The 144,179-nt window shown below is 38.8% G+C and overlaps 2 protein-coding genes across 2 annotated transcripts; one reads left to right on the top strand and one right to left on the bottom strand.

Annotated features, from left to right (window-relative positions):
* Positions 1 to 32,435: 32,435 nt before the first annotated feature.
* Positions 32,436 to 128,479, top strand: nlgn2b (neuroligin 2b). The gene is made up of 9 exons (XM_084730856.1): positions 32,436 to 33,302; positions 68,157 to 68,906; positions 81,962 to 82,015; positions 91,133 to 91,282; positions 115,647 to 115,832; positions 121,031 to 121,296; positions 122,528 to 122,681; positions 124,799 to 125,165; positions 126,587 to 128,479. The coding sequence occupies exons 2-9, from the start codon at positions 68,390 to 68,392 to the stop codon at positions 127,476 to 127,478; spliced, it is 2,586 nt and encodes an 861-aa protein (XP_084586982.1). The 5' UTR covers positions 32,436 to 33,302; positions 68,157 to 68,389; the 3' UTR covers positions 127,479 to 128,479.
* Positions 128,480 to 136,343: 7,864 nt separating this feature from the next.
* On the bottom strand, positions 136,344 to 138,706 carry LOC146318739 (endonuclease domain-containing 1 protein). Its single transcript, XM_084730258.1, has 2 exons — positions 138,361 to 138,706; positions 136,344 to 137,256 (listed from the first exon to the last, which is right to left on the bottom strand). The coding sequence occupies exons 1-2, from the start codon at positions 138,649 to 138,651 to the stop codon at positions 136,648 to 136,650; spliced, it is 900 nt and encodes a 299-aa protein (XP_084586384.1). The 5' UTR covers positions 138,652 to 138,706; the 3' UTR covers positions 136,344 to 136,647.
* Positions 138,707 to 144,179: the final 5,473 nt, after the last annotated feature.

Raw genomic sequence — 144,179 nt, 5'->3', positions numbered from 1 at the left:
CTGGTCCAAAAAAACTATTGATGACATAAAATAATTTGTGTCATTTCTCACTGTCGCGTGTTGTAGCAGTAGTACAAAGCCTTGTTTTGATCTGCTCCCTTTTGCACTGTTAACATTGTATTACACTGTTAATACAAGCTCAACAATTCATGGATGTTTCAAATTAAAAGCCCTCCAGTGTTTCAGTAGACAAAAAACCTATGTTTCTTCACAAAGATTTTATCTTGAAACATTTCTTGGATGTGTTGTCAAACCTCAATGATTTGATACTCGACTCTCATTCATGGGTTCATTATGTTCAACAAGTGACTGAATCACTGATAACACCTGTTGGTAAAAATCAGTATTACGGGTGCAGTTTGGCTTAATATCAAAATGATCTACAATACTGCTGTACCAGATACAGAGATAGCAGTGTTGATGTCTAGCCTAAACCTTTTAAACTCAGATTTTATGCATGTGGTGGTGTGTTCTTTAAACTATAAGTTTTCCTAAAATTAGACTGAAAAAAAATGCATCACCTTGCATATAGTATCAACGATACTATACCGGACTGAGAGATATATAAGATATAATTACAAATCTGTTTGCTACTTCAGCACCAGGGACAGTGCCTGCCTTGGCTTTATGCATACACAACACAGCTCAACTACCCTGCCAAGACTAGATGATGACTCTTTTGAGTTGAAGTATTTTTTATGGACATATCAAAGATCTCATGGTCACCATTTTCTATTTCTATTTTATTTGTCACCACAATGATCCATACCATCTGCAGTGAAATGAAAATATAAATGTGGTCTAGTTTTACTGTAGTGTGTTTTCCTTAATGTATTTTTAAAGTTAAATTCAGTTAGATCTGACTGTTGCAAAAATAATTCTCCACAATCTGGAAACCAAAACTGTTGCCTTAATCTTCATATTGTGAAAAAAACAACAACACAACAATGGTAATGATCCAGAAATACATTGTTTAGTTTCTGGGAAAAAGCACTATAAAATACAAATAATCCAAACAATCTCTAGTACATTATGTCAGCACGACAAGTATAAATCTGCCACGAGCATCCTTAAGTGGAAAACAATATGTTTATCATTAATATTTTTAATACTTGAATCACAAGAGAATAATGCATCCACAAGCACTTGACCAGAAACTAATTTTAACAGAGATGATTTAAAAAGTTAAGAGGATATTTCCACTATGTTTCATTCTGGCCAGCCAAGCCAACCAGAGGGACTGCGGCCCCACAGCCTCCCCCTGTGAGTGACCCCTTTCACATTGTCATTTGATACAATGTACAGTGTTAGTCTAAAAATATAGATCATAGCCACTTTAATAAATCACTGAACCCAACATGCACAAAATGTTCTACTAGTATTCAGAGCATCCACCATCTGTTGTTCGCTTACTGCAGTTAGTCTTAGTCTTGGATTACAGTTATTTGACCCGAAAAATCTATTAAAGGTTTAACTTTTCTGAAGTTATTTTGTAAACAGCGAAATGAACTCAACTCTTTCACATTCTATTTGTAAGCAGGTCGATGTCTGTTCTGTGCCTTCATCTTCACTGTTGCCTGAGGTAAAATCTCAGCAGGTGAATCTGCGGGATTAAACTTTCCTTTCTCAGAGTAACAAAACATCGCTTGATGAATGCAGATTTTGGAAGGCTCCTGTGTTAGTGCTGTTAAAAACGGTTCAGCCATCACCACTCAAACCCCCTCCACTCTCTCCAGCCTGATCCCCTTCACCACAGCTACTGCTGTGATGACTGATAGACCTGTCTATGTGGTGCAATACAAGGCATACTTTTAAATGCATAATATTTGGCCTGCGTGTTCACAAGCATCCTAAAAAGTCTTAAACTTTTTCTTACCTTCAAATGCAAACGTTAGTCTATACTTTCATGTCTCTGTCCTGATCTGGAGAAGGTATATACATATACAGTATATAAATAGTCTGTCTGGAACAATAATGAGTTCTGTTAAAAAAAAAAGTATAATTTCTGCATTAATATTCTTAAAGATGTCTAATCCCAGTGTTTGCCCTAGAGCTTTTTCTGGCCTGGTCATATGCAGATGAAAAACCATTAAAACAGACAAGGTGTGCAGGATGGCATATTGACACATTCAGCAGGTGGTCTGCCACAGTGGCGGACTCCAGTTATCTGAAGGACAGGGGTGAAAAAAAGGCACCAATGGTATGTGGTGGGGCAAAAAGGGCACTGAAAGTTGTGATGCACTTAAGCACATTTTCTCCACTGGAAAGGCACCAGGGAGGGCACTTTATCATGTTGTCTTGGACACTGGGCCACTCTACAGGGCACTTTATCCCTTTTTTTTTTCCAGAGGAATGACACCATAGTGGGCGCTTTAGGTTGTTTAGGTTTTGGAGTGATATTTGGTGTTTTTGGGTTGGTGTGGATTCCCACAGGGGAAGTACTTCATTAATAATTCCAGCATCTATGAATATGCATTTTTTGGTCTTTTCTAAAGTTTTCCTCTGCTGGACACAAGATGTCTCTCACTTCACAGCTTCAAGTTTCTCCATCACATTTGTACAGGTTGCAACTTGGACCAGGATTGACTTCCAGACTAGCTGTGATGTCACAGTTCATGGTTGCAGGACCACCTCTTAAAATCAGATTTTCAGTACGCACATCCACATCCAGTAGATGACTGTGAAACCCATCTTACAGTGTCAAACTCTACACATACATCATTCTGCACAGTGAAGCTAAAGTATCCAACTGCAGGAACAAGAACAAAAACATATTTTTGACTGAAGAGGAAAACAAAAGGAAAAGCACCATCTTAATGGAGCTGGTCTCACAGTTTTGCCCAGTATAGTACACCAAGTAGTAAATTAGTAATTTATTCCTCCTCTAAAAATAATTGTCTGTCACTTAGCATAAGGGTTTATGTAATTTAATCTAATGATAACCATTTTCATTGCTCTTAAATATGTCACAGAAAAACTGCCTTTTAATTTCCAAATGTTCGATCAGTTGGATTCAAGTCGCCTGAAACAAGTTTAATTATACAGTCAAATGTAACAGTAATGTTCAGTCTGATTAATGCCAGCCAGGGATGATCTCTGCTGTTCAATCCTCAATCTCTTTTTTCCTTCTCCACAATCTTCATCCTCGTTTCAATAAAATGAATGAAAACAGAAATAGGTCTATGTCAGATTAGGATGACCTTTCATTTCATGGATTAGGAACGGAGATGAAATGTTGGAGGTTCAAAAAAATGACTCCTGATTTATGAACTAATCTAGCAGAGCCGATTCTCATCATCCCTCCAAAACTGTTCTCGGTAAACACAAACTGTGTGCAGAAATGTAGGCATCACAGTGTGTGTGTGTGTGTGTGTGTGTGTGTGTGTGTGTGTGTGTGTGTGTGTGTGTGTGTGTGTGTGTGTGTGTGTGTGTGCACAAATGTATGGTAATACTGCAGTTTTTTTTTATTGCAATGTATTCATGCATATATGAAGAGGATCCTCAGAGAATCAAAGCTAAGCAGGAATGCAGAAACAGGATAGTTTTATGCCAGCAAAATGAGGTCACATAAGTGGGTTTTGAGATTGGCTGTGTATTCAATATAAATATTGATTCTGTGTTTCTGGAGGTCTCTCAAGTGTTCCATCAGTCGTTTGGCATTTCACTACTTGACACGCACTGCAGATTATAAGAAGAACTCGTTCAGAATAGCTCATTGAGGATTCAGAACACATTATTGCATAAATTGCGTCAATGTTCTCTTTCTAGTTGCGTTGATGATGGCCGAGACACCAAACAAGTCAGAATTAATGAACATATAAAAAACTACCAAAATTACAGTTATTATATGTGCATGTTTCTTGTAAATATTTACAAATAGAGAGTCTGATGTAGAAATGCAGCTTGGATGGTGGAGGAGAGAAGCGGTAGGTAAAAGCTGGCATGTCCTTGGGGTTATCAGATGAGCACCTCCCATCACAGATGTTCTGCTGAATTAGGATCATAACACCTCTAGAAGGCTCAAAACTAACTTCTGGCATGGAAACAACCCCACCTGCTCTCAACACTGAGCAGTTTCTGTGTATTTTTGCTGTTTGTCTACCAATCTTGAGTCAAACAATTTCACTGATGCCTTTTCTGTGTCTCTTATTATGTTATACAGTGAGGGAAGATTATCATAGCTCAGTTCCTCTCAAATGTAGGGACAGACACTTTCTCCAGTGCTGAGAGTTTTGTGCTTTGTAGTCATTAGCCTAACTTTAAAAAAAAACAAAAAAAAAAACAAGGCTTTCATGATGTACATGCCAAATCTATGACAAGATTCTGTGGCTTAGTGAGTCAGTGAAACAGCAAACAGGCAGACTGAAGAGCACAAACAAACTCCACCTCTTCACATTTTAAGATCAGTCAGGAAAAGTACTTCAAAAGGTGTTTTTATCTTCAAAGCTAAACCCCCCAGAATACAAATTATATTGCATAAATCTGGAATAAACAAATGTTTGTACAAGTTTTTTAGTGTTTGTTGGTCATTTTAGTCCAGACTCCAGACTGAAATATCTCCACAGCTCTGGGATGGATTGTGACAACGTTTGGTGCAGATAGCTGTTGTGCCCAGGTGATAAATAGCTGTGACTTCCTGTAGCAACATTTGTGGTTTTGAGTGAAATTTCTCATCAACTGTTGAATTGATTTCTGCAAAATGTTGCCGGATGTGGCTCACAAAGTAGATCAGGTCATTCACTGGTCACAGTGTTGGCGGTTCAACTCCCAGCTCCTGTTTTCCACATGTTCAAGTGTCCGATGACACTACAAGACGCTAAACCGCAAATTTCTGACAGTGGTCATGGTAGTTTGCTGCCATCCGTGTGTATGGGTATTTGAGAGGCAAAAATTGTAAAGCACTTTGGATAAAAGCAACTGAAGCGGATGCAAAACTAAACTGGAGAACATTGACATTGCACTCAGCATATTAGCATTGTCGTCGTTGTTTTGGTCACTGACCCTGTTGGGATGCTGATGTTAGCTTTTAGCTCAAAGCACCGCTGTGCATAATGCTCTCACACCAAAATTAGCGTGTATATGCAGTTTTATATTTAAACACGGGTAAACCTGCTGTAAATAGATGGTGCATTTCTCATTGCTAGTAAACAAGTTGCCACTATTTTTTTCTGATTTGTAGCTGGAAAGCTGAGACTCAACTCCTGTGTGTGCAGGAGAGCAGACAGAAAAGGCCTTTTAAAAATCTGTGTGTGTTCAGCTCTCAGTACTTTTGTAGCTTGAATTTCTGTGATTTGAAGTTTAGTTTCTCTCCTGGGTCACTGTTCGTACTTTCAGATATCTGCTTCTTTTTACTGTCATATGTTCACTTTCAGCAGCATAGGAGATGTGTTAAAGCCTCTGTAAACTCAAATCCACTGTAGACTTTTAGCAAAGTACTTAAGGTTCTTATGTGCATAATAGTAAGCATTATAAAGAATATTTGAAATCAGATTTAACCCAAATGTGAAATATTGTCATCTAAGTTTTTGTACACTGTCCTATATTAGGTTTGAATTGGGTGTGTTTGTGCTTGGTGATTTATTCCGCAATTAATTCCATAAACCAATCATAAAAAAATCCATGTCAGTTGCTTTGTGGGGGCAAGAAAAACTTAACTCTCTGTTCCCACTGCTGCAGCTGCTCTCTGAGTCTGAGCCAACTTCACAATGGGGAGCTGAAGCCATTATATCACTCTTTTAATACAGTGATTTTACCTTTCCCAAATCAATATTGGTTTAAGTGTGCACTATGATTAGAACACTTTGTTGTTAGACAGCCTTTAACTAACAAACAACTACAAACTCCTACAAGGCCTGTGTCCTTTTAGGTAAAAAGATCATTTCTGTCCTTTAAGTCTGGTAGTTGTAAAGAGAGCAAAGATAACAAGTTTTCAGTACTCATTATATCGCTTCCCACTGAAGACAAAAGCCAGATAATAGTAGATTTTTTTTATCTAGTGTAAAAGGGGTTTTAGTGTTGACTGTACTTGGATTTAGCAAATCCCCTGTTTAGACTTGTCTGCTTTTTGAATGTTTGTTATCCACTGTTACAGCAGAGTAGCCCCCAAATGCAAAATGGCACTTTGAGATTTGGGCTGCCTGGATTGAGATTGATCCCTACATATGATGACATGGCATGTTATTTGCATAATAATTCAAGTACTTTATGTTCTGTGCAGCCAGGAGAGGTGTGCATGCTATGTTGACAGTGCCATTGGAAAACAGTGCTGTTGCAAGTGAAGCGTCTTTGTGTGATTTTACCTGCAAGAAGTACTTCAGTTTAGATACATATTACCATTACTTAGCGATAGCTCGCTTAACCTATTTTAATACATTATACTAACCGTTCCATAGTCTGTAGGAGTGTTATCTTGCTGTATGGTTCTTTTTCCACCCCTGTTCTCTGTGCAAGGTGTACAGCTCATCTGTGTCATTGATACTGCTGGCATGGGCCTCTGTTTATGGGCACTATAGAGTCTATTTCCAGCTGTCTTTCTCATCTGTCACACATATCAGGTGGTCACAGCAGCCATTGAACAAATCCACTTAAAGCCTGCCATACTCGTGTAATTATTTCTAGTGCTACTTTTGATGTCCCTAGGGTGGAGTTGAAGGAAAGTGAGGGGAGGTGAACGCTGGTTTGTCATTATTTAGTTTTTAACCTTTGTATATACCCAGGGGTGGTTGCAGTGAGAGCACTGCTCTCTTTTTTGGGAACACTTTGTTCACACTCACACAGTTCACATTCACACCTGGAGGCTGCCCAGTGTAACCAGTTTGATCTGCTGGACGCTGAACAGCCTTAGTGGAGCAGCTGGGGGTTAAGGGTTTTGCTTAAGGGCACCTTGGTGGTTTTAATGCCAGAGGGGCAACCACAGTTTTTTATTCATTTCTGTGTCTTTAAAAAGTAGCTCCAGTCAGTTTATTTACTGTATTTTGGCAACAGAGTAGTTCCACAGTCCTGGAGCTCGCTTTAATTTTTCCTTTTAATTAAATATATATTGAGAGCTTTATATAAAAGCATTAGTGGTTGTGAGGCTTAGCGCAATGGGCATTTTTAGTCAGATTACAGGTGGCAACATAATGTGTTCACAGTGAGACGGCACATGCAGGATTATGGCAGGGCAGAGTGCTGTAAAGCTCATGAACTTCCATGAAACAAACATGACCTTTACAGATGTGGAGAGCTATACAGGAAGGCAATGAGAGGAAGAGATAAAGCTAAGAGGAAAATGGGACTGGTTGACCTTTAAAAGACAAGATAATCATCTGGAGAATGGATGGTATAAGCAATTTATTAAATTAGGTTGACAGCAGCAATAATTTGAGATTTAAACAGATCCACTTAACCCAGGATTGAAGAATACTTTTTCTTTTCATTCTCAGGCTGTAGACATTTCAAAACAAAGTCCACGGAAGCAAGTTATTATCTTGTCTTCCTCTGTGGTTTCTGCATAATACCCAAAATCATAAAAGTCATAGACCATGGGAGAGTCTTGTTTTTTATTAGGTGTTCAGGCATCAGACCCAGACAGCAGCATATATGCTCCATATGATATATTGTAAAATATCAAAAGTCAACACTCTTGCAGTTTTTTCCAGCACTGTATAAATGAGGTTCATTAATGAGGAAAGAGATTCTAGTGTAAAAAAAAAAAAAAAAAGAATTGCAGTGCGACGTTTTTGTTGCTGGCAGACACAACAGCAAGAGCTTCAAAATCATGTCAAAACCCACATGAGTTTACAAAGTACATGTTTGTTTTGGTCCCGTTCATTATCTCCATAGACAAAATGTTCTGTGACTCACAGAGAACATCTATGGCTTTGATGGGCATGAAACTCTCTCGACTGAGTCATCGTGAACAATTGTTCTTTGATAAAAACTGAAAGATACATGATGTACATAAAATCATGCATTTTCGTAAGAAGCATCCAATCACCGAGCCTAAAATTTCTGTGATGTGTTTGGCTAATGGCTGTTGGAAGTTAAAGATTATGATGTTCAGAATACTAATAGAATCTGAAACTTAAAGTGGCTAAAACCAATATTTTCAGTAAAATGTGTCAAATGACAATGTGAAAATAGTGTGACATGGTAAAAGGGGTCACTCATAATGATGAACCTACACCTCAATCTTCAGCTGTTCTTGGGTTTACGGACCTCTATAGTGAGTTTCAGCTAATTATTGCGTTGTTTGGCTGCAATTTTACTGTTTTAGTTCACTCTCACCACTCTCATGGCGACGTAGCAGCAGGCGTTTGCTTTTAGTGACAAAGTTCTAAAAACACGGTGGAACATTTAGCAGCTAAAGACCCAGATAATTGCCTCAGGAGGTGGTGGAGACCAAAAACAGAGCTAAAAGAAATGATATGATAATGAATGCTAATGCTGAACAAATCAACTATTTGCTCACACGTTCAGCATATCAACTTAAAATTAGATCTGCACATTTGATTGAAATAATATTTTTTTTTTTTTTCAGTGAAAATGAAATGCAAAAATGATCATTTCCTCTACAGTGTGGACTCATCTCAGTCACAGTATCTGTCGAAATAATTGCAATATAATTTTTCATTCAGCCTTGAAATGTGACAATATGTCAATATTGCATTTATAACTGTTTTGGATGCCCTCAAGTGTCAAAAAAAGCAGTTATTGGATGATTTTAATTACTCTACCACCATGTTTTGTTCCCAATTGCAACAATGAAGCACTTTGAATTCACTACAGCTTTGATTCATGCCTCTGACTGGTTTCTCCTCTGTAGCAACAACTGCTGAGGATCATGGGTATTATAGTACTTAGAGCCGTCATGCCAAGCTGACGGACTAAATATGATTTCTCAAACTAAGCTGAAATAATTCAAACTAATGGGCATAACAGAACCTATAGGGTTGTTACATTATCCGGGAAAATCCCATAATTCTGTGCTAAGCAACATCATGGAAATCATTTAAATAAGAATCTGAAATGAGAATGAGAGTGGGGAAAACACTCCTCCCACTTCTCAACTGTATTTGTGTTCAAGTATGACAATGTACCTATAATGGTAGCATACAATTTAAAATAATGGTGCATATAGAAAACACTTACACTTTACAATCACATATGGGCTTTCAAATATTGCATTCTCAGCCCGCTGTCTTGGTTGTGGAACATCTGTGACCTGACTGTCAACCAGATACATCATGTATTTAATACCAAACAGTCATATCATGTGAGAGCTTGTGGCAGAAGCAGCTAACTCTCTGTTTCTCTTCACCTTTAGCAGGTCATCAATGCAGAGGTCATTTCAATCACACCAGTCTTAATTGCATCTCGTGGTGAATCCCAGAGACTCCTCTGCAGCATGGTAGATAGCTGAGCTGAGTTCCACATTTCAGTGCTACCCTTCATAAGAGAGTACTCTTTGATGTTGTAGAGCTCCGCTGCAAGACAGCCTTTGAACCAGTGGGAAACTGCAGTGGATTAATGGATATTGCAGTCAAGTCTCTTGCTGGGGGCTTGCTTGTGCTATTGTGAACAGACCATGCAGATCTTTGTTACTATCAACTTACCACAAGCCCTGCCCTGAGTATGGCCCAGTCGGAGGCAACGCCGCGGGTTCTTACGTTTGTTTTTCTGATGTCAAAGAAGGGTTGTTATGACAAGGCCACACTCAGGGCAACTGAAAACTGGAAGAAGTTGTTATCCATGTTTCAGATTCCATGACAGTGTGTAGTGCCAGAGTCCATGTGAGCACTGCAGTTGTAACAAAAACTGTAACAGCAGTCATAAGTAAACAGCAGTTTACTACAGGATTATGTCATTCACTTGGCAGGAACAGATTTTAGCTGTTCTAGACACAGTCTATCTTGTGGAAAACTGAAAATCTGTGACTTAGACTTGGATGGTATCAAAGTTTTATGGTACACCAGGAATCCTATACAGTACTATAATAAAAAACAAATGCTACTCTTTCTGTTATACTAATAGGGAGATGCTGCATTAAGGTGATGTATTGTATTGTGCACACACACCACATCCCACCAGAGGTCATTCGAAGCCTGGGCGATGTCTGTCGGATAGATATTAAGTGTTAAATCAAATATCAACCAATATGAGCAAAATTGAATTGAGGCATTTCAGTATTTTTTGTCTCACCCCCTGCCTATTTATGTGTGGCTCACGTCCAAAGAAAAATCACGGAATCAAAAACAAAAATCAAAGACTTGATGGTTTAACAACGGCAAAGACGTGTGCTAAAAACTACAGGCTTTGCACATAACAGTGTCCTTAGCAACACTAGCTCTGTAATCACCGCTGCTTCCCAAACTTAGCGGATATACTCTCCGGGTAAAAGCCTGCCATTGGACGCTAGGACGCATGTTCCAGGTGGCATAACAGCATCCTCAATCTGTATTTTCAGAGTCCCCAGAAAACAGTAGCAAGCTCCGAGAGAGCAACCTACATGCTGAAAATGGCTGTTATCACCTGGGCCGCTAACAGTACGAATGTAAACAAGCTAGAAGCTGCTACGTTTTCTTTTGTGGTGACTATGCCATATGTTGTTTTGCAGGGGAACCTTTGCGGTATCCTAGACTTAGCACCACCCAAGAAGACTGTAATTGGCTTAGAGAAATACAAACAAGTCAGAGCATTTTAGTCCCTTTAGCAGAATGATAATGTATAGAGCCAGACCTTTCTTAAGTGCTGTGAAGATCTGGTTATGCAAGACTAATACAAATATAATACACAGGACATGAGATGTGGTGCAATGACCAGCAGTAAGAGCTTCAGACAGAACTTTGCCTCCCCTGCAGTACCATATACACCAGTGAAATGTCAGGAGGCTATGAACGTATGACAAAATAGATACCATCCAAGCCTACCAACACTGATTTTGCATAAAAACAGACAGAAAGAGAAACAAAAGATCCAAATATTTCAAACACAAGTTGGCAGGCATATGATAATTCATTACTTGCTGTGATTTGAAGACACACAGACATGCACTGTCATGCATGCACACAGATCCAGACAGTGGTAAAAATAGTTTCTTCTTTGCTCTGTCAGATCCACCTAGCAGGTCACTGAGCAAGCACTGTCCCACCTGTGAAGACCAATTAAATGACATGCAGGAGGAAACCTAATAATTGCCACAACAAATCAGGAAAGCTAAGCCTGAAATTTTGAGTGGCAAATCTCAGGGAGAACACTGTATTTATGTTTGGTTGTGTCGCTTAGGGCTTTTTCTTTATGGTTCTTAAGCCTACATGGTTTGACATTACTTAGAAATGTCTTTGATTGCAAAATAAGTGCCAGGTTTTATATAATTTCTGTCAGTGCTCACCATCCATGCTCCACCGTGACCGCTGTGCTCACAGATTTTCACTGCATGGGGGAAGTGTGAGGTTAAGTTTAATTTAGTGTCCAGAGCAGACTGTTTATCTCACGTGAGCCAACTTTAAATCCGGCTTTAGGTGCATTGAGGTACATGGCAGAGCACAAATTGAACTTGACTGTACGAGTATGTATGTGTGTGTTTGGGAGGGAGCCTGTGCCAATCCCTGTCATGTAATTCAAGTTGAACTAAGGGAATACATTATGGATGAATCAGTCCTGGGTCTGCAGAGGAGCCAAGGCAAGGCTGAAAAACACTCAGGCTACGGAAGAAAAGCTACAATAGATTTCATTAAACAAGTGACTGATTTTTCTTGTCAACTTCAGTTGCTGTTTTTCATGTAACATAAGAGAATTAGTTTAAAGGGACAGTTCAAAAACAAATATATTCATTTTTCCTCCTACTTCTGGTGCTGTTTAGGACTGAAACAAATATTTTCATTGTTGATTAATGTTTCAATCATTTTCTTGATTAATTGAAAAGTTGTTTTGTCAAAAACCTCAGAAAATTGTTAAAAATGTTCCCTGAATCCCAAGATGGTGTCCTCAAATGTTTTGTCCACAATCCACATCCCCAGAGGCATGATGTTTTCATGTCGTTCATCTATCCCAATCTCATGAGCACAATATCTAAAAAAAAATGAATTTATTTAACCAGGGACAAACATCCACTTGGACTCACTAATTAACTGATTGGATTTTGGAGGTCAAAGGTCAAGGTCACTCTGACCTCATATTCATCCCATTCTTGTGAACGTGATTTCTCAAAAGCACCTTGAGGTAATTTCTTCAAATTTGGCCACCTTTTCATGTGAACCCGGCCACAGATCAATGAACCATGCCTCGGTCCACATGAGTATGGTACGCAATGTTCACACTAATCAAACAAACTGGTCTTTGGTGTTAAGTGTACCTGGGTCCCTGATATGAAAGCCCCCTCGGACTGAACTGATTAGAATTTGGAGATCAAAGGTCAAGGTCACTGTGACCTCCAAAACACATCTCTGACCATAACAGCGTTAGCTGAGCAGGAAAGGCTAAAGTTAAAACTAAAGCATTCAGAAGCTTTGTAATCCAGCCTTGACTTGTCTCCTGACTTGTGATCCAATCAGAGGCTGTGTTCCTGACTAATGTGTAACAGCGCTGACTCATAGATGTATTAACAGATCAATCTGCTGATCTCAACATGACACTGGCCTGTCAAAAAAAAAAAAAAAAAGCATGACTTGAACGTGGGTCAAGTGTTGGGTTGAGCTCATTACTGAGCTCAACCCAACACTTGACCCACGTTTTGTGGTAATGCTGTCCTAGTTGTCCTAGTTGACAGAACTGTGGTTTTTGATTTGGAGGTGAACTGTCCCTTTAAAAATGAGACAATGACAGGCTCTACTTTCACCTCACAGAGTGCAAGAGCTTATCCCAGCATGCATGGGTCAGGTTGGCAGTCGATAACAAGGCCAACACAGATTAACACGATCACTGTCACATTGTCACCTCTGAGAAAACAACACCTTCACGCTGCGAGGCAACGGAGCGAGTCACTGACCCGCCATGATGTTCTAAATTGTTTAAAATGCAGTTTAATTAACACCTGCGCTGTGGAGGCTCCTGACAGCAAACACAGGCAGGATGCTTTCATCAGTATTTTTCCTCCAATCATCCTGAATGACTCACATGTTATGTATGTATTTGTTCGGCTGAAATGTGACATTGGATATGCGAGATCATGCCGTGAACTAGTGTATGGTGTCTAGTACTCATGCCCCCGGTAATCAGCCTTTGGATTTTGATATCCATGCCGCCACAGGCTAGGTGCCTTTCAGCCAAAACTGCGGTTTAATCCACCAACTCTGTCCTCTCAATTCCCGTGGAGGACAGCCAAATCCTTGTTTACCCCTAACCCTCATCTGTCACCACATTAAGCCTGTCTCTCAACAGAAGCCCTGGCACTGCCTGCAATTAAAATATTAATATGATACCTTTTACTCTCACCATTAGATATGCAGAAATATCCCCACAGATGCTTCTCCCTCACACTGACACAAGTGGAGGGTGTGTGGTGAGTGCATACAGAGTGCAGATGTGCCCTTATGCACGCGCACACACGCACATGCACACAGACCAAGTGGATATTTATGTCAGCTTATCAGATGAGACCAAAGCGTGGACGTGAGTCCCCTGATTGTCTCTCAGTGAATTCTCTGAGTGCAAAGAGTCAGTCCTCTCTGTACTCCTGCATTTTCTTTTGTATTTAAGGTTTTATTTTAAGGTGATTATCATTTACATATCAGACAATCAGCAGAGCATTTTCTACACATAATAAATGGAGGAATCAAAGTGGGAAATGTTACAAATTTAAGCAGGGAAATGGAATAAATTAAAACAAGACTAAAGCTGGGTATACACTGTGTGATTTTGGGCTGTCCCAGACAAAAGATGACCAATGTGAAAACAGTGTGGCGATATCTTTGGTCATGGTTCCAGAACTGTGGTCCTAAGTCAGAATGTGAAAGAGGTTCAAAGACAGCCATTCTTGCTTTCTTGAAATCGATTCTCATGTTCACTTGGGACAAAATTCTGACAGTGTGAGAAATTTAGGATAACCATGTCACAATGTGACTGTTGCTACGATGTATGTCTACTAATGAATCAATAATAATGTACAAATATACATTTATGTATGGTATTATAGCATACTTAGCATACTACAAATACGTAACGTTACCTCAAGCTCTCTTTGCAAAATCAGTAAACTACTGCTGACAGGTTTCTTTCACGGGTGCCTCTTTCTCTTTGTTATTCACAAATTCATTGCAAAGATTGGGAATATGGCTGTTAAGATGGGCAATTAAAATTGCCTTGTTGAAGGAATGCAGTTTGACCAACGCTGAGGAATCATTGCAAATAGAACTTGTGTTCTGGGCACACCTCCACATTGCACACATTCTTGCTGTTGCATATAGTTAAAGAGTCTTCCTGGTCTGTTATTACCAGAAGAAGAAATTCAGATTCAAATTTCAAGCCAATACCTACATATCTTTTTAAAGCCTTTGTCGGCTGATACCGATGAATTGCGTATATTATTGTGCATCCCGAATCGTAGTTTAGCATTTGAGCATTGCTAACATTTAGCACAATTAGCACTAAATCCTTAAGGAGAAATATGTAATATGTTTTGTGTACTAAATCATAAAATGGCCATGATATGTAATCAGTGATGAAGCAAACATGCTAAGTTGAAATGGTGGCTTCTTCAACAACAACGCTAAAGCCAGCATGTTGCCCTCTGAAATTTCTGGAACAACTGTTTTTGTTTGCCCATGACATGTTGCTCAGAGCCATCAGTGTCAACCTCATTATGGTGCCAGGAGGAAAGTCAGGTTGTGACTGAGGTTCTCCATTTGATTTACAATTGAACCTCATAGCTTTAAACCATCCCTTTTTGCCACTTGAATGAGTCTAATTTGTTGCTAATACTGACGCAGAGAAATCAATAGGGATATCTATTGATATGATAATAGCTAGCGACTTAAATCCTCCTCAGAGATTTCTCCTCAGTAATCATTCATCTTTATTCAGCCTCTGCAGCACAGGAATGAAATAAGCAGCATCATAACCTTTATAAAGTTAAAACTAATACCTTGAAATTCTGTGCATTAGCATGGAAGGCTGTTTGTCACCGCTATCCGTGGGATAGAGGTCTTCATTTGAGGAAAAGCACATATTGTAGCTCTTTCTTTAAATGGAGGTACTAAAAATTTACATCCTGGTAATATAGGGGGTTTAATAGCCCACTGAATCTGCCTCTAAAGTAGACCTCATAAGCTTTTTGGCAATAAGCATTATAAATTGAGATGAATCTCAAGTCGCAAATTGCTTGAAAGAGGGGCCATAAAATGCATTTCACTCAAGACTTGCTGTACAGTAGACTTTATATACCTAAAGAGAGGAAGTCAAGACTCCATTAAAACTGACAGTGAATTAAACCCTGGTTTGTGTCTTACAAATAAGCATCTCGTGCCATATGGTCTTTTTTTCTTTTCATAACTACCCCTGACTTATTATTCTCATTTGCATTGATTTTATTGGATCGTGTGGGAACATTCTGGTCTGAGAGGGCTTCCTCGACTAATTACTGCCCTTGTTTTCGGACTGTAGCCCATCTAGTGCGTCATGGCTTAAGGAATAATTTGTCACACCCCACTAGAAGTCTGTTTTCTTCTCTCTAAGCTTTCTGTCTCTTTCTTTTTCTCTCTGTCTGTCTGTCTGAGTCATCCACTGTGTTGTATTATATTCATATGCAAGTCAAAGATGCCACTAATTTAGATTTAATGAATTACTTTCAAATTCACCAATTAATTTGTTTTCAGTTTGTTTCTAAACATGGCATTGAAAAACATAAAACTATAACCTGACCACAGAAAAGGTCAATGAAGTCAATCCAAGCTATTATGCATTCTCCAGCATAGTGCAACTCCTTGTATGATCAGAAATTGCAGCAATGCTCACAAAAGGGTTCTAAATTTGTCTATTCTGGTGGTGCACTTTAGTTAATAATGTAGTGGGGAGAAAATGTTGTTCCATAGACTGTGATATTCTCCTGCCAGAGCTGCTCAAATAGCAATAATACAGAAAAGGGAGCAGAAAAGATTCGTGAAGAAGCAGGACAGAGGAAGGGAGATGACGCAAGCACAGAGGAGAGTGGAAGTCTAACAAGAGCAAGAGAGTGAAAGTTGATAGAGAATGAACTGATTACTTATTACCCCCTTGACTCTTAATCCATTGGCTAAATCAACTTCTGAGCAAGACATTGGCTATAATTTTGTGGTGCGGGATAACTAATCAGGAGCTACAGTGTGTGATGCATGCAGGGTGTTGAATAAGACTTTGCATTAAAATGGTAATTAGTTCATTTGTCCATTTGTCCGTCTATCACATTATCATTTACTTTTTATGCATTGATGGAAAATTGAATACATATGGTCCCTGTTCTCATTATCCGAGGTTACTTTTGATTTAGTTTTATTCTCATTTTTGTCATAAAAATATTTTGTCAAAGAATATTTAGTCAAAACTTTATTTGAAGGGGTGTGCATAAGACATTAAGTCAATACGCTATTATAACATGTCATGGCACCTGCTATGAACACAAAGGAGCCTTTAAGAATGTTTATATCATGAAGTGTCATCTGGTCAATTATGTCATGTTTAATGGAAAGTTGATATTGTTTGAGATGAGTTATGACGACTTCACATTAAGCAAGCCAAAACATGTCTCCGTAATGATAACTTAACATAATCAAACTCCAAGAAGCTGTTTATCTTTATGTTTTAACACCACATTAAACTGTTATATGTGGTTGGGTTTGGCATTGGCCATCATGAAGCCAACTGTGTCATGAATATTTTCCTTGACCTCATATTAAGTGGGCCAATTTGGACATGTCATAAAGATTCCATTGATTTTTATTACACTGTCAAATGTTTTTGAAACGATGTCATGAATAATTTCCTTGTGCTGTTACTTAAGTGGCGCCATTTGGACTTGTCATAAAGATGTCACTCTGCTAGTTACATGTTAGCCAGTTTACTTTTTGCTAAAGTTAGCTAACTGCTGTCTGCTGTTAACTTTAGCTGACGTTAGCTCAGTTAGCCATGAAGTTAGCCTCCTCGCAGTGCTAGGAGCCAAATTCAGCAAGAAAACCACATCAGTCAAGTTGTCATAACAAAGACATATCAATCAGTGTCAGCTTTGCATTAATAATGACATAACTGACTGTGTGACACTAAATGACCACATTTGTAAACATTCATCAAGGCTCTGTCAAGTTCAGGTGTCATGACATGGTTATGACAGTCTTATGCAAACCCTTTTAGAATATTTTTTCCTACTGTCACTGTTGATGAGATGAACGCTGCTTTATAAGAAACAAATTGAATGAAAAAAATAAATGTATGGTGCAGAACATTTGTCTTCATACTAAGAGCCTACATATAGCAGTATTAACCACCACCAGTATACACACACAGTAATATTAGGAACAAGGAAGAAATGAAAAGGACCATCCACACGCATACAAAGTAGGAAAGAGACAAAAAAAAGTAAATCAACTGTTTATTCACCACTGTAATCTGCCCCTAAACCCCCAGCAGCGCTCTCTTTTCATTTTCTCCCCACAAACTATTAATACTCTCACTGTGTTAATGGAGATGAATGAGTACGGGCAACAAACAGACAAGGCAGAGCAAAAGAAAAACCATCATGAGTGTTGGTGGAGGGGGGTGTGAGGCACGCTGTGAGTGGGTAGAAACAAGGACGTACTGAAAGATGGATAGATTTCATTAGGTGGGGAAAAGGAAACACTAAGTTCTGAGGTGAAAAACACTTTGATAGGTCTAAACTAAGGCCCTCCCCTCTTAGACAAAGACATTCTCCAAATAATTGCATTTTATTGTCCTTTTTCGGTGTTAAGGCCTTCACAAACCAAGTGTGACGTAAATAAATGGAACAAATTCGCAAATAATTCAGAGGCGAATTTCGACATGCCTGACTATTCACATTAAGCATTTTGTGAGTAAATTATTAAGCTTCTAAAAGAAATTGCTCCACAGCAGCAACATCAGGTGATGATGACCTGGTGTTCTGTTTACTTAATTAAAAGAGGATAAGACGTGTCTGGGTTTCATGGCTTGGTTCAGGAGCAGAAACTCTACCACATTTCAGTCCGTCCATTGGACAAACTACTGCAACAGCTGGCAGCAAGCTTGAAGAAGCAGAGCGGCTGGCTGTTTATCTTAGATAAGATAATAGTTTAGCTAGCTTCAGCTAACATTACATTAGCATAGTTTAAACAATCTGTAGTTCTTTTCCCTTTTACCATATAAAACAAGTTTTGTGAAACAGTGATCCACCGTGTCTTTTGACTTTTGAATGCAACTTTGCAACAACATGTCGGACGCAAACTCAAAATTTACCTTGGCCCTAAAATTTAAAAGGCCAGTGTCCCTTTAATCATTGATCTGAAAGCTTGCATTGATTGGATACCAGTTCAAAAAATATTAATATACAACTCATACATATAGTATTTAAGTTCTTCTATTAGTGGTCTCTCTCATATCAATAGCTACTTTTTACTTATTACTCCTTTTAAAAAAATATAATATTTCTTTACTTGTTAGTTGGAATCAAAAGTGATTAGTTATGTTACTCATTATATTACTATATTATCTTTGTACCTTGTTGGCAGCCTTGGCCCCTAAGGATCATGGGAATTAGCTTCACTTTATAACAACCAGGTGGAAATTATGTTCATGATTAAGGTAATATTAAAGGTTTATTCACCTTGCGTTAAGTCGTATTTGCCTTCCTCAGTCTCTGACGTGTCCAACGTGTCCAGTGTATCCCATGTTTTCCCAAGAGTTAAAAAGACTAGCGACTAGCTAGTAACAGCTAGCAGGAAACATACTGTTACCTTGAAAAAATTATGGATTTCTCTGCATTTGACCAGTGTTGGAAACATTCAAAATGAACTCAACGCAGCTCAACAAAGTGCATATCATAGGTCTAGCATTTTTAGATGTCTTAATACTAATTGCACAGAAAAAAATGTGTCATGTGTGCAAAGGTCTTTGGAAGGTGATGGTCATGTGATGGAGTGCAGCAAAAAGTCTCTTGTTGCTACATGAAACTAGAGACAAAGACCAGTAGTAGCCAAAAGCTGAAGCCTTTCCTGGGATCCCATTGTTCACAGTTAACAAAAGCTGCTTGTTTGAGGCTGTGAAAGCATTGAAGACAGTGTCAAATGGCTATGATGCTGCATGAAGCTAATTGACCACAAACAGGCTCTCCTGCAGGATGGCTAACATCAGGCCAGTGGAAACAGCGTTTGAGTGACGGGGGCCCGGGATGGTGTGCTCAGTGGGCGGCGTCGGGGACACATGAGAGAACAGGGGCTGTGCTTATATAACTTGAGCTGTGCGAGATCGGGGCATCCGAGCCTGTGAGTCCTCACACCACAGCTCCAGAGAGGAGAGACATGGAGAGACAGACAGTGTTTTTGTGAGGGTGGGGGGATGGGTGGTGGTAGTTGAGGGGGTACAGCAGAGAACATTCCAGGAAACTCAGAGGCATAATCTTCTTATCCATGGCAGATTGGTTCAATGTGTGATGTGCGGTGCTGTGTGCTTGTGCATGTGTGTGTGTCCATGTGTGAGTATATATTTGTTTGTCCTCCTTCCTGCTCCTCCTCATCCTCCTTTGTCCTTCGCTTTCCTTTTCTTCCGTGTATTTGACCCTAACCTTCTCTGCCCTTCTCTAACACACACACTCTCTCCATTTCGTCACACACACCGGATCGAGATCCGCTCATCTGCTTTTCGTCCTCATTAGTGCCTCTTTTCCTCTGTGTCGGTTTGTTCTTTCCCTGCGATCAGAAGATGAAAGTGACCCAACCAGTGTAGAAGGCAGAGCGAAGAGAGGTTTCTCACTGAGACTGCTGGTGTTCCTCTGCCCCTGGCCATGCTGGGGATTCGTGTGAGGAGAAGCGGAGGGGGGGCGGAGGGGTGGCGGAAGGGCGAGAGGGGAGGGGGTGGGGTGCTGTGGACCAGATTCTGCTGATTGTAGGAAATTATATCCTCTAATTTCACCTGCAACTCCAGGAGACAAAGGCCTTAGGGAGAGAATAGGATAAGGAAGTATTTCACAGAGTGATAAGAAGAAAACAGAGGGAGAGGGATGGATGAAAGAGGGAGAGAAAGATGGACATAGGGGGCATGAGAGAGGATGTAACACTAGAACAAGGTTTGGTCTGAAGCCAGTCAGGGAAGACAGAGAAAGAGGACAGAAAGAGGAGAGGCAGCCACTCAGAAGAAAAGTGGTTCTGCTAAACCAAACCATGTCCTTAAGGATCACCCATCCAGCTTTAGCACACATGCACGCACGCACACACACACATCCATGTACACACACACAACACTTTTTACCCACCTATACCCCCACTTTTCATCTTAACACCTTACTAAAGCACCATTTGCCTTGCCGGGCTCTGTGTATCCTCCCATCTTCCTCTTCGATCCTGGTTTCCCTCTCCTCCTTGATAGTCTTACTCACAGACCGTGACTATCTCCCACTGACAGAGCCGCCACAGGATTAGAGGAAGATGAAGAGAGCGGAGCGCAGTCAGCCAGCACCTCCTGCTGTACACGCAACGCAACTGACTCACACGAGGTCTGCTGCATCCTTGAAAAACACAGCAAGGGCATATCTCGATTCAGACAGCGGTATAGCCTTTCATTCACCTGTGGTTTTATAACGTGAGAAAATAAATTCAGACTGCATGAATGTGAAAAAGATTTAAAAAAGAAGAAAAACATCATTAATTTCTTTTATGGGAATTATTCCCTGTGCATAATAAACTGCATTCTTACTTATCATCTGTATCATGATGCTCACATCTGATTGGGCCTTGATGATGATGCAAGATGAATTAGCTTTGAATTGTTATCTACTGATAAGATTATTTATGGCATGATTATTTTCAATGCAAGCAACATTATTTCTAAAGAAGTTTATGTATCAGAGCTGTCCAAGTGTGTAATGAGCTATAGAGCTGAAACGATTTGTCAATTAAACAATTGGCTTATCCACAGAATGCTTTACTTTACTAATCAGTTTATTGTTTGAGTCACTTTTCAAGAAAAAAATGCTTAGAGTCACATTGATTATTCAATTGATTGATTAGCTGTCAACTATTAAATTAATCAGCAACTATTTTGATTTAATTGATTCATCACTTTAAGTCCTTTTGTTATGAAAAAATGTCCAAACTTTCTGATTTCAGCTTCTCAAATGTGAATATCCTCTGAAAAACTGGAAAAAACTGTTAGCTAATGCTACCATTATCTACTGTTAGTGAACACTGATGTACTGTTCAGGAACACTGCTGTTAGCTGTTGTTAGCAAACAGTACTGTACTGTTAGCTAACACCACCATTAGCTACTGTTAAAGAACACTACTGTTAGATAGATGTTAGTAAGTTAGCTGCTACTACGGGTGGAAAAGTGCAAGTTAGGAACGTTTAACTGTTATCCTAAAGTTAGGTGAGTTTATTTAAGATTTGGGAAGTTAGGATGTGTAATACGCCTCTTGTCTCTGTTCTATATTATTATAAATTGATTGGTCCCAAGATGAGAAATGTGAATATATCACCTTGAGTTCTGTGAATTTTTGATTTTTTTTTATGATTAATTGGTAATAAACATTAGTTGCAGCCTTTTTTGTTATGAAAAACAAGAACAAGAACAGTGTCCTGAACATGACAGCAGCCAATGTAGAAATACAGAATTAATGGAGTGAAGGAAAGCAAAATATTTAATTCATATGTGTCATCTACTTTATTAAATCAATGGCTGACCCACATGTCCATCTGTTTTAGTAATACATCTATTAAATATATAACACATTGCTCTGCTCAGAACATCATATTGTACCATGATTTCAGCATCCGTATTTAATCCAGTCAGAATGGATTTCAGCTGATTTAAAAGGTTTCTGGCAAATTTGGATACAATGAAGAAACTGGGACACAGCGGTACATGCAGTACGCTCTGTGTTTCACAATTCTGATTCCAGCAGCAGCCTCAAGTCGAGCTCCTCGAAACTAGACAGACAGTTTTTTTTTAACATCCAAAGACTGAGACAGCAGCAGAGTCTTCTCTCCAATATTTAATGCTCGCTCTGAGATCCTACAAATGATCCAGCCCCCATAGCCCTCTCATCTATTGAACTTTTCATGTGATGTGCATTGTATGTCAAGTGTGAAAACACAGTGACACAAATAGTCAAACATTTACTATCGCTCCTGTTTTTAATGCAGTGTCCTTGTTGGACCTCTGTTATTAGTCGGGAGTCTGTGGGAGTGAACATTATGAGCCGGTGCTAAGTAATTCAGAGAGTGGAGAGTGTTTGGGGGGAGACAGAGAATGAGAGGCTGAACGACAGAGAGTGAGCTTGGCAAAGCTACAGCGTTTCACTGCAGAGGTTTTAAATCCTTTAACATGATTTCCCTCATCCTATTAAAGACATAGCTATGGATAGGGAGACTGTAAAGTGTTACGTACAGGAGGGAGGGGGAGCGAGTGAGAAGGAGAGAAAGGCAAAGCGAGAGGGAGAGAGATTAAATGGGTGTTAAATATAGGGAACAAATCATCATTCCAGTCCCATTTCTATCTGCAATCAGGCTACTAAATGTTCTCTCTATCATCTCAGCTAGATTGGGCTGGATGACCTTCCTTTATTTGTTCTCCTCCAGTAATTTCTTTTTCTTCGTGTGGCCCTCTTGTTACGCTTTGAACATGACAAAGTGTATCTTTAGCTTGTTTTGAAAGGTACCAGTGGTGTTTTTATTCACCAAAAGAACACGTAATACTGCTTAGAGCAAGGTGAAGCTTTCTCAGTGCAAAGATGTGCTTGGAGTGATTTCTATAGCACATGTGTGCAGATGACAACATTGACATTTTGCTTTGGATAAGAAATATCTAAGAATGGTTTCAAAGAAATGCCAGGATTTTGGTGCATGGCCACCTGTTTTCAGCCATCAGAATGTTTGGTACTGGCATATTTAGTAAAGCGCTCATTTTTGGTGTGATAAATGTTTGCCTTGATTTAAAGTAGCTAAAACAGATTTTATATCATAACAGTTTTATATCAGAAAAATTGACAGTGTGAATGACATTACACATAGTGATGAACCTACAGAGAATTATCACCTGAATCTGCAGCTCCTCTTGGCTTTACTGCTCTCAGCTGAATTTCAGCTTTCGTCATTTTCAGAAAAAAAAAAAAAGCCTTAAAAACCCACTGTACACTACCTGCCAGTGCACTACCAATGGGCCATTAGCATTGTCCACGGCCCATTATTCCAAAACCCCAATTGTCCGGAAAATATCTCATTGGACTGAAAGCTCAATTAACCAACAGCCTGTTATTCTCAAAACAAACGCCCATTGATCTGACGGTTCATTTCTCCAAAACTACAGTCTCCCTAATCCTAAACCTTGACTGAAACAGTAAAATCTCTTGACAGGTTGTTTGCTGAAAGGCCAGAGGGATGGCCTAGTATGGGCTAAATCCCTGCCAATTCAGCACCATGGACAAGGTCAGCAGCTAGTCGCCGAACTAACAACTGTAAGAAGTGTGTATTTTTGGAGCAATGGGCATTTGTTTTCGGGGTAATGGGCTGTCAGACAAATAGGCTTTTGGTCGAATGGGACATTTTTCGGACCATTGAGGTTTCAGAATAATAGACAGTCAGAACAGTTGGCAGTCCTCTACCTGACCAGCAGCAAATGGCAGACAGACATAGTTAGAGACTAGCTGGTGAACATGGTGGAACATTTAGTAACTAAAGAGCCAGATATTTTGCTCATGTGCTGGTAGAGACCAAAATCTAAGCTAAAAGGGGGTGAATATTGGACTTAAATTCATCAAGTGGTTGCTGGATGTGTAAATAAGCTACTGTTTGTTGAACAGGTTCATAATATGAATTTAAAAGATGATATGATGTGTTTACAGTTTGTTATTCCCCCAGTTGGCTCGAAAATAGTTATTCCAGATTTAATTGTCAAAGTAATGGGGCTGTCATTATTCTTCTTTGCATGAAAAAAAAAATAAATTCAAATAAAAATTTCAGGTCTACTTCAAAAACAATCAAAGCACACTATCGGGTTTGTGCAACATTAAAATGCTTTTATTTTACATGGCACTTTACACTGTGCTTTGGATTGCTTTCATAGGAGACTTGCAATTCTTATTTATTTATTTTTTATTGATACTGTGTTTCATCCATGCAGTGAGCCTTTCATAAGAAGAATAAGCAGAGTCTACCTAAAGTATCCAAAGAGCATCTGTGTGTGATCAAAAGAAAAACCCAGCAGGGCGTCCACTCTGTATCATCCTAACGAAGCTGCCCTGGTCGATGTTATAGTTACTTACCATAGGGAGGAGGAATTGTATAACATACTGCTGTACAATACAGGACAGGACAGTATGATATACTTCTCATAGCGAGAAGGTCGTGGGTTAGCCATATAGCCATGTACAACATAAAGCTCTGAAATTGCTCACGGACTCCTCTGACTCAAGCGGCTCATATTTGATCATATTTGAAGAGGCTTTTTATGGCATAACCAGTAACCCCACAAACCTGTATGTTAACTAATGATATGCTCCTTGGCCTCACACTGAGTCACTACTGTAGAGAGTCAGCCAGGTAAGCAGACATACTAACGAAGCCCTGCGTTAAATGTGTGTCTTTTTATCAGGATGAGGATCTCGGCTTTATGGCGTCTTTCCTGAGGCACCACAGCTGCTAAGTTAATGGGAGTGGGCTCTACAAATTAAAAGACTCATTAAATCTGTATTTTGCATTATGTGGTTTTATAATTCTTTTAACTGCTCTTAGCTTCTTGATCTGTGACTTGATGATTTGATTTTTACAACTTTTCCTGAGTCTTGCCAGCTTCTCATTATTTCTGGAGTCACACTGCCGGCTTCCCTCCACTGATTAATCTTTTGCAAGCATGGTAAAAAAAACATAAAGGAATTTTGTCATAATTGAATGTGGTTTGAATTGTTTTAGACAATAACTAACTAATATAAGTATTCATAAAGGTGTTTCCGCTGATGATTTTTTTTGTCCCATATTTAGTCGATCACTGCCAAAATATCTTCACTCCTTTTGAGCTGCACTCAAAGCTGTATAAAAGAAGCTGGACTCAGGTGGTCAAGTAGTGAAGAAGACCTACTTCATTATCCCTTTGTAAGATTTTGGTATGAGTGGTTGAATAATATACAATTTAGAGCCCTGCAGATACATGCTGCATTCAAGACAACTCAAAACTCAAACATTTCCAACCTCCTACTTGAAAAAGTACAGTGGGTTCCCTTTCAAAGTGGCATTCTGCTTGTGAATCGATCAGTATACCCGCATAAAGGACTAGTTGTCTGACATCACACAACAATGGCAGCACCCACAGCAGCACACATTGTAAATGATAAATCATCAACTAAAATGCAACGTAAAATATATTTGCCTGTATTTAATTAAAGTAATACATACTATCACATATTAAAACATATTCTGTGTCTAAATTGTGTGACGGCAGATCGTTACAATTGCTGTCAAAATATGTTGCCAGTGTTATTAGGTAGCTGGTTATTCTTTATTCCTGTTTCGTGTATATATATATAAGGAGGCTGCTCTGCTGAGAGTTCAGTTGTGTATACTCTTGCCAAAGAAATTTGTCATGGTCGGCCACGTTTTTGTGTTTACTTTTGGTGTCGTGCACCTGAAACACTTTGAGGTCGGAAGCTGGAAATTTCAACTGTGAAATCCCGACCTCCAGCTTTAACTGGAACGCAGCATCAGAAGTGAACTCTCAGCCGTAGGAAGTTTTACAGCGACACTATGTATTCCATTCATCCCTACGACCTTTAAAGGTTAAAGTCCTTTGTTTTTAAGACAATGAGAAGAACTCCTGCATACTGTCTGGCTAAGTGCTGATTTTTGTTTTTTTTTAATAATGACATTTCGGTCTCTCAAACTTAATAACATATGTGGGTAACAGTGAAACATTTCAATATATGTAAAAACATGGAAGCTACCTCAATTTTACCACCCAATCAGAGGACTGCTCAACACATCATCAGGAAGGCAATAGTATTCAAAAGATACAAATCTTACAAATCTTAAATATCTATGTAATCCCCCAAAAGTTTAAAAAAAAGTGCTATCATACATCATCTTAAATATCATCATACACTAATAACATCTGTCCCCAAAAGCCATTAAATAGTCACAAGACATGAATGTTTAAATAAGTGTAAATTCATCAGTGAATTATTCCATTAACAACCATATAGTTTAAATAGTAAAAATGCATTCTAGAAGCTTGGGATAAAATGCACAGACTTGTCCAATCAGTGCATATTCTTCAAAAACACAGTAAGAAATATAAAAATGTCAAACTAGACACATTAATCAAGGCTGTGCAGAAGAGGGAAAACTAATTTCTGATATTTAGTTGATGGCCAACTCCAGAATACACCAAATGTGGTATGTATATAGCTAGTAAATAAAGCATTCCACATGTCTGGGCTTTTAGGAAAAGTGAAAAGCAGACAAAATCAAATCAGACAAGAATTTATAACATTACGTTAAATAAAAGTTCATTGTTGGGGTCTGTAACATGAATATCCAGAAGGCCTTCCTGGTGGCATTGGTACTTAGTTTTTACTTTCATTTTTTTTTCTGACTTGAATTGTGTCCTCTTTAAATATTTTAAAGGGACTTCACACAAATACAAAGCACACACAGAACAAAAAATCTGAAGCCTCAACGCTGCTTTGAATGCTCAGAGATGCAATGTCAACATTTATCCAGCAGAGCGAGCTGTTCTCCAACAGCTGAACAGTGGAACTGCGTCATCTCTTCATGAATGTATCTCTGAGCTGGATGCTGTGGCTCAGCTCAGTCTCTTGTGTGTTGCCTTGATGCACAGATTAGTTGCTCGTAGTTACAGCAGCAACCGTGCTCCAGATTGTCTGGTAATGTCTGTATTTGTGCTGATTTACAGGTTGCAACAAGTACAGTACATGTATTTTGTCAGTACTTAAATTTAGTAGCCAATTCCCCCACTGTGTTTCCATTTCAGAGGTAGATTTATATAGGCATTATTTTTATTATTTTCTCATGTATTTTAACCACAGGGATGATTAGAGTTCCAGCTCAAATAAGTTGTCTGAGTTCAAGGTAATGTTAAGCTATATTGCCAGGATCTGTTAGCATTTTTATATGAATTCTAATATTTCACTGTCATATCCTCTACTTATTTTCCTGGCAGTACTTTAGTGGTAATTAGGTCATAATAAATGCGGGAAGATCAGCAGTACTGACCCCAGATATAACATTGACTTTTGATGTAGTTTCATTGAATGCACATCAAAAGCATTCAACCAGTCATCATCCATTTTTCCCACAATATACCACCTCCCACTGAATTTCAACTCTTACGACCCAAGGGCACCGGAGCGGCATGCACAACCTTGATTTAGGAAACCATGAGCTTACAGTATGTCCTCCCTGCTGAATGCAAGCCAAACCAGCCTACAATTTAATTCAGCAGTGCAAAGTTCCATTATTCTCCAATCAAGCCAGGCAGTGATGAAGAGCTTGATCTTGTGATGCAATCCGAAAAAACAAAACAAAACAAACAAAAAAAAAAAACTCACTCCTACTCGCTTTTCTGTTTCTGACAGAAAAACTCCAGGGCCAGTCTGGACAGATACTGCTTTGTTGTTTGCAGTTAATAATACTCAGTAAGCAGATGATACTCCTGCAGCTGTTGGCTGTTTAATCTCCTCCCTAACCTGTGATGAGGGGTCAGAGCCTCAGGGACCTGAGCACCTACAGTATCTCTCCTCTCATTTTAACACGACACCTGAGGTTTGCCCTCTGCACGACCACTATAGAGAAGTGGTTTTCCTTCATACTGACCCATAGTAAGAGGTTATAGTTAACAGTGTTTAGCTTTTTAGTAAGAATCTGTTCTTTTTCTGTCACAACAAAGATTTTCTGGACTTTATCATCACTGTCAGTTATATATCAAAGCTGCTGCATGCTGGACGCAGTGATGTTCTTTTTATTAACTATCAATTTTCCAGTTTTGTAACTCTAGTCAGAAGAAGACACCTTTTGACTTTTAGGTTCTGGATTTAAAGAGAGTTTTTGACACATAATAATCAATCACAAAGTTGTTACAGGTACTCACATAGTACAGTAGTCTGAGAGGAAGGATTTATAGCTTACTAAACTATACTTTTTTCATTAGTTTTTATTTTTATATTGTGTTTAATTTTTGTTTTCAATTCAGTTTAGTTTTAGTTAGTTTTCAAAGTGGATCAGCTTGTTCCATTTTAGTTTTTTATAATATGCAGGGTATTTGTCAGGAGTAATATTTAAGAAGTTAATAAAGCAGCTGACTCCATCATGTAGACATTACAGTCTCAGTATGCATTAATGCAGACTCACGCTTGTTGTGTCGTCATTTGACCAAATACTTTGTTTCAGTTAGTTTTGCAAGTACACAATATTATTTCAGTTGTTTTTTCTAAAGTCTGGTGATTTTATATTTCAGTTAACTGAAGTGTTTTTTTTAGTTTAGTTTTAGTTAAACATAATAACCTTGGTCCCATGTTAAACTATAATCTGTATAATAACAGTTATGCAGTTGTTTGTCTTTTTAGTGGATTTAGTCTTTTTACATTTGTTTTGAGCGACTTCAAGTACTGCTGTTCTTTCAGCTGATGTCCTTATTATATTTGAATGATAGATAGTTGGAGTCCCATTTTAATCCCTTAAAAATAATTGAAATTGAAATAGAAGTAACTGGATTGAATAACAGAGGCAATTTAAAATAATTAACCTTAAATTGGTGTAAAGCTCATATTTTCACAAGATGGAGCCAATTAAGTAATGAAAGCAAAAAAAAAAAAAAGGGGGGGGGGGGTGCGCTTGTTTAAGAACTTCATGGACAGCGTGAGCTACTCAACAGTCACAGGGCAAAGTAATAAATGTTTTTGAACATGGCTTAAAAACTAATGCAAACAGTAAAAACTTATAAACTATTCAGTCTAGAGACACTTTGAGGCTCTGTTGCAGTAAACACATTACACTTATAGTAATTTAAAGTATTTAGCCTTCAGCTGTTTTGAGAAACATACATAATTTACTGTATTTGGAAGCTAAATCAAGTGAGTGTATTTCTCATTTTGTTTTTATAGATGAATTAGTGATTAATTATCTTCTCGCAATTAAATAAAATGGTTTATATGCTCTTTGTATTTCTATAGCTAATTTGAGTGAATGTATTGCCTTGGTGGTACTCCATAACTGTAGAGTATGTATGCACACTTGATTAACTTTTAATGATATATTTATGTAATAAAAAAAACATTGTGACATAGATTGAGTATTTGAGATTATGCATGTAATTGCATGAATGAAATTACAGTGCAGAAAAAAATGATGCTTTGTTAATCCAATCAAACTGATGGCTATAGTGTAATAATCAAAGTAAACTCTGGTATCCATGTCCATCCATCCATATTCTGCAAGGGCTGAAATATACAAAAGTAGTTATTTTTGGGGGGCTTTTGCCTTGAAGATGAGACAGGAAAGGGATAAGAGAGAGGGGGAATGACATGCAGTAAATGGGTCACAGGTGGGAATTGACCCAGCGACCGCTGCAGAGGACCAACAGCCTCAGGGTGAACGCTGTACCAACTGAGCTGTGGGAGCATCCTGAAAGTAGTTATACTGTGATTATTTTGACATTGTGATTGCAATGGAATCAGGGCTGGGAAACTTTGATACCAGTAGCGATACCTTGACTACAATACCAGTTCCTGATTAATACTTTTTTCAATACTAATTCTATAAAATCCATTGTAACAGCTCCTTTTAACACATTCAGCAGTTTCATGACATGAAAATATAAACCTATTTATCACAAGTGGTTGAACTTAAGTTTTATTTTCAACATCTTGACATTTTTCCACTCACAGCAGTTTTACAACCTAAAAAATTAAACCACAATTTGGAAATTTACTCCTAAGGCTTCAAACAATGAGGCAGTTTTCAATAGTCAGTAGTATTGAAGTGATTTGGTTGGTGCCATAAAAGTATCAAAAGTTTGATACAACCCTTGACATGATTCGCTATATAAGATTGGACATTATTGCACTTGTATTGTTGACTGCCGGATATTGTGGTTTGTGTTGTGTGGGAAGCAGGGTTAGTAGCCCAGACGTCCTCTCCCCATTCAGCCACGTCCTCCACCTCCTGGGACATCCCGAGGCATTCTCTGGCTAAATGGGATATTTCATCCCTCTAGTGTGTTCTGGGTCTTCCCCAGATCACTTCCCAGTTGGACATGCCCAGAAGACATCCAAGGAGGTGTCCCGGGGGCAACCGCATCAGATGGCCGAACCACCTTGACTGGCTTCACTCACAAAGCCACATTGATTCTGGGCTCTTTCTGTGCGTCTTCCTGCATGTGAGTCAGTCAACCGGCGACAGGAGCTTGTTTTGGCCACTTGTGTCCTCGATCTCATCATCTCACACATAACAGTAGGTGAGAGATGCAGTGTTGGAACGTAGATCGATGACTGGTGAAGTGAGAGTGTCACCCTCACACTCTGCTCCCCCCTTCACCTTCAATAACATGCATCACTGTGGACGTCACACCGATCTGCCAGTGGATCTCACACTCCATGTTGTCTTCCCCAGTGACCAAGACACCGAGATACTTGAACTCCCAACCCAAAGGGAGCAGTCCACCATTTTCCAGGAGAGTCACCATGGTCACCGTCGTGTTCTATAATACAGTATAAAGGTAAAGCTTTATTTTATAGGTACACAATTTCTGGGGGGGGGGATTTTAGCATCTTTCAGTTCATTGTTTTGGTTTTACAGTCTGCAAAGTTGTTGGTTTGGTTCAGTGTCTCCGCTCTCATCGGTGTCGTTCCCAGATGCAGCAGACAGCTGTTTTCAGAGAAATGCATTATACCTGTCCAGCACCAAATAGCAGACAGACACAGTTAGTAACCAGCAGCAGCAACTAGCAGTGAGTATTGGACTATGATTCCGAATGTGAAGCTTTATGTTTCTTTGTGTCTGCTAGTCGTGTGAAATATCCAGTGTGTATGATTTAGGGGGAGCTACTGGCAGAATATCACAGAAATAAAATATAATATTCATGAGTATGTTTTCATCAGTGTAAAAATATATAGAAATAATAAGTACAAATAACTTTTTACTTTGATTTCCTACATTTAAACAGTGTTTTTATACTTTCTACTTCTTAAATTTTCAAAACATGCTGATAATTTAAGTTTTAATGCATTTCACAGGAATTATTAATTATTTTTATTTTGCATCATTATGCACTGCCTTCCCTACATCAAGACTGATTTCAGCCGAAAAGCATAGGACAATAGAAAAGAAAGAAAAGACAATTCTGTGTCTGTCAGTGCATATCTCAGATGACAGATGTAACAAGACGAAAACGACGTAAAACTTTATAATGAAGCAAACAAGAGCAACAGAAACAGACAGAAATGTCTGTCAGAGGGCAACTTTTTACTTCTGTACTTTGAGTACTTTTCAGTGCCTGTAGTATCTGTACTTCTGCTCGAGTGCAAAATTTGAGGACTTTTGCAGCCTCTGGTTAGATGCCATTAAATTCTACACTCTCCTCCTTTAATAATGAACAACTGTTTGCTGTTTCCCCATATCAACTTAAAAGATGATAATATGTCAGAGTTGTGTTTACAGCTTGTTTTTGCGTCCCCCAAATGGACAAATTTAGTAATGCAGGTTTAAGTATAAGCACCAACTGTTTCCTTAGCACCAATTAGCACCAAGTTACAAAACCCTTTCCTAGGACCTTCTACTAAATTTACAATTAAATAACAGATACTTTAAAGGTGATTATAGGGAACTGTGTGCCTGTAAAATAATATTTTACCAATATAGGCGTTATACATGAGCTACATGATATGGAACTATTGATATATATATTATAGATAAACAATCTCTTATTATTAGTAGCAGTAGTATGTTTTAACATTAGTAGTATCATTATTACTACTCTCAGTAAGTGTTATTATATTTAGAGGAGGTTGTGAAACGCTCTGACGCCTGGCGCCAAAAAGGAAAAAAAAAAAAATCTGACGTCAGCCTGGTGCAGATTCTCATCAAAAACCAATCAAAGCAAATCCCCCTGCCCTGTGTTTCAAATGCAGATTCCTTTTTTTTCCCTTTCACATGACGATTTGAGCACAGCGAGCGGCTGTTCAGTGAATTATGCGTCGCACCTCCTCGTCATGACAACTAGCTGTGAGATTGAAATATTGCAAGTGGTGTCCTATAAGCAGAGAGAGAGAGAGAGGGAGAGAGAGAGAGGCGATGAGAGAGACCGCACTGAGAGAGACAGTCAGAGAGAAGCCGTGTGGGAACCTCTTCTCCTGTGCAGCTCCGGGCTTCAAAATAACACCCCTGCATCCAAATATTGAGCGCATTTCTGGTGCTGTTCTCAAACCATGAAGGCTAAACGGAAGATCCCCGCGCTGTGTCTCAGTGTGAGCCTCTACTTTATGTCCAGAGCATCAGATACCAAGTGAAACCAAGAGAGAGCACCGCACCACGCAAGCGCGCAAAGAAGAGATTTGGACACCTGATTTCTGTGGGGTGTCTTTAGAGCTCTATTTCACATTTTAACTCCAACAAACCGTGTGGGGGTTTTTTTTTTTGAAGGCCCTGGCGGTGCAGCAGTGGATTATTATTATCAGCATGGACAAATGGGGAAAAGAGGACAGATCGCTGCGTTGACTTTTGAAGCAACGCGCACAGTCTTGACGCTATAGCGTTACGCATTTATTTGAGTGTTTTTTCCCCCCTCTCTCTTCCTCCTGTTTGAATCCTACTCGCCGCTGCATCTCAACAGTGTTAAAGTGAAATATCTGTGGATAAGGAAACAGAGCAGGGTGTTGTCAGAGAGGGGATGAGAAGAGGAGGAGGGGGCAGTATGAGGTGTGCTTTTTTTGGAAAAGCCGGAGAAAGACAGACACCGAGGAGAAGGTGTACCGATGTGCGAAAGCCTGCGACGCGTTGCCCTCCTGAGAAATAATCGCGATGAGGGAAGAAATGGCCTAGTTAAACCCTCATCATCGAGAGGATAGAAAAAGAAGAATCGCGTTCGGATGGACGGGCCATCATCATCGTCATCATCATAATTCCGGTGCTCGCATCGAGTCTTTGAGGTAAGCCATATGTTCCCCCTCCACCTCCTTCGTAAACGTGACTGGAGATTTTCTTGTCTATCATGGGTTTTCATGTGTGCGCAATCTGTACGCTTTGGTGACTTCGCACATTGCGCACGTTATCCATCTTGACGCACTGTCACAATCTGGGGGAATGAGATTTCAATGTAAATCTTTGTTGCTATAGCACATATTTTCTTCCTTTTCAGTGGGAGCCTTCGATTGGCCTTGCCTGTTGATAAGCTGTCACATCTTTAACATGATGAGCCCGGCATCAGTATCCTGTCGCTTTAACCATAACAAGATGATATTCATGTGATCTAATTGGAATCAACTCATCATGACTGTCAATCACACTGGGCTCCAATGGTTCTCCTTGCTTGTGAAGGCAGACTCATAGTCTCAATAATGCTTTTATTGCATTTATTGATGGCTGTATCATCGCCTAATTAGACACACATGCTGCTGTGCTGCAATATAACTAATCTCAACCAGAGTGTGTGACAGGCCTTGAACTCAGAAGATGTCCTCTCTAATGAACAAACCCCACAACAGCTCGGAGACACACACAGTATGCACACACACTCTCTCTCACACACACACACACAGCCTGTGCCCTAGCCTCAAAGATGCAGATAGGATTGTGAATTAAATGCACACACTCTGATGATCCAGGGGAAGAAGGCTCCATTAATATTCAGCGGTGGTTGGGCAGTGCTCAGTTAATGGCAGACAACAGGACCTCTGTTCTGACAGGTCATGGATGAGAAATGGTATATTTTCAATTTTTTTAGGGGGAATAGATGTGTTTTTTCCCCCTCACAGACATGGTGCCCGTAGCTATGGAGGAGTGACATTTAAAATCCATCAGAAAACCAATAAAGTCATTTTGCAGACTTTTGCAGAATTTGGTATTACTCTTGTTCGTGTACTGTTGAAATAGCTGTGATTGCTTTCTTAAGGCCGGCGTCATGTCAGCCTGGTTATTGGGATTTGGACACTTGTTCAGATACAACAGAACATGGCTGAAGACTTGCATGAGCTTCAAAATCAAAATATTGTCATTAGATACATAAAAGAGAAAAGCACATGGTTTATTGAGCAAACCGAAAACAAAACAGTGTGAAATAGAAACGGTAAACTTTTGCTTGTATTTTTAATAAATATATCTATATATTTTATCACATTATGAGTAAGGGATACTGTACAGTGAGCAAGTCATTGTTGTGAAATAAACTCCAAAAGGGTGGTGCAGGACCCTGACATAGAGTGGAGGGTTATTGAATTACTCTGAATGTTTTTTTTTTGTTTGTTTGTTTTTGCATTATTACATAGTTTTGTTAAATACTCAATTCTCAGTGGTCTGTTATTTCTGTACAGAGGACCGTTGCTATGTATAACAGATCGTTGCTATGAAGGACATACCACAGCTATTGATGCAGTTCTGATCATAGACTTCTTGTAAAATTACTGAATTTTCTTTCTTCTTTTTGGGAGGGGGAGGTGACTGTGTAGTAAGCAGGATAATGTACCGTGAGCAGGTTGTTATTGTAAAATAAAGCCCTTCAGGATGAGGAGTCCTCCATCACCCTTTTGGGGTTTATTTCACAGTATTAACCTTCTCACTCTACATTACCACACTTATTACACGACAGCTTACTTAAGAAGAATCAATCATTTGACACAAAAATATTACTTTAAAAATTATTTGCTGGATTTGAAAATAATTGTGACCGGTGTACATAAAAATGGTCTGTTCTTCATAACAGAAGTCATTTATTCATAGCAATGTTCTGCTATACAGAAATAACAGACCTTAAAATGCTGTAATTTACCAATCAAAATCAGATATTTAGCAAAGCTGTATAATAATTATAAATAAAAACCAAAAATGGAACAAAATATATGTATTAAACTTAAGAAAAATTATTAAATATGCATAAAATGCTGTCTATAAAACAAAAATCTTCATTTATGTTAAAAAAAAGAGTTTATTTTGGTGCATGTCAGACAACATATATGCCGATACCATTATAGACTGATATAACTGTGACAGGCCAATATCTGTCCAGAAATACTGGCTGATATCTGTGTAGCTCCAGAGTAAAGAACAGAGACCACAGTGGTAGACCTTTGCTCAGAACCCCAATTTTAAATGTCTTCTTAGAGTTTTTAAAACCTTTATTCTATAATAATCTATAATTTGATGAACTCTTTCTGAAATTGATATTTTTTGTCTCTACTTTCTCACTAGCAAGTGGGCCTGGAAGATTGGGTGGCAAATTATATTAAAGGATGATCCTACTTTGCCCAACCGAAGGATGTAGTGCAGTGACCTCATACACCTACTGTAATCAACCAAACAGCAGTTATATAATAGTAATACTTTAACTTTTTAAACCACCAGTATTTTTTAAAAACTCAGTGTTCTCAGATTACTGTGTCCAGTGTACCACAGTAAGGGGCCAAAAAAAAGCTAATAATGTGGTGAGCACAGCGTCGTTCGGTTTTCATGGGGAAAATAGAAAAGATAAATGAAATAAAAATGAAAGAATGGAGACTTAATGGGTTGGACGACATCATGAAGTGAAGACTTACAGTCCAGAACAAAACCTGTTCTGTGTTAGCCTTAATGTTTAATGAAGTATGTTTGGGTGATTTGTGGTTGAGGAAGTTGATGTGTCAGAGGGTTTTCTATGTGAAAGTCTTTCCACCAGAGCTTTTTTAAAGGAAGACAGGATGACTTGATGTCCAGTTGTTGCTGTACAGCTACTTCTTTTTTAATTTAATTTTTTAATTACATTTTGAATTGATTGCTTCATTATGTGTCTAACTAAGTAAAACAGATGAAACACTTGAATTCCTCATTAAGACTTTCATGTGTGACAATGTCAGTTTGCATCTGCATCATTTCTTTTTGCTACTAACTGATATAACAAGGCCACAGTGGATGGTTGTGTATTGAAGTGCGCACGATACACTTAAAAAAATATATGTCTAACATACAGAACATGAATGTGTCAGTTGGTGAAATGGGCCTTTAGTCTGCTCTTTGATGCTGCAGTGCTGTGTGTGGATGAATACAGTTTTTCCATTTCTAAAACAAAATTTGCTGTTCCACTGAGTCAACAAGCTTTGCTATTAGACACAATGAGCTAGTTTAAGAACTTAGTGTTAGCTGTTGCTGTAAGGGTTCAGGCTGCCTGCACTAAACCACCACAGCCACAGGATGTTCTTTATAAAACCTGTGGGTTATGAATAATGGTAAACTGAAGTGTCATTTGGTTTTTAATTCTGCCTGACCATCTGAGGAGAAACAAAAGTATGATTAAAAGGTGTGGGCTTAAGTTATATAATCTCCACAGAAAAAAGGTGAGCATGCAGTGATTTATCAAAGGCAGCTCCAACTTTAGTTTTATTCCTTTTGCGCCTACATGTTTTACTTCAGCTTGTTTAGTTCTCTATTTACTTTGAAAAGTAAGCTCATAGCACTGTAGATACGAGGAATGCACAGTGAATAGCGGTTGATAATGGGAAATTTATTACTTTTTAGTCCAGTAAAGAGATTATAGGTGATGAATGTTGGCTATAATGATATCTGATATGACAGATTATGTCCAAGGATTTAATTTGAAATCTTAAGCAAAATGCTTTATAAAATCCAAAGTACATTTATGAAGATTTTTGATGAACTTTACCAGAAAAAAGTAAATGAACATTTGAAGATGTCAGTTAGATTTGGTTTGTTCAAAGGGTTGGAATCTTAAAGGGAAATCTATAATACATTTACTGTAATAAATACTTGCTTCTCTGACAACAAAGCCACAGCAGTGGTGTCCTATGAAATTTTTATTCTGGGCCAGAACAACAGTTTTTGTTTGCCTGTTTTGCATTAAATGAGTAGGTGTCTGTCATAAGAAATCTATAATAATCTCTAATAATAATCTTGCTGAAGGAGTAGATGTTTCTAACAGTTAAATTGAGCAATGTCTTAATGGAGTCTGACAGACGGTGAGACAGGCAGCCACTTAACTATTTTTGAATTTTTGGAGCAGTGAGCTTTTGTTTTGGAATAATGGCCTTAACTTTACATTGACAGACAACTGACAGTTATGAACAGCTGATCAACTTACAGTGGAGGACTTGTCCTCACTTGTTGTCGATTGACAAAGTTGTTCACGTCTTCCACAATGTACCTGTAGCCTGCCTGAGCTTCCTTGAGTCTGGGGAGGAGGGAGCAGGGGAAACAACTCATTTCAACCATAGATCATATATTAAATAGCATTTCAGCCTGTTTAATGCGCCATCTATGGCTCCAACTCGCTATTTGGACAGCAGTATTTGTTTTTGCATTGGCAGTTGCTACATACTGCTCCTTTAAATCATCCATCTTTGCTCATTTCATCTTTCTTTCGTTCAGGTTTTATCAGCTTATTTTTAAAATACAGAAATGTGAAATTATCAGTTACCTTGTCAGTACTGGCTATAAGCAGGCAGCTAATTATTGGTATTGTCTGAAAAATCCATGTTGTGCAAAGTAGATACCAAAGTTTCAGTCCTTACAAATTCTGCTGCTACCAGAGAATCTTGTCTTCTGCTGCAAAACAAGCTGTGTCCTCATATATGTTAAAAACTCCTCTTGCCAACAGCATTACAAGCTTTACAGTGAATGTCATTGTGCCACCATCATGTCAAGTAAGTGTTAATGAGTGGTCTCCCAGCAGTGACACATTCACCCTTTGAAATGTGCAAAAATATTCTATATTCTCATATAATTATATATTCCTATATCATAATGTTGCACTGGAATGAACCTTTATGTTATATGAATTTAATGTAAGAACACCAGATTCAGGCTAGAGGAGAGCTTGTTTGTTTTTGACCCAACATCGTTGCAGGTATCACTGCTAAAGTCAGTCTAGTATTTTAAGCCATTGGATGTTTGAATAATAGTGATCCAGTTCCAGTGTCCACACCATGGCTGAAACATTCAGTCCCACAGAATGTAATTGGTGTTACTAGCATGTGTGGCTTATATATGACCTGAATTCAGGCAGGAACAAATGGAAATTTAACTGATAAATTATGGCATAACACTCATATCATCAATCATATGATGTGGGGCAAAGGTTTTTAATTGGTGATTATAGTGAGGGCACATCAGTAATTCAATAATTAAACAGGATTTTTGTTTAGCAGCCAATTTTGTAGCCAGCCAACCAATTGGGTGATTGTTGTGTAGCATTACTGTTTTTTTTTTTGTTTTTTTTTTTTCCTTTATTCACTAATTAGTACATTCACGAATAGATAATATGGACATACTAACAATACAAAGCACAGAAACATGAAAGGACATACATAGGTAACAGGTGATATTAATAGCATTACTGTTGTATCAAACTGTCATCACGTCTCCTCGGCAGCATCTTCCATATTTTTTTTTTTCTGTCACTCCTGTTTTTCATGTTAAAACACTATGAATTGTGCGTCAGTTCCTGAAGGAGTTTCTGCAGGATGGTGCACTTACAAAAAGTGTGTTTCAAGAGCTCAGAAAGTCCACAGAAGAGCCCTTGTGGATTTGTGCTTTTTTTCCCAGTGTGGGACTTTCCTGATCTCTTGGAGTAGCATCAACAACATTCTTCAACATCTGTAATTTCTGTTGGACTGAGACATTGGACACTGGGATTGGACATAACCTGTAGCGTCACTGCTGCACTGGCAACAAGCCTCACTGAGTGGCTGCCTGAAAAGCTGCACATTTATAACACACACACAAAAAAAAGACACATTGAACGCGAGGTGACAAGTTTGTACAATTACCACGCAAAAAGAAAAGCCAGGCTGAAGCCCCAAACAGCATAAAAGATCCAGCACATATTGCCTTAAATTTGAGCAGCTTGCAGGCTTGGCAGCTGTTCCTCGCCATACATCCCCTCGCCATCTGAGCAGCCCTAGTTTCTCATTGGGCTTCAGCATCTTTACATAAAACATTTACTGTATTTCGGGTTAATGGTGATACTGCCGAGGCCTGGAGATTTTAATTTCTGTGTGAAGATGTCAAGTCAGAGAAAAGGGAAGTTAAAATGACCCAGCTCTCAGCCACGTCACGACCAAGGAGGAGAAAAGCAGGAGAATAGCTTGACCTGACCCATTATCCATGAGCAAAGTAAAGCTGGAGAAGCGCCTGTGCAAATGCCATGGTAACCATCTTGTGTAACCTCCTTTGAACAATATCACATAACAGTCATCCATGAGATAAGCCAGGATAAGTGCCGTCCTGTCTTGTGAAGTCTAGGAAGAATATCACACCAAACCCCATTAAAATATCTGGTAATTTAATGTGTCTTCTATTTGCGACAGGGGCGCAAGCCCATTAAAAACGGAACACGTGACCTTTGCTGAATCTCAAAGTTCCCCCCTTCAGTTTCATCAGACATGATCCATTAAGCAGCTGTAACATTTGATTCCTTTTTTTATTTTGGGCAGTGATACACGACCTGGAGCTGCTGTTCAAATATGTCATGTATTCTTACAAAAAAGAAGAAGTGGTGGTATATCACTCATACGCTCATCATAATTCACTTTGCTTATGACACAGCACACACATTAGACAGCTGGTGCTCTTTAGAAAGGTGTGGGCAGTGTTGACATGAATTGGAAAGATATGCAGTTTGAAATGTAGTCTGCATGATGTATTGGGGAGGCAGCCCATTTATTATTAGTTAAATGTCAGAGTTTCTACATTTTCAGATGGGATCGTGATGGCCAGTTAATGTTGCAGTATGAAGTCAGCTAATGTTAGATTCACTGTGAGGAAGTTTAAAACCTGAACAAGTATGAGATATAGTGCTAAAGAAAATGTTAATATCCAAGTTACCTCCTCTCTACTCTTAGAGATGAACTCTTCAGGGGAAAAAAGTGCTAACTAAAGCCATACACAGTTCTTTGGCTTAGCCTAGAAGTATATTTATAAGGGTTTCACTTACAAACCTCTTGTCTTCTGAGGGTTCTACAAAGAACCATACTGTATTCTAAAGGTGAGGCAAGAAATAATTGAATCCCATAGATTACCTTCGTCCATCGTTTTAACAATCTGTTGCAATCATTGTTTAAATTGAGAAAACATCTTTTAATGCACTCAATTTCAGCAATCCTTGAAGAACTCTTTCTTCCAAACATGGTTCTTTGGATGAAACATGGAACCCCTAGTCTTACAAAGACCCCTTGACAAACCCTTTCTTTTAAGAAGGGTTCTTCAGAAGCAACAGGTTCTGGGTAGAACCTCAGCCCTTCAGGAAGAACCTTTTTGAAGTCTTATCTTGTTAGTCTTCACTGTCACCCAGTGGAAAAAAACTCCAGATCATTTCCTTCTTGTCTGGCGTTTGGCAGTGCACCCAATGACTTGTGGAAACTCAGCGTAGCTAATACAAAGTTAGAGACATAATTATGGATCAGAAAATGACTGAAGATTGACATACATTGACCAAAAACAAAAAGAGACAGTGTGTTTAGTGTAGTCACCGGCTCAGCGAGAGATCAACCAAAGATAAACTGAAAGGCAACGCAGCTGGAAGCAAGATGTTAGACAACGTATTCCACAGACATTTGAAGACGTAGCTATGATCTGAGGCAAACACTGACAAGCACTGACATGAGTAATACTTGGAATAATACTGGGGCCTGAAAAGGCTCTTCAAATTTTACCTGACATTGAAAATGGTGAGCATTTTGTTTTCAATGAACTTAAAAAAAAAAAAAAAAAAAAAAAAAAAAAAGCTTCTGTCGTACCATCAAACACATTAACACGAAGTAATGATAGAGCTACATGCTGTTGTCCAGAGAAGAGAAATCCACCCCAGAACCACAGTCAGTTCATCATAGAACATTTTTTATTTTGTGAAACAGTAAACTGGAAGGCTATTCTTTATTGCCATGAACATGGAAAGCAGACAGTTTTTTTGAAGGCACATAATTGTGCTGGGGTGGCTGTGGAAAATCAGACAACAAGAAAAAAACATCAACAGCTCTGAAACATCACAGCAAACACTGGAAAAAAAAACTTGAATTGGAAACATGTTAGATATATGAAAATTACAAACTTTTTTTATTTAATTAAAATGTTTGGTGTTTCAAATTAAATTAAAATTAACTTAACGTTAAAGTAACTGCTCTGTTAAAGTCCTGTGCAAAAACAGACATCCCACAAGTTGTGAGTTTTTCAGATGAAATCATGAGAAAAATTATTTAAACTGTAAGCAACAGATATTTTATACGTAGTGTCTGCTGTTTAGGGGTACAGTGGTGTGTTACATTACAAAAGCTGGTTAAACCATGTGTTTTCTGTTGATATTGATTCTAAGCTGCTTGGTCCTGGACATTTACAAATGTTGTTAGTCTATGAAAGACTGTTGTTGCATTGTGGTTTCTGGACTATTTCAATGAGAAGGCCAGATGTTCCCATAATCTTAATATGTTGTAGATGTCCAAAGTTCTGATGGGGTAGTTATCTAAACAGACCATTATTGTCCGCCCTTGTTAATTTGAAATCGGCCATGTCTGTTCACATAAACTCCCCAACAGCTACAAAATATGAAAATACCAGGGTTACAATGTTCTCAAAAGGCCAAGACCTCTCGTTTAAAGGCAGTAAACCTTAATGTGTATCAGCAGTGCAAAAGGTTGGTCTGCAAGTTTCTCAGACAGTTCTGGAGAAGTGGAGCTGAATAAAATATATATAGGTCCAGCAGCGTCAACGCAGAAGACTTTATTTGACCTGGACAATTACTGGTCCCATATCATTTTAAAATAAAGAAATGTTCATCCTGTACTTTAAAAGTGACTAATTTACAGTATTTCCTTTGACCTATTTCATGAAATCCATTTCCTTTTGCATAAGAAATTCTAATTAAGTGTGAAATGTGTTATTATATCAGGGAGGCAGCATGAGATTTATGCTATTATACTGTGGGACTCGAAAATGGAGTTTCAGAAATGTCAGAATGTCAGCATCATAAAACAAGACAGCATAAGGGCAGGTTACTCCAATAGAAAAACTGGCCTATCAAAATTCATTCCAGTAAATTCTCACTGCACTACTCAGTTTTTCAATTTAGTTTAAAAAAATCTGATTTTCAGACTTAATTATGAATAATGGTTTGTCTTACACTTAGGCACATCTGCAATTCCAAATAATTTAAATCAGTCCAACCTGGGAACTTTCTGGTGATGGCTGAAGGAATGTAATTGCAGCCAACCAAGTTACCAAGCTTGATGATGTAATGACTACTTGCTCATTGGCTATAGACTGAATCACTGTGATTATTAATTAATTATGAAATATGAAATATTAATTATGAAAGCATAAAACGTGCACTTATGATGAACAAGATGAAATAATGAAAAAAGAAAACATTTAACATGTTGTTTGCATTAAATCACATGTATGTTACACAGGGGTTTTCTACCCAGATTGAAAACAAACATTGCATCTGTGTCTCTACTAATGTAGCTTTCAAGCCAACCACTAACATGCCAACCAGCCAGGCCAGAACTAGTTCCTCAGATTAGCTTCAGGAGCGTCTTTTTATTTTCCCTGTGCTCTGCATTAGTGTTCCCCAAAGTTAAACCATGTAAAAACTGAAAAATTGGCAAGGAATAACTTTGCCCTGGCTATTATATTCACAAGTTGTGACAATTCTGTTGGAATGAACTTCACCACAATTTCAAATATTTATTGGATTTTTGTTGTGCTCCTGTAGGCCTATATGTAAACTGTATTCCCAATGCAAACATAACATAGTGTTGTCAGCTTTCATTTTGGCATCACAGCCAGCAATCTGTCAAATCACTTGAACTTGGTGAACATCAAGGTCAGCTGTAGTGAAGTCTTTTATACTGTACAGCTCATGTCTAAACAGGTTCTTGAGCACAACCAAGGGGTTACAGTGTGGACTACTAAGACCACTACACTGTACAGTACTCTCGCAAAATGTCAGGCAGTTCAGTCAGACACTTGCATCAAAGGATTCAGGACAATTTATAGCAAATAGATGCTCAGATGCACTTGGCGGAAAAATGCTCCACATTTGAAGGCGCTCTGAGCAGCATGAGAGAGTCTGTGTAGCGTTACGACCCGCAACAGAAGCAGTGACATGAATAATCACAGGAGTGCGAGTGTGAGCTTGTCAGATTATCACAACCACCTAATTACCTTGTTTTAATCTGATAGGTGATAGTAAGAGTCAGCTGATACTGATCAGGTGATGGAATGCAGCAACCCAGTGCCTGAACCTGAACCAACATGATGCTGCGTTTCACTGTATTTCAGTGGTCAGGTTTAATGAGGCTGTATGATGTCTGATTTTACTTTGAGGTTTCAGTATCAGCTTCTATAGACAGTTGGTGCTGATAATATATTGCTGTTTGCTTTTATTAAAATATTTTGTACATGTAGCTGTCCTGTCAAATAGACAATTTAACTTAGATTATTTAATGGAATGACTGGAGAAAGAAAATTAAATATAATACAAACGCTTGATATTTTTGGGGCTGATGTCAACACTGACACTGAACACTGACGGACGATATTCTTTCTACAGAATATAATATGCAGAATTTAAAAAACATATAGAAAACACTCACTCAAAAGTGGTGAACATTTGTAATGACGATATGTAATCTAGGCAGGATACTTTCAAGTTTAACAATAAATGTAATTGTCCAAAATATATGAGGCCAATGAAACTGTAATCTCTCGCCTTTATTTAATAAATGATATTTAAATAATCGTATTTAATAATTAGGAATAACTATACATTTTAAAAAAACAAACAGAGCAAAATATATGTACAGTACATTGAACTTAAATTAGAATAAATGATCAAATATACATAATATGCTGCCTATAAAGTTAACAAATAAAAACATACCATTGTTAAAAAGTTTTCATAGACACATATCAGGTAATAGACATGCTGATACCAACAGACCGATATAGCTGTGATGGGTCAGTATTGGTCAAATGATGTATCGGTCAGGCTCTAGGGTGTAATAGAGCTGAGATTTACTGGCCTACAAATCTTATTCTTCAGGTTTAAGAAAGCATGTTTGTTTGGTACTGACTGATTTTTACCATATTCAGCCTTGTATGAGGAACTGTACGGGAGGAAAGACAGATATAATCAAAATGATCAAGCTACAAAGTCTTGTATGTTTTGTGAACTAGCCGTGTTTTGAATGATTTGTCCGTTTTGAAAGTCAGTACTCGCACTGAAACTCAAATTGCATTCCCCATCTTTTATTCAACTGACCTCAGAGCAGTACCTTTGGAATACAGGAAACCTCTCAACACTTTTGGGCATACAAATCATTTCGGCAGAATATATCACATGCAGCAAGTCTCCGCGCTCTACTTAAGCTAACTTACACATCATCAGTGCAGCCAGCCCATCTGTCAAGGTACACTTTCCACTGAACGTGACAGTCCTCTTAAGGCAACGTTTGAACTTGAGCAGCCGTTCCCTGTTGTGGCGGTTTGAATAACATCGAACAGTGTTGTATGTATTTACTCAAATGAGTGACGATCCTGAGTCAAAATTGCCCCAGTGTGAGACAATAAAGCAGACTTATGTTCCAGGACGTGTTGCTTAACTCTTCTGCTTTCCCCTCGCTGAACACATGAGCAGGGTGTAGCTGCAGAACCAGCTGCCTGACTTGACAGTGCACCTGCCACACCACACATACAGCATATATCTTTTTTAGGTTACTGTTAGTGATTGGTTCTCTATTTTATAATTTGCACATTTTCCCTTATAGTATACAACAATGATAGCTTGTTCTTTAGCTGCTCTAGTCAGTATAATGTCCCCACCAATTATCCACCAGAATTATTTCCTGTGTGTGTATGTGTATATGTATGTAAGAGGGCTGTAACTTATAATTATTTTCATTGTTGATTAATCTCTTGATTGATCAATTAGTTGTTTGGTTTAAAATTTGTTAGAAAATGGTGAAAAGCATTGATCAGTGTTTCCCAAAGCCCAAAATGATGTCCTCAATAGTCTTGTTTTGTCCACAACCCCAAGATATTCAATTTACTGTCATCTGAGAATTTTGACATTTTTTTCTTACAAAAAAAATTAATTAATTTAATAATCATTTCATAATTGGTGCAGCTCTAGTATATAAATAACTGCATATTGTTTTATTTAAATAGTTTGTCCTATTAAATAATTTTATGATTTAATGATCTGTAGTTTGGTTAAGTTGACCATTTACAAGAAATGAAAACACGGTTGCAACAAATTTAGCAAGACGCTAAATAACAAACAGGCACAATAAATAAAGTATATGTTATATTTGTGTCTTGTATGAGGGCACTACAATTTCCATTTTGTTGTACAACCCTGTGTTGTATAGTGATAAATAATTTACCCTGATACCTTGATATGAGGTGAAAAGGACCTTTATTATGACCGTAGACCAACTATTATAATATGGCTTTGCCCTGTGTGTTGATTGATTTACGCCCAAGTGTAATAACACATTATCTACAGCATGTTTTGCAACTCAAGTAGTTTTACAGGCAGTGCTCAAAATTAAGGGACAATTCAGTGACAGCAGAGAAACATGTCATTACAAATGAAATGATTACTTCTATGCGTCATGGAATATATATCATTATAACCATTAGGTATTCAAATTCAGAAAATGGGAGGTGGCACCGGCACTAGCTCTATGCTATGTCACACACGCTCACACACTCTCATGGTGCATGTGTGTATGTAAATTTCAAGTGCCATATTCCAATCAGAAACAGGTTTGCATTTGTACTGCAGTTTGCAGTGATGCATTTATTGATCACACAAGAAACAGTAACTCAACTGATGAATAAAAGAATAGTGAAAACTGATGCTCATATAAGTGGAAGTTCATATAAGAAGTCAATGACGTGATCTGAGCTACTGAAACAGTATTTACTATGTAGAATACAGCTTCAGTTTGGGGACAACAGTTGTTAACTCCAGGACAACTGAAAGCAGAAACTGGCACAGTTTGGGGACATTTAAGAAAAAGGTTCATTTCAAGCCCTGATTACAGATTTCCCCAGCTGGTATAGTTGGCACGTTTTCAGAAATTCTAGATGTAATGCGTTCTGGAAGATGACACTTTACTAAAGATGTAAAGGAAAGTACTTTGCACCAATCAGAATATTTAGATTTCCTGATACTGTCTCTGCAACCTTAAGACAGGAATGTCAATGTTGGATAATTCTCCAACCTCCTTGTTTACCTGTAATGATTTTTTTTTTCTGTCCAGTAATTTAAACATTATTTGTCTACAATATCAGCACATGGCAATTACGCTGTGTTTAAGAATAGGGAAAGATTGTGGTAAATAAATAAATAAATAATAACTACGGTTAAGATACAGATAGGATTAGGCACTTAAAGTTTTGATCCTTAAGATTTCAGTGATTAACTTGGCTGCACACCTGTGGTTACCATGGGAACAGCAAGTACAGTTTGATAATACAGCAAAGACTCCTTGAAATACAACAGAAGTGAAACTGGTTCATCTGTTTATTGTCACTTTGCTTTAATATAGATGTCAGTCAGTTATTGAACTTTTTCCATAATGTCATGCAGCACATGGCGCGGTTCGTCTAACAGCTCACTGGGCCCGTTCCTTTACTCCCTGCAACATTTAAAACTGTTCTGCTGCCAGAAAATGCAGAAAATTAAATTTTGTGGACACGTTATTGGTTAAAAAGAACTGCCAGCCCTATGTGTGGTGACATACATTTCGTTTCCTCTGGCTTCTTCACAATAAATGCCACCCCATGTTTCACCAGGTGAATACGTTTACTTTTTAGCAGCAGCAGTAGGATGTTCCATTTGCAGTTGCAGTAACCTTGATACAGCTCTGACAGTCTGTTAAGAGAGCTAACAGTAAACAGTGAGGCTGTTATTAATGAGTGAAAAGTCAACATGCTGCATTGTTTCCTGTGAATCCCTTGTGCGTAGGAATGTGCATGAATGGTAGACTCTGCCACTGTGAATAAAAACTGCTAAAAGGAGGGATACTGAATGTAAATGTGTTGAAATGTCCATAATCACTTTCAAAAATGGGTTCTAATTTCATGAATTTCTTAAGGATTATAAGTTAAATTTTGGGGAAAAAAAATAGTTGAGAATTAAATCAAGTTAATTTTTAATCACAATTTGCCTCAGGGGACTTTACAGTCTGTGCAGCGTACGACACCTCCATCAACATTTGCCTTTTTATTTAAAGTTGAATTAGGACTATGGGTGAGAACAAATAAAAGGCAAATGTTATTTCTTTTCACAGATGGATATATCACTAAATCCCAAACAATTTGGTTTTAAAATATCTCAGTTTCCTTTGTTTTTTCTAAAATGTATCAAAATGTCAGGTTTTGCTTTTGTCTGAGCTGATGTTTATGGTATTCAGAGTATAAATGCAACAAGGCCGCTTTTGCAATGACAGTACGAAAAGAGAAAGCAACATAACACAACACAAAAGTTAATTTGTTATTCTTGGGATCCCCTGTTGATGTTCTGTGAGTAACTGCATTTACACATATAGAGGTTTATTTTCAGAGGAAAAGAGTGGTGTGTTGCCAAAGGAGAAAACACTATGCAGGTTATCCCAGCCTTTCTGAAAACATTTTAATTATTAATCTGTTTGGATCCTGCTGGACTGTAGTGCATTGCCACAGCAGTTAGGGAGCCGGGTGGATGCCAGATACTTAAAGACGGATATGCATTAAATGAGAAAGAGGTAGTAACATGTTGGTGTAATTGTATCAAAAATAACTTCAAGCGCTGCAGTCCAAAGGCTAAAATTAATCACGTTCAACTTTCCACTTCCCCTCACAATTCTTTCAAGCCAGTGGAGCTCAGTCATTGTACCTCTTAACTCTCTCATGCATGATATCTTTTATATTGGACAATTAAACATTTAACTTAATAAAAAACGGCACTGATACAGACTTTGCATGGAGGCAGTTCATAGTCGGAGCTGTTTTGTGATTTACTCGATTTTCTGGTGTGATGTTTTCTCTAAAAGAGCACTGAGCAATACTGACCAAATGCGTCAATAGGATGATACTCAGGGAAGTTATATAAGCGTTATAGACTCTCAGGTGGCTCTGCAAACAATGGACTATTTTTAGAATTTTCCACACAGAATAACTTTAAACTCTGAAAAAAAAGTTACCTGTCTATGGAATATGTTGCTGGGCGTTAATTATATCACTGGAAAAGCAAAAATTCTTCCAGCTCTACAAAGTGACCAACCCCGGCATGCATGCAATAATGTGATTTTATTCATCCTTTTGCAGATTGCCTTTTAGTAACATTATATTTGGACAGTTAATAATGGTTTGAATAGGACAATGATTATAGGAGGCGATGGCCTTGCATCATTACTGTTGCCAAGGAGATGGGTCTTGAAATGGCAAAGAGGTTGTTTGTGAGGGCTGGATGATCATTTCCAATGATTGTTTATTGTGAATTATACTTACTTGCCATATAAATGTCTAGATTAACAAAATTTTCTTGTTAGGAATGCGATTTCCTTTATTGGATAAGTAAACAATCAATAATTGATTAACTACAACAATATGAAGATTGTTAAACTGTTGATGCTGTCCATTATTGCAGCAAAATCCAAGTCACTCACGTATTTGTGCAATAAATCGAATATGCATAATTCAAATGACAACGACAAAATAATGACTTTACTTACTTGAATTGGATTGAATATGCTAGGTAGATCTATGTCACTTCAAAGTCTAATCCATTTTCTTGAATTGACAAAAAGGAGCAGTAGCTTTAAATACCTATAAGTAAATAAACATAAAATAAATTAAACCAGTCTCTCCATAAGAGCCCATAATCTTGTTGATTTATATGAGAAATTAGTATACCTAAGAGACATGATCACTGCACTGACTGCAATACTTTAATGCCACTTTTACTGGCATCTAAAAACAGTAGGATGTCTGTTGGAAAGGTCTTGACTTTTGTTATGCTGCTGTTAGAGAGTACTGCTCATCTCCAACATTAGCTCTGTAGCTACAGCAGACCAGTGACTGAGCAGCTAATAGCTGGTTCTGTGGGGACTGCCCATTGTTATGACAGGCCATTATTTGAAAACCCCAATAATCCAAAAACTGTCCCACTGGACCGAAAGCCCATTTGTCTGACAGCCCAAAAACAAAAGCCCACTTCTGTGAAGGTCTGTTGATCTGAAAATAACTAAAATAAACATCAGGTGACCTTAGTCAGGTGACCTTCGTCATCAGGGTAACAAGACTGTAATAATCAGACATGTTTGTCATGGTAACAATAATAAACATGTGGTTCAACATTTAGTTAGTGTGAAACATTTACAGTTTGATTAGGGTTAGGAATCAAAACTAGTTTAAGCACCAAAAATACTTGGTTTGGCTTGGAGAAATGGGCTTTTGTTGTTTTGGGCTAATGGCCTGGAAAGTGGGCTTTCAGTCCAATGAGACTTTTTTTTGGACAACAGAGAATAATGGGCCATCTGAACAATGGCATGGCTAAGGTTTAGGAAACCATCGTGGTTTGGGATAAAATGAGAACAAGAGTTTCGTTAGTTAAACTGTTTTTGGGATAACGGGCTGGTGGCTTTCTGTCTAATTTTACAAGCTTCCATAATAATGAGCTGTCTGAACAATGGCGCTGCACTGGTTCTGTTGAAGCTGATAGTTTAGCATTAGCATGAGCTTTTAGGTTGCTAGCTAAACTGGACAGATAACTTAGCAGAAATTTACAGTGTCAACAGCTCTTACCATGTTGTTATTCCATCAGGAGAGGAGCTAACTATTGGACTGCAACAGTGATTGTCAATGGAGGGCAGAGGAAAAGGGTGCGCTTGTTTTTCATCATCCATCTATCATTGATATTAACAATTAACTTAGGCAACACCTAATGGTGCATATGGATACTGCAACAAAACCCCATGGTCTTCTACATTCTCAGTTCATAGATTTTTAATCAATGCAATTTTTAACAGACAGATGATGAGGTAGTAATTCCGACTATATCTCCCAGTCCTAGCACTCGCAGCCTTAGAGATTAGAATTTGTAATCGTGCAGCCTTAAATTTTTCACAGCTCAAAAGATCATCCCTTTCCATCTGCTTTTCTTCAATAGTTTGACCAAGGCTTTCCCTTCATTCTCACCTCTTATCTGTCATTGTCCATGCGTCTTAACAGATACATCTATGAGAGCAGAGTCTCTTTGTCTCATTACATCTATGTATCACTCAGTGTCACTAATATATCTCTATCCTCCCACCTTTCAGTTGCAATTCATGTCACTTCATCTTAAATCTCACAGCGCTTCTCCAGCAAAGCCCTCATCTGCCCACACTGGTGCAGTATCCAGACTGCAGCTGCTCTCCTCTATCCCCCCACTGACTGACTGCACACTTCTGTAACAATGAGTATTACTGTGTAAATGTGCTGCTGTACGGTGTCAACCATGTGTGCTCTTTCCAGCCTAGTATTTCTTTCTCCTCACATGATCTTATGTAAGAATGAGGCAGGTGTGGCTGACATGTGTCTCTCAGCTACTCTCTCTCTCTCCTTAAAGCATTTTGAACTTTCCACTGGGGACTGAGGGGGAATAACAGGTTACAAAATACCAAACTGCAACACGCCTCGACAACATCCAAACGTAAGTGGATACTAATGGTTTATTTATGCAGAAGATGAAGTAAAAAATCCCTGAACAATCATGTTTTGGATGTAATTTTACTGAACATAACTGGCGGGACTTGTTTTGATTACATGATAGGAACAGTACAAGGGCATTCTTGTTACTGTGACAACAGAGACTGCAGTAATAGTTCAATTAAGCATACACACAGTTCAAATTAAAGTGATTTTACCCAGCAGGGGTATGTTTGATTAGACCGGGGGCAGTTTGCATAGAGGAGAATTTGGCACAAGGAATTACTGAGGAAATGTCAGGCCTTTGTTATATACCTTTCTTGTTGTTCTTGTTGTTTGTTTGACTGCATCAGCATTAGAGATGGGACTGAGCCAGTCTAATATCAGTATATCAATATCAGGCCCGATATTGTATCGTTCTTCAGATATCGGACTTGTATCACTCTTCTATTTGGAAATGCTACACTAAACTGCTATGCTGAACAGTGCAACACGTTTTGATTTGTGAATACTACACAAAAGTGCTACAATAAATGGTATGAATTGAAAGTTAAATACCACTTTTCACATCTACCCTGCAATAGCATAAAATATAATGGAAAGACATTTCCAAATCAACATCTGGAAATACAGCTGGAGTGAAGAAATGTACCAGCCACCTCCCTCAACCACCACAGAGATGACCAACTGTCATCATAAACCAACATAAACCACCATGTTCTGAACAAACACATTACTAAAAAGTAACATTTGCCTTTTGGAACATGAATTAGCGAACTTAGACGCAAATGAGGCCTGTCTCTCTCAGCTTATCTGGTGCACATGTGAATATCACAAGCCATAATCCTACAGCACTTCACAATGGTTGAAAGACACCATTAAATGTGTTGCATTACACACACTAAACAAGCTTTCCAGATGGTGAAAATTCTGACTGGGTGTGGATCAGCTGACAGAACTTTTCACCACTAAACTGAAGTTTAGTTTCAGCCCCATAATATCTTACTACTACTACTACTACTGTTAATCATCATCATCAAGAAAAAAAGGAGTGCTGGTATCCATATAGTATTGAATACTATATCCAAATCCAGATATCTGAATTGGATCAGTGTATCTCTAATCAGAATCTGTAATAGTTGCCTCATTATTCACAATAGCTAAAAGCATTCAGTCCAAAAATGTGAGCTTTTGTTACCTCTCACCTTGTTGTCATCTTTGTAAACAAACACCCCCACCTCCCCCAGTGTCCCTTCAACACAACACGTTTAAGAACAGAAAATGAGGAGCTGAAATCAGGTTATTCTCACATTACTCCTATTGACACAGACAAGTGTTAACATGACAACTACAACAACCAGATTAATGTCTTAATTACTACACACAGCTATTAGTGCAGACATAAATATAGCCACCATCGTGAAGGCCTGTCAATTACCCCTAAAATCAATGTTGATGATTAATTGACTGAAAATAGCTTCATTACATAACACACCGCTGGCAGGAGGTGTGATGTGTAGGACATTTGCTTTTACACTCTGTGTCTAAAATGAGTTATTTTTACTGTTGTTTGATATTAATTTTGTTACCTGGTAGTTTCTCTGTTTTATAAGACTTAACAACTAATTCACATGACATCCTGCCAAAAGGTATGTTACTTTTTAAATCCAGGCCTGCATTAAATTAGAAAATATTAGACATGACAAAATGCATGATAATAAACTGCCCTGGTAGAGAGGTCAAGATTATTGCCTCCTAGAAATATGTCTTTATCAACTGTGGCTTATAAGACCACAGTAAACATCCAGGCTACTTCTGTTTGGGTTTAATTGGTTTGATATGAATGGTGACTGCAACGTGATGGCAGAATGGCTGTTTACTGTGGTGAATATGTACAGCACAGAGAAATGGTCTGATTGTACTCCAGCACATTTCATGTGAAATTAAACATTGGCTGTGCGGTCAAAGTGCTGACTTTCAGCTTCAGGGACGGGGTTGCCCACAGCCTATTTTTATGCATAACATCCAAACTGTAGAACAAGGCAACCATAGAGCTTTTGGGGCCAAACATCGGTCAGATCTCAATCCACTGGAACACTTGCTGAATATCGGACTGAAGGTGAAAGGCCCTCAAACAAACGAGCTTTGCTTGCTTAAATGTCATTGTTGTCACACAGTAGATCATTGAGCTTATTGATGGGAAAGTCCTAAATATTATATCTTTTTAATTGTGGCATATTTTTAACCCTTGCATTTGCTTTATGTCTCAGAATATCAGCAGCATTAACATGAGTGTTTAATTTTATCCAATTCAAAGTGCAATAATCTGCATACAATATTTAATAAATACATTTTATTACATTACTTTATTAGATTATTAGTTTACAGCATGACCCCACAGATTACTACATGACTCACCTGCATAATTACAACCAGCACAGATCTTTTCCAAGTAGTTTTGGTTCCTAAACCTTCCGGTTTCACCCAAATACACTTGAATTCACCATACCCAGAATGTACGGGTTGAAGCTGCTGCTGCAGTAGTGGGCCAATCACACATAGAATTAAATCAAAAAAGGCTTGCAGTGATTGGCTGCAGGAAATACCAATAGTATTTTTGCTAGATCTTGGTGCAAAAAGAATTGAATGGAGAATGAATGAAGTTTTGGTGCCACTTTGTACTGAGTTATTTTGGTTTTTACCTTAAATGTATCAAGTACCAAAGGCTAGCTCTACTATTATGCTATTTAGTATGCCAGAAAAAGATTTAGTATGTCCTAATAGATAGTATGTGTACTACTGCATTTGGTTGCATTTTGCAGTATGCAGGCCAGCTTGTTTTCCTGACTATTCTGACCCACAATCCTCTGTGCAGTGGAAGATATGTAATCAACTGAGCAGCAGAGAGAGCACCGACAGATAATAGCTCATTAGCTGTATCACAAATTGTATACTTCTTTTTACTTCAAATTTTAAATTTTGAGCAAGAGAACCAAACTTCATGGCGCTATGTTATGACATAGTATTATGTCCCAATAGACCTTTTTCATGTAAGCCATGCTGTCTAGAAATAATAAGGTAAATATAGTTATTAAGGTCCCATTCCATTTAGTGTAGCAGCGTCTTTCCAGTGAGCCAACATGCACAATAGCAGCATCCTGACTGTTTGACCTGAATGTAACAAAACCTTGATCTCACTGGTTACACCTGTGTTTACTGTATTATTTCATGTGAAAGTGGCCGCTGTGATTTCTGTTGTATGCGTACTGCATGCAACAGTATGTACTCTGTAAGGGCAGCTGCAGTACTACAAGTAAAAAGAACTAAAAAGAGAAATTATACAATTTGGAACACAGGGTCTACTTCTTTGAATTTGTACTGTGTGGTTCTCTGCACTGTGGTATCCAGTTATACCTTTGCTCAACAGTGGGTTTTTTTTCATGGCATCATCATAATATTATTATGTTATTATTAGTGATTTGTATAGCAGGCTTTCCCCATGGCTTTTATTCCACTAACTTACTATATGTCCCATCCAGACGTCCTCCGAATAGAGGGAGAGGGATTTCTTCTCAGTTGGATGTGGGCTGTCACAGCCAGTAATGAATTAGTCAGACTTTCATATCGCCAATGAAATGTTCATAACGCATCCACATGAAGAACATGAGACACATATTGACAGTGTATTACTTAGGAATCCTCAGACAAATGGGATAATTTTGTGAGAATCACTGAGCCGAGTACTGTGTCAGACAGCGCACCAGTGTTTCTCCTCTAAACCAGGGGCTACAGTCTGATGTAAACTTGTGTGCGATATTGTGGTTCTCTGGCTTGGTGTCATCACTTCTCAATGATCACATTTAAAGTAGGCTGCAGCAGCATCTGGCCCTGTGGCTACATTCAGACTTTGGAATTTCCTGTCAGCTCTGAGATCCTTGGGCTCTTTCGACTCTTTCTCAGTCTAGTGTCGAGAATAAAGCTGATTGCAGTTTCGCTGGGGGGGCTTAGCGTTGAACGTGCCCGCCTGAGGAACGTAAGCTAGTTAATTCAATGTTATCCTGTAAATCTCCTTTTAAATTGCACCCCTCTAGACATGCTTTTATGTATTGTCTTCATCTTTGCAAAAACCTTTTCTGTTTCCTCTGTTTTATTTTTTTTCCTATATTGTAGATTTGAACAGGATTATCATGATTATTCTTATTATTTTTTTTTTACCTTTAACAGTATATGAGTGAGACTGGGCAGTCATGTCAATGTGGCTAAGCTGCCATCTCTATTTAACTTAGTGGGCCATTTTATTTTTAAATAAGTTTTAAGCTCGAGGCAAAGCAGCTGTCAGACTGCTCCCTCAAACTGTGTGTATCGCCCACAGACACCTATACACACGTTAACGCAGCTAGCGTTTCACCTAGATCATCGCTAATTAGCGTGTCACCAGATTGCGCGCGCTACTTGGCTTCATTATGACACATTCTCCCACTCATAACCACCAAACACACTTAAGCAAACAGATAAATAAAACATAACAGCCCCCTAGAGGCAGCAATGTTCATCTATACCAAATTCGTCGTGTCTGGCCAGTAGCTGTTGAGATATCTCAATCTGTTTGTGTGCTGGTGGTGAGGAGTGCTCTAAGATAAAAGGTTTCCCATGTGATCTACAGGTGTTAAGGAGGAAGAACAGTGGCGACCAGCAGCAACATATTGATTTTCTGGTCCAGCGGTGACAGAGGGCCTTTTGTCTAACATCTCCTATCTGCTCCTGCCGCCTGCTGCTTTATGATCCCTGCTGCTGCTTTAATAACCTGCATTGATGCCTCATTAAGGCCCCTTTAATTGACTTCTACTTGATCATTTGTGAACTTTTTCTAATCCGAACTTGTGTTTTCATGTTGTTAATTATTGGGGTGAATCCGCGCAGCAGCGTAGTGGAGAAATATAATGACATTTAATTTGTTTTGACCTGTGTTTTGAATCAGAGCTCGAGGCCTCTACGGCTCAGTCAGCATCTGCCCGGCAAGCCGTTATTCCCTTTTCAGTGAGATGTTTGCAGCCATTTCTTGGGTTAATTGCAATTATAATAAGTGTAAAGTGATATTTCCTTCTGGAAAGTCCCACATTTTTCTGGCTGCAGCGTGATGAGGATGGGAGAGCAGCGGCAGATGGAGCGGCCATGATATCTGATTGAGCTGCTCTTTGAGTCTGGAGAGCTTATGGCAAATAGAATAAATTGTGGGATGAAGCTCGCAGCCTTCATCAGCTCTAACGGCACAGTGGTTCGCCGCAATTGTGGGGTCGCCATGAAATTAACCCAGTGAAATTACTTACAACCTAAAATGTTTATTTTCTCAGACAGATTAATAACAACACTTTGCTTTCAGTCCCCCAATTTAGCATTTATGCAGTATACATTTAATAAATGGTTTATAACACACTATAAAGTAGTAATCAATACAAGTACAAGTTAACTTGGCGCAAACAACACGTTGTCATTTTTGCAATATGCTAAAAATCCCACGGGAAGCATTAAAGTGATCAGCATTAGCATGGTCACACGGTTGTCATTTGGTCTGAGGATGGAGCTAAGTCAAACCTTATGTAGTGTCCATACTGGAAAGAGTTAATTAATTACTCTGGTGAACGTACAGTAAGTGCGCTCAGTTTAATTCAGCGCTCTTAAAATGTTGAGGACGATGGATGTTGAATATTCATTGCAAATTGCAAAAGCGTGGAGCCTTAAAATAAAAGTTTTTTTCAGGAATTGTGAATCACAGATGTCCTTCAGTATACAGTCAAGACCGTCCACAAAAAAAAAAACGCTGATCGATCCAGTAGCATGCGAGATTCTGTTATGACTAGTTCTGTCATGCACACACACGGCAGCACACACGGACAAGCAATCACATGATCCCCTCCAGGTGTAAGCATGGCGGAGATAGCTGATTGAAACTGGGCATCTAACTTTTGGGTATCTCGTGATTCGGTCCAATTATAATTCTATAGTATCCGATTTCATTCAGATTGACTCTTGATTGAATGACTAGAAAAGAGGGCACAATTTTAAGCCTCCTGCTCCAGTTCCATTAAAATACAATATGAAAAATAACTGGCAGTTAAATTAAATGGTCCACGGCCTTTTTATTTTACCAAGTTACCTGCTTGTTATTAATGTAATGTCTCTGTTGCTGTCCAAGAGCAGAGAGCTTTTTTCTTCACCTGATGGTTTAAGTTGTTTAATGCATCAGGGTATGTTGGTTGGCCAGTCTCGCTTGTTATTGTTATTAAACTTCATTAACATTAGTCTCTGATGACATAGAAAGGTCATTATTAAGACATTAAATCAGAACTTGCTTCCAACTGCTGCCTTTTGTGAAGATGACTTACAAGATAACAGTAACTGTGTTTGCATGATTGTCCAGCTGACTAGATTTTTGATGATGTTAGGCATAGGGCAGACAGTCGCCATCATTTAGAAATGAGATCACATGGATGTAAGACTAGAGATCACAGTTTTTGTTTTTTTTTAACGATTAATCATGCAGCCCTACTTACGGCAGTCCTGAAAATCAGAACTGAAGAAGCTTCTTGGATGAGAGGCGAAACGTCTTCAAGAACTCTAAGTCCACTTGCCTACTACAAACCTTGATACAAAGACGTGAATTGAACATTTTATTGTGGGACTGTCATGACTCAAGATGGTTAGCTTGCTCTGGCTAGCACCTAGTGAATCTAACATTTGCATCTATGAGAGTGAAAATTTTTCACACTGGTAAGACTGTGACAGGTGAAGTCACAGCAGTTGACTAAACATTGTGTGGAGCTGTGGATATCATGCTGATTTGTTGTCTGTTGTCTATATGTGCTGAAACTGATTGTTTAAGTGGATGTCTGTGCTCTGTTAGTTGAAGCATCTGGCACTGACAGCCTATAGCTGTTTTGGATAGCCTTTTTTAAACATGCATAACAAAGACAGCTTTGCAGATGGTGCAGGTATTTTATTATCCTCGCCCAAATGTATTTATCTCGATCATGCTTTAGTGTTGCTGCATTTTGAAAGATTTTTCTTTTAAAAAACTCAAATCATGACTCAGCCCCAAGCCTGAAAATTGCTTTTGTTTATTTGGCCCATGCCAAAACTGATATCTAAATCAACTGACTGAGCAAAATTGTAATGTTCAACAGTTACCCTGAGCAAAGAGATTTATGAAATGACTGCCTAAGAATTATTAGATTTAACAACTTTTATCTTGCAACAAAGTACAAAAATCACATATATGTTTCTGTGATGGCTAAAGCTCCTCATCAGGCTGCCTGATTAATATGTTACAGTCATTCTTATCAGATGCATGAAGAGAGGCACAGCTTTAATGATACAGTTGAAGCCAGCAGTGATTTTTCATCTCCACAACTTGAAAGAATTTATGACAAAATAAATGTGTATCTTCTCAGAAGGTTCGACAGTGATCCTATTACAATAATCCTAATATGGTTTAAAGCTCGATTGACATAAAGTCTGCTGAATCTCTGCCTATTACCCTCTGCAGCCCTCCCCTTGTCTTCAGGGGCTTCACTCTTCATTTTCTGACATGTCACAAAGTTGAAGACAAAAATCTGTTTTCTCTAATTAAAATACACTTTTTCAATCAGTTGGACAGTTCGTGATGTTATTTTTATGAAATAAATTTAGCAGTTGTGACCTAAAATTAACTGATGACTGCAGATGGCGGCTTTCATTTGAGTTGACTAGTTTTAACTCAAAGCAAATGAATCACACATGATCCTATTTGACAAGAATAGGATGAAACTGCCCTGTCAGTGCTGAATTTTAAAATGAACTAATTTACCCAGTACTGTAGGATTCATTTTTTTTCTCCTCTGCACTGTTGCCTGAACCTCATTGGTGCATCATATAGTTGTTATAGATTACAAAGGAGAGGAACTGACTTTTCTAGCGGTGGCTTTTGAATTCTGATATCATGCTGCACTTTCCGGGAGTGGCAGCCATTTCTTCCCTCATCTCCTATTCCTGTATCAGCCAGTGCTCGCTGGCAGGATTCTGGATAGCTTCAGTGTCTGGTGTGAAAAGAGGATGAGGCCCTTTGGCTGAGCCTACATATGCAGCCTGACAAGTCTAATCTTAGCTCTAGTTCTTCTGTTAGCCTCTCACCTCACCAACAAGACGACTTATTCATCTTCTCTAGACCATTAAAGATTTAAAGGAACATTAAGGCCTCTAAACATCTCTCTTAATCAAAACCGCATAAATCGCTCTCACTATACCTGCTAAAAGGAACGTTCCCACATCTTCCTGCAGCAGGTGTGGTTACCCCGTTTTCAGGCCATGATGCCCATCAATCATAGGCAGTGCCCTACATTTACATCATGCTGAGTGGCCAGGGATATGTCTCCTTCATGTTTCCTCCCACAAAGTCAAACTTTCTGGTGAAATCTACCAAATCTACACATTTCAAAAGAAATGTATTTGCACATTTGCAAGGCGTGTAGCTAAGTCATAGCAATTCCCTTTGAACAAACCTACCTTATTCCTTGTCCCTCAATAGTTTCTGTGAATTATGGGCATGACCTCTGGTTATTACTTTCTCTGAACTGGCACTTGCAAGAGTTAGCAGTATGCTAAAAGTGCATTTCATCATCTTAGAGATTTTCAGGAACTGAATGAAGTGGGATTACAAAATTTCATACCATAATGCTTGATGTTTTGAGAAATTCAGTAAATTTGAAGATACCACCTGTGGCTGTCTAACTTAGCTTAGCATAAAGACCGTAAAAATACCTGTCCACGTACCAGTATCTCCCAATCTCACTAATTATCACACTATCTAATGTGTTAAATCCATATGATAGTCTTTTTTCATTTTAATACTTTATTTTATACCGATTAAACAGGACATAATATATTGATTATTGAACTTTACAGGTGCTGTTAGATAGACAACCAGGCTAGCTGTTTGCAGGCTCTGTGCTAAGTTCGCTGACAGTATGCAAAAATCACGTTTATCTTATTATCATTGTCTAACTCTCAGCAAGAAAGCAAATTAATGTATTTCCCATAAATGTCAAACTTTCACTTTAAACAGGATCATATGACCATGTCTCTACTCGTACCTCTAAGTAACTTTGGAGAACAGCAGTAACAAACTAGTTTAGCATAAGTGATGACGTGGAACACAGAGCCCTGATCTGGCTTTGTGTCTGCTTTAAGAGGTTCTGTCCTTTGCTTTAAGTGAGACTGTGTAACTTTTGCTGAATCACAGCCGCTGTGGTCGCACGTGACAAATGAGGTGAATGGGGTGGAGAAGGGTCGCAACGATTCCGTACTGAAATGACAGAGAGGAGAACAGATTTAAAAGTTTGTCAGCAACATCATGATTGGCTGATGGAGACTGCGGTTGGGTAATGGACAAGTGAACAGCAATAATCAGCTGACTGAGAATAAGCAGGAAACAAAGTAAGAGGGAGAGCTGTGAATGACTGAGGCATAAAGATAGTCTTCCTGATTGAACTTGCACTGAATTTCATTTCTACAGTAATATTCTGTATGTGTTAAATTTTATAACATTAGTCAGCAGTATCCATCATAAGCTCCTGGTCATACTAGGGAAGGCTGCAATAGCAAAAACCCTGAGTTCAGGGGTCTTCAATTTTTTTCATGTCATGGACCCCTTAGATAATATAGAGACTGAACAAGTACTGCCACTTTCTGCACTTCCACCAGTGGTTTCTGAGATGGAGGCCTTTTGTCATCGTTATGTATTTTTTATTTTTTTTTCAAATGAAAAGACTGATTTATATCTTTGCTAATGATGAGTTGCATTCCTGTTAACATGTATTTTCAGACCTATTTGAATTTTTGATGTAAAAGAATCTTATCGCTTAATAACAAAAACTTATCAATTTGGTGCCCCCCTAGGAGTCACGGACCCCCTGTTGAAGACCCATGTGACTTGTGCTTTACTACTTATAAATAAAACTTTGCCTTCATAAGATGAGGAATATGGTATTTCCTCTTACAGACACTCACTTTTGAAATTGCACCTGACTTTGTTGTTATGGAGGAGCAGATACGCCTCAGAGCTTTTCAGATTGTTCTTCAAATCACTAAAGTAGCTAAATATGCCACTGTATTTTATCCAAGGCCTCTTCTTCAGGTAGTTCTCCCTACCACCAGCAGTTGAAGGAAGAATATCCAGGATTTCAGTGTTTTCCTCAGGATCTCTAAGAAAAGGAAGATGTCAGTTCAATGAAAGAAATAACTAGAGGTTGTGCCCATAATTGGTGTGAGTCATCCATTGGGCTAGGAATAAGGTGGATTTGCTATCAAAGTCTGCATAGAAAACTCTAAATGCCACTATTGATGTCTCTTGCCAAAGGGAGTTGTCTTTCCATCAGATATCAATGCGGAGAGACAATGGATTACTGTAGACACTGTTGGCTGCAGGAGAAAACAACATGCAGGCGTCCGAGCTTTGTTTTATTTTTTAATTAAAGGGTCTCTTTTTCTAAGCACAGTGACAGATAGCAGACGCCCAAGTTTAGTCAAAAACTCAGCACTCGCTTTCTGGCTTGTTAAGCTGCTTGTCATCCACAGATGTTGACTAGCAAAAGGAGAGCAGCTTGACAGCTGAAGCAGAGCATGTAGTTTTAACACTCAAAGTGGATACAAAGCAATATAAAATCCCAAGGCAAGCATTTTCTCCAACAGCACCATCCTGCAAAAGTTTTCACAAACCATTTTGACCATTCCAATTTAAATACACCCATAAAAGTGTCCCACTGGCAGAGGGGACATTACCTTCCCAAACAGCTTCGGCTGACAGGACTCCCTATTATATAAAACAGAACAGTAAACAGTGAAAATCAGCCTGGTGATTTGTGTGTCAGTTTATCCTGTTTTATGTGTGAAGATGCATGCCCGATGCTGGTTCAGCTCACGGATGGTTGACATGAACAGATGTTAGGGATGTTAGGGTACTACCATTTGCAAGTCACATGTGAGAGGTTGAGAACGGGCCAATTTGTGCTTACCGTAGAGTCTCTACTCACATGCAACATCTGATGCCTCATTGGATTTTACGCATGTGTGTGTACATGATTGCTTGTACATGCAGGAAGACAGGCATTACAGAGAGTAATCTGACAGGCTGCAGACACTGTACCCACATGCATGCTGTCCCAGCCATTATGGACATACTATTGTGTGCATCCCTGGAATTACAGTGCACATTGAGGGTGCTCTGACCTGTAACCATTGCAAATGTAAGCAGTGAGCAGCAGTGACAGCAGCCCTGTGTAATTCAGTGATATTTGAAACCACAGACTTTTTACAGTATTTTGTACAGAGTATACTGTAGAGTTATTGATGTGTTGTACTTACAGTACTTCAGACTGTCTGCATCACTTTCAGTCTTCCTCTTGATCTTATTGATTGCGTGTAATTTGTAGCTGGAAGATCGATACCACTTTCATATCTGCCTGTTAAATATGAAGCCGCAGCCAGTGTCACAGGTTATTATGTGACCAAACAAAAAAACAAACAAAAACAAAACAAAAATAATTCATCTCAGATTTATTCATTCCTAGGTGAAGTATTTAATTAAATAACAAGGTTCATCTCATATTTCTTTATTACTGTTAGTGTTGTATGTTCATAACATTTGATGTTGTTTTTGATTGCTAATGTGTGCCAGCATTGGTTGTTGTTAATGTACGCAGTCAGTTAGACAGGTAGACAAACGCAGATAGGTGGTGCAGAGCCTCACGCTTGTAGATCAATTATTCTGTGATCTATTGGTAATGCCTCGGGGCTCCGGTAGAGGGAGACGCGCTGTGCTTCCTCATTCAATACAACTGAGTAAACGACAGAGCTGCGTGTGTTTTTCCTCACTCATCCCTCACTACTATTCCCCCATTTAAGGTAATTTACATACACAAAGCAGTATAAACTTCACAAAACACATTAGCAGTAGTTTGCTCTGTGTTACTGTGATGTTATCTGAAAGAAATGACATGTTTTGTACAGGTTTATTGTTGAAAACGTTTTTGTAAATTGAGACAATGTGTAGGCTGGAGACTGCATGGTGGTGGTATTTGACTGTTTACCTTTCCAGTCTCGCCATTTAGGCTACTGTTACATTTAGGCTTGTACAACAAGATAAAAATGCAAATTTTGTTATTAGATAGTTCATGTGGCAGTATAATTAAGTTAATAGGCTAAAAATACATTTCATGTAATAATTTAGCTAAAAAATCTTTTAAATATTTTAGGAGAAGTTAAAAACAGATTTCTGGTGGTATCTGTGGTACTGATACTGAGTGTACTGAATGTGATTCTGGTTAAATACAAGTGAGTTTTGTATGTATTATGTGAGAAATAAATTCAATACAACCGAGTGAACAGCAGAGCTGCGTGTGTTTTTCCTCACTCATCTCCCACTACTATTCCCCTGTTTAGGGGCACAACACCAGCAGCCTGTTAGCTTAGCTTGAAGTTACAAACAACAGCTAGTAAAGCTATGCATGTCTGTAGAAAAAATGAAAGAAAACCTTATAACCAGCACTTCTAAAGCTCACTGATTAACATGGTATGTCTTATTAGTTTAACCTGTACAAACAGAGGCAGTTTGTATGTGGATCTTTTTCTTAAGACAAGAAACGGTAGGTCACTGCAGAGGTAAAACCACAACTACACACACAGATTAAACAAAAAAAGATGTTTAGCTGCTTTAGAGTTGCTGGTAGGCAGATTTTGTTACCTTTTGACAGAGCCAGGCTAGCTGTTTCCCCTTTTCCACTTTCTATGCCAAGCTAAGATTACATCTCCTGAAAGTAGTTTTATATTTAACAAACAGACATTAGAGTGGTATCAGGCTTCATTATCTAACTCCCAGCAAGAAAGTGCATTACCTAAAATTGTCTAACTATTCCTTTCAATGCACTTGAACAGCTATAATATCACACTACTATAAACTGTGTGTTCATAGTAATACAGGACAGGCAAGCTAGCAGTGCTAGTTAGGTAGCATCACACTTTTCTGTACAGGCTAATTACTGAAATGGGTTTTTAGCGACATTATGGCAGTATAAAAAATACAATCGACAAGACAGTTCAACGTCATGAAATACAGAGAAAGAATCGATTTATGTGCTACAAGAATGAGTCCCAAAACCTAGAAATTAGTTAGCAAATTAGGACTTCTAGTTATCTCATCTCAAAGTCAATGAGCTTTTTGAATGGGTTTTCCATTATTTACCTGAAATAAGGTCTGTGGTTAACACAAGCTTAAGTGATTTTCACGTTTTGTTCTACGACTTAAATACATCAGGAAGTACCTCACTTAGAAGGCAGTTGGTAACAAGTGACTAATTGAGACCACAGAGGTTGTCAGGAACATTAAATGTCATCATACTGATCACTAGTCGCTCTTAGCAGGGGTGACACCGTGTCACATGACTGTTGTGTGTTGTTTATTTTTGTTTGCTTGTTTGTTTGTTTGTTTAAAACCATAACTGGTGTTAATTTTTGAAAATTATTTTGCTTAACAAAATGTGTATGTATCATTAACTTTTATTTGCCACAGAGCACAAATTCAAAATCCAAAGGAAGGATCCTGTTGATTTTTTGTGGAGGCAGCCAGAGCAATGCAATCCTCCAGGTTGGCTTACAAAAACATGTCATCCCTGTAGCATGCTACTGTGCTAAGTGAACCTAACAGCACATCGACAATAACTTCTGTACCAGCGGATGGCAGAAAAATAGCAAAGAATGAGCAGAAAGATAAACCGATGCTGTAATTTCAAAATAAAGGTCTCTGAACAGAAACATCCAAACATGAAGAATTTACAACTGAACATAAGTAAAATATTTCCTTTCAGTGGGGTGGGGATCCTGTTGGGGAGGCTGGCTGCCCCCCAAGCTAGTGGTACTGAAAAATGAGATGAACAGTTTCATAAAATGAACACATCACTCTCCTTTCTTTGCCTCTAATTTCAAATAAGTCAATGGGCTTCTCTAAATCGCACAATCGTACCCGCTCACAATGGGTCTTTTACAACGACATGTAGGGGGTCATGTACTGTGTATAATTCACATTAATCTTATTCTAAGTTGGATTTTCAGCTTGACTATGCCTGCACACTTTTTTTTGATGAGAATTCAGGGTGTCCTCACACATCTTACATCCACCACAGAATAAATAGTGTTGTCATAAGAAGGAGTCACTCTAGAGGGCTCTAATGAACTGAATATCCTTCCAGACAACTTGCTCCTGTTTTGTCCTTACGAAGCCACTCACATCACTAACTTTGAACATCCTGTAATGTTGCACGCCATCTTTCTGCTGTACTTTACTGTCATCCCCTGTGTCTGCTGGCTGGCAGTGGAGTGTGGATATTGCAGGGTTGAGGGTGGAGGGATGAGGCGGCATTCAACCAACAGTTAGCGCCACATAAAGCCTTTATCACACCTAAACGGCTCCGTCTCCCAAAGCCAGAGTGAGATAAGCACTGCCCATTCATCTGTAATGATGTGGAAGCAAGAACCAACTGAAGTGAGTTGAGAGGGAAAGGCTAACTCTGACAGTGTGGATGGCTGAAAGGGGTGCGGGGCCAGTGGGGTTTTGCTCGTTCACTCCTCAGAAAGATGTGTGAACATGATTTTATTTGTTTTGTGTTCTCTGTGGATTCGAGTTGATTACAAGATGAGTGTTGTTTTACACTTCAAAATATTGTAATTATCTGCAAGATGAAAATCGGAAACAACATTACACCACGGTCATTGAAAAGGTTTCCCTCTGGACTGCAAATTAAGGAGAACATTCTATGCTCTGCTTGATGCCAGACTTTGGTCCCGGCTCTGTTGAAACCTATGGGAGAAGAACACTAAAACCTCACAAGAACCCACTTCAGAGAATAACATACTGACTGATTTTGCAAAATGTGCATCTTTGTTTATTTGCGATTGGTCTCCAAATAGCATGATTCACATCTTAACTCCCATAAGCTTCTATTGAACTGACAAAAATCTGCAGCATTAGTGATGTAATGTCCCTTCCTTCTTTCTTAGTTTCCTTGGTTAGAGACATAAGGCAGATTCAAATATGACCTTTGGCTCTTTCCACAGTTTGCATCTCAGTGTGCCCCATAGCGATGTGATCACAAGTTTGCGACTCCAAATACAGCTGTTTGTTTTCACCCAAAATGTATTAGGGAGGCACAACACAAGCCGCTTTAGCAGATGTTAGGTACATGGTTATTTGGATATTCAGGGAGGATGTGACATGTGACAAAAGTTACATTTGAGAGACATTTCAGTTGTGAACTGCAGTCTAACAGTCTGGATATAAGACGTGATAGAGATTTTAGAAAGGACCTTCAGGAAGCCACTGGCAGGACAGCAAGACTTCTGGGCTTCTGTAAGAAAACATGGCTAAGAGTCTGTAGCAACGGGTCTTTGAGGTGTTGCTTAGGCACAGTGTGTTGAGTGTAATGCTAATGTCCGTATGCTAGCATGCTGCTGTACCAATGACAATGCTAGCATGCTGATATTTAGCAGGTATAATGTCTACCATGTTCACCATCTTAGATTAGTATGTTAGCATGCAACAATTTGCTAATGAGCACTGCATACAAAGTATAGTAGTAGTGAGTAGAAGTAGTTAAACAACTGAGGCTGATGGGAAATGTCCTTAGTTTTACAGGTATTTGCTCCCAGGTGTTACCAAAGCAATCCATATAGAACCAAAGTTGTGGACCAATCGACCAATGAACATAAGGACCAATATTGCCATCCATAAAGCCAACTGCTAGCATGGCAAAAGAATAATAAAATAAAATAAACAGTGCTCCAATCTTTGCCTGTAGAGGTAGGAATATTCATTAATTCACACTTGGTTATAAAATGCAAACTATGTATCAGGAAAATAACTCCACAAACGAGTCAGCCCACAGGACATGTGGCAGTGTTTGCAAGAGTTGCTGAGGTATTTACCACGATGCAGTTCACACACAAACCTATTAGAGTACAATCTGTCTGGAAACGTTGTACAGGACACGACGTGACCACGTAGTAAAAACAATCTGCAGAACTTCACTCTAGGTGGAGACGTGATCCAGTAGCCCATCAATAACACTGATGATGTCCTTAATAATTTATTGCTGTTTTTTCATCTGCTGCCAACCAGGAATACATTACACCATGTGTGCACTAGGCTTCAGTCACTTTTTAAAACAATCAATTCAGTCATTACAAATATAAGTATTCAGTCAAAATAAGGTTCAGTCATTTTCAGGTAAATGAAACCTTGTGAGTTGAATCTACTGAGATGTGAAAAAATCTTACATCTGCATTGATTATTCAGACTAAAAACAAGTTATTGTTGTTCATTGTTTGCTTCTTCTTAACTATTGTTTCTATGCAGTCTGGTTTCCTCTGCAGATGCATGACTGAGTTTGTTCAACATTAGCAATGCTGTATCACAACAGAATTAAATTTTAGTGAAAGGTATGTAATATATATGTAATATATTCACTGCACTGTAATATATATTTGTTTTTTCTTTTCCTGTTTTAAGTTAATCAGTCAAGGACTCATCATTGCTTGTTATTGTCAGAATTTAATGTGCTTGTCTTGCGCTCCTGTTCAGTGTCCCTGCAACCTGCAGGAAATTTGCCTGAGCTTCAAGTCTGGGGAAGGAAGTTGCTTTAGTCATAGATTATATATTAAATAGAGATTCGGCCTTTTTAATATATAGTTTATGGCTCCAATTCACTATTTGGACTGCAGTACTAATTTCTCAACTGTAGGGTCTTACAAATTCACTGACATCAATATTTACACTAAATCGACCACTAAATCATGTGATATTACAGGTATAACCCTTGGTGTCTGTCTGTTGTGGTAGAAAGTATAGCAAACCTTAGCCGTGGGGTAATATAAATGTACCACGAAGGAGTCATCTGCAGTCAAGTGTCATTATTCCAGACACTTCATTTTCAGCAAAATCAGCTTACCTATGTTGTCCTCTCGTGCCTTTTTAAACGCGCTGATGGGGCTTAAAGAGCGCACAGATTCACACGCTCTGACTTAAATAACCTGTCTGTGTCTTCCAGGTGTAATTGGCTTCCTGACTGCAGCTCTGGACCCATCAGGAGTTCCAAAGAGGGGGGAGACGGATGAGACCACAGAGTCTACCTGAGAATGCTACCTGTCCCTCTGCCTCGTCATGTCACCCTAGGAAAACTCTTAACCTGTCCCCTTCCAGAATCCTCTTTTTGCCTTTGTTACCTCCCGTAACCCACTGAGTTTGTGATCCCTCTCTACACCCTGCTGAAGTCCTTGTGCTATGACTAAAAGAGCTTTTATTTTGGACATGTTGTTTTTTCCTCTCAATGCTGCCAGCCACCACGGCTATGGTGGGAAGCGTCATTATACGTCTCAGCAGGTTGCTAATCACTGTCTGCTGTGGCTCCTGGGACTAGTGCTACACCTCACCCTTTCCTCATGTCAACGGGTTGACCTGAAACACCCCATAGTGTCCACAGGATATGGAAAGATTCGTGGTATCAGGAGGGAGCTCAACAATGAGATCTTGGGCCCTGTGGAACAGTACCTAGGCGTGCCATATGCCACTGCACCTATCGGCGAGCGCCGCTTCCAGCCTCCTGAAGCTCCAGGATCCTGGCAAGAGATTCGCAATGCCACCCAGTTTGCACCTGTGTGTCCCCAGAATGTGCACGGGGTTTTACCTGAGATCATGCTCCCAGTGTGGTTCACGGACAACCTGGATGCTGCAGCCACCTATGTTCAGAACCAGAGTGAGGACTGCCTTTACCTCAACATCTATGTACCCACTGAAGATGGTGAGTGACACAACAACTCTCATACTAGATGTAGGAATGAATGAACCCAGTCTTGACCTGGGAAACTGTTCTTTGCCTTTAAAATAGGTCAGATAGAGGTCAGCGTATGAGTGAGATCCTTGTTTGCCTCTTTGCATCAACCTAAGAGAAAAGTTTAGTTTTGTCACAGTTGTTTCAGAGTGTAAGAACAGTCAGTACTTAATAATGATTTTCAAATGTCATATTTGTGTCTGTACTCCAACACTTTGTTTGAAGGGATGTGCATAAGACTCTCATAATACTGCCATAGCCATGTCATGACACCTGTCATGACTATTAAGAAGTCTTCATGAATGATGACGATTGTTTTCATTAAGTGTCCTTTGGTCAATTCTGTCATTTTTAATGCAAAGTTGACATTGTTTGAGACATGTTTGTGATGACAACTTGAGATTAATCAAGAAAAAAATATCTTTGTTATGGCAACGTCACATTACAAAACTTAAACAAGCTGTGTAACGTGATGTTTCAACATTATATTAAGCTGTCATATGTGCTTGGTTTTGACGATGGCCATCATGAGACCATTTTAAGTGTGTTATGAATATCGTCTTGACTGAGGTAAAGTGGTACCATTTAGACTTATCATAAAGAAGTCATTAAATGTTATAAGACCAGTTTGATGACAGATAGGGTTGCCACCTTTCAGAAATGAAAATAAGGGACGTCCACCACAGCTCCTCGGGGCCAGGGGTGGAGCGCCTGCAGCAGTGGTATGTTTTATTTTGTGCCAGTGTTTTTAGTAACGGGGTGATGGTGGAGTATCGGGTGTAGTGGACATTTTTAAAAGGTGCGGGTGTTGTGAGCAGTGGCGGTCTGTGGTGTCTGTCTCTAGGCAACCGTGACAGCAACACACGCAGGGAGCCAGGCACAGACACACAGAGGACCGGAGCAGGGGGGTCCTGCGTAGATCCCGCCACGACAGTTTTGCTGGCCTTAGTATTTCCTGTGTTTTATTTTGTTCATTAATGTTACATTTAGTGTTGATGTGTGTGTGACAGACATGTGTATTGGACATTTAGGAAAATATGGAACAAATCGTGTCCCATACGCAACATTTAATTGTCAATTAAAGGACGATTCCGTATTTTACGGGATGGGTGGCAACCCTAATGACAGAATACAGTATCAGGGTCATTTAATTTAAAGAGTTACCTGATGGACAAATAGTGGTTAGCTAGTTTGGTTAGAGCTAAAGTAGCCTAACCACTGTGTGCTGTTAGATTAGCTATTTAGCTCTATTAGGTGTAAGTAGCTGACTTAGCCACGGGGTGCCGGAAATTAAACCTAGCTAGAAAACCATCCCGGTATTGTATTCTGTGGCCTCTTTGTGGTCCCTTCAAATAAAGTCTTACCCTGTAATTATTCTGATCAATTAGCCAGGATTATATTAAAGAGAAGAGCTGTTAACGTGAGCCAGGTAACGCACAGGAGATTACAAAGGAATATATTCTCTGATAATCCCCTGGGCTTTTATTAATGTTATTCTTAATTAATATTAGTTATTGAGTCTAATTGTTTTCTTGATGGACTGCAGCACCGTCACAAATGTAATCTTTTGTTTGCTGTTAAACAATTCGATACACTTAACATTTATTGGTCACATATTCAAAATTCCTACAGAACATATTCTACTAACTAGCTTGGCTGCCACTCACCTGTTTAAACCATGCATGAGCATTATATCTTCATCATACTAACTGTTTTAACCAGCGAACACTGAGCTTTTGCACGAGTGATGCAGAGTAAGACACATGTTCGTGTTCTGAGCGACTTAACAAAGTGAACCACTGAGGTAGTAAATCAAACAGTGACTCACTGACACCTTTAACATTTTGTTACTTGAGCTACAGGAAGACCAAAATTTCTCAAGCAAATCATGCAGACACCAGCCTGAAAGTGCACTGAGAGAGTTTTTCAGCAATGTTGAAAGCATTGTTATATTTTATTGTGTTTGTTTCTGACACTCTGTTATTTTCTTAACAATCACATCACTTGTTTTAATGCTGTCAATGTTGTATAGAAAGCAGCTGCAGTAAGTAGTTAGGATGACCAATGCTAACATAACTTGTTTCATGGACATGGATGGTGCACTACTGTATTTAGGCTAGAAAAACTAATATAGTGTAGTAGGTTAAAAGAAAATGCAACAGATATTACATGCCTTGTTTCTTATATTTTCTGTTAATATCTTATTTATAAAATTTGACAAGCTCTAACCCCATTACATCATTTCAATTCAGCCAGTAACGTAGCCTTACCATTTCATAACATAACCATTTCATGGTCATTGGGTTCACTGATTGAGTCAATGAATAAGCAGAACAAACTTTTCAGTAACCTTGCTAGCTTGTCTGTTTGTACTGTAAGAAAGATAAAACATCAGAGTAGACTTGCATAACGTAACTATCCCTGAAAATGTGTTGAAAATGTCTATATTACAGGGGGAAAGAGTAAATATTGTTGATAAATCTGCCACCTTCCTTTCCTCTTTCCTCTTATTTAGATTTGACAAACCAGTGACTTGCTCTTACACTGTGAATGTATGTAATCAAAGAATGTAATCAAAACCAAAAAAATGATGATTATGAGAGAAAAAATTAAAGGAACACAACGACTTCCAGTATAAGTATTTCATTTTCTATAGGGCAGTTCTTTCATCACTGAATTTTCCCTCAGATTCTGTAGAGCTATCATCCAGCCAAAGTCTTCCACCAACTCTGTTCAAAATGTCTACAGATATGTCAGATAATGAAGAGACTGCAACTCAATAGTAAAGACAGATGGAAAGTCATTTTCAATAATAAATTTCTACTAAAATGTATTAATTGGGACTCATAAAACAACATTATCAACCCAACAGGCAGAGTGTGTGTGGACTAATGATGCTGTAACTACTCATACAGGCAATAGACCTTTTTCACAGCAGCCATATTGATATGAAATATTAGGGTAAATAGTGGTATTACCAATGATAATAATTAAGGTCCCATTCCATTTAGTGTTGCAGTCTTTCCACTGAGCCAACATGCACAATAGCAGCCTCTGACTCTGTTTGACCTGAATGTAGCAGAACCTTAAATGATAAATATGTATTATATTTACTGTGCCATATCATAAAATGACCATGATATGCCAGCAGAGATTAAGGTAGTTTGCTAAATTGAAATACTGGCTTCTCTGACAACAACTCTACAGCCAGAATGTTTTTATTTGAAATTTCCATTCCTGTGCAGAACATCTGTTTTTGCTCTGGCTGGTGTGACTCTGCACACTGCCCATTTCACATCTACATGGAGCTAAATTTAATACAGTGTCTGTTTATGAGTCATAAGAAACCATTAATAATCTTTTAGAATGAGTGTTTTTTATATAGATGTCTATAATGGTTAAATTAAGGAAAATGTTAATAGAGTCTAGCAGGCAATAAGGCAGACAGTCACTGAACTGAAACTCCAAAGTGTTTATTTACATTGCTTTACATTGACAGACAATTGACAGAGTTTTTTTTTTTTAAAAAAAAAAAGATCAACTTACAGTGTAGGACTCATTGTCAATGTAGATGTTGCGCTTGTCCGGTGCTTGTGCAGGTTCAGTTTCCCTGCAACCTGCCTGATCTTCTGGGGGCAGGAAAGGATGGGGCAAAGCACTCTAATATTTTGAATTTGGACTGTGGTACCCATTTTTGAATGCTAGGGTGTTACATATTTTATCTTTGATGAGTATCGTTGGTATTTACCTTACTATTTCATGCCATGAAAAATGTCTATTGTGATCCATCACTTTGCAAGACTAACATTCACAGTCATATAGTATAACATTATTGCAAATGGAGCTAATGAAGACTCCTAGTTCATGACTCATGACAGGATTTTAGCCACTGGTAGCTATCTTACGAAGGCTGCAGTTTTATTGTACTGGTGTGTCTCAAAGTAATTAACAAAGTGCTGTAATTAACTGTTTTTGTATTGTTAGTATGTGGTTTAAAACCTCAGTGACCATTCTGGTGGGATGCACATTCCAGTTTAATGGTTTGACTTGAATGAGGCTGTTTTACTTACTCTTCAGGTTTGTATTGCACGCATGGATGCTGCACTGTGGTTCCTGTGGTTAGACAAGCATCAAAATCTTGGTGTAGCAGCCAGGTTATAAGAAAATACAGCAAATGCAATACCACAGACAGCCTTGTTTAGGCCTCTTGGGTTGAAATTAATCAAAATCTGAAAATCACTATAAGGTTAAACCTCCACCTTTTCATGGGCTATCTGGGTGTACTTCTTGCATTAATGATCCAGTGGAGAGTGTTTGAGAAAGCAGATGGGTAGGTAAAAGAACACAGGATCAAAGTGTAATTTTGGAGGCAAAGCATATGCTGCTGATGATAGTGAGCAAGGCTAATGATAAAATGTTAAAAAGTCCATGATTAATGGGCTCACCTGAGAGTACTCAAGAAAACAAATGTTTATGCATTACTGCTGCTGCTCATATATGAAGCCATTGTTGTATTTTAACACTAAAGCTCAAACCGTACCTACTTAGTTACATTGTGTCACTGTCACAGATAATTATTTTATTGATGAATGCTCTCTGTGGATCAAAGAAAATATGGAAACAGATGAATTGCTAGTGGGAAAGTTTTACTGTAGTAGTAAGTGAGACCAGAGCAACAGAGATTTTGTGAACAACAGATGAGAGCAAAAGGGATGTGTATAAGACTGGCATTACACTGTCATAACCATGTCATGACACCTGTCATGAACATGAAGGAGCAGAGAGGATGCCAGTTTGATGACAGGGAATACAGTAGTGAGAATATTTTTTCATGCTGAGTATGGCTCCTGGCATCCTGGGGATGTGTCCGCTAACTCGAGCGAACTAGCTAACACCAGCTACAGATAACAGCATGGAGCAGTTAGCCTACAGCTAACCAAGTAACCTCTGTCTGTCCACGAGCTAACTGCAAGCAAAATCACCTTGTTACTATACTCTGTCGTCAAACTTTCCTTATAACATAATATAATATAATATAATATATAATTTTATGACTAGTTCAAATGCTACAACTTTACTTACGGTCAAGAGAAATATTCATGACACCGTTACAAAAGCATTTGACAGTATGATAAAATGTAATGACATCTTTATGACAAGTCCAAAATGTTAAAACCTAAAGCTAAACATTTTCTTTAAATTTGATAATGTCAAGTTGTCATGACAAAGACATTGACAGGTTATGTGCTCTTGGTTAATGTCAAGTTGTCAGACAATGTCAGCTGAGTTGAAATGACATAACTGACTGAGTGACACCTGACCAAATGACAACAATCATAAACGTTCATAATAGTCGTCTTATGCACACCCCTCTTTATGACATCTTCATGTCAAGTCAAAATAGTGTTGCTTTAGTTGAGGTCAAGGGAAGTATTCATGACACTGTTACAGATGCATTTGACAGTGTAATAAAACTTAGTGACATCTTTATGACAAGTCCAGAACATTCAAACATACAGATAAACAGTTTGATAATGTCAGTGTGTCATGACATTACTGGCTTAATTAATGTCAGGTTTGTCAAAACCAGTCAACATTGCATTAAAAATGACATAATTGATTGAATGATAACGCTTAATGACAACAGGCCTGAACATACATAAAGACTTATTGATGTTCATAACTGGTGTAATGACAGTCTTATGCACACCCCTTCAAATAAAGTGTTACCAATTAGTTCCACTACTCTTAACATATAGGAAAGTGTACATATGGCACATTGGTATGAGAGCTCTGTGGTTACAATATGTTTGCTGTATAGTACATATGTCACATACTCACTGAGAGGATGATGTAGAGTCCTCTGTTATTCCCAGCGGAGAAGGTGTGCAAATGAGTGAGACTGATTTTACATGTAGCCCTGTTTGCTTGTCAGAATCTGTCACTTATTGTCAGGGGTCACTGCTTACACAAGGCTGATGCTGTCCCCAAGGATATGTTTTGCCTAGTGTGTGAGAGAGAAGTGGAGTGAAGGAGAGAGAAGTGCCCCTGAAATCAAACACACTACATTTTGCACGTAACTGCTGTCACAATCCCGCAAATGGTTTACACGGTGTTAGACTTGCGATTATGTCAATCAGAAGTACCAGCTTTAAAGCCCCTGAAAACTGAAGTATTTTGCTATGACATTAAATTTTCATGACTAAATAAACAACAAATTTAAAGTTAGGGGGAAAAAAACTTCTTAGGTGTTGTTTTTTATTGACACTCAAAAACTAGTCTGCTATGAAGATGAATGGAACTTGACTAGCAGTGTCCTAATCATTTATAAGGGTTTTTAAGCATGGAGATGAGCCATGAAAACACTAAATGAGAAATTATAAACTTCAGCAGTCCTATTGCTGGAGATGCAACTGGTTGCAAGTGTATCTCTAGGGATGGCAATGTCAAAACTGAAATATCTCAACAACTGTTGATAGATTGTCATAAAACTCCATACAGACATTCATGGTCCCCAGAGGATAAATCCCCCCCCGACTCTGGTGAGCCCCTGACTTTTCTTCTAGTGTTTTTCAGTGAAATGTCTGCCACTGTAGGATTGATTGCCATGAAGTTCAGTACAGACATTCATGGTTTCCTAATGACCTATCGTATAGACTGTAGGGTTGCGCCGATGAGCGAAGACATCATCAATCACCAATGGCTGACAATCAACCACTCAGCCGGCATCGTAGCTAAAATTTTTATTTAAGCACCATCTGTATTTAAAGTAGTGTGTCCCCTGGGAGTTTAGTTCCTTTTTTGACATATGAGAGAGAAAATAAAAACATTCTGTTGATGTTTTGTCTCCATGTCTAGGGCTGAGTACTGAAGTTACGTCTATGAAACCAACCGACATGCTTCAGTGCTATCGAGTATGGAAAAATACCTTCTCATTTGATGGCAGATTTAAAAACCTTAGTAAGGAATAAATCTCCAAGTTGCAGTTTATTTTGAATAATTTATATTTTTATGTTTTATGTTAGATTTTTATTAAATTGGTGTCAAAAAGTATTATTCTATTAGTATTATTATTATTATTATATGTGGTTTTGAGGAGGATTTATTGACAGCTATGGATTGGATGAATCTTTGTCCAAATGTTTATCTGACCAGTATTTATTAGAAACTATAGCAAATACAATGCCAGAAGCATTGTTTGAGCATCTTGGGTTGAAATTAATCAAAATCTGAAAATCACTATAAGGTATTTGATTTCTGGCCAATTAATATTATTCCCAACAGCCTCAGCAGTGATTTGTGCTTCATGCTAAGTAGCACTTGTCAGAATGCTAAAATGCTAAACTATGATGCTGAACATGGTAAATATTATACTTGCTAAACATCAGTAAAAGCATGTTAGCAGTAGCTGAAAACTGTGCCTTTGTACAGCTGTTTCATCTGATGTTCCTGATCATAATCCAGGGACTAAGGATAGAGGATGCAGTACACTGTAAGACTCTGAAGCCCCTTGAGGCAGACTGCTCATTTGTGATATTGGGCTGTATAAATAAAACTGACTTGGCTTGACTGAATGGAGCTAGTAAGATAGCTTGCTAACTTATCAGTGAGTGATGGTCAAGCATGTTCAAAGGGAGGTTGTCAGTGCTGTATTGTGCTGTGTTTGGCAGCGAGCAGCTGCATTCCCTCTCGTGGCGGATGTAGGTGGGCCAAAAATGAATTGGCAGCACAGAATCATAGTCAGGCCGGATCAAAATGTTTTGGTGCCAAATGTGGCCTTCACAACTTGATTTTGACTCATTTAATCTCCGGAGTACAACATTATGTCATATCCTCCCATTCTGCCTTAAGTCATGACCCTATCTGATGTATCTGTTTAAGACCCAGAAATACTCTCCCTGAACATGTTCTCTGCATTCTTCTTTGGACAAAAGAAAATCCACAGCTCTCTTTTCTTTCTGCATCTGTTCACCCTTCCTGCTCTGTCCTCTCTGAAATCATCCCTGCCTCGTCTCCTCTCTCCTCCATCTTTATGCAGATGGTGGTAGAAGGGGTCATTGTTGTGAATGCAAATGAGCTTCATGCCCTTCCCCACCAGGCCACTTTGTAGCCTGCTACTTCTGCAACTCAAATTCAAATAACTTTTTAGAATAATGTAAATAACACAAGTGTTAATGTAGACTGGACAGTAATTTTTAGACTGTCCTGTTATCTCTCTCTTCTCTTCCCCACCTCCTCCCACAGTGTTCGGCCCTAACTCTTCCATGTGGCCAGGCTTCTAGGCAGGAGCACTGTCTCACTGCATCCCTATTTCCTCAAGACACTCCTCAGCCAAGGGCCTGAGATCCTTCATTTTTATTGCCGCTAGAGCAGCCATTTACCGTGCTCTTTATTAAAAACCATATTTCAGGAGGCAGGACAGTGGAGGCAAGGATGGAGCTGGAGGCTGGGGGCACAGTGGAAGAGTCGCAGAGCAGAAGGATAGGACTGCATGTGCTGGAAGCTGCTGCCTGGATGCAAGGGGGGCTGAACCGAAGCTGTGTCTGACACCTTGTCAAGCAGACAGGCCACCATAGACATGACATACTGCAGCTTCATCCCGTTTACTGCACTGAGGAAATGGAGAGGGACAGGAGACAGCTTGCGCTCTGGCCACTAGCTCACTGAACCGAACAGAAACGCTGTTGACTGAGAGATGGAGCTGCATCAGGTCAAACAGTGCTGGGACAATCCAAGCTAAATGCTCCTGTGTAGGCCAATGCTTTTCAGTGACCAGTGGCCCATTATATCATGTGACTGTCAACCTACTGGCAGGCTTCTCTGCTGAGGCAGATGGGAAAAATTATTTTTGACCCTAAAAGTGTGTGTGTGTGTCCCTTTGGCTACATCCTACTTGTTTTTGTCTAATCCATTGTATTTCATCAAAACTCAGAAGTTCATTGTCAGAAGTCAAGACCTAATTGGAGGAAAAAAAGCATTTACTTATCCTTTCTTTCCTTATATTCATGTACAGTCACAAAATAACTATATCATTAGCATGTAGCATGAAGTTACCCACAATATACTATGAACAAGTACTAAAACAATTAAAGCACCACCCAGTCAGTGGAAATACAGCTGATAAAAAATGTAATAATCGAATAATGTTCACTTATCAAGCTCAAATTGCAGATGTTAGAGTTATTGTGCAACATTTTCCTAAAACACAATGTATAGACTAGTGAGAAACCCTGAGGGTGATCTAGGCCTTCAGAGAAGCTTTAACATATCAGTAATTCAGATGTTATACTTACATATATTATAGGCCAGCAATATCATGCAGAGATGAAGCAGTGGAGACCAACACATTCGCTAGGTGGCTAACTTGATAGCTGTGCAGTGTAGTGGAGGATCTGCAAAGGATCGTGTTATTTTGGAGACTGAAATTGCGCTCTTTCCCAAATCCAAACAATAGCAACAGAGAAAATGGCAGTTATTTACTGTTTAATACAAGTTTAAGGAAAGAAAACTCTATTGTCTATTGTCAATTTTCTCATTGTGAGGTGTTTACTGCCCTCTACTGGGTTTTTTGTATGTGGCAACTACACACTACAGACACATGTCACAAGCTACCTGGCTGCCTGCTGCTTATTCCAGCAAAATCTTTTTCAATTTAGCTGCATTTTGTGGTGTGTCTGGCAAAGTTTTTGAAGTCCCAGCTCTAATAGTCACAGTTCACCACTGGTATAGACTGATATAAATATAATCCATTTCCATCATCACTTATAACCCACCAGTGTTGTGTTTGTGGTGTAGTGGTGGCGTATCTGTTTTTTTTTTTACTCATTATTTTGCTGTGTTACTAAGCTTGCTGCAGTTTTATATAATTTTAAATTATATAAAGCTCTGTGATTATTGGAATATTAATGGTTACTTAAGAGTCACCATTAGCCTCAGCTGCACTGTGCTTTGTGCGAATTAGCTAATGTTAGCATGCTAATATGCTAAACTAAGATGGTGAACAGGGCAAACATTATACCTGCAAAACATCGGCATGCTAGCATTGTCATTGTGAGCATGCTAGCATGCTGATGACAGCACTTAGCTCAAAGCTAGTCTGACTCACCAGATGTAGATTGTGGTTATAAGCCCTTCATTTGCCAGCTATATCAGGCAGCATTTTGCTCTCCTTCTGCTATTTACATGTTACCACTTTCAAAGTCCCCATTACTATGTGAAATAACTACAACCTCCAAGCTAGTAGTCTCGCTTAGGGGGCAGTTTGTTTTGGTTGAACATTTTTTTCCTTTGCAGGAATTTAGTCATTTTAATGTTTCCCCATCTGCAAACCAAAACAAGAGCCCTCCCAACACAATTTTGCAAGGGATATTGTTGCTGCGTTCTGGGCTTAGCACCACCAGAGACAACTGTGGTTGTGACCTTTCTCAAGCATTGACACAGCGCTATGGAGATAGGACTGGCTATGTGAGACTAGCTCAAAGCCCTTGAATGCCTAAGTACAGATTCACAGAGTTGTTAACATGGCTGAAGGCATTTAGCCTTGTTGGACTGTTGATGTGACAAAAGAAGACTTTATTGTGGACTCCAGGCTCAACAGTACACAACTTCTCTGCCATTGTCATTTGTTTAAACTAACAGACTAGGAGGCTCTACTTCTGTTAAGGTGAGGTGCCTGTGTGAAATCTTAAGGTGAAGTCTGATGGTCCGTTACAAAGTGCGACTATCTGTTTGAGCAGAGCTTATCCTCACATATACTGTAGGTTAGCTCTTTATTAGGCATTAGAAAACGGATGAAATAAGAGTCTCCATTAAGCTGCGAGGTGTGGTTTTAGAGTGGTGCTAAGTAGTGGGGAAGTGCTGACAAGACGGAGGACTAATGTGCCTTTTTATCCATTACCGGTCTGTCTACCTGTTTGCTCCGTAGCCCTGGACCAACCACTGTACCATCTCCCTCTATGGCAGGAAGTGCTCTCTGGATCAGGCGCCTACATGGTGGTACTCGCCTCGGAGGATGCAGCAAATCCATTCAGCATCGATCCTTTTCCATTTAGACGGAAGATAAACATTTTATATCAGGAAACCATATTCATATAGAGAGACGGGTGAAAGTGCAGAATTATAATGGTGGAGTGCAGTGATGGTCTGTGTCTCCTTTGTGTTTGCAATATATGAACACATATACATGTATATGCCGTCACTTTACTGGGAGGTTTCCAGCAGAATGGTAGAAACAGACATGTTAGCAGCACTCTGGCAGAGTGATAAACCCCTTGGCAACCCAACGTAGAGTATTCTTTAAAAAGAGCAACTGCAACGCCTCCCCACTCTCCCCAAAGAGCAGGGAGTATGCTGCTGGGTGGGTACGAAGAGGACAGCAACAGATGATAAGGGCACTGTTAACAAGCTTTGTGTGGCATGTGGATGTTTAAAGGTCCAGTGTGTAAGATTTATGGGGACTTATTGGCAGAATATAGTAGAAATTGAATTTAATATTCATAAGTGTCTTTTCATTAGTGTATAATCACTTGAAAATCAGAGTCTTTGTGTTTGTGTTACCTTAGAATGAGACATTTATGTTCTCTTCATTGGAGTCTGCCATGTTTCTACAGTAGCCTAGAATGGACAAACCACACACTGACTCCAGATACGAGACCAGTGTTTAAGAATCTGTCATACCCAAGCAAAATTCGTATTGTTTCTGAAATATCCCCAAAAGAATCGATACTGAATTGAATCAAATCACAAATCGAATTAAGTTGGAACCTTTTGAATCAGAATTGAATCAAATGAGAAAATCAGTGATGATATCCAGCCCTGTTATCCATTCAGGACTACTGTAGAAACATGGCAGAGTCTGTGGAAGAGGACCTCAACCCTCTGTAGATACAAAGGGCTCAATCTAAGGTAACAAAAACACAACAATTCTTACTTTGAAGTGATTATACACTAATGAAAACATACTTATCAATAGTATATTGCATTTCTGCCATATTTTGCCAATAAACCCCTGTGAATCTTACACACTGGACCCTTAATGTGTGTGGGGCTGCTTGTTTGTGTGTGTGTGGCTTTCTTTAAGGTGTGATTATGTAGACAGTGACTCAGAACGTCACAAAACGCAGAGGTAATTGTGGGCTGATGGAAAGCTCCACTGACAGAAACCAAGAAAAAACAAATTAATGGGCTCCTTATCAGTTAAGACTTACAGAGGTTGACGTGCTGGGGCGTCGGTTGGCCACCGTGATAAATGCTTGTTATTGGCTGTGCCCTATGGAGCATTTAACTGGCGTTACCATTAAAGCTTAATGGGGGGGCTCCTATTTGACCTTGGCGAGGGGGAATCCTGTCACAAACCTTCGCAGGCGGTGTAAATATCACAAACAGCTCCCTCTTTGCTAATTTGTTCGCAAAGACTCACATTTCAGGCTCCATGCTCAGTGCACAATGTGCGTACGTGGTCACATGCATTCAGGTCAGGATGAGTATCTGTGCCTGCCCGTGTGTGTGCGCGTCCTCAGTGTTATGTTTTGACAGTCTAGTCTCTCTGGATTCTGCGGGGACTTTTGCCTTAGGACTGCAGCGCTCATCCTGAGCCGAAGCAGGAGGATACAGAGCACCTTGGCATTCCTTTGCTTTTTTTTTTTTCCTGACCGAAAAGAGTGATGGCTTGATTCTGCTCATTGATTTTTCTTTACAAAGCAGCAGAGTGTCAGGACTGATTGGGAGAGGGGTCGAGGAGAAGTGGCCCCTGGGGTCATTTGCGAGGCAGTCCGTGACTAGATCCTAAGCAGTTAAAACAGATGAGTTTGGGGTTATCTTTCCAGGAAACAGTGTGTAATCCTTGTAAACATTATGTCTTCAGCTGCACACAGTCACTGAAATGTAACAAAGCAAAGTGTCTCATCTTTTTCTATTTTTTTTTCTTTAATCTGCTCTTGTTTTTCTGTTTTGTGTTTTTCTGCAAATGCAATCTGTTTGAACTTTGTCTTTTGTTTCTCTCCCTCCCTTTGCTTTCTGAACCTCAGGTCCGCTCACCAAAAAGCACGATGAGTCTACAATGAACAGACCAAGGGATGAAGGTATTTTAATTGCATGTTTTTTTTCCTTCTCGTGCTCCACTTTTCGAACTCTGTGGGGACTGTTGTGTTTGTATCTGTATTAATAATCATCTTAGACTCCTCTCTCTATGAGCATATTACAACGTCCATTGTTAACTGCTGTTATTAGCACACAAATCTGTCATTCCTCCTCACAGGCACGCTTTTAGCTCAAATGCATATGGAGCTCCATACAAAATAGTTGTTCTCCATTCCCCCCTGTTACAAATGCTGCTCTTCGGATACTTGCACGGGGAGCTAATTTACTTTCCTCCCTCGGTTGCTGTGTGGTTGATCAACCACACGCTGATGTTCTGACTATCCTGTGTGATGCATCACCGAAAAAATCAATATTCAGTCCTTTTTCACCTGCACTTTTATTCTTGCACTAAAGTCCTTATGAAATGCTCTGCTAAATTATTGTCCTTCATAATGTTATTGGGCGTCCTGCAATTCTTCATTTTTTAAAGTACAGTCTTAGGAACAAGGGGTCCAAAAGGTTCTTACTCAAGGGCTGAGGTTCTACTCAGGACCATTTCCTTTGAAAGAACCTTTTCTTTTTAAAGAAAAGGTTCTGCAGAAGCTGTTTCATCCAAAGAACCCTTTTTCAAAAAGGGAGTTCTTCGAGGATAGTTGAAACTTTGAAAAATATTGTCAGTAGAATTCTCTGAATGGGTTCTAGATAGGAATATAAAAGGATTCTTCGTACAATACCCTAGGTGGGTATCTAGAACCCCATGGGTGAGTCCAGGATAAAACTCTTGGGATATTAAAAGTTTTTTTGGTAAACCCATGAGTGGGTTCAGGATAAAATAGGTGGAATCTAAAACGGTTCTTGGTATAACCCTTTGGGTGGGTTCTTGTTAGCACTCATGGGTGGTGCTGGGTGGAACCCTTTCACCATAAAAAAGTTTTCTGTAGAACCTCTCATAGGGGGTTCTGGGTGAAATCCTTCACAGATGGTTCTAGGTATAACCAGGTGGAAACCTCTGAATATGTTTCAAGTGGAACCTTTAGAAAAGGTTCTACCAGGAACCAAACAGGGTTGGGGACAGGTCAATCAAAGCTTTATGGTTCTAGTTTGCACCTTATAGGAAAAGTGGAGGATATTTCTTGCTGTACAGGTTTACAGGTTCGCTGCAGTCAAACGGAGACGCTCTCATTCCTCTTTACTGATGTAGCCAAAATCAATGCAGACAGTGTGTGTGCATGTGTTTCTGTACACGTGCCCAGACTGTACTGTATAATACATAGCATTATGCATACACACATAGAGAGTGCATTACATTTCCATTTGAGCATGTGCGTCTACACAAGCACAGTGCATGTGTGAGTCTACGCCTGAGCGCATGTGCTCTAATTTGTGCCAATGTGTGTGGTTTTTCTTTCTTTTTTTTTTTGTATTTTGGGCTCTGTGCTATTTGGGTATTGAATTCTCTCTCCCTTGCATCTCTAATTGCTATGGTTTAAAAAGAGACAGATGTAGCTAATCCAATTGTGTGGTTTCTTAACGGTGAAAACAGAAGGAAGGATTCATGCAGGATTGCCTAGGAGAGGAGCAGAATGATAGAATAGAGATGAAAGAAAAGGAAAAAGCTGAGCGGTGCGAGAGCACAGGGGAGGGCAATGAGGGGGAGAGAAGGGAAAAAATAGTCATAATGAAGACAAGTGCATGATGAAATGACATTTATAGAGCTTTGAAAGTGAGAGAGATGTAGAGAAAGAGAGATTGAGAGGGTGGATGAGGAGGAGACGGGTAGAGCTTGACATTTAGGCCGACACCTGATGGATCTTGACAGGACTGGGAGGGTTCGGGTTGGGCTAGATTCCTGACTTAATTGCTCAGGTATGGATTGGACACAGGTTCCCAAACATTGTTGGAAATACTATTATTAGGAGCTTGTTTTTTGCAAGGAACTGCATTGCTTTTTGGCATGGGTTTGAGTGCAAGCAGCATTCAAGTGCTGAGTCAGGCTAAAACTTTTACACTCAAATCAATTGAGATTTCCATACGAGAATGAATGAGAGAGAATCGAGAATACCGGAAAAGGAGAAAGGAGGCAGCTTCTATTGGGAGGTAAGACGTTACATTGAGAATAGATGTAGAGGGGTGGATAGCAGGTCAGGTTGAAAAGAGAGAAGTGAATAATGTGCCAGTGTTTTGGAGGCCGGCAGGAGACAGTGAGCTCCTTGTTGGCCATATAGGCCTCGGATTTGGGCTGAGAGAAACACTTTCACCCTGCGACCCTGCACCCCTAATCACCCATCTGTTTTTGTGCTGAGTCCCCTTACAATCATAGCTCCATTTCCCTCACTTCAACATGTCCTACTCTGTTTACATCTCTTCTTTTTAATTCATGTTTTTTTTTTTGCTGCCCAGAAGTGATTGTCTCATGCAAATGGTGTGATATATTCAAGTTTATATTTTCACCAGAGGTCACCCTGCCAGACTAATGCCTGTATTCCCACATACATACATTTAATATAAACTCAGGGGTGCATCCTGGAAAAATCCTGGAATGTTTTTTTTTCCAGTCATGGAAAACACATGAAAAATGAGAGGGAAAGGCTGAAATGTCATCTGAAAGTGCAAAAGGAAAAGTTGTGTTCAAGATCATATTGATGTTCAAGATGGATCATAATAATGACTTTTGTAGCAGTGATTCACTATGAGTGTGATTAGCTTAGCTAAAGCTTCTACTTGATTTTATTAGTAAAGTGGCCAACGTATTATGTGATCAATAGGGATATACCGATATATTGATCTGGACTAATTGATCAATTCAGTGTTCAATGATCCAGTATTATTGATTCAATCTATACTGTCATCTTTAAAATAAACCTTTATTTTGAAAATCACATGACATGCTTGTGTCACAAATGAGACTTAAGTCATAAAATTGTTAAATCATAATTAAGTTTCTTTTTGTGAGCTGACAGAAATGTAGCTGAATGTGTTAAATGGAGATATGATATGATCTGAATTTGATCACAGACCCCTAAATAAGAGAGACTGTATTATCGGCAAATAACACATCGTTGTCCAAACAATCGATGCTGTCTTGTATCGTGACAAAACATTATTTTACTCTGGTCAACCAATAAGAGTCAGTTAATGATCCTTGCAAACTTTGAAAGTCAAGTTCAGTCCAGATTTGTCAGAAGACAAAATTGTAGGATGCTGCCTGTATTAATATTCAGGTTATTCAGTTACTGGTCTTCAGTCAGCTGTGGCTAATATAACTCATAAGAAAAATATTTTAGGTTCTAAATTAATAGTAATGATGATGCTAAAATTGATTTGCATAGCATTTGTTAAGCAAAGAAAACAAAATGTTTCCCAAAAGAAACAAATATTAAAGCAGAGCATTTAAACAAGACAAAAATAAAAAGTAAAACAAAAACAGTAAGAAGAGAGAGCAGGAAATGTAGTGACATTGATTAAAAGGTTCTCCCCTTATACTGACATATTTCTTGAACACTTGTCCTCTGATTACAGGAGTGAGTGACAGATTGTCAGGAAAAAACTGTACAAGTTCAAGATTGAAAGACTGTCATACTTTCTAAACATGTAACAGATGATTTTATAGAGAAGTTAAAGACAGACTGCAGGAACATATTAGTGTATGGCTCGACCCCTGTCTGTCGTACCAGTTATCATCACTCAGCGTGTTCTGGAAAAGTCCTTGAATATGATCTCTAGAAAAGAGTGGGAACCTTGAAACTAGACATTGTTCCTCTTAAGATTACCAGATGAAAAGTCTGAAACTTAAACTTTTCCTTTTACATCATTTGGACCTTGTCCTATCCACCTTTCATTGAGGCATTGTAGGTATGCATGAACTTTTTATCTTTTTATCTTTTTTTTATTTCCATGTAGATTCTTTGGGCTTACTCATAGCCTTTATTGGGCTAAGCAAATATTTCAGTCATAACTTTACATTTTTTTCAGTGGTTCTGAATTATGAGAAAAAGATCTTTTTTTTATCTTTTTTATTCACAGTTTCCAAAAACTGAAAGTCGGTGCAGGATGGAGCTCTGCAGACCTCAGCAGAGCTCTTGTTGTTGTTGTAGTACTTGCAAGCTGCTCAAATTTTACTGCCCTGTACAGCAAAAAAAGAAAGAAAAAAAAGAGAGTATTTTGTCCCAGTCTTTTAGAAAAACAAAAAATGAAGAGATCCTCAGTGGGAAAACACATTTTCTGGTCAAGGCTAGTGGAGCAGAAGCTAGCTTGAAAAGGGGTCTCCCTATTAAAGTCACAATCCCACAATGTAAACAAAAGAACTGACCCATCACCTAATAGAAACTCTCCTGTCACTACTTTACTTAACACATAACACACACTACAGCAATCCAACTAACAATGGTATTTCTAGGATAAAAAACAGCTGTTAGATTTAAAGGGGAAGTCAAAGTGTGTTTACAGTTGTTACAGTTGATCAGACCGCTAAACATGAGATTCACTGCCTTTTTTCTTGAAGCTGTTAAAAGAGCAACATGTAACTTTTTTAAATATTGTTGCCAGACAACCACCAATCACCTGTCCTTAGTCAAACCGTGATTTTGTTGTGAAGTAAACTCAGATATTTAACTTTTATTTGGTTAGCTAGAAGTGGTTAACTTCCTAGTTAGCAAATTGATAGTTAGCTACTTAAACATCCACATTAAAAATGTACAGATGGAGGGCACTCGCTCTGATCGAGAGGCTGTTTCTAAATACTTTGGGGAACAGTCTGTGGGCACATGAGACCCCTCAGAAAGAGGAGAAATCACAGGGAAGCTTGCTCAGGAAGATGTTGAAAGAGAGATATTGAAAGTGAGCTAAAGTTAGCTTAACACAAACCATAAAATGTATGCTACCTGTAATGAAAATAGTTTACCAGAAAACTCTACTACCACACTAATTTGCCCCTAGGCCAGTTTGTTTACTGTTCAAATCATGATGACTGCAGAAGGTAAAGTCATATAGCTCCAGGTATCCAGCAAAAGTAAAAGGTCAACTTTATTGTGACATGTACAACCATGCAAAGTACAGTTATAGAATTAGTAGCAGTGGGCCGATTGTAAGCCAGCTCCATAGTCAGGGTTACTGACCAAAGTGCTGGATGTTATTGATAGAGGGGGAAATGACCTAGAGGAAACTCACACAGGCACAGGGGGAACATACAGATTCCACAGAGAGTCACCACTTGTTTGTCCTCCATTTTTACTTCCAAGCAACTTTACACTCTGTTGTCACCACAGAAGTCCCTGACTGGACAATGGGAACATTTCAGTGATGTTGGCCTGTTTTTTTCTGCTGCTACAAAAGTGCGAGGCGCTCTGAGCATGTAAAACATGAGGTGCGAAGGGTGCATCAAAGTGCAAAACATGCTTACTGCCCATAGAAAACAACTTGGATAAGGCAGCTCCCACTGAAAAAACTGTGCTCTGTCTGATCAGTGTCAGAGCTCCAGAGGGAGCTGCATCTGATAAATTTGTTGTCACTTGTCACTAATCTCTGCCTGCTGCAGGAAGCTTGGGGTTAGTAGCTACATTAGCCACTGCTGGCATAAAACACTTGAATTGTAGACCCTACTGGAAAAGTTGCATTGTAGGTTTTGTAAGTGCCTGGGGCCAAAAATCGCAATCACGTTTGCAATGCAGCTGCTCTGAAGAAATGTTTAAAACTGTAAAGGAGCTCAAAAATGAAAATTTCCAACGTAAACCACAACGTTCTGAGCAGACACATCACAAACACTAAAAAAAGTCGCATTTGTATTTTATAACACAAAACAGCAAACTTGAAAAACTACAATATTCTTTTGAGTTTGCTGATGTGTTCCAGTACCAGTAGGCATCATGGGAATTGTGTGCAGTCTCTGCCGTGCTTGTAGCACAGTATATATCACAGCTGAATAGTTGGTGATGCAGAGCGAAATTGCTAACTAACTTGTGAATTATATTGTAGCAGAGGGAAAGGTAAGTCAAAGCCTTGTTTTGATCCACTCCCATTTGCCCACTTAAAGTTACTGCATTACACTGTCAATACAAACTCAACACTTCCTGTACCCATTTCAAATAAAAAGCCCTCTATTGCTTCAGTGGACAGTTCCATCATTTCTTAAAAAGTCTTTAATTGTGAACCATTTACAGGAACTGCGGATAAAACTATTGACTTCACTCTAATTCATTGGCTGTCATTATGCTCCATTCAGGAGCAGCTGAGCCACATGAGACACCTAGTGGTAAAAGTCGGTCTGGCATTTGGCTTAATAGCAAACCTGTATTTTTTTTGTCACATTGTCTCAACCATAGTGTGAAATAAAAGAGCATCTCTGGCTCTGCTGCATCAATTTTGATCCGTCAAAGTCCGTCCATGATAGAACTGGAATGCTAAATTGGTGCAATGCTCTTTTAAGTTGTTTTGATGTTTTACAGATAAGTTTGCGTCAGATATGTTTATATAAATTTTCTCTGTAAACACAGCAGCTAAAACATTCATTTAAAAGTAAAAACATCCTGATCGGTCCTATAAATGGCGGTATGTCATTGCCAAAGTTGCTTGTCTCTCAGGATTTAATTTATGGTGTGAGTGTCGCTGTGAGCGGGGCTGGTGACGGCCTGCTGAGATGTCACTCCTCTATACTGTCCTGGTAATGCCGGGATAATTGAACTTGTTTACATATCCTCTGGGAAATCAGCTGCGCTTCAGAATACACCAGAGGAGAGATGAAAAAGAGCAGCGCGTCGGAGTGTACGACTGAAAAATTTTATTTTTAGCCAGTCTGCTCATGTCATACGTATGTGTGTAGCCATATGTGCCATTTTTCCACGTTCACTTGTGTGTGTGTTTAAATGTGTGTGTGTGTGTGTGTGTGTGTGTGTGTGTGTGTGTGTGTGTGTGTGTGTGCGACTGTGAGTGACGCACCCAAGTGCATGTGTAACCTGAGATTCAGGTGGTGATGCAGGCGGGTGTGCAAATACGTGAGTAGAATTTGTTACCAAGGCAACAGGCATTCAGTGAGTCGGTGCAATGGAATGGCTGGTGCAGTTCTATTAGCGAGAAGCAGTTTCCATAGCGACTCAACATCGCAGCTGCCTATGCAAGAGTTTGTGTGTGTGTGTGTGTGTGTGTGTGTGTGTGTGTGTGTGTGTGTGTGTGTGTGTGTGTGTGTGTATGAATACGGTGTGAATCCTGTGTGACTTTGAGTCTTCATTAGCGTACCTCGCTATGTATGACTTGCTTTGTAACATTCCATATTTTTTCATCCTTTGCTATCATGTTTTTTTGGTTTGAACCTCCCATCCATGTCTCTACCGCTGTCAGTTCTCTCACACACACTGCCCTATTTTCATCTCCTTCCTCTCTCTGTCTTACCCCCCTTTATCCCCCCCGTATCTCTCTCTGTTCCTATTTCTCCGTCTCCCCCATCTCGGAGTGCTGAAGCTCATCAGGGTAAACAGATGCTGTGGCTGTTATTTATGTTTCCACTTGGTCTGGCTTTCATACAAATTATCCACAGGCCCTGCACAGTGCAGACGCTCAGCCTAAATGGGCTGCACTGGCAGCTCTCTCAGCCTTATCCACGCTCAGACACTCAGACTGTACCACAGACGCTGCAAGAGGGGGGTTTCATGAGGTGGGGGGTGGAGGGGTGGCGCACAGGCCAACAGAGTGAACCATAGCAACACTCTGATGGGCACAAAGACACCAATAACAGAGAGGGCATCAGAACTGGCTGCACCATTTGCTCCACACATGGAGGGGAATAACAGTTTGGGAAGGTACCATCAGCTCGCAGGACAGGGGAAACAGACGTCACAGAATAAAATATAGAGGATAAGCCCAGTGGGGCAGACACATGAAATACCTGCTGCCAGCATAAAGGCAGTCTACTGAAAATGTTTCATACTTTCTTCGTTTTTTTCCATCTTTATCTTCTTTTTTGAGTGAATCACTGGCTGTAGGAGGTTAGAAACGCTGCACATGGATCTTTTTACTTTAAAGGCTGCTGCAGTTATACAAAACCAGAGCTGTGGGTTTAAACTGGGCAGACTACCTGTTGCCTGTGAACACTTCAGCTCAGCAGGAAGTCTCAAAGAGGTGTGTGGTGTGTGTGGAAAAGAACTGATTTTGCATTCTTAGAAATAAAGAAGCTAACTAAAATCATAAAGCGTTTTTTGGCTTGTCCCAACATGAGAACTTTTTTTGGTTCTCAGTAGAACATTTTATAGAGGTTCCACTTGGAACCCTTTCAGAGGGTTCTAGCCAGAACCCAATGTAAAAGATTATACCTAGAACTATCTGTGTAAGGTTTTACCCAAAAACCCCTATGAGAGGCTTTAAAGGAGAACCTTTCTGTCGTGTTATGGTTCCACCCAGAACCCTTTCTGGATGTTCTAACCAGAATATTTCTACCATTTAAGGGTGCTAACAAGAACCCACCCAGGGGGTCTGACCAAAGAGCTGTAACTGATCAGTTATTAAATTAATCACCAACTTTATTACCACACTATCATTTTTTTAAGGAAAAAAGTCTTAGACAAACCTTTTCTTCAAAAAAGTTTCTTCAGAAGTAAATGGTTCTGGGTAGAACCTCAGCCCTTCAAGAAGAACCCTTTTGGAGCCCACATTTCTAAGAGTGTAAGACTAAATGAATTTTATTTCCCATGTGTGAAATCTGTTTTGAATATGCTCTTGACAGACTACTTGGCATATTGAAAATACAACACAACTACAAACAACATAATAAACGTCAAGAGGGGACATATGAAGTTGATAACTGTGTCAAGTTTTTGGATCAGTGAACATTATATATAAATGTGTGCTATGACTATTCTTCTTTTCTTTTTTAAAAAAAATTATTTTAATCCCTTTTAACCCCCCTGCATTTTTTCCTCTTTTCTCTTTCATTTTCTTACTCTCTCATAATTTATTTTAGGCTGCTTTACTTCATTAGTATTACAGTACTTTGTCTTTAGGAGTGTGTGTGTGTGTGTGTGTGTATGGGAGTAAATACTTGTACCTACTGTGTTATATCACTACATCTGTTCAGTAAAGACAAAAAAAACTAATAATAATAATAATGAACATCACTGTTTATCTCTGTTGTGCAGATATTCGGGATCGTCGTAAGAAGCCGGTGATGCTGTTCATCCACGGAGGCTCCTATATGGAGGGTTCAGGGAACATGTTTGATGGAAGTGTTCTCGCTGCCTACGGAAATGTTATCGTGGTCACCATGAACTATCGGCTCGGTGTACTCGGTAAGTTTGATGTACTTTGTTTGACATGTGTCATCTCACCTTGAGCAGTCCCTGAGAGTCAATAAAAAATGTGTTTTATAATTGGTGGTACAATGCACAAATAAAGCAGGCTTTATGAAAAATAGCGCTCTGTGAAAAATAGCTATTTATAAGACATTTTGATAAATGTCCCCCTCAAATCATAAATCACTGTTGAATACAGAATGCCCAAGAATGAAAATTAAAACCCCTCCTTCTGCAGGCTGTAATAGTCCAAGTGGGTTTTATATTGTCTTACTCTAAGCCAGGGATGTCGAACATATGGCTGGTGCGCCAAAAGTGGCCTGCCAAAGAGTCAAATCCAGCCCAATGAATGCAAAGGGTAAAAAATTGCAGAGCATACATTTTAGCTAAGAGTACAGTCTGAAAAAAAAAACATTTATTTGATCATATTTACAGCTACTAAAAGGAACTTTAATATTTTGTTGATTTATACAACATCAAAAATAAAATTATCTAAATAAAAATCTTCTCTGGCTTCTTTTTAACTGGCTAATGTATGAGTCACTGTAACATTGCCTGAAAAAATGTAGGCACAGGCTTGTTTCATCTGATTTCAAGGAGAATCCGACCCGGTGCCAGGGATTAAGAATAACTATATAGAAATAGCCACTCTTCTGGCTGATGGCCCTGTTTGCTGATTTGGGTCATATAGAGGCATCAGTATTAAACTGAGACTGATTCATAACCAGTTAAAAACTCCTTGTAGGAGCTGTAAAGATATGAACATCATGCAAAACATTGTCAATCTGCAGTTTCAGTACAAATGATCAGTATCAGACTTCAGTATTAAAACTATATTGGGAGACCTTCACCTTCTTCCTCATTAGTTTCCACTTTCGTTGGTGTTGTGTGATAATGCCAGCCTTACTACACAGAAGTGGAGATTTATGGACAATTAAGAGATTTTCTAGATCGTGACAAGTTGTTCGAATAAAAAAAAAGTATAATACTACATTGTTCAGCTTCAAAATACAAGAATATCTGACTGAATGTGGAAAACCTGAGACACGTTGAAATTACACTTAGTTTTCGTTAGACATCTAAGCCTTTTCATCATCTGTTTTGTGAGTGAATGGTTCCTTACTTGTGAACGTTTTTGAAATGTATTTCTTTACACTAAAGTAGAAAGTGAAGAATTTGGAGCTGGTATTATTTATAGGTTGTTATGCAATGGGTTTACTGCTCTAGCCCACTTGAGATTGAATTAGGGTGTACATTATGTGGCCTACGAACTAAAATGGGTTTGATCTAAGCTGAAATAACAAGGCATATGAATGTCAGTTTACACCTGTAATGGTGTTTACTGTAACATTGTTTGAGTGTTTGAGACGAAGCAGCCACTCATGCGACATGACAGAACATGTAAAAGGAAGTACAGGCAGCATGAACAAGAGAGAGACAGCTATAAATGGTGAGTATCTCAAGCGACCTACTGTAGGAGAGAATGTACCATCAAAGAAAATAAATAGTCTTAACTAAAGCAGATAACATATTGCTTTCCCAGTTTTTTTATTTTTTGTTTTTTTCTGATGGCGTGTGAATACCTTTAAAAAAACATCACCTTTCAAGTTTTGATGACCAGTAGAAATGTTGCTTTTCTTGTCTAACATGTGTTGTGACAATAACCCTGTCAACATGGTGGAAAAAAAGAATATTTCATGGCATCAAACCTGAGCCTGGTGTCCTGATTGATCTGAGTGAAGAAGTTAAGAGCGTTTTCTACTAGAGTTTCTACAAATGCACTTAAATATTTACTCGTCTCCCAAAGCAGCACTTAGGAGTGAGTGCACGGCACACCCTTAAGAGCTGACCGTGGTGCTGAAGATAACTCTAAATACACTTTAAAGTAATGTGGTGTTTTTGACTGTCTGTAAGTCATACTGTATATTAAAAATACATAGAATCACAAAGTGTAAATGTTATAAACCACATAATGGGAAAGTGTCATGCTTGGATGGTTTAGAATGAAATCAAAGCTCAGAAACAATTCGACAGTCCTTTAAGACAGTACACTTTGATAGATTTACCTGCTGCTTGAGGCAGATGTTACTCTTAAACACCAATTAAAACAAGAATCAAGCAGTGATGGTTCCTGTAAGAGTCATGAAGTTTCATTGTTATTCTGTCATTATTTCTGTATAAGAGCCACTGTAAGCTTAATGGAAATAAACAAGCATCATAAAGAAAAAGAACAGAGAAGAAACTTAAAGAAGGAAAGTGGTATATCATACAGAAGAGATTAAAATACACTGTATAAAGTGTATTTAATTAGTAGTTGAAGTAATACAGTGTTTTGAATGAGTCACATTCAGCTTTCTCTTTTAGTGATGTTAGTCTACTGTTGTGGATCATAACAACTTGAAATTATATCCGACTTAAAGAAGTTGTGTTCATCTAATTTGTCAACTCTGTTTGAAAAGCTTGTCACCAGTTGAAGTACTTATTTAAGTTGGTTCAACAAATCTTTTTTCAGTGTACAGAAGTATGCAAAAACAGGAATGATGGCAATGAGAAGTTAGTGTGATTCTTATTTTCTCGTTTGCCATCATCAGTCATGATATTTCAAGCCTCACTTCACAGAGAGTGTCAGTGGTGATGATAAAAGTATGATAAATGAACAAAAACAATAACGCTTTAGTGATATGTGTTGTTTTGAGTTCATCCTGCTGGTTTTGGAGCATCTTAAGCTCAATGATCATTTCTAAGAACATCTTAGGTTACTTTGATCTGGGGAAACACTTGGAAATGGATATTTGATCTTAGCCTTTAAAAGCAATTTAACACCTCATTTTGGCTTGAACACAATTCAAAAAATGTTTTCAAACCCAGACGCCACGACCACTGACCCTCCCATTCCTCTCACGGCTTTGTCGGATCAGTGCTCCAGTGCCCCTGTTATCTCTCCCCAGACTTTGTAGACCATTTCAGCTGCTTTCGGCTTTTTTGATGCTTACATCAAATCTGATGGTCATTTCTAATCAGGGTTGGGCAAGTTACTCAACACTCAACACCCGTAAACCATTTGTTGTTGGCTGTCCAGATGTTGGCTGTGGTGGTAACAGGGCCCATCTGTTAGTGATGCATGGACTGCAGTTAGAAATGCACACACTGCGGTTAATCCGTGGGGCGGGCAGGCTAGCTCATAAAAATTAATATTCTGATTGATAGCGGATGAGTCGAGGGTGCATCACCCCAGAGTGAGACAGGTTGTATGTGCTTTTACGAATGACAAGACAGCAGTGTGACTTAATTGATTATTTAATTCTGTGTCCTCTGCAAAGTTCCCTCAGTCCTGTCCAGTTTGCAACTATAGTTTTTAGTCTTGCAGCTTGAATGTCCCACATATTTGCTGCCGTGACATCACTGTACACATGGAAACAAAACTGAAAGCAGTTCCTCTAATCATAAGTAAATCATGAAAAAAAAGACACTCAGACATCAACACGTACACTGCAGGTATGAGAACGCCATTGGTTGGTTTCAGTCAATATTGTGGCATCCACTGTGTGCTGGAAACAACAACAACGTCCGAAATAGCAACCTACGCTGAAAATGTCAGATAAGCACCTGGGTCGGCAATGATACAAATGTAAACAGGCTAGCAGCTTTTACCTTCTCTTTTGCAGGGATGTAGACATTTTAATGCCAGTGCACGCCACCCTATGTGCAAATGTTAAACAAAAAAGTTCCTGCCAATACTGTTTTGCAGAGAAACTGCCCAAGACAATTGTGATTTGTTCAGAGAAATACAAACAAGACAGAGCATTTTTTCCTTCATAGCAAAATATCAATATATGGAGACAGACCTTTCTACAGTGCTGAGTGCTGCATCTTTTGCTGACAGTTAGCTCGCAAAGCTAATGCTACACAGTGGTTACACTCTTGCCTTATTTGCATAGGACATACAGTTATAACACACACTGTCACAGGGGTGGATGCAGACAATTGGCAAAGTCAGATGGTTAAGAAATACATTTCTTATTAAATCACAGTTGAAAATAACCAAAACCAAACCTGAATTGAAGCTTGAGCTGTGTTCACCAAAGGGTTTTTTAAAATCATTTCCAGTCGGAGCGCCAGACATTTCCGTTCTGCTACAAACAGCAGCAGAGTGATAAGGCACTGAGCATCTATTCTGCACCGAGCGCTTCGCATGAAACATTTTTTCTGGTTGGCAAAAGTTGAAAACTGGTGAACTTTGGGTAAAGCACTGTGCTGTGTCCTGTTCATACTCCTTGTCTGTACTTCTTGAACCAGATTCCATGGAACTTCATCTCTTGAACAAAACAAAGGTTCTCACCAAACTTTACTTCCAAGAGCAGTTACTCTAACATGTGCCTACATTTTTACAGTCAGTCAACAGTTGATACTTCAGTATTTTTTTTATAACAAAAACTCTGCAAAATCAAGTGGAAATCATAAATTAACTGCTACCTCCGTGGACACTCTATGTCATAACAACCAAAGCATGTCAACTGAAAAAAGCTTCACCTCCAAAGCACTTTGAGGTGCTCCTAGCTGGATGGAGCACTTGGCGTTTTCAGCTGGGAAAAAAAAATGCTTTGGTGGACACAGTCCCCTATACAACAAGACATGTCCCAACAATGTATCAGGGTTTCAGTCAGGTAGCAGAAGTCTAATCCACACCTGATAATATAGACTCTACATTACTGTTCTGGAACTGTGAAGTATGTCTGTGTACAATAACAGCCTTTGTGTGAACAGTTGTAAAGTGTTTTCAGTTTTGATATCATGCACAATGAGGTCTAGTTAATCCTTAGTTATCATTTCTGCTACCAGAGTTGTTCAGACTTGACCGGTTATTCCTGTATCTGTTCACTGAGTGTTATTTCTGTGCAGTGGATTTCATAATAAAGCACAAACAGGTGTATTTACTGCGTTCATTTAGCCTGAAAATTAATTTTTTTGGATTAATTTATTGTTATATCAATATGCACGTCTGCAGAAAAAACAGGCAGGATCTGACTCACTATACTTCAGCCACTGAAAACTGAATTGAAATGAGTGTCTGTTGCTTTTGGTGTATTTTTGGATTAAGGGGTATTCTATTTGTCCATTCTGTTAGAGATTTGCAGTGCTTGCTTGGCCTTTGAGTGTGGGCTGAGCTTTGTGTGTGTGTGTGTGTGTGTGTGTGTGTGTGTGTGTGTGTCTGTGTGTGTGTGTGTGTGTGTGTGTGTGTGTGTGTGTGTGTGTGTGTGTGTGTGTGTGTGTGTGTGTGTGTGTTTGTTGGTGTGTGTGTGTACCCAGCCCTTGTGCTGCTGGATATCAGTGGAGTCAAGTATTTACATTCTCCATCATCTTTTGGAGGTGTTTGCACACAGACTATCTGTGACTGTCACTGCGGTTGCCAGGTTGGGTAATCAGATCTTGTTTATTGCATCACGCCTGTTTCAACATATCAGAATAATGATAAACAGAGAAATGGGAGTAGTTTAGGATGCCGTCCAAGAGTTGCAGTGAGTATTAACAGAGGGTAACGTGATCCAGACCGTTATTGACAGTGCCAATGGAGAGGCACAGGGACAAGGACAAACTGAGAGTTAGTGAAATGAGGGACCTGAACCTGCAGCTTTATGCAGCTCAATATCTGCTTAGGTGTTTTTTTTAGAGCAGAATAAGTAAATTAGAAATCCTTTATCGTCTTATTGTCATTTCACAAGTACAATGAAATTGATTAGTAATCCTATACTGTATATCTACATGGCAGATGTTACTTGCACCTGGGTTGGAATAGTTGGAATAGCCAATGTGGCTATTTACACCTGGGTGTGTATAGCTTTGCATTGCAGAGACAAGCACCCAGGTGTCAACAGCCAACAATGACATGTCTCAGTGGCAAAGACAAAACATGATATTCCCCTGAACCCTAACAAAGCAGTTTTATTTCAAGACTTAACCAAGTTCTTTGTTTCTTAAACCTAACCAATTAGTTTTGTTTCATAACCTTACCAAGTTGTTTTGTTTTATAACCTAAACTAGTAGTTCTGTTGCCTAAATCAAACTGCAACTGAAAACTTAAATCTTAGGGCCCTATCTTACATTGATCTAAAGTTCATGATTCAATGCTCATACGCAAGGGTTTTAATTTATTCAAAGTGTGCTCAAATCCCCGTGCACCTGTGGTGTACAGCAGGATATACCTTATCAGCTGTGCACAAGTGCCTTGATTTATTCACGGGTGTGTTTTGGACATAACATACTGTAAACCAATGAGAAAGTCAGCTCTCTTCGCCTTTAAGAAGCTGGTGTGCCTGGAGTGCAAACGCTGCCAGGGAAGCAGGTGAATGATATAGGCGCCATCCGCTTTGCACTGCATGTAAGATAGAGTCTTTAGTCAATGGATATGTGTAAATATTATGCATACATATGGAATGTACACATATACAAATGCAGTGTAAACATCTGTGCGGTGTTCTGCATATATACAGATACTTGCAGGTAGAGGGGAAACATGTAACCAACATATAAATAATGTACAGTTGGAATTCTGACATCTTCTGCGGTGCTTTTTCACACTTCTCAGACAAATCGTGATCGTTTAGAAACCAAGCATGAGATTCTGTTTACAATTTGAAATCAGGTGCATCAAATGTGGTGTTAAATTACACACTGATTGAAACGCTCTTCAGCGGTAGCCTGTATCTCTTTGTTTGCTTCATCTCAACCTTGTTTCTAGACCGTAACCTGGCCAATTTACATTTACATTGTGGCAGTGACTCGTGTTGTAGATGCTTGAAGTGCAGTCATGCGCTGCACAGTATGTTTATTATTACACTGAACTGCCACACACACACACACACACACACATATACATACAAAAATACACATTGAGGTGGAGAGCGATCCTGCTGAGTGATTATGAGGGATGACGCAGTGTCCTCGATTCCTTGAACATTGTTGAAAATGTTGATATGTGGGCGAATGTGTGCGCTCTCTCTCACAGATAAGGTTTAAGTGGGTTACTGTACTAAGGTGATAATCCTTGTGTGTGTTTGTATGTTTGTACATGTTTTCATCATCTTCTTGTGCATGTGACAGTGTGTGTGTGCGTGTACATGCTACTTGGTTGTGTGCCGTGCGTAAAATATATATATGAATAATGCACCATCCATCTGAATTTTTAATAGCGCTCCTCTCTGACACTGAATTTGAGTCAAAGTGGGAAACACAAGCATGCCTTATTCTAATAGTTTTATATTCTAATCTTAAGTATTATCCTGTACTTACACACAGGAGCTTACGCATGCCAACCTCATTTTATACAATGCCTGCGCCTTTAAGAGAGTGATAGGGAGTCAGGAATGAGGGAAGAAGAGAGAGCAGGGAATAGAGACAGATGAGCGAGGGAGAATCATAGAGAGACAGTGAGGGAAAAGGAAACAGAAGGGGGGAGATGGGAACAGGCTAAAAATAAACCGTCAGAAATGCTTTTTTAAATCTGCAGCGATGCAAAGTATTCATTCAAATAAACGCTCCTGCAGTGTGACCACAGCGCCCTTACGTTAAAGCCATATGGTTTAACGCTTCGTGCTTTCACTCCCGTGCGACACATACATATGTAGCTTTCCAGCAAATGGGTATACTTCCTGGAATTTACTTATTAATTTATAATACGGCCTGTCGTGGTGGAGTAAAATGGGTGAATGAGAAGAAAATGTCTGCCTGGTTCAGAGGTTTGGTGACAGTTGAGATTCCAGATTGCTGCTCGGCTCACCTTCTCCTACCTTCCTCCTGCTCCAGGCCCAGCGAGCCTTCTGATTTGTGTTGCATAGCCATCTGTTCAGACTAATTAACTAATTAACTAATTAATGAACTCTGGGGAAAGGCCCACCATCGTGGGCTCCGAGAGTGAGAACATTTTTCACCTCAGGAAGAGAGATGAAACGCTTCTTCTGGAAACGTTTCTCTGCACTTTATACCTAATTTCAGCTTTTTACTTGTAAGATAGAAAGCAGCTTCTCTAGTAGTAAATACAGTACAGTCAATAAGCACAGCTTTTACACTGAATGAAAGCACTGGTGAATTTAACATTTGCTTATTATCCTGCTAAAATGCTCTTTTCATATTTACAATTGTGCTCAATGATACAGTGTGACTTAAAGGGAACGTTTGGCATTCTTCATACGGATGCTCAGTCAGTGTATTGAAGCAATAAACTCCTCAGTGCCTGATGTATTAACAGCACCAACATGTACCAGGATGCATTGCACCTGAGCCTCTAATGCCCCAGCCCATGTTGCAGTGTATCACCTCTCTAGCCTATAGCATTTACTTTTTTGGCTACAACATAGCAGTAGGTGACAAAAATACTCATGTAGCCCTCTGGTTACCTAGAGGTGCAGACTAGAAATCCAAGTTGAAAAAGCTTGTAGTTCTTTCTATATCTAGTGACATCAACTAATTTTGCTGTTGCTGTTTGCAGTATTATATATAATTAGTCAACACTAGTGGTATATTTGTTTGTGGTCTGATGATTAGATGTTTTGACCACTTTACTGAAAGTGTAACAAGTACTAAACACAACTGAGACATATTATCTAATCACCTTATGATGAAGATCATTTGGATGAACATGTATTTACCAAGCAATAGGTGATATGGATGATATGACCTAAAAATATTTTATGCCATGATATACAATGTATATCTAGACATTTTTCACTGGAAACATCTGCCTGCTGCAGTCAGTAAGAAGTGTAACAGAACCTACTGCAATGAGCAGGGACAGCCAACGAGAAACATCTGAAACCACAGAAATTCATATGGCTTTATTAAAAATAAGTAGAGACATATTGAGATGTCTTAAAAAACAATCAGGTATCCTACATATATTGCCAAATAATGGTTTTAATGAAGGAAGTTAAGTCTTAAATGCCTCTGCATGTTACCTCTCATCTGTTCTCTTCTTGCATTTGCAGTAAACTTATGTTAATACTCCTCATAACACTTGAAAGCTTTAACCGTCACATATTCTTGTAAACTGGCTGTTAACTATAATTTCTAGAGCTACTACGGCAACTCTTAAAATTACAAAATGCAGAGAAAAATGTATCCACTCTACCTTGCTTCATACTGTCTATTGTTTTCCTATCAATTAAAAATAATGTGTCCAAAAATAATTTGCTCAGGTTTGTGACACACTAAACAATATTTTATATGTTACTCATTAAATATAATTTTACAAGCCTGTGCACATTTTTTAACATAAGTCAAGTCAATCAGTGCATCCACAAGTAGCGCTTAGCTCAGTGAGTCGTGGGCATCAGTTGAAATTGTGCTGCCCGGTGTTCTCAGAAGGATCCCTTTAAATATGACATAAACAGTATTTTTAGCCAGCACAGATTCGGCTGTCAATTAATTTCAGCCTGCTGCCTTTTCACAACTCAGCTGTCCCTAAATACAAATGAAAACACCTCCCACTGCCTGCATGCAGCCACAATCTTCCCACTCCTCAAGTAATCGTTAACACCTCTTTCCCCATATTTTGTCTACAGTACAGTGTCTGCGATGACAGCACAGAAAAACAGTTATTTTGCTTGTATGTCAGTCTGACTTTGACTAGGTTCATGTGCAAACCATGATTTTAGATTGATAAATAAAATGCAAACATGCAAACAAGAAAATAATTTATTCCTTTTTCAGAATTCACTGAGTGACTGCCGTGGGTCACGTCTGTGAAGGCACCATTGATGCTGAAAGGTGCGTGCAGGTTTTGGACCGACATATGCCGACGTCCAGACGTATTTTTCGAGGGGAGTCCCTGCTTCTTTCAGCAGGACAATGCCAAGATACATTCTGCAGGTGTTACATCAGCGTGGCTTCAGTCCAGACCTGCCTCCCATTAAATATGTGTGGTGCATTAAGAAGCTCAAAATAAGACAACAGAGACGCCGGACTGTTGAGCAACTGAAGTCGTATATCAAGCAATGGTGAGGTGTCACAGTGGTAAACATGCCCCTGTCCCAGCTTTTTTGGAACCTGTTGCAGGCATCAAATTCAGAATGAGTTTTTATTTAGGAAAAAGCAATGACGTTATCTTGCCTTTGTACTGTATTCAATTGAATATAGGTCGGAAAGTTTTAGCAAATAATTTATTTACATTTTAGACAATCACTTTTTTTAAAAATGGGCTGTCTACGTTAATAAATACTTCATCAGCTATCTGGCCTTTATATGGTAGATGTGATTGTATAGATGTAATGAGGGGTTGTGATGAATGTGATGGTGAGATTGTTTGTATTAGAAGCTTCAGGTTCTTGAAAGAAATAAAAATGTAGCCAGGAAAAGTTGCCTCCATCATATAGGCAAAGTTCACATTGAACACTGATGACTTATAGGCATATTTACCAAAACTGACACCAATCTGCCTCCCAGGCTGGCAGCCAGTGGCACAGCTGGACCAGTCAAATACAAGGAAGATAATTAATGCAGCTAGTCATACTTGATGCTCAACATCTTACACACCACATACAGCGTCATAATCAAATTTAAAATAGCAAGGTCTCGAGAGTACCGAAAATCCACTAAATATTGCCAAAGTCCCTAAGCTTATTTAAATTTATCTATTTACTGGTACATTTGTTTCCTGTATGATGTGTATAACATTTCAAGACGTCCTTGCTTATGACTTTTGTTGATTTACGTCGGAGGCTATCAAGCTGTGAAGCAAGTTGAACAGGAGGAGCAGAGGGAGAGATGTGAGGCCAAGACACTGTGTGAGGTGAAAAATATTCCTTCTGGGAGTCATAACTCAGTTCAGTGTTCAGTGTTAACATATTATACACATAAAATATGTGTATCACGACTTACACTTTCCGAGGATATTCTTGTCCAGTGTCCATTATGAAAATATATAAATCCACTTGCTGCTCATAACTCATGAACATGCTTCAGAATCATCACATTTTTAAGTTTTCTTCAATTTAAAGGTAATTCAGTGATAATGGTCTTAACATCCATGGGTACATTGCCAACAGGAGCTCTAACTAAGTCTCTATTGGAAACCCCTGATTTAGATGATTTCTTAGTTGTTGACGGTTGATTTTCAGAAATTTCCAAACCACCTTCAAGTCATTATTTGGTATTCTCTACTGCTGAAATCAAAGATTTTCCAGCTTTCTGTTCAAAACTGATGGACTAAAATATTTCAGAAGGAGGATAACTAACCAATTAATCTACTCAAATATGTCAGCATCCATCTATGTCTCACCAATAACTGCAAGTGTAGCCAGTGAATAGAGACTCCTGTTACAATAGTGACATCAAGATAAATGTGTTATTAATAAATATAACACTTTGCTAAGAGTTATGGCACATTGACTAACATGACAGGTTGTACATGTAAGGGCACATATACAGTGGCAGAGTCAGCTCAATGTACTGAAGAAACCACGTGTAAACAAAGAAAACAGCTTCATCAATTTGACAGCACACATGCACAGCAGTTATAAATCACTCTGCAAATACACAAACATTCTGCAAATACACACAACACAACCAAATACACAAATGTGCTGCAAATACACAACTACAACAACAGTGTTCCCAGAGAACTTTTTATGCCTCCACACTGGCAGAACACCTGGAGGAAATTTCTTCAAATTTGGCACAAACGTCCACTTGGACTCGAGGATGAACTGATTAGAATCTGGAGGTCAAAGGTCAAGGTCACAAAACATTTATTTTGGCCATAACTCTAGAATTTGTACACTAATTATGACAGAATTTCACACATATCTAAAAGGATACAATGCTGAGGAGATGGCATTGTATATCCAGAAGGTCAAAGGTCAGTTTCACTGTGACATCATCTGGTCCAGTCCTCAGTCCTCCTCTGTCAAAATCATCTCTAAGTGATGACAGCATGTTTCTCACTGGAAATTATTCATTGGACTCATACACATAATGTCTATGGTAATAACTACCACTTTGCCCAAAAATAATACTTATAATATAATATGATAATAATTATTATTATAATAAATAATACTTAATACTATTAAAATGACTGGTTGGCGGAGGCATACAACTGTCCAGCAGTAATTCTAGTTAAACACTGGGGCTAAGGTTATCTCTTTATCATAACAGAGCTTGGCTTTTTCTAACCTATATCTTAAGATATTTCTGGTCTAATAATGTATATCTGATTATTATGCAGCTGTACAGGCCGTCTGTCAGCACTGTTGGTAGGATAGTAAAGAAATCATCAGAATTACTGGGAATTCCTTTTTGCTCTTTAGGGTCGTGCAAGGTGCATGCAGTGGTCACGTGCATCAAGTACAGGAGTAGCAGCAGTCAGAAATCCATAACATAAACATAAACGGATGATACACAGAGCCGACTTCAGTTACTTCACGAGTCACAAACTGCAGCAACAACAAGCGTGTTCAAGCCATGTTTTTTTAATGTCCTCTCAAAACAGTTTGCATTATCGTTTTGTGTCTCTGCTGTTTTTTTTGTTGTGTGTGTTCGCAATGTGTTTGTGTATTCGCAGCATGTTTTCTAAATGCCGCACATGTGTTGTCAGATTGGTGAAGTTGTTTTCTTAATTTGCTTGTGTTTTGTCTATGTGTGTTTACATGTGTTTTCTTAAATTGCAGCTGTGCAATGAGCTCTCTTGGCCACCGTACAAATATGATTAATGAGTATATATTATTAATTAAAAGAGCTTTATGTCTGTATCATTAGCTTGTGATTAAACCATCTGTGTGTAAACAAGACTCTATTTTAAGAGACTTGATTCATTTCATTTGATCAGTTTCTAATTCTCACTGACTGTGATTTTCATCAACGATCAGTTGTTTCTGAAATGAAACTTTCTTTGAAAAGCTTTGAAACGTCTTTGTGTCAGTGTGAAGTTTGAAGCATTGCTTTTCAAATTTGCATGACAGCCTAGTTTTATTGCACAGCTTGGTACCATTTCAACGGACCTTTGAGAGTAAAAATTGAGTGAGATAAGTAAGCTAATAAATACAATGACGCTGGAAGCCTATGGGCGGTGTGCTGAAATGACATTAGTTCAGCAGGAGGAAGCGCAATTACAATATAATTTCATTTCTGGGTATACTTGACATACAGAGTGATACATAATTGAAATGGACCTGCCAGCAGGTCCTCAGATTGAACTTCCAGTGCCAACAAGGAGACTTAACAGATTTGTGTAAAAATGTTGATAATCCAACAAGAATGTGCGAGGGGTGAAGTACAGCGGCAGATCTTTGAATCAAAGAATGGATCAATCAGCTCTTTTATATTGTGGGGGAAAAAGAAAAATCAGCCTCTTGGGGGTGCTAGCAGTGCTTCAGACTTTCATTCTCAAGATAGAAAGAAAAATGTTCAATTAAAAAATCACGCTCCATACATAAGTGAAATGGCTTGCTTGTTTTTTTATGTGACAGCACACTGTGCATTTTGTGACAGTGCCCATTATAGGGTTTACTGACTTAGTGCTGTTATTGACAGAAGCAGGGGAAACCGAGGATGGTAGTAACAGTATGAAGCAGGGTTCAGCATTAATGTTTTTTTTTCACCTGCCTTTGTTTTATTAGTGGTTATTAAATAACAACAAAGATTGAAGCTAATTGTTATGTTTTATCTAGGGCTGCAACATTTGTAAAATGCCAGAAAATCCATTCCAGTTTTTCATATTCCAAGGAAATGTCTTTAAATGTCTTGTTTTGCTGAAAAATGACATTTTGCATGAAAAAATAGTTAAACAAGTAATCTATTATCAAAATAGTTTAATAGTTTTATTCTTTTTTTTACAAGGGGCAAGTAAGTTGCATGAATCACTTGGCCAACATGACATTTTACCTCCCTGGTAATGGTATGGTACTAAAGTGGTTGTACATGTTAGATCTCTCAAACTTTGGTAGACGGTACCCATATTTGTCTACTACAAATAAAACTTACTTGGATGTGTACTGTGCAATCACAGATTATGTGAGTTAATGTCAAACACAAAGAGTTGTGAGGTAAGCTGTAACCATAGCTGGATGGATGTAACAGTGAGAGGTGATTTACTGATTTAAAATACATACGAATCAGTGAAGAATAAAGAATACATAGTTTTGGGGAACCCTTGTCGTTTGGTTGATGGAGCGAGCGCCTCATGTGCTGGCTATCATCCCTCCCACCTGCAGCTCTTTGCTACATGTCGTCCTGCAGTTTTAAATAAAGTAAAAAGTGACATTTTATATGTGTGTGGACTGTGCTCTTGACTGTGCATGTCTCACGTAAGGGTTCAGTCACTGTCACAGTTGTGCAGGCGTTTTGGGCCCAGAACTTGACCCGCACTTCTTTTTGACCTTGACTTTGCAATGTGCTCCATGCACACAATGCAGAAATTCTCATCATTTTAATGAACCATTACAACCATTACATAGCTAAGTGTTTTAGCATGTGAGCTTGGAGATAGCATGAATGCAAAGCAGAAAATTAAACTAGAGAAACTGCCACTTTAGATTATGGAAGTCAAACCACTGTATATATAATACAATGAACACTCGAAATAAATAATCTTAAATGTACTTTCTTCTTCTTAAAATTAGTTTTTTTGGTTATAAATTCCACAGTGATGCTCACAAAGACATGCCACATCTCCTGTGAGCTCAAAAGGGAAATGGGAGTGTACCATATTGATGACATGCCTGCAACTATTTTATGATTGGTCAAACTGATGCAACACTAACCTGTCTCCCCTGCTTTCAAAAGTCTTTTGAAATTATATGTGAAGTTATCAGTACATTCTGCATACGGTACAGAGAAAGGTCATATTCATCCACAGTTACATTCACACACAGCAGTTAATCCCCAAGGTTGCCGCACAATACTGAATGATCAAATCCACTTTATTCCAATCATCAAAACAGATTCTTTAGTCTTCAGAGTACAGGAGACATTCGCCATCTGCTATGTTTGTTTTTTCCCTTTTTTGTAATAGTGCCTCTACCTTTCCTTGATTAATTTAGTGACTCATATTCAGAAACATTGCTTTGATTCCTCTCTTCAATCACATTATCTGTGTGTATAAAAAAGGCTTCCCTCTGATTTTTGACATCTCTCATCATCCCCTGCGTGACGTCACAGTGAAATTATATAATATGTCCTTCAGTATATTCCTTTCACCTCTCTGTCATTTAGGATCTGACAGTAGCTTTGGGCAATATTCGATTTAATACCTGTCTTATGTCTCTGGATTTTTTATTTTATCCCTTCTTTCTCCTCTATGACTTGTACCCCCCACCCCATACACACACACACACACACACACACACACACACACACACACACACACACACACACACACACACACCCCTCCCATCCCTCTCCTCTTGTTCTTTCTTCTCTGTTCACAAAAATATGTTCAGTGACCCACTGCAGTCATTCTGTTCAGTCCTAAAAAAAATTACTCTGCAGAAGCATGTTCCCGTCTCAGTAGTCAAACCGTCAGATGACTGACCGCACTTCAGTTCTGGACTGTGAATTTGTGAATGGTGCAGGCTTTTACAGAGATGGTCAACAGTAGTGGATGTACTGAATAAAGTTGTTCAATGTGGCACAGTAAAAATGCTGCACAAAATCCTCCTCCTGATGTGGAGCAGCTGCCACCTTTTTTAGTATCACGCTCCTCTGTTGTCTCAAAATGAAATAACAATCCTTCCGATACACACCCTTAGAAATAAAGTTGCTAAGGAGAACCAGATAAGGTTCTTTGGCATGTCCCCAAAGGAGAACCCTTTTTTGATTCCTGGTCGAAACTCTTGTAACGGTTCCAGGTGGAACCTCATGGGCCCTTTCCCACCAAATCAGTTTTGGTTCTTACACCACTTTCATTCAAGATTCTTAGAACCTTGGTGCTATCTAGTGAACAAGGCTGCATTTTCATCAGTTTTGAGTGGAACCACTGTAGTCAAGGATGTCATCAACAGAGGGCGCTGCACAATGCGCAACAACCCGTGGAATATGACATGCCCACTTTGGTTCTCAAGGAAAATATGGTATTTTTTGCTTCCAGTTGGGGGCCAACTTTTTAGGTTCCAAAACACTTGCGTCATCAGCAGAGGGCGTTGCTACTGCTATGTTCTGGTTCCAGCTGAGAACTAGCTTTTTAGGTTTATTTATTTATTATATTTGAAGGGTCTATAAACCTCTTATCTTCTGATGGTTCTATGAAGTACAAGATTGTATTCTACGAATGAAACAAAAATTATTGTATTCCATAAATTGTACACTGTAGTCTTTAGTCATTTTAACAATCAATGTTACAATTGGTGATGTTTAAACTGACCTATTGAATCATGGGTAAACATTTGAATATTTGAGGGTTAGGGTCTTTTAATACTTATGTTTTCAACAATTCTTGAAAAATTCTTTCTTTCAAAAAGAGTTCTTCATGGAACCCATAGTCTTACAAAGAACCCTTGATGAGTCCTTTTGTCAGAACCCCAGCCGTTCAGCAAGAACCCTTTTGGAACCCTTATTTCTGAGAGTGCATGATACATTATCATTACACTATCTTCCTGTTGGATTTGCAATACTGTATCAATAAGGGATAATAGCTTTTACCATAACTCATCTCATCAGTGTAGGGAAACACTAAGTGCTCTTTGCATTCAGCAATTGAGCACATTATGCTTTCGTGATTTTATAAAATCTACTTTTTTGAGAGACAGTTCTCACGATGACAGGGAAGATATATGAGCGAAGCAGCAGTTATTATTTGATATTCTTGGGGGACTTTTATAGAACCTTCTGCATGATACAATACACTGTAAATATTTTAAATTTCCCTCCATCAGCTGCTGCACTCTTCTGTCTTCTGTCATCCATTCATTTCACTGTCTTCAGCCTGTATCTTTACTTAGAGGTTGATGACTCTCCTCACAGTTCCTTGGCCGTTACCTAAAGCAAGTGTTGAATATGCATGAGTTCAGCCTCATAAACTGCTGCTCTCAGCGCTAAAGTCAGTAGGAAGCCCAACTCAGCAGATGGGGGGGATCAGAAAGAAAACTTACTGAAAGAGAAAGAGAGGAGAGGAGGGAACTTGTTTGACTTATCTTCAGTGGTGGAAGATAAACCACATTTCCTCTCTTTATGTTGCCCTTGCAGAAGAGAGCGACAGGAGGCGCTAGCTCAAGCTAGCATGCTGCTTCAGACACTCAGGGTTTCAGAATGGTTCTTTTTGAAGGGATGACGTTTTACCCAGAACTTCTGAAGAATCCTTTTTTTTACAGAAAGGTTCATGGTGAGACTGAGGGTTCCACTGGAGCATATTTTTGCCTCATATGTTGACTACAATATGGTTCTTAGAAGAGGGAAATAGGTGAAACTAACCTTGTAAAAAGATAACTTTAGATCCCCCTCACTGGGTTCCAAATAAAATCATTAGAATATAAATGTATTCTTGGTAGAATCCCCAAGGATAGGCTCTAGATTAAACCTTTGGGATACAACAGGGTTCTCAGTACAACCCCACAGGTGAGTTCTAGATGAAAACTTTTTTGTTTGCATCCTTAGGAAGTCACATCTAATTGAAATTACTTTGACTGATATTGCAATTGCGATATGATCATTTTTACATCATTATTCTTATTTTGATTGAAAAAACATGGTAAAATGCAGGAATCTGTACCAAGTGAAGTGAAGTCTGTAGAATGTGATGTGTGGTACAGGACATATCTGCCTCATGAGATTCATTCATTTAAAAGTTTTTTGGACACATTTTGCATTTAACAAGTATTATACCTCCTGGAACTGAAAATTTCAGAAAGTCACATTGAGATTTTTACTGACATATTGATTAACTGTGCAGCCCTACTGGTAGTGTTCTCAGAAGAACCCCCAAGGGTGGGTTCTAAATAAAACCACTGGGATATAAAAAGGTTCTCGGTAGAACCACCCTGGTTGGGTTCTAGGTGAAACCCTTGCGACATAAAATATTTCTTAGTAGAACCCACTGGATGGGTTCTTGGCAACACCCTGATAAGGCGGAAAGGATCTAGCTAAAGCACCTAGAGAGGGTTCATAAAGTTTCTCCATACAACTTCTCATAGAGGAACCTTTCACAGACTGTTCTCGGTATAACCCTTCACACTGAGTTCTAGGTTGAACCATGTGAAAGAGTTCCAGTTGGAACCTTCGTAAAGGTTCTTCCAGGGACCAGAAGACGAGCCTAACAACTTTGTATGATTCTAGTTAGCATCTTTATTTCTAAGAGTGTACGCTCAGTTGTGTGTCTGCATTGACTTTGTTTTTGTGCTCATGCGCGCATGCACGCAGCTGTTTGTGTACTTGAATATGGAAGTGCTTGCGTGTGTGTATGCAAGTGCTTTTGTGAGTGTCTGTCCATATCATTTTGCCTGAAGCTCTGGACAGTTGCCAGGCAACTGTGGCAGGCAGCTCAGCACTCGGCTGGGCATCCACGGAGCAGACATTTCCACATGCCTATGGTTTTGATAAGCGGCACAGGTCAGCACTGATACATTACCAGGTCAGAGTCACATCAGGCTAAGAGCCAGTCAATTGCTGGGATGATCTAAGGATAATACAATTACACAGTAACATGGAAACTATATCTTGATTACCAAGAGTAATCCTTTAAAGGCAATGTTGCTGCTACAACATTGATATGATTTAATGTAACAAGATTTCTATGTTTATAATAATCCATCCAACACCACTAAATGCTACAGTATGGAAGCTGAGAGCAGCTGTGGTTTCTAACAAATTCAGTAATCCTATTATCTCTAGATCACAATTTAATCAAGCAGTGGTTTCTCATGATCATTATCTCATTATCATTAGGTAAGAAGAGAGATTATTGTTTTCTCAAGACTGGGTCACTGTTTGTGGTTGGGTGTTGTTCAGCTATCAGACCTACCAAAGCATTCATTTGTTCTCTCAAGATAAAAAAGATAATTTAGCTGTGATTCTGAGATAATGCAAGCAAATATAAGCAAACATGGCTGCCTTCAGCATCTGTGCTTTGTAAGGACAACATCCAGGTCACTGCGTCTGTGGACCGACATGAAAACATTTTGTTCGAGGCGTTATCGTTCCTAGGTGGACACAGATAAAGGCACAGGCACATTTTGATAGAGGTTTACTTTTGTTTTCATTTAATTGCAGAGATACTAAAGCATAAATGCTGTCCATACTGTATGCTGGTGCAGTGCCAAAGCACAAAGCAATAATGTTACTCGAAGTTGTCTTTTTCTTTTAGTTATTTTTTTTTTCTTATTTTCTTTTACTTCTATTCCTGTGCAGTTATTTTTGGCAGCCAGCAAGTGTCTTTTTATCCTTAATGTGTTTTGCATTCAATATTCTTGTTCATTAAATGTGAGAAATAATTATAAGGGCTCATCCTAACGATTAAAGGATTTTTTGGACAACTAATCTAATTACTAATTTATCAATTATTTTGTAGAGTTTTTTATTACTCAGTTAACACAGCAATTAATTTAAATATCGAAAGCTTGTCTTGTTATTTCATTATTCTATTCAGTCATAATCCTGAAAAATAGACACATAAAGCACAATAGAATAATAACAGTAGTGGGATATTTTAAAATGATTATTATTTCCACCCTATTTAATGTATTTATCAGATACCTGATAAATGAAATACTGGCCCTAAAATTCAAAAGAATTGCTGTGACACATATTAATTTAATCAATGTGTCAACAATTTCTGCTGCTCGACATAAAACTTGTCTTGGTCATGACATGGATTTATTATATCACTGGCATAATATGCAGTTAAGATAAAGAGTGGCAAATATATTTTTGCATCAGTGTGGTTCAAAGAAAAAATCTGTAACGTTAGTTGTAGCCATTTTCTCACTCATACATAGCTGTTAAAGTAAACAGAAAATAAAACAGCTGACTAACATGGTGCATGGTGTAACATTATGGGAACAAAAGCGGTGTAAAATTACTTTTTCACATGGGAGCAATGAAGAAAGATTTAGAAAAACTATTTTAAGTGACTGCTGCTAACAAAAACATGTTCCACATGTTGGTAATCCTAATATATCATGCTTGAGTGCTGACAGACAGTAAACAGGACAGTCTTGCTGCTGCTGCTGTTGCTTCTTGACAAAGCGCTCTGGCGGTTTCACTTCAGGTGGTCGTGCAGAGCAGTTGTACTGCTGTGATAAGAAATTTCCACTTTGTGGATCTTATGGAGAGGCATCTCTGTTGTATCTCTGTCTTAAATAGTTTCACACTTCAGATGATCATGGTGAGGTTTGCAAGCAGTTCACTATGACATTGGTTAAGTTGAAAAATTCCCAACTCTGACGATTTTAGGCTAAGATATGTTTAAAAATGTACTTAGTTAAAACTGTTGATCAGTGATGAACCTATCCAAAATAAAGACACCTGGCACCTTAATCTAAAATCAATGAAAAATGAAAATAAATACAAAAATATGAGCAACCACTGCTTATCGTTCTCATATTTCTGTCCACGTGAACCACAGCAAATAACATATCATGTATTGATATGAAATATATTGAACAAAGAATTTGATCACTCTGTAATATGAATCATAATTAAGTCAGGTGAACCCACCAAAACACTCCAGGCTTGAAGTGTTGTTAACTCTGGTGTCAGTGCAGTGACGAGTGTGGAGTGAGACGTGTGTGTGTGTCACACTGATTGTTGTGAAGAGGTCAATTTGGCAGGTTATCATCACCATAGTCATCATCATCACTGCTGCTGCTACCATCATCATCATCATCATCATCATCATCATCATCATCATCATCATCATCGCCACCATCACGTACAATATTAACATCAACAATAAAACTTAATTTGCTGTTGAGCACACTTGAGAACGTGCTGACTGTCCTCTTTCACCATCTGTCTCTGTGTACACACTATACTGTGCTTTATGGCTGCCCTATTCTCTCAACCTGCCCTTTAGAATATACAGTGTTTAACTCTGTCATTTATATGTGTCATTTTCAATTCCCGCAAAAGGAAACTTCCCGTACTAGAGTGACTTTCCTGCATTCACCAACCGTGTTTATGCCATAGAGAGACACATTATACAATTTATATGAACGCATTGACCATGACACCAGAACCTTCTGAATAGTCATATATCTTAAGTACGCTGTGCAGTGTTGGGCAGTAGCGGAGTTACTAGTTCAACTACGTTTCTCAGTAATGTGGTCGTAACATTGCAGTTTTCTACATCAAATAGCTTTTCAGTAGTGAAGCTACTTTAGTGATCAAATAACACAGTAGTGTCCACAGAAGCTACATTTCCCCACACATTTCTAAACATTAAATGCATCTCTTCCAGCACACACCAACGGCTAACATAGTACTAGCTAGTAAATAATTTGATATTTGTGTAGATGGCTCCTACTACAGAAGGGGGATAATAAATATACTACTAAACACAGACAGACAGATACATAGATACTTTGTTTTTACTTTAAAAAAAATAGCTTTGATGTAGTTAAGCTACTTTTGTCATTTTATTGTAGCTTAGCTTGCTACATTTCTCTGGTGGGTAGCTTCAGTGTAGTGAAGCTTCATTTAATGTAGAATATCTTGTAGCTGAGCTCACTACATTTTCCAGGTAGCTTGCCCAACACTGACGCTGTGTTATACTGTGTATACCCCTGCAAAAATAAACATTTACTATTCAACCAATATGCTCGTTTAGGTGACATTTATTATGGTTGCATTGTATAAAGCCTGATTATTCTCTAACCTTATCCCATTTATCATTTTTCATTGAAAAACATATTAAAATGATTATGGTGTGATTTTTGTGGGGATCTTTACCAAACAAAGATGTTTCCTTTGGTGGAATATGTGGAATATGATGTGTAGGTCAGGTTAGTGAATGGGATTGTTGGGCTTCTGAAAACCAAAGTATTATTAAATCTGCAATAGAAAAGATGAAAATAATGTCCAGCCATTTTATCTGTTAAAGTCACAAATTATGTTTTGAGACTAGAAGAGAGCTCCATCTTTCTTAAAGCTGCTATTATTCATATTCTTTTTAAATGAGTGTTTATATGTGACACAGGTTGCTCATAGTGATGAACCCACTGAGAATTGTCATCTGATTCTCCAGGTTTACAGCATCTTTCAGCTTTAGGACAGTTCAGTCCAGTCTGCCTTCTCTCTAATGTAATGGGACAAAGTGGCACTTGGCTTCTGGTGCTCAAAGCACCATAAAAATACATTTGAAAAATTCAAAATCAGTTTCCAAAAACCATTATCCGGTCACTCAAGATAGTTCACTCACCTTGTTGTGCACAATTTCATCTAAAGAATGAAAGTAGTCTTGGTAGATTCTAAAGTAGTTCCTGTAGATTCTACTACAGTAGATTCTGCTACATGAAACTTCTCTCAACAAATCTGTGGATTATCTTGAACAAGTGGGTCATGGTTTCTGGAAAGAGGCATTGCTGCTGAGTATTTTATGTATGTTTTTTTTGGTAGTTTGAGCATCACAGGACTAATGTCATCTAGTTCCCTTATGTTGGAGTGAAGGCAGAAATCTCTACAGCCAGTATCTCCAAAACTGTGAAACTCACATCAAAACAGTAAAGAAGGATGAACAGCACTACAGGCCAGAGGAAAAATATGTATTCTGGATTTTGTGGTGTACTGTCCCTTTAATATTTCCAGTCTGGCTGCATTGTCCAAATCTGTACTTATGAGTGGTGATGCTAAGAATATCTTAATAATACAAGACTCAAAATTCTGCTTTCGTGTGAGCTAGCCTGATATCAGACTATACTGTAAACGCATTACACCTCATTTCCACATTCAGAGAAACAGCCGAGTGATTGGAGTGGGCGGACTGAAGGTCTGGACCCAGGCTAACTTTGAGCTGCTACTCTGTCAGAAATGCAACAGAATAAGACAAGGAATTATATTATGTTATACCAAAGCAAGTTTGGTTCCTCTTCAGAATGCCTGGGATTGCCTTTTGATCACCACTCCAAACTATTTGGGGAATGGTGGACCACTGACAATGCAGACTTATGAGAGAAAGCACATTTAATGTCTAGTGCAGAATAAATGCCAGCCATAAATAATGTTTGAAATTGGGTTTGATAAGATGAAATTCTTGAGGATTATAACTTTATCAGACGAGAATATATCAGTGTTGTGTTTACAGCTTGTTTCTGGATAATAATAATATTGTTTTTGGACAATAATCAATTATTCCGTTGCAAGTTTAAAGCTGCTACAAGCCCCTACGAACATAAACTGTAGTGTTTCTACCCTGATAACCACAAATTAACATGTCAAAAATTACTAATCTCTATAAAAATCTCCCCCTTCTTACTTTCATCTGGCTAACATACACAGTGAATCTGACCCAGTGGCAGGCATTAAGAACACCTATATAGAAACAGTCTCCAGACAGATTAGCTTGTTTACTTATGTAGGTCATATAGAGGCATTAAATTGAAACTCTTTCATAATCAATTAAAAACTCCTTGTAGTAGCTTTAAGGGAGGAAAAAATGGTTCTGGTACCACTATGGGCACTGTTGGGAGATTATGTTAATGCAAAGGAAGTGACACAAAAATTGTTCCAAAATATAAAACAATTGCAACTCAGCAGCACACATTGTTGACAAATGTTCTGCTTATGACAAATTCGAGAGATGAGTAAGCCACCTTGATGCATAGTCTTTTCTTTCATTTTTCATCACGAACTCCATCCATACAGCCACTAATCTGTAGAGTGTGCTGATAACTAAAGTCAAGTTAGGTGTTTTCTGGGTATTGAAGTCATCCAAACTGTCAGAAATTTGAAAAGCTTAGCGTCTCGTTGGTTGAAACTCATGTAATATACCGTAATCCATGATCATAAGAACAAAGGATTCTGTGTGTGTGTGTGTGTTTGTGTGTGACATTTTGTTCAGTTTATTTTATCTTGTTGTGGGTGTGCACCTACTGTGTAAATGTGTGTCCTGGAAGTAGGTGAAACATGCCTTCTGTTGCTCTCCTCCTCTCTCTGCTGACAAGTTTTCTTAACTGTGTTGTATTTCCAGCGTGGGTATTAAAAATGAGTAATTTGGCAAGCCTTCTGTGTGAAATCTCCTCAGAGTTGCAATGAGTTGGAAGCTGAGAAGTTCCCGACAATGACAGGATGCCATCTTCTGTTTATGTGGGAATTTTTTTAACTTAAAAAAAAAAGTCAATAAACACACTTGATTATGTATCCTGTGCCCTCAAATTTCTGCCCTTCCGCACATAATCTGTATTTCCTTTCTCTTTTCCCTCTGTGTTTGTTCTGATTTACCCTGCAGGGTTTCTGAGCACAGCGGAGGCGTCTGCTAAGGGGAACTTTGGCTTGTTGGACCAGATCCAGGCCCTGCGCTGGCTCAATGAAAACATTGGCCACTTTGGAGGAGACCCAGAGAGAATCACCATCTTTGGCTCAGGAGCCGGTGCCGCCTGTGTGAACCTCCTCATCCTCTCCCACCACTCCGAGGGTAAAGTTCTTTCACTGTCACTGTCACATTAGTAGTCATATACCCTGCTCAAAGGGGATTAACGTCTCAGGACAGTGTGGGTAGTGTATTTCTTTAAGGAGCATGTTCGCGATTTCAATGAACAGCAAAAACCAGATAAAAATATAAGGAAATAGAATTTCCCCAAGTGAAGGGATGCAATATTCAGCAATGAGTCATGCACTATTTGAAGCAATTTAGTATATATACATCTTTTAATAAACATGAAGAACTGCAAAGATTCAGTAATGTGACAGAAAACCAGATTGTCAGTCTGGACAGCGCTGGAGTCGACAGATGGATGAAAACAGTAGGTTATTTGCCATAAAACCATTACTCACCTTGAGACATGAGCCCTGTAATAATCCCAAGTAACGTCATTCCACAAGGGACTAAGATCACTAGACTACACTGACAAAACTGTCTTTCTCCAATAAAATTAAACCTGTCTGGACAACAATATATACTATATCTATATAGCTATAGCTTACCATATTATACCATTATTATTATATACTAGGACTGTCATGATGGGAGATAAAATTATTAGATGTGAGTTTTTGGCAAATGAAAAATACCAAAACATGAGTGGAGGGAAGTGGAGAAAGAATCTGCTCCCATAAATGTATAAAATGTACAAAAAGTGCATATCACTCCAAGCAAACCAACTAAACCCCACGGGCAAAATCACTAATTTAACCTCGCAAAACACAGGAGTTGCCGGTCTACCACTGCCTCGATCTGAATCTTAAGTATCCTTATAGAAAAAACAAACTCACACAGTAACACAGGCAAACTTACAGGCAAACCAGGAGCTCCCGTGTTCTGCGAGTTTGGCTGTTTCTGAGAGAGCAACATTTGGCTTATGTAATGGTGGTTTCCCCTCAGAAAAAGTCCTCTCTGCTTCTCCAAACTGGGACCACGCCAACCAGCATCTACTGTAGGTAATACACCGACTACTGAAGAGTGCATCATACAAGCCTGCTTCAAATAATCTGAACCATTCCTTTAACAAAAGAGAATCTGAATTATTTACACAGTATCATATGTGTATTATGAACATGATATCAGTATTTCATGATTTAAGTATCACGGTTATCATCAACACTGGTTTATCACGACACATCTATTGTATACTTTACAGTGTTATATTATTGAGTCTGATATTTTTACACGAACTAAATACTGTTTGTAATTTCCTGTTTCTAAGCAGACACATTAATAATATGTGTCTCAGTGAGACTGTGGTCTTTGTCACTTGTATTTTAACATAATTCCATCCCTTTAATAGATGGGCAGTTTAAAGTGCTGTTTTGGGTCAGTAATCTTGCAATTTGGGCTTCTAAGAGCTAAATTACAGAGTCTTCAATTCAATTCATTGATTCAAGGGTTTTGTTGAAAGCATGTCCTCTGATATTTTTTAAAATAAATCCAAGGAGTGTACTGTATAGTTGTAGTTCCCAAAGTGGTTATAAACCATGGCACCCCCCCCACCCGCATGGCTTTTGGTGAACTATCATGAAATCAGTAGCACGAGGCCGAACATTTATTTAGGCCTATGTTTGCCGTACAGATTTGCAGTTTAATATCCAAATAAATAATGAATAGTTCTTTCTGTTCAAAAGTACGATTTGGCTACATTTTAGGTTTTCAGTGAACTAAACACAAACATTTGACATCATGAACTGATTCTGTTTTTCAGTTACGTCTATAAGATCTTTGAAGTATGAAATATCTTTGCTGGTTAGTGAGGGTGCTTGGTCTTGAGCTTATTTGGCAACATTCAGGATTTGACATTTGAATTATTTAAAGTAAGAAAGTGAATAAACTTTATTTAAAGTCAGGTAGTAGTTTTGACTATTCTTTACTTGCACAATGTAGTGCGACGTATAGTTTATCTGTTTTATGAACTACACATCTGTTTACTTCCTGTTAACGCTATAGTAACGTTTACCTATAAATGTAGTGATTTTTCATCCTTAAGTTAGTTACTACACTTTTCAGAGTAGTGTTTTTAAGTATTCTGATAATCACCTCATTGTCTTAGATAACTGTTTGCAACATTAGCTAGCTAGCATCATCATCTTCAATCAGAGTGGACAGGAACAAACTGTCACCATCATGGCTTGTCGTTCCACAATCAGTAACTCTGGTTTAATTTAAAGGACCTCCTAATTTACTGTGTTAAATGTGAAAAAATTGGTTGAGAAGCAAGAGGGAGTTGAGATCAGAGAAACAGCAACATCTGCCTCTGTGAATTAAGGGTTTATTTCAACCAAATCAGAGCTGGTGATTGTTGGTACAGTGGAAAGATGAAGCAAGACTTTTTGATGATATTTAATTTGTTTCTGTCAAGTGTGAGAAAAATGTCACTGCTAGCCAGCTAGGTAATGTTGCTAACAGTTATCTAAGAAACCGAAGGGATCGTAAAATGCTATATCCAAAATTAATGGTAAATACTATAATGTACTGACCTAACTGTGAAAAGTGAAATAACTCACTTAAATATGAAAAATCTCAAAATTTGTAGGCAAAGGTAACATTACTATAGCATTGACAGGAAGTAAACAGACGTGCAGCTTGTAAAACTGATATATGTCACACTACACTGTGCACACAGAGAACACAGTCTGATTTTAAATGTTGGGGTCACTACTCTAACAGTCATTATTTTGACTACTGGGCATTTGGAAAATTTGCTTACTGCAAAATGTTTTATAAGACAATGATTTAGATGTTTATTAGTCTAGTCTGATGCATTTGAAAGCATAAGATGAAAATGCAGTTCATGTAAAATTCATTTATGTAATGTTTTGTGAAAACGTCCAGTAAAATGATACAAATATATTTTGCAGCACCCTTGCTCTGTCCTCAAGTCTCCGCCTCTGGAACCACTGCAGTATACTACTTATTCAGAACTGTACTGTTCTTTCTTTCTTTTGTTTGTTTTTGAATGGCAGATCTCTAAAATACCCACCAGATGTTTGATCACTAATCCACTGATCTTGGTTGGTCGAGCTCCGAAGGTGAATGGCACTTGCCAAGAATTCAGATTATGTTATTACTTAACAGTTAACCTTCACACTGACAAAGCTTGGACAGATAAAATAAAAATGTTTTTATTTGTACTGTATGAAGGAGATTTTCATCGGAACACACACATCTTTTTGCTGATCAAGAGTTGGAAAACATTCAGGAGGACATGGAAGAGCATTTCAATAATTGGGTAGTATTGGCCAAGTTGTTAGTTGTTGTCAAGTTGCCAGCTAATGTTGGCTGTATTGCAGTCTGTCCAAAAGCAAAGACAAATACTCACATGAGCAGACTTGTGTTGAAACTACACTGTGGGTTTCCTGGTTTAATATTCAGACTTCGTACAGTGTTGTATGCTGTATATCAGCATTGGTGAAACTTTTATTTGCCGGTTTATTACAAAATTCCCTTCAAGAGATATTTTGTATTATTACATATGGGGTTGTATGAAGTCGAATAGTCATTGGTTGGCATGTTCCCAGTTTGGAGAAGCAGAGAGGAATAATAGCACAGAGGCTAAGCGATGTACTGCTGTGGACAGGGTCAGACACCTAAAAAAGGTCATCCTAAAAAAATCTACATCAGTTTAAGTCTATATATTTAGAATGTATTCATAGCTTTTTCTGATGGGAAACTCCTGTCATAAGCCAAATGTGGTTCTCGCCAAACCAACCAAAACTCATAGGCGAAATCAGTAATTTTACTGTGCAAGAAAGGGGACTATTGCCTCAATCATGTAGTTTGTTAGCGTTATTGGGTGACTGTAGTGTTTCATAATGATAGTTCAGATTCACTGAAGTCATACAATAATGCAAACAACTGATACGGGCAGCGGAGGAAGATCATCTCCCATGTTCTGCAAGGTAAAATCACTGATTTTGTCAAAGGAGGAGGTGGTTTTGGCGAGAGTGACATTTGGCTTATAAACCAGCAGTTTCCCATAAGAAAAGGCTGTTCTACATCAAGGTAAAGCCGAGAAAATATTCAAAATATAGTGTGCAGGTAAACTGACTGATTTTATTACATGGGGCTTTTTTTCGGTGGCTAAAATAGATTTCGCTGCTGACCCTGTCCACAGCAGTACATCGCTTAGCTCCCAACACTGCAATTCCTGCTGATTCTACAAACAGGGAGCTTGGCGACCACCATCCACTGTAAGCAATACACTCACCATGGATAAGTATGTCATACAACCCCACTTTAAATAATCCGAACTATCCCTTTAAGAATTGTGTAACTTTGGCTTTTTTTTTCATTAATGTTGGATTATTTTGGTCACAAGTATGCCAAGGTTTTGCTTTAGTTGGTGCAGTGTCAGAAAAGGAAAGTTGAACATCCACATCATCATTATGGGTTGTCATGCCTAGATTTGTGGCAAAAAAAAAAAAAAATCCTCCTCTACTCCATTTTGAAGTCAGGCTGTAAAACCACAAAGTGCAGAAAAAGTTGGAGGGTGAAGCATTTTTAAAGGTACTGTGTGTGTGTGTGTGTGTGTTTGTGTGCGTGTGTGTGTGTGTGTGCGTGTGTGTGTGTGTGTGTGCGTGTGCGTGTGCGCACGCACAGAGGAGAGATGAGATGAGGAGTAGAGCTGGAGCTGCAGCTGAGAGGCTTCTTAATTGATTTCACAGGGAGAGGAGCGGGGGTGGGGCACATGCAGAATATGGGGGGGCTTAATTATTAATGACAGAATCTGCAGATAAAACAGAGGGACAGCAAGCCACTTTACATAACAGTGCAGCGGTGCAACAGTGCGAGCAGTTTTTCTTTCTCTCTCCGTCTCTCTTTCTGTCTTCCCTGCTTTATCCAGCATGGCCATCAACCCCACTGCTGTGCGGAGAGTTGTCACCATCTTTCTTGCTGCTGTCTCTCGTTGTGTGTAATGGAAGCACTTCATTTTCCTTCCCTAATGTTCGTAAAGGTTTTCTCCGAAAAGCAGCAGAATATCTACTTCATCCTGCTTCACATGTAATACTCTACAATTGCTCCTCCTCCAACATATGCATTATTAAACTCGCACTGTAAGGCCTTGAAGGCCCCATCAGCTGCTAGAAAAAGTGTGTCAGAGGGAAAAAAACAGAGAGAGAATAAGTGATTGTATATTTTTTTGTTGAAACCATATCTGCTATATGTGCTCCTGCTCTGTGTAGGCCTGTTCCAGAGGGCCATCGCTCAGAGCGGCTCAGCCATCTCCAGCTGGGCGGTCAACTACCGACCCGTGATGTACACCAAGATTCTGGCGAGGAAGGTTGGCTGCACTCTGGGGGACATGGCTGAGCTTGTGGACTGCCTGAGGAGAAAGAGTTTCCGGGAGCTAGTGGACCAAGACATCCAGCCTGCACGCTACCACATCGCCTTCGGACCCGTGGTGGACGGGGACGTGGTGCCCGACGACCCCGAGATCCTCATGCAGCAGGTCCGAGCTGATTTGTCTGAATATCATGCAGTGATGGACTGGGATCAAAAAACTGCCCTGACATTTGCAACAGACAGGCACCCATTTTCAAATCTAACACCAACTCCACAGTAATGTTAAAGAAGAAATCTGTCTTATGTCATCAGAGAGCAAGGAAACATGTTAAGTTGAAATACTTGCTTCTCTGACAACAACACTACACCCAGTGTCCCACTTTGAAATGTCTAATTCAGGCCAGAATAGCTGTAATTGTTTGCCTGTTTCATGTTAATTAGAGCTCCAATTAATGCACAGTGTTCTCCAAATGAGTTAGTGCCTGTTTATGAGTCATAACAAATCATGAATTATCTTGCAGAAAATGTCTGTAACTGTTACACTGAGCAATATGTTAATGTAGTCTGGCAGGCAGTGAGACAGACAGCCTCTAAACTCAGAGCAGTGGGTTTTATTTTCAGGATAACGGGCTTAGCTTTGCATTGACAGGTAACTGACAGTTATAAACAGCTGATGAACTTACAGTGGAGGACTTGTCCTGCTTGTTGCTGTCAATTTATAATGTTGTGCGCATCTTAAGCTCCTGCTCTGCTCCTGCAACCTGCCTGAACTGAGGAGAAGCAAGGGGGAAAAAAAACTTACTTCAACCATAGATCGTATATTAAATAGGATTTCAACCTATGTCCAGATTCATTAGGATTTCTTTCTCTGTCGCCAATAAATCTTTTAGTTCTGCATATTTTTACCTTCAGCCAACATGGCTTCTTTATTTTTTTTGCTCTTTTTCTCTTTTGTTTGGTGCCCTGAATAATCTTCTTTAAGCCTGACAACACTGGCATAATGTTAAATTTCATACTCACTCAATTTCAAGTTTCCACCCTCACTTGACCTTTCCATTTGCTACATTAAGAGGGCCATGGTTGAAGTCTTTATTACAAAGGTACATGTGGGTCAATCTCAGATGTTTCGGGATGCATCCATAAAATAACAGTTTGAATCAAAGTAAACAAAGATGAAATTATTGTCAGTGCAGTGATGACCCTTTCTGAGCAGCCCATATGGCATTTTCCCAATTTTCCATCTGTCCGGCGGCCAATCCATCACTGATATCATCCAGTGAATAATTGCAGTGTTTCCCATGATTATTTCCCTGCATTTGGGGTATGAATACTGACCGTGCTTTACTGCTGCATTCTGTGTCTTTGTGTCATGCTGTGTGTGTTTGTCGTCACACCAGGGTGAGTTCCTGAACTACGACATATTGCTGGGTGTCAACCAGGGAGAAGGCCTGAAATTTGTGGACGACAGTGAAGGAGAAGACGGAATATCAGCAGCCTCATTTGACTACACCATCTCCAACTTTGTGGACAATCTATATGGATATGCTGACGGTCAGGTTCTACCCTGTTTTACATTAAAAATATGAATTAATTTAAAGCTCAAATCTTTAACTGTCCACGTCTTGTTGGCCTCGACGGTACTGAGGAGTACTTGGAATAATGTTCAGACTACAATAGTGATGGCAGATGAAGTTTACAGATTGCGAACATCTCTTCTCACACACTTCCTCACATGTTAGAGAACCATGAAACGCACAAAAGGCCGTATATCTAGAGCCAGTACTTGGTTTGTCCATTCTGGACTACTGTACAAACATGGTGGCGCACTATGGTGGCCTCCATGGCAGAGGACCCACACACTCTCTAGATATAAACAGCTCATTCTAAACTAAAAAAAACATAGCAATTCTTATTTTCAGGAGATTATACACCATTGAAAACAAACTTTTCTATGATATTCTGCTAATAGATCTCCTTAAATGTTATGCACTGGACCTTTAGGTATAAGTGTTATTAGCAAAATATACTTAATTCTAAAAATTAAAAGTCCTTGTCTTGCCAATTACATAATTGGATTATTATTATTTCTGATGTTTTAATATGAAAATAGCATTTTACTTGGAACTATTTTACATACTGCTGGGTGGTTTAATCAATATGGAAGCATTGAATACTACAAGCTCATGATATGAATGAATGCAGTTTTTATCACTGGGTCATATGCACAACTATGTCCTGCTTGTTCGGGCTTATGATAGGTTTATTTATGTTTTATATGTAAAATCTTAATTTGTTAAGTAACCAGTAACTGTCAAAATAAAGTAGTGGAGTAAAAAGTACAATATTTCAAGGATGATATGATCCGGTGGCAGACATCAAGAATAACTTAATAGAAATAGCTGATCTACTTGTTGATGGTCTTGTTTTTTATGTAGATCATATAGAAGGATAAGTATTAAATTGAGGCTTTTTATAACCGTATAAAAAATCTCACTGTAGAATGTTTAAATACAGTGTTTCAGTAAATGTAGTTAGTTACTCTCCACCACATGTCACTCATGTGGGTCATGTACCGACCCTTGCCAGTCACGTGATGGTTGGCAAGCCAGCACTAAAGCTAACAAGCTAATCTGCTAACATGTTTATTGCCAGCCTTTGATATTTGAAAAACAAGTTTTACTGCCCCATTAACTTTGAGATGTTTCCTCTTCATTATCTGATGTTTTTCCAGCCAGATATTCTGAACAGAGCCAGTAGGAGACTGGTGCTGACATGCACACCCACACATTAAGGAACCTGAGGGAAAATTCTGTGGTAACAGAATTTTAAAACAGAAAAACTTTCAAAATTTTGGTCCCTAGACCTTCGTCAGGTAAAGCAGAGACACAAAGTACATACCACTAATGCCAGCACCAACCTGGGTGAGACCAGTCAGTAGCAATCAGTCCCACAGTTTGTGTGTACATTTAGACTTTAAAAAGGCACATCCCACCCTCAAAAAAGTCTGCGATAAACAGCAAATACACCCACTGATATGCAAAGATTGATATAAATAAAATTAAAATTTGTACATCATGATGACTAAAATTCATACAACATCATGATGAGAACAATATTAGTGGACAAACAGAAAATCTCAGGGTACACTATCATACTACCCAATGAATTAACCTCTAAATAGTCTGTAAGTTATCATAATATGAAGCCAAGAGCCTCATTCCATCACATAATAGTACAAAGGGATAAAAAAAAGTTTTACTAATTGAAAAAAAAATATCTAAAAGAAACTTTTGACAAAAAAGAAAAATATTCTTAAATCTCATAGAACCTTTTACAATAACACATAAACATGGCGATCATGTGGATGATGTGCAAAAATCATCCACACAGGGACAGTTGTTTTGTGCACTTTGTCACTGATTAATGTAGCTGTAAGGAGACAAACCAGCAAGGCTACCAGTGATAACGATATTTCCTGTGTGATGGAAGTCCTAGCAGTGAGAGGAAGTCTAACAACACATCATGGTGGGGACTGCAAAATATACAGTACACAATAATTTAAACAAAAAAGTTACAGATTTGAGCTTTAAATCCTTACACCTAGTGTTGCAGGTGCTCACACACTCTACCATTGCACAAGACTCATGTTCCTTTTTGTTCCTTTGAAGGTAAAGACATCCTGAGGGAAACCATAAAGTTCATGTACACAGACTGGGCTGACAGGGACAACAGTGACATGCGTAGGAAGACCCTCCTGGCTCTGTTCACGGACCATCAGTGGGTGGCCCCGGCTGTCGCCACTGCCAAACTGCACGCTGAGTTCCAGTCGCCCGTCTTTTTCTATACCTTCCACCACCACTGTCAGACCGAGGCGAGGCCAGACTGGGCAGACGCGGCCCACGGAGATGAGATCCCCTACGTGTTTGGGATTCCCATGGTGGGAGCCACCGACCTGTTTCCCTGTAACTTCTCCAAGAATGATGTCATGCTCAGCGCTGTGGTCATGACGTATTGGACTAACTTTGCAAAGACAGGGTTAGTATGAGGCCAAATGTAAGAATTACTTCATGGTAGCCCATTTGTAACACAACAGTGATGTCACTTGTAGAAATAGCAGTCTCCCTTTATTCTACTAGTGAAGCACACTGTGAGTCTGCTGAAAGTGAAGAATGAAATGTGTTCAGTCTTGATTTTGGGATACTTTTTTGGACACAGTGTTAATTTTGACAAGAACTTTTCAGTCACAATTTAGTCTTTTGTTTTTGTTTTAGTCAAGATGTTGTCATTGGAACATTGGAAGTTTTTTAGTCCTAATTTTCTCAGGCAGTTTCATGAAACTGCTAGCTAGGATATTTCTCCAGGCTGTAAAAATTTCAATGAGAAGTGAACACACCTTGAACTGTGCATTTACGCATCTAGGCTGAGATGTGTCACTGACACAGCCTTTCATGGTGTAGAAAAATGAATGCATGCCAGTCAATTTTGATGCATGATTATTGTTTATCAGACACTGATGTTGTGTTTATTACATGAATGAGTTAGTGTCTGTTTATGAGTCATAATTAGAAGTAGATGTTTAACATAAGCTCAAGGGCTATGCATCCTGAATCCACACAGAACTTTAAGATCATTTTATACAGTAAATTTATTCCAAAAAGGAAATTAACATGCTTATTATTTTATCAATTAAGACATATAACTGACATTTACCTCGTCAGACACTGTGGGATGGTGTGTTTTCAGGTGTCTTTTCAAATTGGGTAGGTTCTTTCAACACAAGTTTAAACCACAAGGTGCTCCGTCCTCACTGGGAACAATACACTCAAAAAGTTTCCACAGGTCATCTGTCCTCTGTTCCATTTCAAATATTTTGTCTCGTCTTTACCCATCAGGATACAATGAACAAGGATTTCATCAGAATTTTTGTTATCTTGTCAAAACTTTTCATTCATGCCACTGTTAAGTCGTGAAAGAAAAGGACGGAGACAAATATTTACTGTTAAAATCTTTTTGACAAATTAACACTGCTTGGATGAGACAGTCTGTTGAACTTTTGAACATATTATGGCTCGAAACATCTATGTTGCAGGGTTTATACAAGTGCTGGAAATCCCTGAAAAAGTGCTTGGATTTTGGATAAAGTCCTTAAAAATGCTTGAAACTGTAATTGTTTTACTTCTTGAAAAGTGCTTGAATTTGAATTTTTGAAAAAGGTGTAGGGGTTGGGACTGGGTTGCACAGTTTACCTGCACCTGTTCTTTCTAAGAGGTTCTTTCTGCTAAAATCCAAAGTAGATTTCTACACAGGTACTCGCTTCAAGTAGCAGCTCTTGTGTTTTGGTATATTGAATTACTGTAATAGTAACACAGTAAAGTAATGCTAAGTGAGAAGACAAATATTAATAAATCATTCTTAACACGAAAAAGCGTTTTGATTCTGTTATTTCTCTCTACCAGGGATCCGAACCTACCAGTTCCTCAGGACACCACCTTCATCCACACCAAGCCCAACCGGTTCGAGGAGGTCATCTGGACGAAGTTTAGCTCCAAAGACAAGCAGTACCTGCACATCGGTTTGAAGCCTCGTGTTAGAGACAACTACCGAGCCAACAAGGTGGCCTTCTGGCTGGAGCTGGTGCCACATCTCCACAGCTTCCCCAGGGAAAACGGCCCCATCACAACTCACCTGCCGCCCCGCCCCACACGTCCTACTCCTGGCATCTCCACCTCTCCAACTGATTCTGACCCCTACGGCTCAGAGAGACCTCGCTTCCCCCCCTTCCCCAGTGAGACTCGGGACTACTCCACCGAGCTGAGTGTGACAGTCGCCGTGGGCGCCTCGCTTCTTTTCCTGAATGTGCTGGCCTTCGCCGCGCTTTACTACAAACGGGATAAGCGCCACGAACTCATGCAGAGACGCCACCGCCGACTGTCCCCGCAGCGTGGCACGACGATGGGCATGGGCGTTGGCATGGGAGTAGTAGGGGCCCCACCGCACAATGACCTGGCGCTTAGTCAGGAGGAGGAGCTAATGTCGCTGCAGATGAAGCAGCAAAGAGTGGAGCTGGAGCATGGCACGCCCCTCCCTTCCCGCGGCGTCCACGGCGACCTGGAACCCCTGCGGCCTCCCGTGTGCCCGCCCGACTACACGCTGGCCCTGCGGCGAGCACCGGAGGATGTACCACTGATGACAGCCAACACCATCACCATGATCCCCAGCACCATCAGCAGCATGCAGCCCATGCACCCCTTCAACACTTACCCCCCCGTCCCGGCCCCATCCACCACACCCGTCCCCAGCCACAGCAACAATGCCCTGCCACACCAACACTCCACCACCCGTGTATAGGACCAGGCACAACCCCACTCTGGGCTTACAGAGACGCACCACACAAACTGCTCCATATAAACTCCACCCTCACCGCCCTCTATTCTTCTTTACTATATCTTTGTCTTTTCTCATTAAGCCCTCAAATAAAGCTGCAGTTTGTAAGATTTTAAGCAGTGAAATACCTCTAAAATGTAATCATAAATCAAGGAGGAGTTGATTAAAAAAAAGCTCCTTTGCCAAAAGCCTGTCATCACAGGTACATACTGCTTTGCCCCGTTACAGCTCTTTCAATATCTCCACCACGACGCAGCTTTAAGCTTGTAGCTCTCCCTCAAAGAGGTATGGAGCTAATCACAATCAGTCAGGCATCTTATGTGTAGCTTGGTTGTTTTGCGCATGTGTTGTTGTGTCAGTGTAAAACTATGTTTGACATAGAGTACATATATTCATTTTCAAACATTTAGTGAAAAGATAATGCAGTAGCGAGCAGCTTTGTACGAGGCAACACATGCCCTGACAAACTGTCTGTCATAAAGCGGTGATTTCTTGAAACTTACAAATTGCAGCTTTAAAGGCCCAATCTGGAAGTGAAATTTGGCACCCTATGTTGAGCACCATGTCCCAACAGCTGTCTCTGTGTTCTGATTTTGGAGACTTTTGTTTAGTGTGAAATGTATTGACGACACTGGAAGTACAAGGATGAACTATTTGAAACTGAAATTCAAGCATGAGTTTTTCATTGATTTTAAAGCCACTGGAAAGTCAAATCCTCAGTAGCCTTCTAACAATATATTTTAGGGTCTCATGTACATAAGAGATTAGCTTTAATCAAATTTGACATATTGTCATTTAAGTTTTTGTTCACTTTCCCGATACAGAATTTGAATTGAGCGTGCTTAGGCTTGTGCATTTATTACAAAAAATAGACAATTAAAGGAGAAATATGTCATGTATTTATTGCACTAAATTGTGAAATAATCATGATACGTCATCAGAGATTAAGGAATCATGCTAAGTTCCAATACACATACTCATTCTGCAAACATTCAGCATTAATTTTAACTGGTTGTTAAAATTAATGCTGAATGTTTGCAGAATGAGTATGTGTCTATTTATGAGTCATAAAAAAAATCTGAAATAATCTTATAGTTAAAATGGAGCAAAATGTTGGCATTGGCAGGCAGTCACTGAACTCCAACTCCAGAATGTGTATTTTTGAAGCAGTGGGCTTTTGTTTTCGGAATAACAGGCCTAGCTTTACGTTGACAGACAACAGACAGTTATAAAAAGCTTATCAGCTTACATTGAAAGACTCATCGTTGTTATTGTCAGAGTATAATGTTGCACTTATCTTGCGGCCCTGTTCAGTGTCCTTGTAGCCTGTAGGGAACCTGCCTGAGCTTCGAGTCTGGGGAGGAAGGGGCAGGAGGAGGCAACTCGCTTCAACCACAGACTGTATATTTAAATAGGGATTCAACCTACTTGATATACCATCTATGCCTCCAATTCGCTTTTTGGAGTAATTTTTGAATGATAGGGACTTAAATATTTCTCCTTTAATTCCACAAACCAATCAAAAAAAGCAACAAGGTGCTGAAACTGTTATATCGCTCCAGACTGCTTTTACAGAAAGTAATTTTACCTCTCAGAAATCAATATCAGTTTAAGTGTATGCTAAACATTTTTACCGATTTGCTTTACCATCAGATATCCTTTCCAACAGGGAATGGAAGCCGCTGTCTATGGTCTCTTCAAAGCCACCAAGACTCTTCTGAAAAACTTTTTTTTACCTCAAAGGACACTCAAGTGTACCACCCCTTTTTTCTCTGTGCTCCAATAACAGTTGAGCAAACTTGGTACCTCGGTCAACTCTCACCTTTTCCAGTTTTCTTAAGTTTGCTGGTATATCATACAGGAAACAGGAAAGGACCCAGACACCAAGCTTGCTCACCTGTCATTGGAGCACAGAGTGACAGGGGCGGGGCTTAGGTTGAGGCAGCGATAGTCCTGCAGCTCCTGTGTTCTGTAAGGTAAAATTGCTATTTTTCAAACAAGTATGGCTTTGAAGAGAGCAGCGATGAGAGCTTCTGTTTCCTTTTGAAAAAAGGCTGTCAGACAGAAAAGTGAAGCAATAGTTATGAATGCTTATTTCTGCACAGATTTTTGTGGATGCTCAATGAGACACTTAACTTTGATATCATATATGCATTTTTACTATGTCAAGTGAGATTTCCAGAGGCTCTAAAACTGAATTTCTGCTGTTTTACAAATTTATGTACCTGTTGTCCATGCGACCTAAATGCCATCAAAAAGTCCTGCTTTCTTAAAAATCTGTATACTCACAAATGCTGCTTTCCAAACATTTCCAGATTGGGGCTTCAACTGTTGGGGCGGTACAGGAAATAACTGAATCATACTCGGTCTGTGGGATGCAACCTGGAATCCAGGCTGCCCATTAGAGCTTTCTGCATCTCTGCCGCACAGGCTCTAATCATGTCCATTACTTTATTTGTTTCTCACTCATTATCTCTCTGTCTGTATCCTCATCTCAGCACATTTAACCGCTTCTTGCCGCCTCACACTCTCCTGTCTCTCTCTGCATCTGCCCTTGTAGCTCTTTTTATTAAACCATTGACATAATCCATCTCCATCGTCACCTCTTTCTCACAATCACTTCTAGACTCTCTTTTCCTTTTGGAGTCTTTTATACAAAAACACAAATGTAAATGATGTATTATTAATAAATTGTAAGGATATGAATGAAAAAAAAAGATATTCTGATATCTCGTTTTTACCAGCATTCTTGGTGCCAAGTACTGTGATAAAAGTTCCTCTTTCGCTGGCGTCCAGTGGACCGCCCGGAGAGGTCCATCCTGACTGTATCTTACAAAAGGAATTACCATCATAAAAAGTGCCAACCCCTTCATCTTTCTTTTTGATCCACACACTTTTTTTTTTTTTTTAAATTACACTCAATGTTGCACTGTGGCTGGTCTCTTCTTTAAAGAGAAATCAGATTCAATATATCCTCGTTTAAAGAAAAAAAAGAATATAAAGTTTTATTAACTACTTTGCTGTCTGGGATATTTGCATGATATTTTTTATTTTATGAAGAGTGTGGACAGAGAAGTTTGTCATTTTGATGATTTGCCTTGTTCTTCATTATTTTTTTTTTATTTTGTTTTGAAAATCATTTTCATTTTCTATTTTAATATCAGCTGCACTTTGTGGTACTTCAAAAAGGTATTAAAGTATTAAGAGATGAATATTGTGTAAAACTATGATTATAACAAAGAGAGTAAATATTTCCTCTTTATTTTTTTCATTTCCTAACACTGAGGCTGTGCCGCAAAAACTACCAGAGAGACTGATGAAAGCCTTTTTTCTTTCCTCCCTCTTTTCGCTCTGTTTCTCTTTATCTTTTGCAACTGTCAAGTTCGCAGTCACTGTATCTCAATCTCACCTGAAGATAGCCCTTTTTTGAGTTACAAAAAAAAAAAGAAAACTTTACATGAATAGTCTAAATAAGGTTTTTGTCTGTGACTGACATTAACCACATGCTTCAAGTGTTTGAAGACTGCCTGACAGTTATCTTTTCGTCTGCTCTTTTGTTGTTTCATGACTCTCCCCCCGCTGCAAGGCGGGAGAAACAGGATGAGATATATTTATGACGGTCAAAAGGTGAGAAAGCCTCGCGTTTCACATCTTTCGCACAACTGAACACAAGAGACGGGTCACACTCTGGACAATTCTGAAAAAAAAAAAAAAAAAAAAAAAAAACCCCAGTGACATTAGGACAACACTGGACAAATGGCGAAATAGCTCGTCAGCTGATCTGTCAATGCACAGAGGATGCATTCTAAAAAACCTGATTTTAAAAAAAAAGAAATCTTTAATGACAGACATTACTCATACACCATATACCACAAAAGCAAGGCGAGCGGGATCATTCCGCCTCCTTGAGATGTTCCATATCCTGTCTGCTTATAGGATAACGACACTCTGGAGCCAGACTGCCATCCCTCACACTTGGACTGGAGCGAGCTGCGAGGACAAAAAGAAACAAAAACCCAACACATGAAACAAACTGTACATTTTTTAAGTGTAAGAGAAACAAACTGGAATTTGTAAATATTATGTTTGTCGTTTGGTTTTGAGTGATTGGCCAGATCTTTTCTTTGTGACAGCAGGTGCAAGTTTAGATGACTTAACATGATTTTAGCACTCATGCGTATGTTTGATTCTCCTTTTGTTTCCTAAAATCTCAAGGGCAAATTCCAATACGGTTATGGGTACATGAGTACATCTGTTAGTAAATGTGAATAATTTCAAGAAAAAAAAAATCACAGCATGATTAAGGTCAACATTAACATGAAAAGGAATGGCTCAGGTTAGCCTTGTGATAAAATGCTCTTGCTGCATAGATGGCTGTCTGAAAGCATACACCTGGCACTATCCCATCAATCATAAAGGCAGCTTTTTGAGTGAAATGAGTCCTTTCATTGGTTAAAAAAAGCCAAAGAACAGCTGCAGAGAACAGATGAAGGAAGGGAAAATAGATTTGAGAAACAGGGCAGAAAAACAAGAGACAGGGCGGGCGGATGTTTTAAAATGTGCTCAAAACAAACCACAAATCAAGGAATTTTACTTGTGATGCTGTTGGATTTAATTGTTAGTGTCTCATGTCGTCTTGAGCATTGTCATACAGTATAACCCGTAATTGGGAGGTTGTGAAATCCTTTGTACTCTTTTTGGTCTTATTTCAGACTCTAATCATGGTTGTTTTGCTACCTTTTGCAATTTTGTCTGCACATTTCTGTTCATGGGATTATTGACCCAGCTGTTTGATGTGAGTTTGAGTTGCCCACGCTTCCAAAAACAGCATTACAAAGACAGTATTTTTGTTTTTTTGTTTTTTTTGTTGTTGTTGTTTTGGTTCTTGAAACAAAGGTTTGGACAGCCAACAGATAATGGAAGCACACTCACCAAGTTTACATGTTTACACTACAGTTTTAATGTTGGCTTAAGGTAAGGGAAAAAAAAATAAGAAAAATAAAAAGCATTACAAGGATCCAAATATCTTCTTATTACAACATTTCTTGCTGGAATGGTAAAGTGAAGGCTTGCACCTGTTTGTCTGTTTCATTTAGTCTGATTCAGTAACCTGCTTGAAGCTCAAGATACTGTGAGAGAGCATAATGACCAGAAGGGGTTGAAAGAATTAAAGTTAATATTTCTATTTCAAATAGAGGCTATTACACACTGTATGTTGTGTATCTGAACCGGAAAACATTAAAAGACATTCTTAAACAAATGCTTTGCCATTTTTGTCACATTGTCAATAAGCCAGTGGTCCTCAAATCGGGGTCTGGGGACCCCCCAGGGGTCTGTGGGCACTCCTTCAGAGGGTCTATGAAAAGTTTTATGATTCTGTCATTTAAATGATAGTGATATTTTTAAAAAGCATTATTTATTTATTCATTTATTTTATGAAAGGGTTCATAGGTAAACAAATTTTATTGTTTTTTTGTTTTTTTTTAATAGTTTATAGATTCCATTCTAATATAATAATCAACTGTTGTTAATGAATTCACACTCACATGTATATATTATCATGGAGATTCTGATTCTGTTATGATAAAATAATCAGAATCTCCATTTTATGTTAGGTGTGCAATAATAGTGAAAGACAGAGGGTAAAAAGAAAGAACTTCTGACTTAAGTTAAATCGCATAACACTTTTATACTGTTACCCGGATGCAGGCATGAATGAATGACCCGCCCTACTCTGCTTCTGATTGGCTTGCCTGATATTCTTACCCTAAACGTAACCAATCGAAACCACGGAAGGAAACGCATACTAGCCAATCAGAGTCAGAGTAGGCCGGCTCATGATCTTGCTAACCGAGAGAAAAAATTTGGCAAACAGAAGCAACTATAACAGCTAACGAGTTAGCAGGCATAATTTGGTAAGTTGCTTATTTAAACAGCAGACAGATACAGAGCAACTCTTACATTAATATTGAGTTGTGTCTCTTACCTGTTGCTTTAAGTTCAATACATGGCGACTTTTTAGCTCTGGTTTGGGTTCAAGTCTAGAAGTAACCCTGAATTTGTCAAAATCTTGCAAGATTAGTGCGCATTGCGTCTTCGCTGGGCACCTTGCATAAACTAATTATGTTTCAGTGGGACAATGGTGTAGTTAAAGTCTGAGTATATTTATGAGTAGAAAACACTTGGCTATGGTAGTCTAAAGTAAAACTCGTGTTTTCGTTTAAAATGATCACCCTCGCGAGATCCTTCACGGGTTTGGGGTTCCCTTCTGCACATGACCCTGGTGGAAAAATCCCTCGATCTTCATCTACTTGATATCTTCGACTTGTTTTACCAACTGGCTTAGCTGCCAGCTTTGTGTATTTACTAGCAGTCATTTTGTTATTGAAATAACACAGGTGTTACCAATGACACTAATTAAAGTTTTGTTCCATTCAATGCTGCTGTTGTTCATTTTGGCTCACCTGAAAGGCTTTGCTACACTAAATGGAACGGGACCTTAGTTTGTATAATTGGTAACACCTGTGTTTACCCAAGGGAACTAAAAAAAATAAATCATCATTATGCCGTGAAAAAGGTCTATTGCTGCCCAGTGCTGCTAAAAACGGTTGAAAATGGAGACACTGAATCATAAAGCAAATTTCTCTGTCATGAATTTAAAAAAGGCATTAAAGGGGCTGAAAGATCAGTAGAGTAGGTTGCTTGGTCGCTTGGTCGGATCTGTCAGAGGCATTTGCTTCCTTGGCAATATTTAAAATCCTGAATATTGGAGCTTGAAATATACATGATGATGATTGTTGTTTGTTTTTTTTGTTTGATTTGTTTTGATTTTTAAGAAATAAGAAAATGATGTGGCTGCTCAGAAAAAAAAAAACAGCCAACACAAGAGCAAAATATTCACCGAGTGAGATTGACACAGTTATTCCTTAATATTATCATTTCCTCACTGCAGTTTAGTCATGGCACTGTAACTATGGTGGTTATTGCTGCAGGAGCGGGCTAAGACTTAAAGGACGAAGACTTAAGTTGCTGCTTTTTACCAATACTGCCAGTAAATTTAAAATTTAGCCTCCTAAAGCTCAGCTGCCCAGGATGTCATTTATTTTCTAAGCCACACAAACTGAGTTCTGACATTCCCTCCATGAGGTCTTCAATTTATCTAAAGGGTTTGAATTTCAAAGCCTAAAATAACTTGGCAGCAGCAGTTTTATGAAGAGAGCTGTCCTCTGATCTCTGTTTATTCAGCTGTTGTACACAATAAATCAATATTACAGCAAATACACTGGAACAGGCTGATGCACTGGTCCTGTTGGATAAAGCATTTGTGTAATGCTTTCCATTCATTCGAGGCCTAATGTGGAAATAATTGAATACCTTTTTGTGCTAGTGCAGATATATTTATTTCTGTGGTGGTGAATAGGTAGTTTTAGATCACATTGTGCTTCTTTTTACCTTTCCAAAGTCACGTTTTACACTCTAATCAATTGTTAACCTTTTTTTCTGGTTAAATCTTTGGCATTATACATATTACAGATGTACTTCAGACAAAAGAATAAACATAGATCATTTTAATAAGCAAAACCTTGCCTGTAGCTGTGTTGCAAATAGTATTTTTGGACTGCACAAACCAGATTTAACCTTGCACAAGTACAGCATTTTTTATAGAAGCATACAATATATCAATTTTTAAAAACTGCTCAATAATTTTCCATGTCAGGAATACCATATTCTTATTTTTGGATTTGATTAACTGGCTTGAATTATTGCTGCAGTGAGAGGCAAGTTATTAAACCCCACTGAGTCTAATAACTCTTGTGGTTGATGTGCACTTTATTAATCCAAATCATCTTTGTTATAACTTCACCATTCATTATAAATAGATTGCACAAGTCTTTAGGTGACTGATGCATATGTTAATGTCATAGCATGTCTCTTTTGCACTCAACCCAGTTATCACTCCAGATAATGATGTATCTGATCTGTTGTGAGCAGTGTGTACAGAAAATACCCGTCCTCCAGCACTAGATGGCAGTGTTTGTATGTGATTGCTGCATCAGAAAATGACGGCCTCCAAACCACCTGAAACAACCTCTGTTAAAAGAAAAGAAACTCGGCCTCGCTCACACTGTATGTGATGATGTGGGATGATGGCTAATAGTGCTCTAACAGTTCACAAAGCATCTTCCTCTTTAGAATTGCAAATAGAAACGTCATTCTCAAAACTTTAAAGATGATCTTCAGCATCACATGAATTATGAAGTCAAGTATGCTGGTATGATATCATATTCACAAAGAGTTATATTTGAAGATGTCTTCATTTTTCATTGGATGCCCAAATATTATTCTCACTGTCTTTAAATAATGAAATGTAGATCATACATTTGGTGTCCTTTCAAATCATGGTGGTCTTACGCTGAAAACTTTAAGAACTGGAAAACTTTCCATGGATTTTTTATTATATTCAAAAGACTTTTATATCTAGTATATTAATGAATGATTAAAGACACTGTAACCCAGCTGACAGCCATAAAAGTCAAATCTAATTTTCCTAACTACACAAAACATTAAAACTCACATATGCTCAATGATATGATGAAAGGAAGCTTTTTCTAAGCTTATCACAGCTTTATATTCAGTTTTTTTCAAGAATTAGTACAAGGGAGTTTTAGTAAAAGATGAGGACTGATTGTTTTTCTTGTTTGTCTTGCAGTCTTGTAGTATATTTTTCTCCTCTGTCACTACAACCGTTAAAAAAAATCCTGAATAAAGTTCAGTATTTTGCATATTAAAGTGTTTTGTGCGTGAATAATAAGTAACACAATCACAATACAGACCAGGAAGTTAATAAATTTTATTAAACGTGTTTGCACAACTTCCCAACAAAGTAGCTCTCCTGTAAAATGTGTGTCATGTTTCTGTTTTTTGTAACTGGAGAGGTCATGAAAGAAAGCATTCATCAAATCAATCTAATTGAAGAAAGATATTTTTAAGAGCACAAACAGCCCTGTTTTGAGCTGCAAGGGAAATTTTAAATTAGCATTTCAGAGAATTATGACAATATCTGATTTTGTATTCATTACTCTTCAGGAAAAAAAGCACCACGTGTACACAGAAGGTAAAACAGGAAGAGCTTTCAGATAGTGTGTTGGAGGTAAAGAGGAAGGGGTGAGGGAGAGATGCAGTTGTCGTAGAAGATCTGCAGGTTCTGGTCGACATCCATGCTGTTTTTCAGAAGGATCTCAAGTTCCTGGACTGGCATCTCATGAACGCTGTTGCCCTCTTTGGCATTTTTGGCCATGGCTGCATGGGATGGGAAGCGGATGCGCACGTCGTGCGGCGCATTGCGGTCATAGTCGGTGCAGCAGTAAGCGGACCACACATCTTCAGGGATGGCCACACGGTCCTGGTTGTTTCGACGGATCATGTTTCCTCTGGTGGTCACTCCGGTGACGATGAAGGCAGTGCCACGGCAGAAGTTGTTGAGACGGACCCGAATCCGCTCCTCATACTCACGCCAAGGCCCAATGTTGAACTCTCGTATCTCTGGGACCACATTGGTCAGAGAATAAGTGGCGGCACGGTCGTGTGGGGTGGACTGGTGCTGGTCAGGGTTCAGGTGACCTCTCTCGTACAGAACCACATCAGAGTAGTCGTCCAGGACTGCCTGGCTGTCCTCAAACTTCATGTGCAGGTAGCCAGTGGGGAAAGGCAGCATGTTTCCATTTCCATCAATTTCTGCCAGCTGGGGAGACAAACAAGAGCACTTACTGTACTTTTGTCATACCATGGGAAACAATACAGGTTAGTCAATCAAAAGAAGATTTATTGCCAACTATTTTTATAATTGATTAATCGTTTCAGTAATTTTTACAAGCAAAAATTTCAAACATTTTCTCATTCCAGCGTCTTCAATGTGAGGATTTGCTGCTACCCAGCAGTCAGTAACGGCACTAAGAAGATAGACCATGGCAACCTCACTTTAAGAACAAATAAAAGCAGAGAGGTGGGCTTCTGTTGTATTTGTCTCACTGTAAAGTATAAGCTCCAATCCTTAATCTCTCTGACAGAGGTGATGGTGACTGTGTCTCTAATCATCAGCTCCCATCTGTCATCCAGTCCATCAGCTGCTACTTCATTCACCTATCTGATTAGCCAATCAAAAGAAATTGTTTTAGTCCATTTTTAAGCAAAAACTCAGGATTTGCTGCTTTTCTTTGTCATCTATGTTGGTAAATGTGAAGAGTCTCTGGGTTTAGGACTGTTGGTTGGACAAAAGAAGCAATTTGAAGAGGTCACTTAAGACTCAGGGAAATTGTGATGAACATTTTTCACAAATTTTTGATGTTGTCACAGTGCCAGAATTTTAAACCTAAATGCAATACAAATATGAAAAAAGGGATACTCAATACCTCTTTGATACCATGGCAAAAAAGGCCTAAGCACACAAAAAAAGAATAGGAAAATGTCAATGAACACTACCTGGTTTTGCTGTACTGCAAGCCAAATTTCAGGCAAGTCAATAAAGACTCAATAAGGTCTTGAATGAGTGCTTAGGTAATATTTTTTAGAGCTTTGGTACTTTTGATACTAATTCATGGATTCATAGATTGTATTGTTGTAAACATGTGACATTGTGGTTAAAGTATGGATACTTTGATATCTTTAACATCTTAAGTTGCAGCCCTGTTGCTTAATCCAGCTGCTGTAAGGCCCCTTTGAAAGAGATTTTATACTTCACTTTGACCTATCTGATAAAAAATTAAAATGAACGAAGAAACTTTAGGATTAGGTTTTTGTCATTCTTGAAAAACTAACGTCAACTTTGAGTCAAAGACAAAACTCTGACCTGTGGCTCGTACATCCAGGGGTAGTCCACACGTCTGTCTCCCTCTGTTTTCTTGAAGGTATAAGCTGAGTAAACTGGAATCCGCTTGTGGGGGTCGTACAGGGTCACATAGCGAGGTTTGTCTGCGTAGCGTTGGCAGATCTTCTTCAGCCTGGTGTCGATGATCCCCCTCGGTGGAGTGCCCATATACAGGGAGTCCTTGCATCTCTCAACGTGATTAAAATCTTGGACAACCGTTGCTGACATTAGTGGCAAAAAAAGAGCAAAAACTAAAGGTGTGAACATTTTCATGGTGAAAGATGTCTCCTCTGTGTCTACTATGATGGCTTCTGCAAAAACGACAAGAGGAAATGTTTGCATTTATGATTTAAATGTCACTTAACAGATATGCAAAGCAAGAAGAGCGTGACCAAAAGACAGGCCTCCTAACATGTGGGCGTGGACGTTCAGCTCATTGCATTACTCTAACCTACCATTTTACAACGCTATTGAGTAGAAAAGATATTATTTATGTTTTATTGCTTTTGAAATAAAACTACTGCACTATACTTTGAACATATATTAAGGTTTGTTAAGTGCATCATCTCCTTGGCCTTTTAAACTAAAAACTGACGAGTTTAGTTTAAATTCTTAACGAGGTTATGGTTTGACCTTTGAGATAGAGGCTAATATATTATATTGATGGTGGAATCAATTGGTGAGGCAACAGCATACTGGATCATTTACTTCTCTAGGTTTGCTTTATGTTGAATGTATGTATGTTAACCTACGATATTCTCCATATCCACCTTAGTACCAAAAGGAATTCAGTCAACATAGTTATTCTGAACAACTAGCAACAACTACATTTGTGACGTCTCCATTTGGCACAAAATGTAAAACCAAAACTATCTGCTAAATTAACCTGCTGTTTTAAAAACATTTTGACCTTGCACAATCCCTTTTCTTCCTGTGATGTAGGTGTAGCCACGCTTTAAAGGAAGACATCTTTTTAGCTGTGAGTGGAATTCACTCTCACAGAAGCCCGGATCCTGCGTGAGTGTGTGCTGATGACATTGAAATGGGATATTCAGAGACGTGTTATCAATGTAATTGTAAAATGCAAAACTGTCTAATCTGTCTCAGTGGTGAACAAAAGGCCTACAGTGACCAGCGTAGTTTAGAGGTACTATGCTACTCAGTGTAAATAGTAGAGATAAAGGGTGGAAGTCTATGACAGTGACAGATACAGGCGCTGAACATTTTCAAGTTAAAGTCTGAGCATAAATACCCACTCAGACATGAGTTCAACGTAATATATAATAGAATAAGTAGACAACTACCAGTGACTAGAGATAATAGCCTAAATGTTTTCTAAGCTTTTGCATAGGAGAGGATTATTTAGAGCGGGGGGGGGGGGGGCATTTAAATACAGGTGTTTTATTTAACAAGCCAATCAAGAGCAAGGATTGTATATAACCCATGAAGATAATTAATACAAGGAAGCAAAATAATAAAATAACCCAGTGCTCTATAGAAATCAATAGAAACCAATCTGAAACTGTCTTCCTGTTTCAGATGTTTTTTTTGTCCTTAGTCCTCCATAAGACCTCTGACACATTATGCAAATTCTGCTTTATATTAAACACATTACTACCACTAGTTAATGACTGCAGCTACACAGTTTTCTCTGTCCAGTTGTGTAAGGATGTTGCTTTGATTATGCAAGTATTGCACATGCCATGTGGCTGGTGGCTACATTGACCGTCCTATAACAGAAGGATTGTTGACTGATTGATCTCATTACACATGCTCTTAAGAACATTATCATCTAAATTAGTGTTTACTGTACACTAAATGATACTTCTGCACTGACATACATGAATAGACTGAGTTGCTGAAGAAATAATGAGCAAAAAGATAAGAAGACAAGAAAGAAATAAACTATGATTTGATTAAAAACATTTAAGCTCATGTTGAGTCAGCTGTACCCTGCACTTGGCCATATTTCGATTTCAGTTATATTACAATTTATTTTGCAGCCATAGTGAGAAAACCAGTGAGCTATGGTGAAATGGCACACAAAACATTAATTATTGTTGTTGTATGTTTAAAGTATACAAATCGAAACACGTGAAATGAATAAAAGGCTGAATAATGGAAATAGCTAAAAGAAACAGTCAAAATAGTGTAGTATAGTATTTATCACAAACAGTAAACTGAAGCAAGCACTTAAAAAAGTATAGTATAGTGTAGCTTAGCTAAAAGCAGTTGACAAATGTCATACCATTAACACATTATCATAACAATATCCACTCATCCACCTAGTATTTTTCAACCCGAATCCTATTTTCCCATGTTTCTTCCCATGTTTTGAGTAACAAACTCCCTTTTATTAGAATTAGACATGAACATATCAGGAGAGGAGTGAGAAGGAGCTCAGACATCAAGGAAACAGCGAGGAGAAACAGAGTGTACAGTCAGAATATTACTAAATGTATCTTACTCTTAAAAAGGTCTATCTCTGTGGCAGTCCTCTCCGTAATGTTGTCACTTCACAAGCCTGTCAGTGGTGGATGTACTTTGACAGTGCTCAGTTGCCCTTAAGGATGACCCTGTGTTGTAGCTTAGTTTTGCTTTGGAAGCCAACTTGCTCAATACTGGACCAGTTTCAAAAACTGTTGTCCCCATTAGTCACTTAGACACAAGTGGGAGAATAGGGTCCAGGATGAAAAATACCAAAGTTACCCTTTAACATTCAGTTAAAGTCATACTTAAGCATTTTTCAACCTGGACCGTAATCAGTTATCACATCGGGAAGATGGCTGATTGTGTTGATAAAAGCCTTATTAAGCTCATTCGACAGAGCTGTGCCACAAATGATTGGACGGTAATGATGTAAATGTCTGAAATGTAAAGGAAATCAGGCTGTGCTGCATCTCACTGGCTGGAGTCTCTGGTGCTGCCCCATCCTGCTCTCTTCTCAAGTCTGTTTTATGCAAATGGCAACTGTTTGTCAGATTAGCTGGAGCAACAATTCTTCACTGCCCTAATAAGTCAATTTGAGTGACTGAGTGTTGTTATTCATCGAGGGACCAGCTTGCCTCTCTGATCTAATCTTGAGTTATGACAATCATAACTTACGTAGCTGGGGCTGATGATGCAGTTATGTGAACAGACATTTTTCAACTGTCAGCATTTTTACCAATTAAAATTATAAATTCAGACAAAGTGCAGACCAGGCTCAGCTGCCCTCTGCTGCTTCAACTTCAGCAGAGGAGGGAGAGCAGTTCACTGCTGTTGAGTGTAATGTTATCAGTTCTTTATTGGGAAATGTGACAGTTGGTCATGACTGTCCATGCAATAGATTTTAGATTTATTCTTAAGAGTTTGAGTCACAGGGACAGTTCTGTTTAGGGATGGCTCATTGTTTGTCTGTTTATTAGTTTGTTTCTTAGGGTGAATAAAAGATGTCAAGTCCTTTACAAACATAATTAAGTGTTCTTGTAAATGTGGTCAGCTGTGTCAATTGAAAGACATGTCTTGCTGTCCTTGAATAAGACCATTTGACAAGAATGAGTGTGCCAGTAGTTGAAAGATTTAATGAAAATTTAAGGACATTAATGATTTATTGTGGTACTGGAAGCCACACAGTATGCAGTGATTTAACATGTATAAGTCCAACATGACAGTTTAATGTAATGAATACTTTTTAGGTATTCTACTATATTTTTAGCACCCACTCTACTGCACTTAACAAAAAAAGATGTTTCCTGGCAGGTCTACTTGCTGCATGTTCTGCACATTCATAAAATCCAGCATGTTATCATGCAGTAGAACATATTGCCCACATGGAGGCAGTGTTGGCTTGTTTGTTGTTTGCTTCCATTTCCTGCTTATTATAAATGCATAGAAACATAAATTATAAGTTTTTGGTTTTTTTTTTAATCAAATTTGTGAGTCTGAAAAGTGTATTAAACACATATGGAAATACTCTACATCAACACACAAACTGTACAGTACTTTGTTATTACTAGTTTCCTGATCATGTATTTCAGTTTTGAACTTTGAACAACAGGTCTGTTTCTCAGTACTCAAGATGAATCATTCAATGAATTTGTATTTGAAGTTGTCTGAGTCATATCTTCCTGTTTTGTGAAAGTCTGTTTTTCCTTTTTCTTGTTTAACTTTTTCTTTTCTCATTGTTCTTTTCTTGTGTTGCTCACTTTACCAATGATTGAGTTTGTTAGTTCCACATTCAGAATCAGGATATTAGTTAAAGCTACTACAAGTGTTTTTATCTGTTTATCAAACAGATTAATTTAATGCTGATATATCTATATGACCTACAGAAGCAAACAAGACCATCGGCAAGAAGATCTGCTATTTCTGTTATTCTTAATGTCTGCCATGGGGGTGGGTTCTCCTTTAGATCAGACAAAATGAGGCTGTGTTCACATTTACCCAGGTAAAGTTACAGTTCTGTCTCCAAAATCAACAAAATATGAGTTCTTTGTAGTAGCTTTAACGAAATTAGTTTAAAAAAAACTAATGAATTTATTTAATACTGACAAATAATATACATAAGAGTTACGGCAGCATGAAGACATTGTGATATAACTTAAAAAAAGAGCAAAGACAATTAGACAAAATAAAAGAAACATGAAGAAAAGTAAAGAATCCCTTCAGTAATTCAAATAATTAGATGTGCATTACTAATACATTTAAAAGCTGAAATATACAGGTGACAAGTAAAGTTTTATATAGTCTACTCCCACTCTGAACAACTTCCATTTTGTGTTGTGTTGTTCTGCTTTGTAAGTGTTTGTAGCAATTATTTAAGAAACTGTCCTCACAGTGTATTTTTAGGAAACCTAAGTTCAGATTTGTTCTTGATTGAGCATTAAATATAAATATTTTACCTAACAGAATAATTGTATTTATTATCTGGTAACAGTTCTCATCCAGAACCCCCAACATAATACAAATTTAAGGTGAAGTGACATTAGTCAGTTTTGGATTTTGGTTCTTCAAACTTGTGACATATGGACAAATGAAAAACAAATGCATCTGGTCTTCCTCATCCTCATTACAAAATCTACATAATGATGATTGTTTGAAATTAAAGAAAAAAGTAACTTGTTTGTTATTTATTTGTCATTTGTTGTAATATTAAACCAGTGTTTATTAATGTATTTTTTTGATTTAATTAAATCCACATTAAAATGATACCCATGATTTCATCTTTCACATTGTAAGATGTGGTGTATAATTACTGCATCATTACATCCAGAGCATGACAGTTTTTTGCGTTTTGATAGGAACTGTTGAGACAGAACAGATGCTGCCTTTACTTGTAAAACTACAGGAGTTAGTTTCTAGGCCTTCACTGAGCCACCAGGGGGCTCAATTCAGCAGATATTCTGAAGCTATGAAGCTGTCCCCACTTAGTTCTGCACCAAAGCCTGCTGATTGGTCCAAATACCCACATGGGGCTGAGCATTGACCAATAGAGTTTGGGCTGATCAGGGGCTGTTGCTAAGGCACTTCAGAGGTAAAAAAAAAAAAAAAAAAAAAAAGAAAGAAAAAAAAGAAAAAAATCTGTCAGCAGTCTGCTTCCACCATTTCACTCACACACTCGTCTGCTGCCTCCTCATCAGCTCTCCCTCAGTCTCTGCCTCTCAGTGTGCACTCAGGGCCGGCAGCTCTGCCTGCTTTTTATTGGTCGCCGATGGGTGAAATGAGCAGAGAGGAGTGAGTGGTGGTTTTGCATTGTGAGCCACAAAGACTAGACCCTCCCTCATGAACCCGGAGCTGAAGCCCCACCTCCCCTGGTTATC

The sequence above is a fragment of the Lutjanus erythropterus genome, chromosome 11, assembly GCF_056507025.1.
Source record: "Lutjanus erythropterus isolate fLutEry1 chromosome 11, fLutEry1.hap2, whole genome shotgun sequence".
Lineage (NCBI taxonomy): Eukaryota > Metazoa > Chordata > Actinopteri > Lutjaniformes > Lutjanidae > Lutjanus > Lutjanus erythropterus.
This window is presented reverse-complemented; position numbering and strand designations above follow the sequence as displayed.

Coding starts and splice junctions, on each gene's coding strand:
- nlgn2b (XM_084730856.1), top strand. CDS start 68,390: ATGACTAAAAGAGCTTTTATTTTGGACATGTTGTTTTTTCCTCTCAAT. Junction 115,833..121,030: donor CCTCTCCCACCACTCCGAGG/GTAAAGTTCTTT, acceptor TGCTCTGTGTAG/GCCTGTTCCAGAGGGCCATC. Junction 125,166..126,586: donor ACTAACTTTGCAAAGACAGG/GTTAGTATGAGG, acceptor TCTCTCTACCAG/GGATCCGAACCTACCAGTTC.
- LOC146318739 (XM_084730258.1), bottom strand. CDS start 138,651: ATGAAAATGTTCACACCTTTAGTTTTTGCTCTTTTTTTGCCACTAATG. Junction 137,257..138,360: donor CCTGGATGTACGAGCCACAG/GTCAGAGTTTTG, acceptor TTGTCTCCCCAG/CTGGCAGAAATTGATGGAAA.